The sequence below is a fragment of the Danio rerio genome, chromosome 19 (assembly GCF_049306965.1).
Source record: "Danio rerio strain Tuebingen ecotype United States chromosome 19, GRCz12tu, whole genome shotgun sequence".
NCBI classification, from domain to species: Eukaryota; Metazoa; Chordata; class Actinopteri; order Cypriniformes; family Danionidae; genus Danio; species Danio rerio.
The window spans coordinates 6,086,814-6,230,992 of NC_133194.1; the positions used below are offsets into that span (position 1 = coordinate 6,086,814).

General features: G+C 35.7%; 3 protein-coding genes across 10 annotated transcripts in view; 1 reads left to right on the plus strand and 2 right to left on the minus strand.

The window, feature by feature from the left end:
• Positions 1–10,749: 10,749 nt before the first annotated feature.
• stx1b (syntaxin 1B) lies at positions 10,750–101,956 on the minus strand. Its single transcript, NM_131523.1, is given in 10 exon segments — positions 10,750–10,830; positions 14,135–14,245; positions 18,124–18,261; positions 18,618–18,691; positions 21,458–21,566; positions 25,705–25,778; positions 30,037–30,111; positions 51,415–51,514; positions 54,858–54,932; positions 101,927–101,956. Coding segments are annotated over 10 exon segments (867 nt in total).
• Positions 101,957–105,895: 3,939 nt separating this feature from the next.
• On the minus strand, positions 105,896–117,222 carry prf1.3 (perforin 1.3). Of its 5 annotated transcripts, none has more exons than XM_068215150.2 (5): positions 114,261–114,326; positions 112,623–112,731; positions 111,591–112,094; positions 110,077–110,946; positions 105,896–107,415 (listed from the first exon to the last, which is right to left on the minus strand). In XM_068215150.2, exons 3-5 carry the CDS (start codon positions 112,091–112,093, stop codon positions 107,121–107,123), a joined length of 1,668 nt encoding a protein of 555 aa, XP_068071251.1. In that variant the 5' UTR covers position 112,094; positions 112,623–112,731; positions 114,261–114,326; the 3' UTR covers positions 105,896–107,120. The 5 variants fall into 5 exon arrangements, with proteins under 5 accessions (XP_068071251.1, XP_068071252.2, XP_073787025.1 ...); XM_068215151.2 differs by lacking the exon at positions 114,261–114,326 and adding an exon at positions 117,012–117,222 and having other exon boundaries at positions 105,900–107,415; XM_073930924.1 differs by lacking the exon at positions 114,261–114,326 and adding an exon at positions 117,012–117,186 and having other exon boundaries at positions 105,900–107,415; positions 112,589–112,731.
• Positions 117,223–139,537: 22,315 nt separating this feature from the next.
• si:dkeyp-113d7.10 overlaps positions 139,538–144,179 on the plus strand; it is a 28,385-nt gene continuing 23,743 nt past the window's right edge. For all 4 annotated transcript variants that reach the window (XM_073931437.1, XM_073931438.1, XM_009293997.5 and 1 more), the window contains exon 1: positions 139,538–139,997. In XM_073931437.1, coding sequence (XP_073787538.1) covers positions 139,664–139,997 — 334 coding nt within the window. In that variant the 5' untranslated portion in view covers positions 139,538–139,663. The remainder of the gene's footprint in view (positions 139,998–144,179) is intronic.

Sequence of the window (144,179 nt, forward strand, 5' to 3'; positions counted from 1 at the left end):
AGGCAGTTTGATTTAAATCACTCTTTGTTGCCATGTATTATGGAGCAGCTGAGCTACCTTCATGGTACCTAAAACCAATTATCAGTGCAGATTAAACCGAAACTCAACTAGCTAGCCAGCTAATCTGGCTTCACTGTACAGGCCCTAGCTCTTATGTCCTTGTGGATAGCAGATGTTTTATATAAACGTGCAAAAACGAAAGCAAAATGAATTATTTTATTATCTGAGAACATCAAAATCAGCAATGTTCTTTTCCCTTTAAAAAACTAAATATAGCAGATGTATGTAGCAGATAATTGAGTATAATTAAATGCAGAAATAAACTGATATGACTATGTATGGGAATCCGTGACGAATCGTGCAGCGACCACTACAGGCTGACCAAGGAATTGCTGCTTGTTTCCGTGACGTCAGCTTGAACAAAGCGCGCCATTCTGTACCTCAGCACAGCAGACGCATAGGCCTACCTGCCTCTACCTGGTAACGTTTATGTTTATACAAAAGTCATGTGTTAGTTTGCTATTTTAAATGTGAAAATGCAAGTATAACATTAACCTACATCGAAAATTTCATTGTTAAATGATAAGTGAAACTTGTTATACTCACCTTCATGTCCTTTCAAACGAACAATTTTTGAGGCATCAATATTCAGCATCATTTGGAGATAACGTCTTTCAAACTTATCAAATGACACAAAACATCATAGTTATATATTTGACAATACAATTTGAGCATTGTATTCAAGATATAGTCTTAAGTTTAGTGACTAAAATAATGTCGTTATTCACTTTCAAGAGTTGTTTGTCCGGAAATGACGCGTTAACGTCACTGACGCCAGATAGTAAAAATGCAAATGCCTTATTGCAGGGTTGTTAAAACTCAATTCCTGGAGGGCCGAAGCCCTGCACAGTTTAGTTCCAACCCTGCTCCAACACACTTACCTGTAGGTTTCAAACAAGCCTGAAGCACTCAATTAGTTTGATCAGGTGTGTTTAATTAGGGTTGGAACTAAACTGTGCAGAGCTGCGGCCCTTTTGGAACTAAGTTTGACACTTGTGCCTTATTGTGAACAAAATCAGAGAAGTTTCCTTTAAATTAATCCGCAGATTCTACCCAGTAAGTTGCTATTTAAAAAGATTTAAACCGGATATTGACATAATGTGCGCTTTCTGTAATTTACAAACTGAAACAACTACATTTATTTTGGTACTGAACCTACACAAAAATATTTTGGGGTTTTGCATATTTGTGATTGAGTTTATATAATCCAATTTTTCTTTGTTTTGGTAAAATTAGTTATTTGGTTTTATTGATACAGACAATAATACCAAGAAAGCATTCTACTTCATATATCTTTTACCTGCTAAATATCACATCCATAAAGGCAAATTCTCCAATAATAACCCGCTTTTTTAGGTATTCGTAAAAAATTGAAATAATACTTTGAAAGACTTTCCTGTTCGGGCAACACTAAGGCTAGGAAAACATTATCTTGTCATTCCCTATTTAAAATTCCCCTGTATCATCAGTACTTCATTTTGAATTACTTACACTCTTAACATTTTATTTTTATTTTAAGCTTTACTTTATATGTATTTCTTATTTAACTTATTGAATTATTTTTCTTTACCGTTTTATCCCCCTGGCATCCTCTATGTTCCCTCTCTAGTTCACAATTTTTCATTATACTGTAATAATTGCTGACCATTTACTGTAAAAAAAAAAAAAAACAACTTGAGGTAAAAATGATTGTTTATTAATAGTATAAAATATTTTTTTCTATTTATATAGACGACATTTGAAATACACAGTCAGGGTGTTTATTTGTGGATCTTTTGAAGCACCTTCATAGTAAGGCCTAAAAGGTAGTAAGCTAGGCACTTTTAATAACAAATATTCATATTTTTCTTCAGCATTTTCTTTTCCAGTACAAATATCTGAACATTATTATATCATTATATGTTTAGTGAGGTATAAAAACTCGTTTAAACTAAGATGAAGATCTATTGAAAGATTTGAGCTTGTTTTAATCATAACCTTGCTATATTGAATAGATTCAAGGAAAACAAGAATTATTGTCTGTTGCATCTTGATTGAAGAATATTAAGATATTTACAAACAAAATCACTGAGAAAGAATGTAACATTTATTTTGCTTGGTTATCTTAACGCGGTGGCGCAGTAGGTAGTGCTGTCTTCTCACAGCAAGAAGGTCGCTGGTTCAAGCCTCGGCTCAGTTGGCGTTTCTGAGTGGCGTTTGCATGTTCTCCCTGCGTTCGCGTGGGTTTCCTCCGGGTGCTCCAGTCTCCTCCACAGTCTAAAGACATGCGGTGCTTGGGTAGGCTAAATTGTCCATAGTGTATGTGTGAGTGAATGAGTGTGTATGGATGTTTCCCAGAGATGGGTTGCAGCTGGAAGGGCATCCGCTGTTTAAAACGTGTTGGATAAGTTGGCGGATCATTCCGCTGTGGCGACCCCGGATTAATAAAGGGACTAAGCCGAAAAAAAAAAATGAATGAATGAATCTTAATAGGTTAAAAAACTGAACAGTCGTCAGTAGTTTGGGATTCAAGTTTGCATTTACTTAAAAATGGATCTCAAGCCTCTTAAATTTACTTACATAAAATCTGCAGAAATTCCTGGTTTAAACGTGTCTGATTCTTAGGTGCTGGGTGCAGAACTGTCTGAATGGATGAAAGATTGACTGGAGGTCTTGAAGCGTCCACTAGATGGTGAAAGATCCTTTAGGTAAGACTGAATTTTGCAGTCTACACATATTTTATTCCTTTAGTTTAAAAGCCGTATTGGTCCCACTTTATATTAAGTGTCCTTAACTACTATGTACTTACATCAAAAAAATAAATACAATGTATTTACTGTGTTTATAATGTATTTGAGAACACTTGTGGTACTTTTAAGTTGGGATAGAGGTTGGGTTGTGGACAGGTTTGGTGGCGTGGGTAGGTTTAAGGGTGGGTTAAGGTGTAAGGGATGGTCAACAGTGTATTTACAAATGTAATTACAAAAGTTAATTACAGATGTAATTACATACATGTATTTAATCAAGCATAAGTACACAGTAAATACATGTATTTACACAATAAGTACATTGTAGCAAACTATTAGTTTCTGTGTAAGTACATATTAGTTAAGGCCACTTAATATAAAGTGGGACCGCAGTATTTACTGTGAGAGACTAGTTTCAGTGCATACAGTTTTGTGGTTTGGTGCCGTAGAACTAAATGTACACTAGTATGCACTAGTGTATGAATTTCATAAGCTTATTATGTCATTCGTAATCATGCCTGAAAACCTTGCTCCCATCCACTACACATGGATGCTGCAACAGTTGAGTGCACCAACATTCAATTTCCAGTTAAATACGTGCATCATCTGGGCATTTAAAGTGTACCCTTTCATTCTGGAATGGCGTCTCTATTGAAAGCATTTCAAAGAGTGTGAAGATGAAATTGCATGCATCACTCACGGTGTTTCTACACCTATGGAAGCTATGCATAATTCATGTTTGGACCGAATTGAGAGCGATACCTCCAAACCCCAGCATAAAAGATTAACATACAAAGCATGTAGCTCAAACAGCGCACAGTGGCTGAATTATTTTTAAATGAAACTTTACAGCCTGTTGCTTAGCAACTGGAAAACCAGCCCTTCATACCTGCCAAGTTTGGCAAGTTTTCACTGAAAGGACTAAATTAATTAATTTAGAGTAATGTTAAGCACTTGTTGGTCTTGCACAACTCCCAGGGCATCTTCTGGCGCAATCAATAACAGCGTAATTGAGCAAAACCCCATTATCTTTCTAAATAACTTTATCTACTTTGCACACAGGGGTCTGGGGTGAACGTGGCTGACTTAATAGTTAATTGAAAGCGTGTCCAATGCTTTACAGTGGATGAAACATCTTTAGCACTGTTCGGATGGATTTAGTTTACTAAATGACAGCTGATTATTTAGCATTTTCACTAAACCAATGGATCTTGTTGTTCTAAATGTGCACAATTCACAATTTAGTTTGTGTAAAATGTAGAAAAGAGGATTAAACATGATGCTGCTAGCACGACTGACCAATTTTCAGGATCAAAATCTATTGATTTAATTGAGGGTTTATGTTGGATGCCAACAGGCAGTACACTACCTGTCAAAAGTCTTGTCGCCTATCCAAGTTTTAGGAACAACAAATAATAACTTGACTTCTAGTTGATCATTTGGAATCAGAAGGGGTTTAAAAGAAAGGCAAAGGCCTCTAGATTACGCTTATTTTACCAAAATAAAAAAAATGATCATGCCTTGATTTTTTGTTATTTCATTAGGACAGTAAGGTCTGACTTTGCTGAGACAAAAGTCTTGTCACCTAACAGAAATAATGTCCAGTATAGAGTATAAAGTCATGCCACAGTGGAAACAGAGTTAATATTGTGTCTGACTCCCATGAGCTTGGAGGACAGCATCCATACATCTCTGCAATGACTCAAATCACTTATTAATAAAGTCATCTGGAATGGCAAAGAAAGCGTTCCTGCAGGACTCCCAGAGTTCATCAAGATTCTTTGGATTTATTTTCAATGCCTCCACCTTCATCTTACCCCAGACATGCTCAATAATGTTCATGTCTGGTGACTGGGCTGGCCAATCCTGGAGCACCTTGACCTTCTTTGATTGACATACTTTGATGTGGAGGCCTAAGTATGAGAAGGAGCGCTATCCTGCTAAAGAATTCGCCCTCTCCTGTGGTTTGTAATGTAATGGGTAGCACAAATGTCTTGATACCTCAGCCTGTTGATGTTGCCATCCACTCTGCAGATCCCTTGCACTCCCCCATTCTGAATGTAACCCCAAACCATGATATTTCCTTCACTAAACTTGACTGATTTCTGTGAGAATCTTGGGTCTTTGCAGGTTCCAGTAGGTCTTTTGCAGTATTTGTGATGATTGGGATGCACTTCAACAGATGATTCATCAGAAAAATCTACTTTCTGACACTTTCCCAAATGATCAACTAGAAGTCAAGCTATTATTTGTTGCTCTTAAAACTTGGATCAACAAGATTTTGTCATATACTTGAAACACCAGCTGCTTTTATTTCTCCCAAAAAGTTGGCAGTAACATCTAAATCCATGATGACGCTGCACCGGGCAATGCGGTGTGAAAACTAGCTCAGTGCATTTGCTTGGTGAAAGGAGTAAAAGTAGGGAAGACAACTACAGCCGTTGTACACTGGACAATCGTTTTTCTTTATTTTTTGTTTCAGTTCATAATATCTGTTTGTTGGGGTTTTTCTTTTTTCATTTTTCATTTCAACTTAAAATTTTGACACACTTATAAAAGACAGCATCTGCATAGAGTTCTCATCTTAAAGATCCATGGAGAAAAGAGGGAGAGAGAAAGAGAGAGAGAGAGAGAGAGAGAGAGAGATTGTGAGAGAAGGGAGGAAGATAGCAAAGGGTTTAGGGGAGGAGAGGGATACTGGTACGCCACACTAACCAAACAGAACAGCAAACAGTATTACAAGAGAGAAAGTGGGGGGAGAGAGGGACAGTTAGGTTGTTTGTTTGTATCTTTTTCCTTTTTTTACAATACAGTACACACATACACACACAGAAAATAAAAGACAGAAGTTGCAATTCCAGTCAAAGTTGCAGAAATCGATTTGATTTCTTCCTTCGCATCCTCGGTGCCCTTCTCATTGCGGTTTCTGCCCTGAATGCACTTTATATAGCGGGCGAGAAGACGTGTGGCGACACATAAAGCGGCGGCTGTTCTCGAGTCCCACAATAACATTGAAGTCGGCGTTCTTCAGTGCTTTCAAATGCATGTGTGAGAAAGCCCTTTTCTTTGTATTGCACAGATGAGTGTTTGCGTTGAGCGTTATTATTTATTTTTTTACTGTACTTTGAAAGAAACTTCCACTCTTCAAATAGAGCTCATCCTTAGAGCTTTCTGTTTCAGCCCTGCTACAGTCTAGGATTTCCGATTGTGAATATAACACGAAATGCACAAAAAATGCTGCTAATTGTACTAAATTTGGCATTGCCAATGAGGTGGAGCTTTGCAGGAGAAGCGGTGCCTGGAAGCTACAGATAGTGTGCATTTGACCTGTAGACCTATTGATGGTGTACATGGAGGGAAGCACTTTTTTTTTCCCCCAGAGTTAACCCGCTGATGGCTCTCTGAGGTAACACGACGTATTATATTGAATCTGATGGAAAAGCATTGTTCCACTTTTCTTGGTTCTAGAGCACCCTTGACATCACTGAAAGCGTAAGATGCTGCTTTTAGGACAAGCGGGCAAAGAACGAGAAAATCAATCAACCTCCCAACTTTGACCGGAACTATTTTAGTAGTTTTATACATGGACATGCAAGTCATTTTTTTTCCTCTCTTTGAAATATTTACAATAATTACAAGACAAAGATTCAGTTCAGATTGACAAAATCGCGAGCATTCATAAGTACTACTAATATAACACAACTTCTCGGGATTCTTTAAAATCATCGTAGTTATATAATTCATCACATTTGATAATGGTATAATTCAATTATGTCATCCTCATCCAGTCGTCTTCCCGTTCTAATTAGAGTAGTGTTTTCATCACATCATTACTCGGCGAATGATGGTCATTTTGCTGAAATCACAGTTTGAGCACCATCTCCGCAAACCGTTTTCCTCGTTCTAAATCTAACACTGAAACAAGAATACTGGTATAAATTTTAATGGGAATATACATCAAAGGAATGACACAAAAGGGGATGAAATTAAGGAGGATCATGGCTGGGGCTGTTGAGAAACATCACCATCGCAGGTCTTGGGTGCCCATTAGTCGAGAAGTCGTATCCGTTAACCTAAAAGTCTTTGAGAGCTGTTCGTCAGACAGCTAAAGCGTAGCGAGCTTTGCGATCTACCAACATAATCTCATGGCAATTTGTACGTTTTTGATTTAGTGGGTAATTCGGATAATCTCATTATCTGCCAATGAAAGTTGGGTTTAGGGGCGGAGTCAGGTACCACGCCTCCTTTTTAAAATTGTACGTTTTCGTACAACTGAACTCGAATTTGTACGAATTAGCCACTAAACTGACAAAACGTAAAATACGCATGTTTCCTCGTGAGATTAGGTTGGATCTACAAAGCAGGCTACGCAGTTGCAGACGGCTTCGAAGAACGTGTTGCGTGTCCAAACGGATTGGGTCTTTTTCTTCACCTGCAGTGACGGGGCACTCAACAACCCCAACCAAAAAGACTATTATGCAGTTAAGCTCTAAAAGGTACATAGTTTTTTTTTCTTCATATATAAGTAGTTTGTAATTTTCACTCATTTACAAAATGCCTTCTCAATGTGCTGTGTTATGCCAGTGCTGTCTGGTCATATCAGTGTCTGTGTGACGAACATCCAAAAACAGTGTTGACAAAATAAAATAAGACAACTGAGAAAACTTTCATCCAGATCTGTGCCCGTGTTAGTATACAGGTTTTTTTTTTCTTCTTTTTATTATTATTGTTTCATTTTCTTTTAACCAGAGCTGATCTAATGTCTACGTCTAATGTATTGCCAGCACAGAGGAAGCAATGCAAGTGAGTTGAACAAGGGCCATAAACATAAACAGCATCATCGAGGGTACAAAGATCGAAAGAAAACCAACATACAGTACACACAACATTTGTTGGGGATATTTTGTACGTAGCTGTTTTTGGAGAAAGTGCTTTAAAACGAACAAGCTCGTGTAGTACACATTATACATATTGTTCAGAAGGAATATAAATAAATAAATAAATAAACCTTTATATCAAGAACCTTGTCGCTGAAAGCAGTGGAAATGAAAACATAGTAAATGCATACACAAGATAGTTCACGAGATTTACGGCCGGGGAGGACTACACAATACAGTCGACTGTAACATTGTGCTCTGTACTCGCATAATGCTTTGGCTTTTTAGTCTTATTACTTTTCTTAACATTTGAATGAAGTCGGCACAAAACTGGAGCGCATATCATAGACCTGCAGACCAGAGAAGCCCCGGTTGGCGTTGCGGATGCGACCGAGGGCTCCGACAGCAGACGAGCACACACACACTCACAACCACACACACACACACACACGCGCACACACAAATGCTCATGCTCACATATACAGCAACGTGTACGTAAAAAAGGAAAAAATGCAGAAGGGACAGGGCACGCATACATGGCCTTTTGAGTTGCACAATTCGACACAATTCGCAGCACACGACTCACAATAAAGAATAGTCTTACGAAAGAATTCACGTATCATCACCAGTTAAGCACAACAATCAAGTTCGGGAAACATCGGGGGGAAGGGCGAAATGAACAAGATGCGCAAAAATGATTCCGGAGGGTGAGGAGGGCAGGGGGGAAGGGGGATATACATCGTTTTACACTATGACCGTGTTTTGGGAACAAAATACCCGACAACAAACTGTGCACATCCACAGGGAACACACTCATGGGGACCACGGTAAAACTCCAGCATCGTCAGGGTCATGATGAACTATTAAATGAAGTCATTCCCCCCCCATCCAACCCTTAAAGAGTCACCATAAATGAACCAACAAACGAGTCAACGTAGTAACAAAACGGAAAACGGTACAACTCAAAAAGATGCGGTGGCATAAGACGTCGTTTTCTTTGATTGTAAAGTGCACACATGATCGAGAGCCATGCAAACTAACAAAGCGAAAGTTGCATGCGTTAACAAATAAGGGCCTTCCAGCTATATCGTCTACTAAAAACAACACCGACATACATATTTACCTCATTTTTACCATACATGTAAGTGATTCGACACTAAATACACAGAAGTTTCAAAGAAAACATGCTGGACGTTACTGGAATGATTAAAGCAAAATAGTCCCGGCCCTCTGCCTCAGGCTTTGTAAAAAGTGTACAGTATTTATCCCCAAAATCATTCCTGTTCCCTACTGCTTCGCTTTGGGTAGGTATAGGGGTATAGCGGGACGGAGTCGAGGGGGGGCTCCTGTTATCTATTCCGTGGAAAAATGAAGTCCTTATTGAGAAAAGGAGTGCACTTATGGAGTTGGTACATGTTCTGTAACGTCATGAACATGAGGGTAAGGTCTTTCTAAGAGTGTGACGAATCGGAATCAAGCCAAGAGGGATTCTGTATCAACAAAAGCCAAAATAATAAAATAAACAGAGCTAAAGTTTGGTTTTAATTTTAGCCCTTGAATTTAAAACAAGCTGACCAAGCTGGCACTTTCTATCCGCGAAAGAAAATGAACTATTTAATTTGCTTTTCCAAAAATAAACTAAAAAGTAAATCAATCTTTGGACGAAATCGAAGCGTTTTACTTTAAGCTAGCATCAACTTGACAAAATGCCGTCACTCAGGGTGTTTAGAGAAGTACGTCTAATCTTCACTGCATATTAAGTGTCCTGACCAACCGTACGAGGTGCATCTACAAGTAAATGTTTAGTCAACATCTGCGTTGACCACTACCGTTTCAGATATGTATAATCTAACAATAAGGGTCTTAGTGTTTCTCACGTTCCAGTATTTCCTTTTATTGGTCTCTCTACGTTAACTAGCACCAAGGTGAAAAACGTCACGCAAACTCGCAGATCAATCCTTCGAAACCAAAACGGCCCTGTTCAAGCTGTTCATGTTTAATAGTTAAAATATAAAACAAGGCAAATAAACAAAAAGCGCAAAACTAAATGAAAAAAAACAGAACAAGGAAACTCCTTTCAGCAGACCTAACCACCTTCCAATAAAAATAATATTTAGGCTAGGCGTTGCTTCAAGTATTGATCAAAATGTTCCCGTGAAATCTTCGCCATAGACAAATACAATTTGTCTCTTGATCAATCCCTAGATTTCCGTAAATAAATTCAAAAAGCAGGGGCGAATCACTATCAAAACTGCATAGTTCAACAGTTTGCGCAATGCCACTCTATCGATCCCAGCGTAGCTTTCTAAACGTGTTGAAATGAAATGTTCGTTCCTTTCTACAGTACATCAAAAGAAAATCACTGTCAAGTACAAACTTGCCGAAACATGTCCTCTCAGAATTCGCAATGATGTGTGCTTCTTTTTTTCTTCTTCGTCGTTTACGTTTGCCCACAGTAAAACTACTACGACAGAAATTCGGCTATGAGGTTGACGGTGCTTTTAAACTACAGCACTCCATCGGCAATGAGCTAATAATGCAATAATGAGAGGTTTTCGTCTGAATGCAAGCAACCACTCGGAACTTTAGGCCATTGAAATCGGACTAGCACTAGTATCTAAAACATCTATGCAGTCAGTTGGTTAGTATTCATAATGCTAGTATGGTTTGCCAAACACCATGTTCTGCCGAAACGTAAAAACAATTTAGCAGTTGCTGGCACTGTCCTGGAGGCCCCCCCAAAAACGAAAGCAACGCTAAAAGAAAAAGAAAATAAATAAAAACAAAATTGATTTTTATTCCTTTACAGGTAGTAGTAACCCATGTGCCGCTTGTATGTTCAATACATTTACATGTACAGTTTGTAAATATTATGTTTATTTGAACCCACTTTTTGTATATATATATATATTTAAATCATCTAGTACGTAACATCTCCTTTATTTATTGATTTATTTATTTTCTCGATTGGTTGATTTTTGAATTTTTAACCCTACCCAACCCCCGTTTTTATGACAGTTTCCTTATCTCGTGTTTAAGTGGATAAAACACTCAGCTTTCCAAGTGTTTGACTCTCTTCATGTCGTTTAGAAGCCCAGGGTTCCTCCGATACTGGACGCCAAAACCACTCCCAAAATTACACAGCAGATGATGATCATGATCTTCTTCTGCAGAGGGCGAAAAGAGAAAAGGGAGATGTGTAAATAAACAGATCAACAATCATTTGTTTAGTTCATTCAGCTTCTCTATTACTTGAACGACACAGTCGGCTAATTTAAGTAGCATCACCTCATCTTAACCACATTTTGAATCATTAAATGAAACCATTAACAATTAAACCTTTACCAAAGTAAATCATTAAATTAATTAAAAGTTAATTAAATTATTGATGAAAGGAGCCACTCTGGGACGCTGGCCCTTTGAATGCTGAATATGTTAAAGCACCGACTGCATTTGAGAAGAAGGTGATTAGGTATTGCATAACTGTAAAGGCTAAATACAGTACTAACATCTTAGTAAACTGGAATATGTGAAAGAAATGATGTGTGTATATGGGTCATAAATTAACAATATTAAATGGAAATATTTGCCAGCTATCTTAATTCTTTTTAATTTTTTACCTACTTTTTTATCAACAAACAAAATATAAATTATACAATTAGAAAACAGGTTTTTATTACATGATAGTGCTTCGATATTATAGATTATTGCTTCTGATACTGTAGTAACGATTATTATTAATGTTGATCAGCATAATGCATATAAAAATGTTTCTGTTTGGGGAAACAGAAAGCCATTTGGTACATATTGACTTTATTCTGCAATGCAGAAGTATGTTCGTTTTCGCGATTGTTTTAGAACTTCCGATTCAGTCGCCTTTGGGAGAAATGACCAGGAATAATAAATGGCAGAAAACAGTCAAATTACTTGCTCTACAAACAAATGTGTTCATGACTACACATACAAAGGAGTATAATAAAATAAAAAAAAAGATCAGTTTGCTACATCAAGCAGCAAAACAAGCTGTTTTTAAAGTCTAAAAATGGAGGTCAATGTAACTCATGTTCATTCATATAGTGCTTTTACAATGTAGATTGTGTCAAAGTAGCTTAACATAGAAGTTCCTATAATATAGAAGTTAAGTAACATAGAAGTTCTAGTAATGATTAAAGTCAGACGTCTCGAGCCAAAATAGCTGCGTCATTTCGTACATCAAGAATAAGGTACAGAGTGAGAAAATGCAAGTGTAATTTTCACCACTAGAGGGCGCATATTCACAACAAACAAAGTCATAGTTTGAGGACTCAATGACTGAGGGTCGAGTCATGGGAGTTGTGGTCTTTATACATCCTGTAAGACTCATGTTCAAATCATGTTCGTTGATGAATTAATCATTTTTAAAATGGTAGAATAAAGCAGAGTAAGACTGAAAGCCATCAAAGTGTAACTAGGGTTGCCACAGTACTGGAATTCGGTACCAATCAATATTGAAATTTTAAATACGTCCATTTCCTGTGAACATTTGAGTGCTGTTGAGCATTTGCAAGGTCACGTCGATCAGCTGGTTTGTCTATAAGCTGACATTCGAGCGATCCACTGATGAATCGTGACTTTGAAACACCCAAGTTTCCCTGTCTCTGTGGTTACCCTCAGTAAACAGAGGTGAGTCTGGCGAACTGATGACCTTCACGGCCAATCACAGTAATTTCTGTTGAGCATGTGAACAGTGGCAAATCAGTGATGTTTAAAAATGCACTCACCAGCACTTAAATGTTAGCAGGAAATGGATGTTTTTAAAATTACAGTATCGATTCGTACCGATATTTTTTTTTTAATTTGCTGCAAATAACTGCAGATCTATCAATCGTTCCAAAGTCTAATCCTGATTTTCTAATTTTAATGAAAAGATCTTACATATTTTGTCTTTAATTTCGACAACTAAAGCTAGTGCTTGAGCTTGGGACATTAGAATTTGAGCTTGCGAAATTCTGTTGTACATCAGTGCGAAAAAGGGGTGGGATAAAACAAGATGAATATACTTTTATAAAGCGTGTGATTGGTCCATACTTTAATTTTCTGAACAGAAAGGCCACATTTTGATCTTCTATTGGTCTCACGCAATCACATGATGACATTTCGCAGGACAGAGTTCACCAAGCTTGAAACATGCAAAACCTTTTGTTTGAACTTGGTTTTTATGGTCTGCTGTATTCCCACGTTCACGAATGGGAATCAATAGGGTAGAAAGTGTTGCGTGACATAATTTTGCTGATGATTTGCAACCCATTGGCTGCGTCCGAAACCGCCTACTACTCAGTAGGTACTGCATTTGAATTTAAACGTACTACTCGGCCGCTAGAAAAGTACATTCTATACAGTATGAACGTGAAAAGTATGAATGGAATTCGGGCGTACTACATCTGCCATTTTGACAGTCACGTCACGTACTTGCGTCATTTCCGTCGCTTTACTTCCATTCATGAATTCGCTCGCGGGGCATCATGGGATAGCGCAGCATGCATGGGATGCGCACTTCAGAATCTCGCCGGAAGTAGTAAATCATCCGGGTGCTTCTCGCATGCTGTTTTTCGAATTCTATGAATTCGGACATGCTACTCGGCTCGCATACTGATTTAAACATACAGTATAGTATGGAAGTATGTGGTTTCGGACGCAGCCATTGTGTTCTTATTTGTACTTAAATCATCACCAAATCCTGTCATAAATTATTTTATCTTCTTAAATTACTATCCCTAATTGATTTTTATTATTTACTGCAAATTACTGCAGATCTATCAATCATTCCCAGGTCAAATCCTGATTTTTTGAAACTCGTGTAAATCTGTGAATGCAAAGATTTACCAAGCATTTCGCTAGTAGAGAACTATTGCAGACATCAACTATGCAGACATCAGCTTCATTTTTGCAGATGATTTGCAACCCCTTGTGTTTAAAGTTGCACTTACATGATCACTGAAGGCTGCCATAAATGATTTAATCTTCGTAAACTACTATTATCATTTGATTCGATTATTAGTCACAAAAAAATGCAGAACTATCAATCATTTCCAAGTCTAATCCTAGTTTTCGGAAGCTCTTGTGTATCTGTAAATGTAAAGGTTTCACCCAGCAATTTCGCTATTCGAAAACGATTATGCGGTTCGTATAGGGCGACTGCTTCAGATCTGCAGTTTGACTCATCAGAAAGCAATGGAGTAGGTGGAGTCTGCGGTCTTTCGACCACCACTGCAATGGCCGACAGCCAGCTAAACTGCAGCACTAACGTCTGGGAGTGAACAGCATCTGCTTGAATGTAGTTTTTCACTCAATGGTTTAAGAGTAATTTCTGAATGCATTGTGCGTGACAGCCGAGCCTGTGTTCTCCAGCAAGGTGCAGAGAGCATGAATCATTGTGCATAAAGGGCAAGATGTTGAAAGACTTCAGGTGGAACAGCTGATGATGTTTTTTACCTTGCGTGCCTGACTCTGGTATTTGACAGCCTTCTTGGTGTCAGAAACCGCTCTCTCTACATAGTCCACAGAGTGTTCCACGTTATACTCAATTCTGTCAATCATCTCTCCCTGTGAATGACAAAAAAAGGCACATCAAACAATCGTCGTGTTTGCAAACACTTGCATTTGCAATCACTGTATATGCAACGCGTGAAATACAGGATTCTGTTAGTTTGATAGTGCTTAAATGTTTGTTTTTTTGTGTTGCCTGAAGTCAAACCCCACAAACAATGATGCTCAAGTGCAGTGTTTTCCCAGCACTGTTCCTGAAGGCACACCAACAGTACACATTTTCAACCTCTTTCTAATCAAACACACCAGACTCAGCAGAACATTAGAAAAGACTCCCAAAGCTGGCTCATTATAGTTGTTAAACGTTATCCTTAGACCTCCCAAGTCTCCCGGAAGTTCCTGGAGTCTCCCACAAATGCATAGAGACTCCCGGATGCCCGCAAACAAGTGATAGTCTTCGGGAAATCTTGCGACTCCCTCCCGGTACTCAAATAAGTTGCGCACCCTTCTCACCCCTCACCACCGGAACCCCTCCTTGCTCTTCAGACATGTTGCACACACACCCCCACCCCCCCGCGCACTTTTCACATACATTTTTTTCCCCCGATGATGCAATCGTCCATCGCGATGTTTCACATTAGACATCGTATGATGTCAAATTGGTCGACAAACGACAATCGACAGACCGGAAGTCATTCATTTCCTATGGAGAGTAGTCCGGGAGCTGCTTGGAGTTCTGATTATCTCCGTATGTGGAAAATTCGAATCTGAATTGAGCTGCGGATCCGTTTAAATATTTGAACTCCTGCGACTAGACTGTATGCGACCGGCCGACCGGATGTGATGTATTCCAGTGTTGTCCAAGCAGGTCCGTGTGCGCGAGATGAGAAATAGTAGTTTATTTGGTTATCTTTTGAATCAGAAAATGTCTATATTAAAAAAAAAAACATTTCTGTTCATAAATGTAAGTAATAAAGTAATAAAAATATTATGTTATGTTGTCTCCACATTCCCTCCAATATTTTTAGTGGTCTACGAGTTTCTAGCATTCATTTATTCATTCAACCATGGTGAACGTACTGAGAATAAATTCTCTTGCCTTTGCACTTCTTTATTTCGGACACTGCGACAACAGCTTCTCTCCCATGGTGCACGTCAGAACTGAAAATTCTGTGCGACTGCCCCAAGGGGGCGTAATCCGACAGTCGTGTCCAAATGTCGTGTGCAGTGGAAAGGCGGCTTCATAAGGGAGACATTCAAAATATGTACAGTCGGTGTGCCTCCAGGAACAGGTTGGGAAACACTGCTTTAGTGCATCTCCTTTTACCCTTGAGCAAAGGCTCTTAACCCCAGGTTGATCCGTGGGGCCTGTCCTTGTATTTTAACACGATGGCATTCTATAGCAATGTCATGTAAACCATTTCCGCTGTCCTTGGCTGTGTGGCAATAAATAAATGGCTCTCCTTGAGTTACATTTTAGAGTGTGCATCATGTTTGGGCACAAAGAATTTGACACGCTGTTAAATGTTTAAATGTTCTCAATTTCTGTTTAACGAAGAGAAGATTTTCTTTAACACATTTCTAATCATAATAGTTTTAATAACTCATCTCCAATAACTGATTTCTTTTATCTTTGCTATGATGACAGTAAATAATATTTGACTAGATATTTTTCAAGATACTTGTATTCAGCTTAAAATGACATTTAAAAGTTTAACTAGGTTAATAAGGCAGGTTAGGGTATTTAGGCAAGTAATTGAATAACAATGTTTGTTCTTTAGGCAATCAAAAAAAAACAAAAAAACATTGCTTAAGGGGGCTAATAATATTGACCTTAAAATGTTTAAAAAAATAATTAAATCTGCTTTTATTCTAGCCGAAATAAAACAAATTAGACTTTCTCCAGAAGAAAAAATATTATAGGAAATACTTTTAAAATTTTCTTGATCTATTAAACATAATTTGGTAAATATTTGAAAAAGAAAAAACAATTCACAGTAGGGCGAATAATTCTGACATCAGCTGTGTAAAGTTTATTTGGCCTTTTTGCTGGAATGGAATTGAAATGTTGCATTTGAAATGAATCAGAAATAATAATTAACTACTAATTATTGTAGTTTTAAAATCCTTTACTATGTTAATATCTTTCAAACTACTGGGTTTTGCCCATTTTTCAGCCAGACGCCTTTAAAATATTACAAAATTTTGTATTTTCATTCATTCATTCATTCATGCTTTCGGCTTTGTCTCTTTATTCATCAGGGGTCGCCACAGTGGAATGACCCATCATCTTATCCAGCATATGTTTTACACCTGCCCTTCCAGCTGCAACCCAGTACTGGGAAACATCACACTCATTCACACACATACGCTACAGCCAATTTAGTTTATTCAATTCACCTATAGCGCATGTCTTTGGACTAACCACTGAGCCACTTTGTCACCCTAAATGTTGTATGTTCATTTATTATTTGATATATAATTAATGCATTAAGGATCAGAATTAGAATTGTGTTTTATTTTTATGTAAATATGTTTTGCTGAATGATAATAAAATATAATCATACCAATATTTTCACATTTAATTTTCACCACAGTTACAAACCAGTTTGTATATAAAATCTATACAATTTTTTTATGTGAACAACAACATAGATAAAAAAATATATATGTTTGACCTATAATAAAACTATAATAACATAACAAAAAAATCGGAATGTTTAATCAAACTTAAAATGAAATCATCACTAATTCATACTATTTAAATACTGTAATAGTATACATTCATTCATTCATTCCTTTTCCTTAGGCGTAGTCTCTAATTAATCAGGGATCATCAAAATGGAATCAACCGCCAACTTATCCAGCATATGTTTTACACAGCGGATGCTCTTCCAGCTGCAACCCAGCACTGGGAAACACACTCATTCACACACATACACTATGGCCAATTTAGTCATTCAATTCACCTCTAGCGCATGTGTTTGGACTATGGGGGAAACCGGAGCACCGGAAGGAAACCCACGCCAACACGGGGAGAACATCCAAACTCCATACAGAAATGTCAACTGACCCAGTTGGGACTAGAACCAGTGACCTTGTTACTGTGAGGTGATAGTGTACTACCCACTGAGCCACCCCTAAATTTTGTACGTTTGTTTATTATTTTATATATTTTAATACATTAAGGGTCAGGGTGTTATATTTACATAGATATGTTGCAGAGTGACAATAAAATGTAATCGCACCAATATTTTCACATTTAATTTTCACCACAGTTACAAACCAGTTTGTATATAAAATCACTTTGTAATATAATGTGATATTACCAACAATTACCTTCCGAATATATATATATATATATATATATATATATATATATATATATATATATATATATATATATATATATATATATATATATATATATATATATATAAATTGACCTATAAAATTTAATTATCATCACATAACAAAAAAAATAATCGTAAATTTTAATAAAAACTATTCTTATTTATTCATTCATTTTTACTTTGGCTAGTCTCTATATCAGAGGTTGCCACAGTGAAATGAACCACCAACTATTCCAGCATATGTTTTACGCAGCAGATGCCCTTCCAGCTACAACCCAGTATTGGAAAACACCCATAAACACTCATTTACACTCATATCCTACAAACATTTTAGTTTATTCTATTCACTTTATTCTTATTTAAAATTAAATAATTCCTAATTCCAAACTATTTCAATACTGAAGTAATATAAAAAATAAAATAACATAGTTTACTACTAGTAGTACACATCTGTCTTTTTACCCCTACGCAAAAAACCCAATTAGTGCCTTAGCACACATTAAAGTAGTATTTTCTTCCTGGGTGTCTGCCAGACTTGATCAAATGAACATGTAATTTTCTGTGTCGTATTTTCAGATGTACCTGACTCTCCACCAGCATGGCCATGTCCACAAACATATCGTGCAGCTCACGGATGCTGTTCTCCAACTTAATGATCTCAGTGTGTCGGGTCTCAATCTCATTTAGTGCCTGCTTGGTCATCTGGGAGTCCATTTTGATCTGTCGCACAGAGAAAATGTTTTAGTATTTTGAAAACAGTGAAATAAAATGACTAAACTTTTATGAAAGCAAACAGTTTTCAAGTGTATTATGAGCTCAGTCTATATTCATGCACAAGTAATTGACAAAAACATCAACAAAACGGCATATGTGTTCACAGTGTGTCTTTACAAAGTGACATCGCCAACTACTGGCCTGGCACGCAAAATACAGCATTTTTAGTTGATTTCACAGACCGAGGTTGTTTTCACAGTGTTCTTGTCTGTATGTGTGACTTTTCGAAAATTATTTATTAGCACGATCATTGTGGTTAAAGTACCCTTAGTTTGGACAAGTTTGGCATTGGTCAAACTTACATCATCAGTGAAGATTGCAAGCTTCCCACTCTCCAACATGTCTTCCAGCTCCTCATTGGTAGTTGTTCTGCCAGCTAATTAAAGATATTAGGAGAACAGGGTGTCAACATCAGGCATACACTGGGTTACTTTGAATAGCTTTGTGTTTCTGTAGTAGATCAACGGGTTTAATATGGTGCACTGGTATTTTTTAAAGTCCTTACCAGTAAAATGTGCACTGTTTTCTCAGTTTAGTCACCCTCAAGTTTCTCCAATCTCATTCATTCATTCATTCATTTTCCCTAAGCCTAGTCCCTTTGTTATTAGGGGTCACCACAGCGGAATGAACCGCCAACTTTTCCAATTTAGGTGAATATCCAATTCACCTATGCGCATGTCTGTGGACTTTGGGGGAAACCGGAGCACCCGGAGAAATCCCACACCAACACGGGGAGAAAATGCAAACTCCACACAGAAATGTCAACTGGCCCAGCCAGGACTCGAACCAGCAACCTTTTTGCTGTGGGGCGACAGTGCTAACCACCGAGCCACCATGCCACCCAACACAACAGAATGCTGTTAAACCAAACAGTTGATGCTAGCCATTGACTTCCATAGTATTTTTTTCATCCCCAACAAAACCTTTATAATCGTGACATTAGACATGAATGCGAAGGAGATTTTATGCATGCTTATAGCAACTGTCATAACAACTTAGCTATGTGGTTATAAATGTAAAGATGACATTGTTTCTTATGACAACTTGACATAAATACATCACAACCTGTTATTTTTGTCGTGACAACTTCTGCTCAGTGAGAGGCTAATGGCCGATCTGAATCTCCAAACTTATAAATATTTAAAATAGGCAATATCAAACAAACAAACTGCATTGATGCAATCTAAATAACTACATTTTTTCCTAAAAAAAGCCTTAAAAGCACCTTATGTTGCCAAACTGTTGAAATATATTTGTCAAACTGTAGTGAGTTTATTGATCTGCTGTCACTCTATGTGGGCGGAGTAACACACAAGGGTGAAGAGGCTGCATGACTGCTGTTATTGCAGAATATCATACGGCTCTCAGCCAATCAGACTCGAGAACCAGACAGAACTGTTGTATAAAAACAAATACATCACAAGCAGACCTTACAATTGTCATGACAACTTGACAATTATACCAAGACTAGAAAACTTGTCATAAATCTGTCATAAACATGACCGTCATGAAGCATTATAAATATGCAATGAATTTTATAACAGCGTTATTAATATTTTTCGACGTCAACTACAGTGATACAAGCTGAATTTGTCATTAAATTGTCACTAAATATTAATGACGCTCTTAAAAATTATTTGACAGCATAATTTGCACTTTTAATGACTGAAAAAGTGATCGGAAAAATACTCATGACCCTCATGTTTATAACAAATTGATGACGAGTTATGTTGACTTGGTATAATTGTCAAGTTGTCATGACAATTGTAAGGACTGCTTGAGATGTATTTGTTTTTATACAACAGTTCTGTCTGGTTCTCGAGTCTGATTGGCTGATAGCCGTGTGATGTTCTGCAATAACAGCAGTCCTGCAGCCTCTTCACCCTTGTTTGTTACTCCGCTCACATAGAGTGACAGCAGATCAATAAACTCACTACAGTTTGACAAATATATTGCAGCTGTTGGGCTACATAATGTACTTTTGAGGCTTTTTTTAGGTGAAAATGTAGTTATTTAGATTGCATCTATGCAGTTTGTTTATAAGGATAGTGCCTATTTTAAATATTTATAACTTTGGAGATTCAGATCGTCGGCGGTTGACGTTTCACTACAAGATGGCGACAGAGACCTCATAATAAGTTTTTAGGGAAGAAAAACTCAGCGTACATTTCAAATTACAGCTTATCAAATCATTATAGGGCAGGTAAGGGACTTTCTAAGTCGATCTCTCTCTTTTGCATGTTGCAGTGCTGTATCTATACCATAGTAATCTGCTAGTTTTTGCTTTGCTTTGGATTTTTTGGTATTAATTATTGTGATATCTCGATTACAACAGAGAAATACTGGAAAATCTCTGTAGACTGATGGCATTTCATGCTGTTCAGCCTTTTAATCTTAAAATGTGAGCAAAATCACCTGTTTTTGTAATCATACTCGATATTACGCTAGAGAATCATTCAAATACTAGCTCTAAAGTGATGTTAGTAAAGTAGCTACGGTTTTTGCTGTTCTGACATCAGATGCAGATGTGAAAGAACGCCGGAAGACAGTAGTTCCTCGTACAAAAGGATCTCGGATCTGTTTGATTTTCTTTTGTATATACACGATTATGTTGTCGAACTGTTGTATAAACGCAATATTTCGCGAGTACTCAAGGCACTCAAGCCAACGCAAGCCAACGCACACCTCCCACAAATGCTGATATACAGCCATTTCGCAATGCTACTCATGTGATATTGCTCATATATCATAACAAACAATGACATATTTGCATTTAAAATGTCATAACTGAGCCAATGTCACTTAATAAGTTGTCACATGCATGCATAAAATCTCACTCACATTCATGTCATGGTTATAAAGGTTTAATGACAGTCACTCCTTCAAGTTAAGTGTTATGGTCAATGGCTACCATCAACTTATTAACATTCTTCAAAATATCTTTTGTGTTCAACAACAAAAAAGAAAGATAAAATTCAGTTGGATCTCCTTGAGGAGAGTAAATAGTGAGTAAATGTTTATTTCTATTTTCGGACATTTGTAATTGGCATGTAAAATGCACGTTCCAGAAATGTGGAGGAAGATTTTCTCTCTTCTTTTCTTTTTTTTTGCGTGTGGGTGTGTATGTGCAAGCAGAACTCACTAATTTCCAGTTGTCTCTGAATACGGTCCTTGCAGCGGTCCCTGTATTTGGACTGCGTGGTGTTGTACTCTGTCATCACCTCCACAAACTTGCGTGACAGCGTGGAATGCTGTGGGATAAAAGGTGGAGTTGTGGAGGCATCAGAGACGTGAAAATGTAGGATGTGAATAGACATGCTGAAAGTAGGCTGTTATAGAGTCGAAGTCAGAATTATTATCCCTCATGAATAGTCAGCCCCCTGTATATATATTCCCGAAAAACTGAAAGATTTTTTCAACACATTTTCAAACATAATAGTTTTAATAACTCATTTCTAATAACTGATTTATTTTATCTTTGCCATGATGACAGTACATAATATTTGACTAGATATTCTTCAAGATACTAGTATTCAGCTTAAAGTGACATTTAAAGGCATAACTCCTTCAGTCATTATGTTCTAAGTTTTTGAAAAATGTAATGTTTTCACAGCTCTTGATAAATGAGACCAAATTATAATAATACATATTCATCACCCTTGAAGTAGATATTTTGAAGTAGATAGCCTTCAATCTTAATCTTTAGCTATTATAAAAAGGGGAGTTGTCGAGATCTACCTGAGCTCGAGGCTCCCCTCTCTACCTCCAAACGGGAGGGAGCCCAGGGCTCAAAAACCTTCGAGCTCAGGGCTCTATCCCGGGACAGCATGCCAAACTTGCTTATAATCAATCATCAGCTAAGTGTGAACTCTTGAAATGGACATGAGGTCAGAACAGTTGTATTATACCAACATAAAATACAAAATAAGCATAGATGATTGCTGGTTTAATCTTCAAAATTATTTATTTTTAATTCCAAACATTAACATTGTAACATTTTTACTTTAATTTTGAGGTTTTTGTTGTATATACTGCATAACAAACTTTATCTTCATCTTCCTCGTCATGCCACATAAGGACATATTTTCATCTGCTATACATACTTCAAGATCTGTATATTCTGCATATGAAATGGTTTCAGCAGTGAATTAGGTCATCGATACAGTTTTTTTAAATTTAAAAAAGTTCAGTCAGCATTACTGGAGATTTCAGTTTAGTAACAGATTTCTGAAAAAATCCTGATCTAAAGCTTGCAATCATACAAAAGATTTTAAACTTTAATTAGAAAGTGCAATCTGTATTTTTTTTAACATACGATCTATGAAATATTGTCAAACGTATCAATAAATCTGAGTAAAAACTTTGTAAATGTGGCCTGGAGTGAAGTGATGCCATGCTACTTTTCAGTGTAGTGGATTTTTTTTTCAAATTGCAATATGCAGAGCCTCACTGCCATTTGATTAAATGACAATCGTCCACTTTCATGGACTGCAGGCTTGATGAAATGCTCAGGAACCACAAAAAATATGGGGTGACATCATGTGATGTCCATTGTAATGGACACAGGGTCTGAAGGGATTAAGGGGGCTAATAATATTGACCTTAAAATGCTTTTAAAAATATTAAGAACTGTTTTTATTCTAGCCGAAATAAAACAAAAAAGACTTTCTCCAGAAAAAAAAAAATATTATTGGAAATACTGTGAAAATTTCCTTGATCTCTTTAACATCATTTGGAAAACTTTTGAAAAGGAAAACAAAAATCACAGAAGGATGAATAATTTTGACTTTAACTCTATATAATATATATGTTATGGTCCATGACTGATCTTTGTGAAATCGGGCTCTGCTTTTGCTGCAATTATGTGAGAGATAATGACACTTATTCTGTTTCTGGACAGCAGATGGCACTAAGGAGGGTGTTTGACCGAGATGCTCAGTGGGAGGGCAGAGGTCACAGGAAGTGTGTCTGTCTCTGAACACACTGGACAGCCTGAAGGTCAGATTTGTCACTGTTTTGCTGAATATCGCTTCCATTTTAGAGAAGCTAAACATGAAAACATAAGAGCTTGAACATCCCACTGAACACTTCTCAAGTAAAAGATTCATAGCCCTCTTATTATTATTATGTTCTTATTATCTTGTATTATTTTGTACGTGCTAGTTATCTAGTAGTTTTTTTTGTATGTTAGAGTCAGTTTGAGTAGGTTTTATTTTTAGACTGTTTAGTTTTAGTGTTTTGTGATTTTTAATTGGTTTTTAATGTCTGAATAGATTTATTAAATGTACATTTGAGTTTCAAGTTGAACTAAATACAAGTATTTGTCTATTGTTTTATGTTTTTACTTTCATGTTTTATACACGTGATCTAATGAATTATTTTTCATTAAATGTTTAGGTAATATGATTATTATACAGAAATTATTACAAATTATATATATATATATATATATATATATATATATATATATTTATATATATATTTATATATATATATATATATATATATATATATATATATATATATATATATATATATATATATATATAATTGCTTTACTAATGCCCAGGGATGCAACGATTAACCAAATTCGTCAAGATTAATTAATTGTAAAGGCTTCTCAACACCGCGTTTCTGCATGAAACAAAACTGCTGCAATTAAACAAAGTTATGCCAACTGTGCGCTGATTAAAAGTTCTCACCTTGTACACTGAGGCTTATATGCACGCATGCTGGATTAACTATAGCTGAGGCTATTAACTAAGGGGCTGTTTACGTATCATGTCTTTTGGGCGCTCAAGTATGTTATTTTCAATAACATAGAGGCACGTGGCTTGCACGTGTATATTAGGAGTGGTGCACGTGCTTTCCAGGCACACCTAGTTGAAAACATCTCAACTTTAGTTTGTTTAATCCAACGCACATTGGATTCACTATAGCAGCGGGCCATACACACATCGCATCATTTACGCCCGCGAGTTGATTATTTCCAATGTAATAAATGCCAATATGCGTTGCGCTTTTGCCTTAAAGACGCACCGAGTAGAAAACATCTCACGCTGTAGCGGTAAGAGTTGTCCGTGACTTTCAGTGCAAGGTATGTTAGACAAATTTTTACAAATGATTAAAATGATTATGTATTTATGAACGCAGATGATAACAACAGTTCATTTAAATGCTAAGCTAATATAAAGCTTAAATTAACATTAGATGAGATAACCGTGAAACCGTTATTATTCTTCAGACTATATAATCGTACAACCAAAATCTATAATAGTTGCATCTATAATTGTTACGCAGTTCAAAACTCAACATGTGAATGGGTTTAAATGTAGAAGAAGTCTACTTAAGCAATGCACTGCTTTTGTTGTGCTTTGAAATACAACATTTGAATGTTTGTAAAAAAAAAAAAAAAAAGCCACATTGTACAATGCACTGATGTTATGTAGTTTCAAAATACAACATATTAACATTTTAATGCAGAAAAATACTACATGGGTCTCTTAAGGAGCAAAAATACAACATATGGGCTCTTATATGCTGTTGTGTCATCAGTGACATTGCAAGTCAAATCTCTCCGGCCCCTCATTTAGAATGCTTTTCATGAACTGCCCCCCATGACAAACTAATTGAATAGCCCTGCATTAGACCAATACTATTTTTTAATTTATTCTTATTTTGATGTATTTATTCATTCATTCATTGTTTTGTCATTTATTTTTAATGAAAATTTTATTATTTTTATAAGTTTATTTATTTATAAGTTTAATTATCAAAAGTTGGACTATTGGACTATTGTTTGTTTCTTTTATTATTATTATTTTGTGCAGTATAATTTGGTTACTGCACAGCAATAAACAACACTTTAAAATATAAGGTGTTTTCATGTGGTTTTCTAAACTAGTAGTGTTTTGAAATGAATGAATAGGTAATAATCAAGATAACCAAGAAACCGTGATTATTCCTCATACTATAATCGTACAACCAAATTCTGTAATCATTGCATCCCTACAAATGCCAAATAAAATATGCTATAATTTGATTATTTTGACTGTTCGTAAGTTGTTGGAATAAATTTAATTATTTAACTATTTATAACAAATTAATATGTTTGACATTAAAATAAAAACAGCTTATAACCCACATACACAATGTGAAATTGATTTAAAAAGTGATTATTATTGGGATGTAGAATAAACTAATGTGGAAAAAAGATTAAGTAATGAAAGCAAAACTAAGCTGATGATACTAAATTGTTGAATTTTCGACTATTTATTAAGTTCATTATTCACATTACTATTTGACTGAACCGACTTAGTAGCAATCTTTATCACTAGGAGAATAGAGATCATCAAATTTAGCTTAATTTCTCGTGGTTTCTTTTCATACCTGTGTCTTGCGGATCCGCAAATCTGCAGATGATCTGTTCAACCCTTCCTCTTGCTCGATACTTTGTTCGATAGCTGCGCAACACAGAAACAAATTGCATTTCATTCATTGTTCTAGTAAAAAAGGTCTGTGGTAAGTCTATACACTGTCTTCCTTTAACACACACAAAGATTGACATTTCACAGCTGTCCAAACCTGGTTACCAGGTTACAACAGTTACTGAGGTGCCACAGCATCTACAACACCATCAAATGCGTCGATGACACTGACGTAATTGGCAGACTGAGCTGTTACAATGAAAGTGCATGCACTAGGTGTCAGACAAAAGTGCTCCCAGAGTAATAACAAGTCCCTTAATCTCTGAAGGACAATAGATCTCACTGTCCACTTCAGCAGACAATGGGATTCAGTTCTGATGGAGCCGAGCGCACCATGTGTTGCTGATGAAGTTGCCATCAGAAGGACCATCACTGTGGCTTATTTTAATGGAGTTTTAAAGAACAACGCAATAAATGGGTAGTACTTTTAGAATAATTGTCCATGTTGTAAAGCAAAATGTTGTAAAGCATTTATTAATCATAGTTCAACATTTACTAATGCATTATTAACATCCTATGTTGTGCTTGTTAACATTAGCTAATGCACCGTGGGTTAACATGAACTAACATAACTTAAATAAGGTTAAAGGCGCAGTAGGTGATCTTCCACAATGCTAAAAGCTTAGCATAAACCTCTGAATCACAGTCCCTCCCCTGCCGTCGAGAGCCACGCCTCCTGAAACACGAGCACAGCCAAAGAACCCTCTCTCATGTGTTAAAAGCGACTATCCGCTTGTTAAGTGTGACGTCACGCGAAGCGGCTTCCGGGTCCAAACGCTCTATTCAACTGAATGGGGAGACTCATGAAATGGTAATAATAACGTTTACAAAGCGATTTAATGCTTTCAAAAATCACGATCGCAATATATATGTCCATGCCTAATATCCGATGGCCAGAAAGTGATAAATTTTTTTAGAAATTGTTAAATTTTTGGTATTTGTTATGCAGCAAGCCCAGAGATTGTTGTGTACACTATGATTTTATATAAAATTAACTTTAATGTGTGGTAGGAATAAAACGTGATCATAAACGAACGATTTCTCCACTCAAATGAATGCCGGCTTGGACCCGGAAACAGTATTACATACGTCACAAACACATCACCACTTAACAAGCGGATAGTGCTTGTCTGAGGGCGTGTAAGCCAAACTGACATCATATTTCAGATCGAATATTTAGAGCTGCATGGTAAACTATAAAGGGAGAGACAAGGCGAAATAGCTGTGTTTTGTTGTGCAACTAATAAAAAAAACTACATTATTGATGCTGTAAAAGGTCCCTTATAAAACTGAAAATAGTCTTATCAATCTTTCATCTGAAGATTTTAGTGGCTGAACAACACTTCTGTGAAGATATAACCCATTTGTAACAACAACATCTAACGTTACATCAGCTTTGCGTGAAGCTAGACAGTGTTAAAACAGAACATTACCTGTCTAAGAGAAACCCTTCAGACATTGTGTCATCCTTTCCTCCAGCGTGCAAAGGTAACTCCAATATCGATTCAGGTTTTTAAAAAGTTTTGAATTAGCAGGTTTTTATCGATTGCACGTGTGCTCTCTCTCCCTCTCTCGTGAACGCGTGGCGGTCGTTGGAGCTGCGTACAAACGTCTGCGCAGTTGTTCAAATCTGCATTTGCTGACAAACAGTTTGGCCTGCTTATCGGAATTATGAGAGATGTGGGCCCGACTATTTTATTGGATGAACATTTTTTAGTTTTATGCCTTACTCAAAATATAAAAATACATATGAATACATTTCGATCGTTTAATTTAATCATTACTATTGGAATGTGAAGAGACTCAACCAGCACAACACAAAATGCTTCTGAAGACAATCACCTGCTGCACATTTAACTATCAATAACAAAGATGAATAAATACCATAGTAAATGTATTACTAATTGTTTGTACATTACCTAACATTAAGTAATGGACGATTATTTTAAACTGTTGCCAAAAATGTTTTAAGGTTTCGATATTTTATTTTGATTCAATCAATTTTATCTGATTAAGTGCATTTTAAAAACATAAAGAAATTGCTCAAAAAAGGAAACTCTTGGTCGCTGTTTAATTAAACAATTTAAGGCATTAATATTTTTTTACAGCATATGTTCAATCATACAATGATTGATAATCTCAGTATATTATGATAAAATAATTTCTTTGGTATGTTTCGTGTAACCCAACCCAGTCTGAGCTGGGATCAAACTGGCAATTCTTTGCATGGGAGTAGTTGCTCTATCAAGGAGGCTAAAGACCATGGCCTCTAGCATCTATCACTAGAGCACCTTTAGAGGTCAGAGAAGTGACGTTTGCCAGCATAGCACTTCGCTTGCTGGGCTTCATTACGCTCACCACCCAAACTTTACTTCCATCCCACACGAGCCCCCACATGTAACCCACTGCTCCTATTGCACCCAGCCCGGTCTGAGCTGGGATCGAACCGACAATTCTTTGCATGGGAGTTGGTTGCTCTATCAAGGAGGCTAAACACCATGGCCTCTAGGGTCTGTTGGTAGAGCTTTTGTAGAAGTCAGAGGAGGGAGGTTTACCTGCGATTGTATCCAATTTAAATAATATGTATTTCCAATCAATTGTGTAGTGATTGTAAGAGATTATTCACATAACATTTATGGTTCAGGTGGTAAAATCATTTAAAGTAAATTATGATTATTTGAGTCATATTATACGAGTTGTCATGTGGATCAAAATCATTTTACGTTAAGATGTTGTAAATTTGCTGCCATAAATATACCAAAACTTAATTTCTGAATAGTAATGTGCATCGCACTTCATTTAGGCAGATTTAAAGGTCCCGTGAGGGCTCTTTATTCGATGTTTGACCTAATTTCAACTGAAACAAGAGGGCAGGACATTAAGTAGCCCCTCCCCTTATTCAAAAACAGCCAATAGCATTTTGTTTTTATCACATCTCTGCCAGTGAGAGTGGTTGAGCTCAAGCACGTCAAATGAAATGCAAATTAGAAGTTTCTTGAGAAGGGGGCAGGGCATGTCAGACACTAGAGAGCAGGTGATTGGACAGAAGATTTGATGAGAAACTGAATTACGAGGTGACGTATGAGGTGAAAAAAATTATTGATCCATTTGGAAGTGACAAACTACCAGACATTTATATCAGCTCATGTCTTCTAAATGCAAATGTTGTCACGGTTCTGGAGCAAACTAATTTCACAGGACCCTGAAAGGTGATTTAATGTGCTCATTGTTTTAGTTACTGAAAAATATTTATCTCGTTTTTCCAGCTTTGTCTTTCTCTGAGTGAGTTGATATGGTGAACACTTCATACGAGATTAGTCAAACCCCCGACTTGTTCATAATTTTCTATTGCTCAACTCCCTTCACCTCGGGTGGCTGCCATTTGAATCAAAGATTGCATCTAAATGAGCTGTGCCTACGTGATGATGAGGGTTTCGGGAGCTTTTATAGATCTCGACTTCATGTGTACTTGCAAATAGACCTCAACTTTTCTCATTTTCCCCACACTAAACATAGAATCAAAGAAATATAAGAAAATATTCTAAGAATTCTAATATATAATGCTTAATGCCAGTGGATGCCATCAAAGCAAGATGAATGGGGGTCATACCTTAAATAACGAGAAATAGTTTTCTCTGATCTGTATCTTAAATAATAATATTAATAATTAAAATAATAGATGGTATAAATATACATTTGACCACCTGCATATCTGTTCAAACCATTATCGGGGTTCATGCATAATCAAGACAATCAGTCAGGGCAAGAATTATTCAACAGTCTGACACTGGCAGATCTAGAGCACTCATTGTAAGTGTTCGCAAGACATTTTTCTTGTAAAACAGCTGTTTGTATTTACATATAGCCTTAAAGTACAGTCAAATTTGATGCAACTTGTAGAATTTGACCAAGAGTAAGCTCTAAAATAGCTAATCAGAGGTTACTGTATTTCAGAATACACTAAATATCCCTCAAAACATTCAACTTAAATACATTTTATTAGTAAACTAGGCATAATTTAAATAAATACATATATTTGATTCACTGAAGCATGTATTATACAAACTAACATTACCAAAATTACCAATTTACCAATGAATAAATCTCACCCTGTTCTTAATGCTTTACATAAATTTGTGTAAGTCAAAATGAACATAAAGATCCACTAGTGGTTTTTCAAAACAATTATAAAGAATTTGAAAAGTGCTGGTAAAATAAGGATTTCCTTGTATACCTTTTAATTTAGAGCGCACTTTATTGGCTGTCTTCTTAATGTCAGCTGTGAGGTCCTCCAACTCCTGCTTAGTCTCTGCAGAACAAAACACAAGCAAATACAAATGAGAAAAAGCTTAAATGCATAACATTTTCAGTGTTATTGAATGGTTGTGAATTATATAGGGTAAAAAGTAGAGATGCTCCAATCAGATTTTTATCAGTACAGAGTACTGATACCTTGTCATGGTGATAGGTCGATACCGAGTACTGATTCTGATGCTTCAAGCTTTATATACTGTAAGTGTACTATTGCATAAAGCACCTTTTGCACCTAAGTTTAAAACTGAGGTGGAGCTTCTCCTAACCAATGAGAACATAAATTAAGGATGTTGCATATAGTCCCTTAAACATGTCTCTTATAGCCATTTAGTGTGGACACGTCATCATGATCAGAAGCATCATTACAAAAAATAATACACAAAACAGATCAAATCATTTTGTTAGATGAAAAATGCACACCTATAAATCCATTACTTCCTTACTAAAACGTAATAGGTCTATTCTGTTTATTGCAATAAGTGTATTACAAGAAGTGTTTCAAGAAATTTTTAACTTGCAACAGGGTGAAAAACATAAAAAATGTCCTCTTAAGCAATCGGTTCATGAGATCGGCCAGATCAGCGAGTACCGATTGAGTCATGAAGTGTGATTATCGGCAGATACCGATCTTCAGCTGATTGATTGGAGCATCACTAGTAAAAATTCATAGATTGATAGATAAATATATAGATAGATGGATGTATAAATAATAGTTATAATGATAGATAGATAGATAGATAGATAGATAGATAGATAGATAGATAGATAGATAGATAGATAGATAGATAGATAGATAGATAGATAGATAGATAGATAGATAGATAGATAGATAGATAGATAGATAGATAGATGGACGGACGGACGGACGGACGGACGGACGGACGGACGGACGGACAGACAGATAGATAGATAGATAATTGGATGGATGGATGGATGGATGGATTGATAAATGGATGGTTGCATGGATGGATGGATGGATTGATTGATTGATAAATGGATGGTTGGATGAATGGATGGATGGATGGTTGGGTGGGTCAATGGATGGATGGATGGGTGAATGGATAGATAGATAGATAGATAGATAGATAGATAGATAGATAGATAGATAGATAGATAGATAGATAGATAGATAGATAGATAGATAGATAGATAGATAGATAGATAGATAGATAGATAGATAGATAGATAGATAGATAGATAATTGGATGGATGGATGGATGGATGGATGGATGGATGGATGGATGGATGGATAGATAGATGGATGGATGGATGGATGGATGGATGGATAAATGGATGGTTGCATGGATGCTTGGATGGATGGGTGGATGGATGGTTGGGTGGGTCAATGGATGGATGGATTGATAAATGGATGGTTGATGGATGGATGGATGGATGGATGGATGGATGGATTGATGGTTGGGTGGGTCAATGGATGGTTGGATGGATGGATGGATGGATGGATGGTTGGGTGGGTTAATGGATGGATGAATGGATGGATAGATAGATAGATAGATAGATAGATAGATAGATAGATAGATAGATAGATAGATAGATAGATAGATAGATAGATAGATAGATAGATAGATAGATGGATGGATGGATGGATGGATGGATGGATGGATGGATGGTTGGGTTGGTCAATGGATGGATGAATGGATGGATTGATTGATAAATGGGTGGTTGGATGGATGGTTGGGTGGGTTAATGGATGGATGGATGGATGGATGGATGGATGGATGGATAGATAGATAGATAGATAGATAGATAGATAGATAGATAGATAGATAGATAGATAGATAGATAGATAGATAGATGGATGGATGGATGGATGGATGGATGGATGGATTTATGGATGGATGGATGGATGGATGGATGGATGGATGGATGGATGGATGGATAAATGGATGGTTGCATGGATGCTTGGATGGATGGGTGGATGGATGGTTGGGTGGGTCAATGGATGGATGGATTGATAAATGGATGGTTGATGGATGGATGGATGGATTGATGGTTGGGTGGGTCAATGGATGGTTGGATGGATGGATGGATGGATGGATGGTTGGGTGGGTCAATGGATGGATGGGTAAATAGATAGATAGATAGATAGATAGATAGATATATAGATAGATAGATAGATAGATAGATAGATAGATAGATAGATAGATAGATGGATGGATGGATGGATGGATGGATGGATGGATGGATGGATGGATGGATGGATGGTTGGGTTGGTCAATGGATAGATGAATGGATGGATTGATTGATAAATGGGTGGTTGGATGGATGGATGGTTGGGTGGGTTAATGGATGGATGGATGGATGGATGGATGGATGGATGGATGGATGGATAGATAGATAGATAGATAGATAGATAGATAGATAGATAGATAGATAGATAGATAGATAGATGGATGGATGGATGGATGGATGGATGGATGGATGGATGGATGGATGGATGGATGGATGGATGGATAGAGATAAATTATAGATGGATAGATAGATAAATGATAGCTAGATGAACAGATAAATAATAGATGGCTGGATGTATAAATGATGGATGGGTGGATTTTAAATTAGTATTATTAACAAAAACAAAACCTCTCCATCTCCAAAGTTAAAAAATGCAGCTTATTTCTTATAAAGAGTTTTATATGATATATTCATGCATTTCACTTGATGTAAAATGTCATAAAATGTGTTATTTTAAAAACTGCAGCTAGTCTATATTACAGACACCATGAATAGATGCAGAAATAAATGTGCTTCAAGTCTTCTTTTGCCACAAGATCTTCTCAACTAAACTTTTTCACATGAAAGTTCACAAAAATATAGATCCAGATCCAGATTTTTTTGCAGTGCACTGTAATTGAGTTTTCAAGACTTTATCCTTTAGAAATATCGCAGGCCACATAACGTTCTGCTTCTTTAAAAGAGAAAGACGAGCCTGTGTCTGGGTAAACGCTGGATGTGTATAGAGACTGCAGGCTGCAGTCATATGTTGATTGATAGTTACTGCAGTGCCATTCACTCCCTGGACACCACCTCAGCCTTTTCAACTCCCACCTACACACTCTCTCCTCTCCTCTGACTAATCCAATCCCTCGCTGCTCTCTCTTCTCTCCAGCCACTGAGTTTGATGACCATGACATTTCTTCCTCTGCCACTATTAATGCCAATATCACTTCATCACCAGGGACTATTTGTGCTTTTCATAAAGGGAGTAATGCATTTACAAATGTATGCAGATATTCCTTATAATATGCTTATATAAAATGAGATTTATATGACTTACATACAATTAAGCCTGAAATTATTCACACCCCTGGCAAATTTTACTTCTTCAATATTACTTCTATTCAACTAGAATATTTTTTGTTTTGTTTTTTTTGACCGAAAATGACACATCACTTTAAAATATTTAGTTTCTCTGGATTTACAGGTATGTGTTACATTTTTTTTTTACTTTTTATTCTATAAATATCTGAGGAAGTTTTTTCCAAATTTGTTATTAAAATTGTTGATAAAAAGTTGTTATTCTATTGTAAACTAAACTAAATTATTCAAAACTATTTTGTTACATAGATATTTCAATGTTTTTATGTAACATTTATCACATACACACACTCACCGGCCACTTTATTAGGTACAGCTGTCCAATTGCTCGTTAACGCAAATTTCTAATCAGCCAATCACATGGCAGCAACTCAATGCATTTAGGCATGTAGACATGGTCAAGACGATCTGCTGCAGTTCAAACTGAGCATCAGATAGGGTAAAAAAGGAATTTAAGTGACTTTAAACAGGGCATGGTTCTTGGTGCTAGAAGGGCTGGTCTGAGTATTTCAGAAACTGCTGACCTACTGGGATTTTCATGCACAACCATCTCTAGGGTTTACAGAGAATGGGCCAAAAAAGAAAAAAATATCCAGGGAGCGGCAGTTCTGTGGGCGCAAATGCTTTGTTGTTGCCAGAGGTCAGAGGAGAATGGCCAGACTGGTTCCAGCTGATAGAAAGGCAACAGTAGATATGCAGAAGGGCATCTCTGAACGCACAACATGTCCAACCTTGAGGCGGATAGGCTACAACAGCAGAAGACCACACCGGGTGCCACTCCTGTCAGCTAAGAACAGGAAACTGACAATTGAGGCTCACCAAAATTAGACTATAGAAGATTGGAAAAACCTGCTGGTCTTGCCTGGTCTGATGAGTCTTGATTTCTGCTGCGACAATCGGATGGTCGGGTCAGAATTTGGCATCAACAACATGTAAGCATGGATCCATCCTACCTTGTATCAACAGTTCAGGTTGGAGGTGTTGGTGTAATGGTATGGGGGATATTTTTTGGGACACTTTGGGACCATTAGTACCAATTGAGCATCGTGTCAACAACACAGCCTACCTGAGTATTGTTGCTGACCATGTCCATCCCTTTATAACCACAGTGTACCCATCTTCTGATGGCTACTTCTAGCAAGATAACGCACCATGTCATAAGGTGCAAATCATCTCAGACTGGTTTCTTGAACATAACAATGAGTTCACTGTACTCAAAAGGCCTCCACAGTCACCAGATCTCAATCCAATAGCGCACCTTTATGATGTGGTGGATCGGGAGACTCGCATCATGGATGTGCAGCTGACAAATCTGCAGCAACTGCATGGACCAAAATCATTTCCACTACCTTGTTGAATCTATGCCATGAAGGATTCAGGCAGTTCTGAAGGCAGAAGGGGGTGTAACCTGGTACTACTAGTACCTAATAAAGTGGCCAGCAAATGCAAAAATTATAGGGATATTGATTGGAGTTGACTTAAACTTTAATTGGCTAAATCTTTGAAACCTAATTCAGTTAATAAATTAAATTAACATAAAACATTTGTTGTCATGACTTTTTGTCACACATTTTTTTTACAGTGTAGTTTTTGTTTTTACTTCTATGGAAGTCAATTGTTATAGATTTTCAGCTTTCTTCAAAATATTTTCTAACAGAAGAAAGAAACTCATCAAGGTTTGGAACCACTTGAGCGACAGTAAACTGTTTAATGTGAACTATCCCTTTAAAAAGCAGCGCTGTCCTGTGAAATAAAATGCTGTGTTTAGCCGCTTGTGTCTGTTAAAGTGCTGTCGTCAGGGTGTGGCCAGTTCTCCTGTCCATCGATTGAACAAAAGTGTAATGTATCTCCTGTCACTGACTTTGCATCATAATATTTGCACACCGCTACACCATTGTTGTCCTTACAGACGGCTAAATGCTCTTTCCTGCTCTATGAAAACAAGCCATCATCTCATGTCAGCCTTTTTTTTTTCCTTTTGTGCTAATGTGGTCAAGAGATCGATTTGACCGAGGGGGGATGTTTCTTGTCACACCCACTGTTTAACATGACAACCAACACTTTAATAGCTCTTGAACGTGATTTTATTTGCATTGGTTAGCGGTCGCCGCATATTTGCTAGCAGCAGATTGTTGCAAAAACACGAGGTTTAGGATTTCTGCAAAATTGCATTGGACTGTCATTTACACAAGCCTAGTAAATCTAATAATCTAGCATGATAGCCCATTATAGATTTCGTGTTAATAATTTACTTACGTTTTTTTTGCTTCAGAAATTATGCAAAAGCTGACCTTTTTTATCAGCTAATGTATCATTTAAATCCAATATGAATCAATTGAAGATTGATGATGGATAAACGAACTGCATGAACCTGAAATTCCTGTAGCATATGGTGTTTGTTGATGTCTTCTTTAAGATTATGTAATTTCTGCATGGCTTGTTTGTTATTTTTGGTAACATATCACCGCCTACTGAAAAATGCAGTTAGCTAAGCATTCAGACTAATACATTTCACACTTACAGCAATGCTTTCATGTTGGTTTCAGAAAACTTAACATGCAAAACAAACCATCCAGACAGCAAAAAACACTTGATGGCCACAGAAATTAAGACAATAATCCCAAAATCGTCTTCAGTTCACATCCAGGAGCATTTGTAACTCATATAAGGGCACATATACTTCATCTCTAACTATCAAATGTAAACATATTTCTTGTAAATTATTGTATTTATTCAGTTAGAGTAGTAAGACTCTAAGGTTAAAACCAATCAAATTAAATCAATTAACAAAATCTTTTTTAATGCCTAATTTAATTATTATTTTACTAGAGTCATGCAAAATCACTGAATCATTCAGAAACTAAAAGTTAAGTGAGTTTAAACTGCATTTTAATATGAAACTAAAATCCCTAGGTGTTTTATATTGCTAGATTTAGTCTAAAACTACCCTTACAATAATATTCAGTAATAGAAATTCAATTGTAGTACATCCGCCATGTTGTTGCTTTTATACCATGTCCTACCTATTTGGCCTATATGACCTAAAGTTATTGTTATCATGTTAAAACGAGTTTGTGTCCTAACCATCTGCGACAACGAGGCACAAAATTTCGATTTTAGAAACTGCTTGTAATTCCGAGACATCGCTACACAAAACAACATCATAACCTACTATGACAATTATCTCCTCAGGTATTGATTATGTGCTTTATTCGGTGTTAAATGCTACCAATGTTAGTTTGACCACCATTTTTAATACGAAACTGAAATCCCCAGTAGGTGTTTTATATTGCTAGTACTAGATTTGGTCTGAAACTTACCTTTACAGTAATTTTTAAAAAGTGTTTTTCTATTATGAGAAATATAAATACGATTAAAATATAGTATATCTGCCGTGTTGTCACTGTTATAACATGTCTTAACTACATGCGATGTGGCGCTGTGACGTGATAAAAGGTAATGTTTCCATGTTAAACAAGTTTTAACGTGCAAAATTTCTATTTTAGAAACTGCTTCTATTTCCGAGACATCACAACAAAACAACACTATAAACTACTATGACACTTATACCTCAGGTACTGATTATGGGCTTTATTCAGTCTTAAATGCTGAGTTTGAACACCATTTTACATATTAGAAGGAGATTTGGTAATAAAGCTAAATAACTAGCTAACAGTTTGAAAAGTCAGCGACTACGTGCAAACCAACAACATCAGCCACTGAGCTCATGCACTTTTAATAATGTTAAATAAGTTAAATCTGTATTAATTAGGTTATAACCCTTACTATTTTCAAATCCAAGGGTTTTGTTTGATATTAAAGTATCTGTCAAATCGTCACCTTAGAATTGTAAGATTCTATCTGACATTTTTGACAAAATTGAGTTATTGACATATTCATATTAAATGACAACTTATTTACATTATGGGATGTTTTTATATGAGTTGTTTACATTTTAAGATTTGTTAATAAAAAAAACAAATGTTACACACATACTGTTTGCTGTCGAATGCAAAAACTTTGAAGCTCAATATCTCAACATCATTCAGAACGCAGATAAAACCTTATGAATCCAAGGTGACCAAATGGTAGCAGATCATGCAGGTGCTCATTTTATGAAAGATTCAGATATACTCTGCTCATGTTTGGGTATTTTTTTATTTAGATTTTTTTATTTATTTTTTGGCTAACAATGTAGGCGTACTAAGATAAAAGGATGGTCTTAATGAGCGAGTCATTGATTCACTCATTCAACCAATTAAACTGAAACAGCTGATTCATTCAGGAGCCTATTTGGCTGACTGGAATCACTGACTCACCCAGTTCGTTCATTATTGCTGAATCATTTAGGGTTAAAATGCTGCTGTTATTCAGATACACAGTAGTTAATGAAAAGGAGACAAATAGTCCACATTTTTACAATATAGTGTCACTTCATATGACCATGAAGTCTATAATTCCAATCAAACAAAAACAATAAACAAGGAGTCAAACAAAAACTATCTCTTTGCGAATGCCTAATTTAATTATGGTTTTATTAGATTCATTCAAAACCGCTGAATCATTCAGAAACTAAAAAATGAAATTGAACTTTTATAATGAAACTGAAATCTCTGGTATGTTGTAAACTCACTTTGCTGCATCTGAAATTGTATAATGCTTAGTAAGAACTAGATTTGGTCTAAAACCACCATTTGGAACCATCATTTAATATGATTAATATTAAAATATTGTCATATTTTAACAAACCACACATCAATGTAAAACTTATTTATTCAGCTTTCAGATGCTGTATACAGTAAATCTCTTTTTGTTCCTAAATTGCCACATATGACGTTAATATTAGGTTAGATTTAGGTCATGACATCAGGTGAACAAAATTCAATGGCTAGCCAGCATCTAAAGATGTTATTTTGATGTCTAATAACAACGTCAAATGACGTTGATATTTGGTTAATTTTAGTTGTTGTAAAGTGACCAAAATCCAACGTCGATCCAGCATCTTAAACCAACGTCATATTGACATCAAATACTGGCATTTATTCATCAGGTATGGCAACTAAAATTCAACGTCATAATGTCCACAAAATGTCAAGCTGTAACATCATTATATTTTATTTGATTTTAGGTTGTGTTAGAAAGTGACCAAAATCCAACGTCATGCCAACGTCTTAAACCAACATAATATTGACGTCAAATACTGACATTTATTCGTTGGGTACGGCAACCACAATCTGACGTCTGATAGACATCATAGTTGTAACGTCCATACAACTTTTAAAGCTATAACATCATTAGATGTTGATATTTGGTTAGACGTTGGACATTTACGTCAATCTAATAATGAGTTCTGGCTTCAACCCAATTTTCATTTCCAAACAAAATGGAACGTCTCCACGACATTGAGGTGCAACGTCAATATGACGTCATGTTGATGTCCTGTGCATGCTTGGGACATTGTTGAACATAAGATTTGTCGGTGTATAAATATAATAGCCATTCAACAAAGTATAAAATAGAGATTAAAAGTAAGTTTGGTTTAAGTAGATGGACTTTTTAACTTAAAACTAGAACAAATGGTCACCCTTTCTTAAACTCTGAGGATTGGTTGGATAGAAATACTTTCTGTCAAATTCATCACCTCTCAGCTAAAGTGAACTACACACAGCTCATTTTTACTTTCTAACGTCACTCACCTGCAGGGCAACATAAAGAACTTATAAGGCCAGGAGTTCAGTCGGCGCTGTATTTCTGATGGCTAATTTAGTCATTTAATTTGATTGGGTGAAATGCATTAATGAACCAGGGCAGAGCGGTAACAATTAGTCACCCGTAGAGCTGTAGAGAGGTTACAATTTCTGCTCAAGGTCACATCTGACTGCAAAAGAAAGAGATTTGCTCGTCTTTGGATTTTTTTTCCACAAATGTAACACCAGAAAGCAGCCCAGGAACTAGAATATACAGTGCTCAGCATAGTGCTGTCAAGTCTGTCATTCAAATGAATGTTTTCTACTCTATTAAAATAGTTGGGTTAAAAATAATCCAACATATAACCCAACTATAGGTTATTATAGCATCTTTCCAACTATGGGTTATTTTATCCCAATGCATTGGGTTGTAGAATTTAACCCAATGCTTTGAATTATTTTGATTAAATGTTATTTTGTCCATTCTGGTATTACTATTGCTACTATTACTTGCTTTTTTCCATTACATTTTAGTTCCAGACACTTTTGTTAAGATAAATCAAGAATCACAAACAATAAAGAAACAAAGAACAAAGTGCAGACAGTTATAAACTGTGCAAGCAGAAAATCCTGTGTCGATTGCGCTCAATATGAAGCTCTGTGTGCTGTAGAGACTGTCCAGCAGCTGCCGCAGTGTCCACAATGTACAATACATTTTAACCACATTCAAACGCTTTTAAAAAGTGGTCTTGGATGGTAAATTGTATATAAAACATAACACAGAGAGGTAATTTGATAAAAAATAACAACAATATTATTGCGTTATAGCTTAAATAAAATTTATAACGCAAAAACAACATTAAGCAAAAATAATAATACAGCTGTTTTGTGTCAGTTAAATCAGTTGACTGTTGAAATTAATTTTTTTAACCCAACTGGTTGAGTTATTAAATAAATAACCAAATAAAGGTTAAAAATAACCCAACAAAACACCAAATATTTACCTCAACTAGTTGAGTTATTATAAATAATCTAATAAAGGTTAAAAATAACCCAACAAAACACCAAATATTTACCTCAACTAGTTGAGTTATTATAAATAATCTAATAAAGGTTTAAAATAACCCAACAAAGCATCAAATATTTACCTTAACTAGTCGAGTTATTATAAATAATCTAATAAATGTTAAAAATAACCCAACAAAGCATCAAATATTTACCTTAACTAGTCGAGTTATTATAAATAACCTAATAAATGTTAAAAATAACCCAACAAAACACCAAATATTTACCTCAACTAGTTAAGTTATTATAAATAATCTAATAAAGGTTTAAAATAACCCAACAAAGCACTAAATATTTACCTCAACTAGTTAAGTTATTAATAAATAATCTAATAAATGTTAAAAATAACCCAACGAAGCACTAAATATTTACCTCAACTAGTTAAGTTATTAATAAATAATCTAATAAATGTTAAAAATAACCCAACAAAACACCAAATATTTACCTCAACTAGTTGAGTTATTATAAATAATCTAATAAAGGTTAAAAATAACCCAACAAAACACCAAATATTTACCTCAACTAGTCGAGTTATTATAAATAATCTAATAAAGGTTAAAAATAACCCACAAAGCACCAAATTTGTTTAACTCAACCACTGGGTTAAATAAATAACTCAACGTTTTTTAGAGTGTATAGGAAGCTTTACAATATTATATTCATGCATATACATTAGATTAGTCAGTACTGAAGCCAAATCTTAATCTAACAAAATAACTTATGATAACAGTCCAAAATGAGTACACCCAAGCTTATATGTTAAGGGAAAATATTAAATACAACATTTTTAAAAAGCAAAACTAAAAATTTTTTTTAACAATTTTGTTGTTTGTAATTTTTGCCCAATATTTTGCATGAATTTAAATGTCAAATATTTCTATTTCTAAAGATGTTCGGTGACTAAAATGTTATTTTTTATAACTATATCCATTTAATTAATCTCTTTTGTTCAAATGCACCAACATATACGACCTATATTCACTGAGAAATGGATACAAATATTAATTTTCAAAATGGGGCGTACTCAATTCTGCTGAGCACTAGTCAAAATGACAGTATAAAATTGATGAAATGCTTTGGTTTTAGGGTGGAAGTCTTCAAATGGGGGACTAGCATAGAAGTTGCGCATTAGCATCTAGATGCGCTGACCCAGAAATGTTAGCGAGATCACAATAACGCTGTATCACTTGAGGGCGAGGGGGATGGTAACACGGTTCTGGTGAAGGATCTAAGCAGCGAACACCATAGTTAGCTTGATCCCGAGTTGACGTGACCCATGAACTTGACAGTGACTGAGATCATATTCCCGTCAGTGTGTTCTGAGTAATATATTTCAGATAAAAGCCATTTGCTAAACAGAAAATGACAGCGCTGTGCCTGTGTTTTTCTTTTGGTACATGTGCTCCTGTATTCAAGGTCTGTCTTCAGAAAGAAAAACGAGCTCAGTGTAAACCTTACATTCTTCAATCCATTATATACAGTAGAAATGTGCAAGCTCAATAAATAACAAACACACACACACACACACACACACACACACACACACACACACGACACACTCCTACTGATGTAGAATGATACAAGGAGAACAACTGAGGTTAGACATTTAAAGATGTAAATGAAAATGATATCAGTTCTTATACTCGCTCTCATGTCATTCAGTCCTGTATGATTCTACTATTATAGTTAGCAATAAGGTGAGTAAAATATTAGGACAAAAACTATAGTCTTTACTTGAAACAAAATGTTCACTAAGAAGTCATATTTTAGTCTTTTTATCTTGAGAGTCATCTATTTTTCTATCCATCCATCCAGATATATAGATGGATATGCAGATACTGTATGTAGATATAGATGGATATCCAGATATATAGATATACAGAGATATAGATATCCAGGTATATAAATATACATACTGTAGATACCCAGATATATAGATATAGATAGATACCCAGATATATAAATATACATAGATACCCAGATATATAGATATCCAGATATAGATATAGATAGATTTCCAGATGTATAGATATTGATATCCTGATATACAGATATAGATATCCAGAGATATAGATAGATATCCAGATATATAAATATATAGATACCTAGATATATAGATTTAGTTATATATATATATAGTTATAATTATAGTTATATAAATAAATGGATTTAGATTTTCAAAAATATAGATATAGATAGATTTCCAAATAGATATCAAGAGAATCATCATAGATAAAGATACTGTAGATATCCAGATTTATAAATATACATAGATACCAGATTTATAGATATAGATAGATATCCAGAGATATACATAATTAGAATCCAGATATACTGCAAAAATATACATAGTTAACCAGATATATATATATATATATATAGATGGCTATCCAGATATATACAGTATATATAGATAGATATCCAGCTATATAGCTATAGCTAGTGATCCAAATATATCAAAATATCCAGATTCATTAATATAGATAGATATTCAAATTTATAGATACAGTAGATATCCAGATATATAGATAGATATGCAGATATAGATATATATTGAGATATATAGTTATAGATAGATATTAAGATATATAAATATTGATAGATATTGAGATATATATCCAGTTCTATCTATATAGATATCCAGATATATAATTATGAATAGATATTCAGATATGTAAATAAAGATGTATGTATATATATATATATATATATATATATATATATATATATATATATATATATATATATATATATATATATATATACATACATACATACATACATACATATATATATAGATATATAGATATATATACATATATATATATATATATATATATATATATATATATATATATATAGATAGATAGATAGATAGATAGATAGATAGATAGATAGATAGATAGATAGATAGATAGATAGATAGATAGAAATAGATATAGATATCCAGATATATAGAAATAGATATTCAGATATGTAGAATATAGATAGATATCCAGATATAGACCGATATCTAGATGTGTAGATATATAATGTAAATGTAAAATAAAAGTACAAACTTACTCAAATTATAAAAACTTCCCATTTGACAAGAAATAACACTGAAGCTGAATGTCTACATCACTTTGCAAAAAATAAATAGATGGTGATTTATACAACCAAAAAGGACAGCGACTATCATAAAGTATAACAACAGTAGTGCATATATGACCACTGAAATTATTCTTTATGGTCAATTTTGGAATATAAGAGCATAAATCACTTCCTGTTGTTTGAAATAGTCTTGCTAACATGACATGAGAGTTGAGTAAATAATGACAATATTTTCATTTCGGGTGTACTATTTCCGTAAGAGATACTTTATTAAATCTGTTCTCCAGCCTTCTCGGGTTTCTGCTTCACACTGACACAGACATCGAGACAGACACTCAACTTCCACAGGTTCCCTTCATCCTTCATGCAGCGTGGTGAAAAACAAAGACAGAGGGGGGAAAGCAAAAGAAAAGAGAACAGAAAAAAAAGCAGAAAATAATGTTCATGCATGCAACAACAGAAACAGAAACCATGCATTGAAACCAAAGTGAATCACATGCAGCCTAAGAGCAGAAGAAGCTAAACCAAAGCTGTCAGACACAATGAGACGTCATCTATTATTAAAGATTCGTCTATGGCTGCTGAGTCATTCGTAGGCTGTGGATTTCTTGAACTGAGCTGGCCAGAATTCGGCATGTATACAGTTTGATGGAGATGGAGTTCGGGGTAAAAATGATTCGTATTCAGAATGAGAATGAATGAATAGCCACTATAACAATAACTATGCTTAAGCTACAATTTAACACTAGAATTAATGTTAAATTTTTTACAATATTAAAGCACAGTTATTGTCATCAAATTGTATTCTAGCTATCACAATTTAAAATCTAGGGCTAGTTGTGGTAAAATTTGACATATTTAGTGAAAAATGGGATATTTAAGTTGACTGAACCGAAATTTTAAGGCAGCATAAACACTTAAAATCCAGTATAGTGGTTCAGTGGTGCTTTTCTGGTGTTTCTGCAGGTAAAATGCCGCATTTTGCTACCAATTTTTTTTTGTTAGTACATATTTTGGACCAAAATTCCTGAGGAATATTTCCAGTACCTTGTTGAATCTATGCTAAGAATGATTGAGGCGGTTCTGTATGGGGTCCAACCCGGTACTAGTAAGGTGTACCTAATAAAGTGGCCAGTAATTGTAAATAGATGTTCAGATATAGATATCAAGATGTAGGTACATATCCAGATATATAGATATAGACAGATATCCAGATATATAGATATAGATAGATATGCAGATACATAGATATAGATAGATATCGAGATATATAGATTAATAGATATCCACATATATAGATATAGATGGATATATCCAGATATATAAATATAGATAGATATATAGATATAGATATCCACATATATAGATGCATATATCCAGATATATAAATATAGATAGATATCCACATATATAGATATAGACGGATATATAGATAGATGTCCAGATAATGCGATAAAGATGGATATCCATATATATAGATACAGACTAATATTCAGATATATAGATATAGATAGATATCTACATATATAGATATAGACGGATGTATAGATAGACGTCCAGATATATAGATATAGACGGATGTATAGATAGACGTCCAGATATATAAATATAGACGGATGTATAGATAGACGTCCAGATATATAGATATAGCTGGATATCCACATATATAGATATAGACGGATATCCAGATATATAGAAATAGATAGATGCCCACATATATAGATATAGACGGATATATACAGTAGATAGATGTCCAGATATATAGACATAGCTAGATATCCACATATATAGATATAGACGGACATATCCAGTAGATAAATGTCCAGATATATAGACATAGCTAGATATCCACATATATAGATCTAGACGGATATATCCAGTAGATAAATGTCCAGATATATAGACATAGCTAGATATCCACATATATAGATCTAGACGGATATATCCAGTAGATAAATGTCCAGATATATAGACATAGCTAGATATCCACATATATAGATATAGACGGATATATCCAGATGTATAAATATAGATAGATATATAGATACAGATAGATATCCACATATATAGACGCATACATCCAGATATATAGATATAGACTGATATATAGATAGATATCCACATTTATAGATACAGACGGATGTATAGATAGATGTCCAGATATATAGATATAGCTAGAGATCCACGTATATAGATATAGACGGATATATGCAGATACATAAATATAGATAGATATCCAGATAGATGTCCAGATATATAGATATAGCTAGAGATCCACATATGTCCAGATATGTCCAAATATCCAGATATATATAGACATATGTAGATATAGACGAATATCTAGATATATAGACATAAATAGATATCCAGATGTGTAGATGTAGATAGATGTCCATACATATAGACGACTATTCAGATATGTAGATATGAACAGATATATAGATAGATATTCATATATATAGATGGATATCCAGATATATAGCTATAGATAGATGCCTATATATATATATATATATATATATATATATATATATATATATATATATATATATATATATATATATATATATATATAGATATGGACAAATATACACACATATATATATCAATATATAGCTACATATCTAGAAACAGATAAAAGTCCATATATATATATATATATATATATATATATATATATATATATATATATATATATATATATATATATATATATATATATAGTATCTATAGTATCTAGTATCATATATATATAGTATCTAGTGCAGCTAAATTTGATGAAACTCAAATCCACTGTGGAATGTGCATTTCTAAGAGACAGAACTTGTAATATTATTAATAGTACATGTTCAGCACTTCTAAAAGAAAACTGAAACGTTAGTCTGAAGCTCTTTGATTATATTAGACTAGTAGGTGGTGACATATGAGTCACACTGTAGCCATGTTTACACCGTCAGGCCAACAGTGAGCGTGCCAGGGTCCAGGACTTCATCAGACCTCGTCTGGGCTTCCTTGAGGCCAGTAGACAGGGTTATTCGTCCTGCTAGCTTGTTACATAGTGAACCAGCTGGGGCTTGAGGAGTGGTCACGAACAAGGGTGTCATTTGCCTCGGTCATAAAAGGGCTTTCATGTTTTTATTATAGGATATCAGCTAACATTAGCATTTAAAAAAATGTTAAAGGCGCAGCATGTATGATTTTCCTTTATAAAATATCCTAAAATCACTAGAACAGTGTTATATATTTGGCTGACTTGGCATTATCTCAAATTATTTAAAAAGTAGTCAGAGATATAAGCAGTCTTAACTTGTGAGATGTGTTCATGATGTTACACTCTCTGTGGGCAAATCTGCGGAATTCTGCGGAAAATCTGCGGAATTCTGCGTGCGCAGATTCCGTGTGGGCCTACTGATAAGGGAAGTTTATTCATAAACTAATTTCAAGAGGATCATGTGACTATGATTGAACACGGCTGGTTCTGGATTAGCATGCATGATCCACCAATCAGGCCATTCCTAACCAACTATAAAGAGCCAGGGTTTTTCACTACAGTCATCTTCAATTTTGAAGAATCCCCCTTACACCCCTACCTCTTCACCTTTCCCTCCATAGGGCGGCACGTTGGCCCAGTGGTTAGCACTGTTGCCAGGTTTTACAGGCTGGTGGTCGTTTCTGAGCGTAGTTTGCATGTTCTACCCATGCTCGCGTGGGTTATCGGGTCCTCCGGTTTCCTCCCACATTCCAAAAACATGCATGAAAAGTGAATTGATTAATCTAAATTTTGCACTACAGTCAATCTCTCACCCTGCAGCATATCTTTTCATAGCATTCAATTTTTAGTCACCAGTTTATATCAAGGGGGAGTTGTCGAGATCTACCTGAGCTCAAGGGTCCCCTCTCGCCCTGCAAACGGGAGGGAACCCAGGGCTCAAGGACCTTTTGGGCTCAGGGCTCTTTCCCGGGACAGCATGCCAAACTTGCTTATAATCAATCATCAGCTAAGTGTGAACTCTTGAAAACAGTGTTGCTTCTTCTCCAATTGATCCTGAGTGGAGGAACCAGAAGCGGTGGACTGTGTCATAATAAAAGCTCTGCTGCTTTTGTTTTGCTTTGTGTTTTTGTTGTTTGCCGGGTTTCATCATTATGGGATGTTTACACCGACATGCTTTGTGTGAGTAAATCACATATACTCACACTTGAACCTTTTAAGCTCACTTGCTTCATTCAAATTACTCAAGTTTCCTTGCAAAATGGCTGACATGGATTTTGTTGAAAGGGTAGCTTTGCTTTATGTAATATGGACGGCGGAAACTGTCATATGGACTTGTTTGGCGCTGTGTTGAGGTCCATCAGATCCTTCAGAGGCGCACAGTAGCTTGGTAAGTTTCAAAACTCCTCCAGGAGTTGAGCCTGGATGACGGCCGCTACTAGAGCAAACTCCTGATTGGATCACGTGGCAGGAATTTTCGCAAGAGTTCAGATTTTAAAAACTCCAGTGCACAGAACAGCATTATAAAAAAACCTGCAAATATATTTATACTGATAAAACAGTGTTGCTCAGGAGTGGAAGAACCAGAAGCGGTGGACTGTATCATAGTAAAAGCTCTGCTGCTTTCGTTTTGCTTGCCGGCTTTCATCCTTATGGGGCATTTACACCGGATGCACCTTTTGCGAGTAAATCACGATATTCCTGAATATTTTAAGTTTACCAGCTTCATTTGCGCAAGAAGTTCGCTTCATATATCAAGTACATCAAGTTTTGTTGCAGAAAAATTGCCATAAGATCTTTCAGAGGCGCACCTAGCTTGATGAGTTTCACCAACTCCTCCAGGAGCTGCGCCTGGATGACGGGCGCTAATAGAGCAAGCTCCTGATTGGATCACGAGGCAGGAATTTTCGCAAAAGTTCAGATTTTTAAACTCAAAAGCACAGAGCAGCATTATAAAAAAAACTTGTAAAAAAATGTATTTAGTCAGATAAAACGGTGTTGCTTCTTCTCCACTTGATCGAAAGCTGTGTTTTTCTCTGAATTTGCTGGGAGTCATTTTTGAACAGGAGTAACAGGGAAAGTAACCGGCGATATTGAGTTTGAAATTCAAGTAACGTAAATTAACCTCTTGAACTGTTACAAAACCAAATACGTCGATTTGAAGTGCTAACAAATAAAATTGGTAGTATTGTGGCACTTTTGGTCACTTTATTATTATAAGGTACAATTCTCGCTATTAATAAATCAATTACATTTGACATTTGCTTTAATAAACTCCTAATAAGCTGCTTATAATTAGTCATTATGTTAGTAGTTAGGTTTAGTTGTGATTTACTCAAGTAAATAAACTGAATTAATGAATAAAAATCTTCGATATTCCTTGTGGGCCTACTAATAACTTGAACTAAACTCTGTTTGCTGCACATGTACGTTTACTAAAGAGCTGACAGACGATACTGGACCGGCTCATAGACATTTGTTGAAGATTGTTGCTGGGGAAAGATGAGGTGAGCAGGATTTTTAGCAACATTTGTGAAGAAACGGCCTCTGCGATGTGGGCCGGTTGCTCTATGAGGTGTGTGGGTTTGGTCTAACTAACTCTTGGAGCGCGGTGCTGGTGGCAGTGCCTGTTTTGTGGAGTGGGTGGCGCAAGTGCAGGGTATTGGAGAAAGGCTTGAATAGGCTCACCAATGAGCTCATATATCTTACCACACAGCTGCAGCCGAGTCATGGGGCTGGTTCGATAAATCCCTGATTGAACTGGCACCTCTCACTATACCCTTTCCGCATTGTGCCTGAATATGTACGCATAACAGCCTTGGTTTGTAGGGATTTGTGCATGTGCTAAAGGGGCAGTTCACGCAAACATTCACACTATTTTTACACGGATGCTATGTTGATTAGGGCTGAACAATATATGGTTTGAGCATCTAGATTGCAATGTGTGTATCAGCAATAGTCCCATCCACAACCAGAGACCTTCTTGCTGTTAGGCGACAATGCTAAGCACTGAGCCACCATGCTGCCATGTGCAAAATAATAAAATATACAATGATCAATTATAATTTGCAAAAGGGAATTGTGGGTGAACTGTTCCTTTAAGGCCGAACAGTACAGCAGACAATGCAAATATATCCAGTGCATTGCTTTTAATGTGGAAACCGTGGGTGGAGGTGAGTGCTAATGCAAAAATTTGTCATCTTGCCCTGATATAGATATGCATTTCACAAGCGTGTGTCTGCATGGTGTTTATTTATGTGCGTGAATGGATGAATCCTAGAGGAAGACATGGGGGAGGTAAAACATGTCAAATTCGCACTTCTTTTTTTATTATTACATGCCTGAACGTCTCACTGATGAGGTCTCACATACAGTACATTACCGCTCTGCAAAAGGCATCATATACAGTTGATGTTAAAATAATTAGCCCTCCTTTTTTCCAATTATTTCACAAATGACATTTAACAAAGCAGGGAATTTTTTGCAGAAATTACCTATAATATATTTTAACCTAGTTAATTTTGACCTAGTTAAGCCTTTAAATGTCACTTTAAAGTGAAAGTGAAGCACTTAGTCAAGTTTACATTATTTTGTACATTGATTTCCACTTTAATAAATTTATATAACAAACGAAAGGTATTTAAAAAAAATAGAAAAGTATAAATATTTTATATTGGACACAATTTTGATGCTTGTATTTGCACCAGTTCCAAATAACTATAACAAACTCGATTTATGTAACCATGTGGAAGAAACCGGCATGTTTTACTATAGCTTTTAGCGCAAGGGCAAACTATTAAAAAAAAATCTTTATTTTATGTATTTTTTTCAACTGATGGGGTGGTGGAAAAAAAGATAAAATAACAGCCGTAAATTATAGACATTTACTGTAAAATAACGGATGGTGAATTACAGAATAATTTTACCAGAAATTTTTATTTAAGGAAATGTATGTATCTTAACCTCTGTTATTTTACAGTAAATTTCTATAATTTTTAACGTCCATTATTTTACGATAAATTTCTATAACTTATCGTCCTTTATTTTACGGTACATTTCTGTAATTTAACGTTGGTTATTTTACAGTAAATTTCTGTAATTTAATGTCCATTATTTTACCGTAATTTTTTGTAATTTAGCGTCTGATATTTTCCAAATGTTTCTGTAATTTAGCATCTGTTATTTTATAGTAAATTTCTGTAATTTAACGTCCGTTATTTTACCATAAATTTCTGTAATTTAACATATGTTATTTTACTGTAAAGTTCTGTAATTTAACGTCCGTTATTTTACGGTAAATTTCTATAACTTACCGACCATTATTTTACGATAAATTTCTATAACTTAACGTCCATTATTTTACGTTAAATTTCTATAACTTACCATCCATTATTTTACGATAAATTTCTATAACTTAACGTACATTATTTTAAGATAAATTTCTATAACTTAATGTCCATTATTTTCTGATAAATTTCTATAACTTATTTTCCATTATTTTACGGTAAATTTCTGTCATTTAATGTCTGGTATTTTACAGTAAATATCTATAGTTTAATGGCCGTTATATAATAACATTTTTTTTTTCGGTGCTTTGCCATCCTGGAATGATGCTGTGTCTGATGTCACGGGGTTGGTTCCATTCCCTCAGCTGAACAGATACAATGGATGTAAAGGAATGAACACGGAGACTGAAAAGCATAATTTAACCCAATGTTGTGAGCGTGGAACTGGTGCAAATACAAGCATCAAAGTTGTGTCTAATATAAAATATTTATACTTTTCTATTTTTTTTTTTAAATGCCTTTCGTTTGTTATAGAAATTTATTTAAGTGGAAACCAATTTACAAAATAATGTAACTTGACTGAGTGCTTCACTTCCGCTTTAAGCTGAATACTAGTATTTTGATATATCTAGTAAAATATCTATTAAAATATTGTTTTGTCATCATGGCAAATCTAAAAAAACAGTTATTAGAAATGAGTTACTATGTTTAAAATTCTTCTCTCCGTTAAACAGAAATTGGGGGCAAAAATTTAGAGGGGGGCTAATAATTCTGACTTAGCTGTATATTAAGCAGAATTGTTGTTATGAAGCAGACTGATATGAATGTGAATAAGTGTAACTCACTTTCATCAGGGTTTGGTGCTGCTAGGATGGCACTGTGCTGCTTCTTCACCTGTTCCACATCCTCTGACAGCTTTTCAATACAGCCGCGGATCTCCTCCACCTGTCAGCAAAACAACACGTGTTAATAATGGCCAGCATCAATACTGTGACATTTGCAGATCAGATCTAAGAGGGGACTATAATATGGAGCATTTGTGTTTTTAATATTGTAATGCATTATTATGATGAAAGTGTATAATAATCTTTTTTTAATGACAATAAAATGTTTGAAATGTTTATTATAAAACACATTATGGTGCTCTGTGTAATTAAAACAATTTATTAAATGACTACAATAACTATTTAATTATAGTAATGGATCTTTATGGAAATGTCTTTTTTTAATTAATGAAATGTATTTTTATTTTATAAAACACATTAATGTGCTTGACAATAACAACTATTTTATTATAATTATAAATAATAAAGACACGTTATTGTGTTCTGTGTAGGAATGGCATGATAACCAGTTTTGGAAAAGTCAAGGTATTAAAACCGCCAAAGTGTTTTGTTATACCATTGTATAAGTATATGTCCTATAACAATATATATATATATATATATATATATATATATATATATATATATATATATATATATATATATATATATATATATATATATATATATATATATAAATATAATATATAGCACTAAAAATTTACAACATCAACAAAAAACATAATCCATATTTCCTTTGGCAAATTGACTGAACTTTTGAAAACCTCAGCTGCACTGACCTAAAATTCTATTTCAGTGATACAAAACACATTTAAGTCACAGTTGAGTTAACATAACATTACTTATCAGTTTTCTGGAGAACTACTCTGTAACAAAACCCTGTAAGTTGTGTCAACTGAAAAACTTTGTCTGCAGAACCGAACTGCTTGAAGTTGAGTGAACAAAAAAACAACCCTTATTTTCTTTTTTTTTATGTACTTATCATTTTTTTCACCTTTAATTGATATTACAGTAGCGAGTATAGATAGGAAAGTGGCAAGAGGAGAGAGAGGAATGATTGTTATAGAACCTTGAGGCGGGAAACAAACTCAGGTCACTAAGAGATCACGTGGAAAAGCTATTTTCATTTGAGTTTTTGGATTTATTATTAATTTATGTGAGTAAAATCTTATTATTAATTGTAAACTTATATTTACATTATGGAAAAATTAGAACATCACTCAGAAATGCTATTTTTCAATTGATTTACTGTATTTATTATGGATTTATATTACTAAAACCTCAGTATTAATTGTTAACTATATTTACAGCAATGGAAAACATAAAGAGATTACTTAAAAATTATATTTTTAAACTGATTTACAGGATTTATTGTGGATTTATGTGATTCAAATATTTATTAATTGTAAATTTCTATTTAAAGCTATGAAAAAAATTAAGAGATCACTTGGAAATGCTATTTTTCAATTGATTTACTGGATTTATTATGGATTTATATTGCTGAAATCAGGGCGACGCAGTGGCGCAGTAGGTAGTGCTGTCACTTCACAGCAAGAAGGTCGCTGGTTCAAGCCCTGGACGGGTCAGTTGGCATTTCGGTGTGGAGTTTGCATGTTCTCCTCGTGTTGGTGTGGGTTTCCTCCGAGTGCTCCGGTTTCCCCCACAGTCCAAAGACATGCGCTATTGGTAAATTGGGTAAGCTAAATTGCCTATAGTGTATGTGTGTGAAAAAGTGTGTATGGTGGTTTCCCAGTGTGGGGTTGCGACTGGAAGGGCATCTGCTGCGTAAAACCTATGCTGGATAAGTTGGCAGTTCATTCCGCTGTGGCGACCACTGATAAATAAAAGGACTAAGGCGAAGGAAAATGAATGAATTAATAAAAACACATGTAAATATTTCATAACAATAGTTTTTTTGTTCATTATTATTATTTTTAATGGAATGCACTGCTCACTTTGTTCAGTTTTTGGCCTGATATTCAGATGAGTCAGTTATTTCACAGACAATCATTTGGTATTTTAGACCAAATAGCGTCTATTTTAGTTTCAATGTCTGATTCCATCCTGTTGAAGAATATCAAGCATTTGATATTTTGTTGTTTATCATGTTTGGAATGACTTGACTGTCCAGTATTTTAATGCTTAGTCATTTACGATTTGATGCCCAGTTTTTTTCTATAACCGTTTGCTAAGTTAGAAAGACTTTGATAGCTCTAGGCTTTTAAAACCTGTGTATATAATGAAATAAACTGAAAAATAGACTTGATTTTTAATGACCACGTTTAGATGGACATCAGTAATTAAATTATTTGCCTTAATCTTAATAGGTGTTTACATGAGTTGCTTTTTAAATGTTCCTTTATAAGCCTGTTATCGCACATAATTCGATTAACGCCATTGTGTCACCACGCTATCGGCATATCCTTCGGAGTTTCATGTCATTTCAGGTGTTTCATTTTTAATTTGTCGACTTTAACTGCAGTTTGGCACTTTCACTTTCATTCAGGAACATTTCACGCATGCCCCTATCAAAAACTAATTTGATACCGCACGCCGTATGGGAAAAAAAAAAACTGGTTTGTTGTCCTTTACTGACTCTGTGGGTGCAGATAATAGTGTCAAACAGTTGTGTGTGTGTGGACTATCCTGTTACAAAACATGTGTTTCCATCACGCGTCTAAAATTGCCGTACTCCACATGTCCTGATTCCATTTCTGTTTATTTCAATTATTTCGGCCACGATTTTATCATCTGAGACAAATTTGGGAAATCCTAAAAGATTCCTGAAATCCTAGGCTAAAATCTTTGGGATCAAGTTTTCCTTCCAATAAAGTTCTGGCAGAGTCAGAAGATTTCACACACTTTCCTGCAGTGCGACAACAGCTGGGATGAGCATCAATCCAAGAACCAATAGGAGCGCCGAATTTAATGACGCAATCCATGCGACAATTCAAATGACCACGGGGAAATGTCAAAACACGTGACATGCCGTGTGCAAAATCACCGCTACAGATTGTTTAGGTTTCCTGTGAGGAATCATTTCAGAACGCTGGATAGTGAAAATGTCACGGGTGGCTGACATCAAACTCCAAGGGAGTTTTCTTCCATGTTTGGTGCATCTTTATTTTCATTCAGTCTGACATTAGACGGCAGAGATCTTACAGGGATCCAAGTTCGTGCAGTCTGACATGCTACAATCGTTCAGGATTATAAAAAAAATCGCACAGTGTGAGCTGGCCTTTAGTCGGACAAAATAAATCAAATATTGCTGTTTACATGGTAGACTCTGAATTAGAGTACTGTCTTAATCGCATTAAAATTGGATTATTGGTGTCCATGTAAACATACTCAAAGTTTCAGTAATTTTCTCTTGCTTTAAAGACGACAGGACACAAGATCACAGCATAACCTGATGACCAAAAATAAATTAAATAAAAAATTACCTGTTCGAAAAATTCATCCATAAAGTGGTCTCGGTCGACATGAACGACTTCCTCGTCATCGTCACTGTCCTTAGCCTGTGACAAACACACAAAAAATACAACTTGTTAATTTTAATGCAAGCAACAAAAATAAAGAAGTTTTTTCCAATGTTCAATAACCAATAATAATACTGATAATGTTGTCCAAGCAAACTTCTTGAAAGTGAACAGCAGTAAGTTTTCCGAGATAATACAGTCTTTAAACTTTGAAAATTCCAAGTGTTTGTGTGTGTGTGAATGTGTTTTTGTGACATATCAGGACACAAATTTGTATAATGATATGGATATGACACAGTTATTACAAGACAGTGTTGGATTATTAGGACATTGCTGATGTACTATAAAAAAAGAGTCATAACAACAAACATTTTTGAACTTATTTTAATATGTGAATCAGGTTTTAAGGAGTTGCACAAAGTTTGACTTCATAAGTTTGATTCAACTTAAAAAATGGCAGGATTTGTTGTTTCTGAAAAAGCTTATAAATCACACTGGATGAGTTTTATTTACAATTGAAGTCAGAATTATAAGTCCCCCTGCTTATTTTTCCCCCAATTTTTGTTTAACGGAGAGTTTTTTCAGCACATTTCTAAACATGATAGTTTTAATAACTCATCTCTAATAACTTTTTTATTTTTTCTTTGCCATTATAACATTTAAAGGCTTAAGGTTAATAAGCTTAACTAGGCAGGTTAGGGTAATTAGGAAAGTTATTGTATAATGATGGTTTGTCCTTTAGACTATCGGAAAAAAAATTTGCCTAAAGGGGCTAATAATTATGTCCTTAAAATGGTGTTTAAATAATTAAAAACTGCTTTTATTCTAGCCGAAATAAAACAAATAAGACTTTCTCCAGAAGAAAAAATATTTTCAGACATACTGTGAAAATTTCCTGAATCTGTTAAACATCATTTGGGAAATATTTTAAAAAGAAAAATCAAAGGGAGGCTAATAATTCTGACTTCAACTGTAGATCGAAAATACATTTTGTACAGTCAAAAAAACAATCGAAACCTATGTAAAGTGCCCACAATTCACAAAACAAACCTTTGTGTGTTTGTAAAATAAATACAAATGTTAGGCAACATAACTGTACAGTAAATGTGGGAAAAGATTGTGTATGAATATATTATCATAAAATAATTGACCCTTAGACTCATATTACTCATTTACTCATAATACTTTTACTCATATTACCAATAGGGAATGAAACAACATCAGCGAAGATAACAATGTGAGAAATGCAAATTTGCTGAATGTGACCATGAGCCCTAGTGAACATTTTTTATTTTTTTAATTAAGAATCTGAATGCAAAGTAAATAAGATTTCACTGCATTTCAGAAAAAAAATGAACAATTTACTAGCGAGAAAACAGTTAAGCAGCATCTGCAGCAAGGGGATAAAGAATGAGCCTCTTCCAATCGTCCTTAACTTTCAGTTTCTCTTTCTCTCTTTCGTGGATAAGGAAATGGTGACATCCATTAGCCTACATATTTAATTTGGTTTATTAAGTGCATTTGTCTCAAAACAATTTTTTAAATTCAGTTCTAATTTTCAGCAAAAGAATAAATGAACAATAATAACGAAGTGTGCTCAAAAAAGAGTTATATCCAAATACACATGCAATGCCCCATACAATCCAAAACCTGACAAGTGGACAAATCTAAACTTGTTTTAATAAAACAAATATACATATAATAAATAATATGGCTAATAATAATAATATTATACAAAAGCATATTGGCATGAATAAACAAACAAAAAGCCCCCCGAGGTGAAGACATGAAGGAAGTGTTTTTTGTATATTTATGTAAAAAATAATACGTTTTGTAATATTTATTACTTTAATTCTTTTTCATATGTAAAGATATTTGTGTATTGCTGTACATCCTGTGTGTTTTAAGCAATGTGTAAGCAAGGCGCACAACTAACGCGCTCTGCGCTGGACTTTAGAATTGGACTTAGACCTTTGGACTTTTTTTGGTCTATTGCGCAGTCTAATTTAGTTCCTCAAAATAGCAACACGCCAACAATGCGCCTCAACATGCCTCTTTTCTAGACCGAAACACACATGAGTCTACAAAGTGGCACACATTTATTTGCTATTTAAACAACGTGGTGGAAAACAGGAAAATGAAGGTTGCGTTGGTCTGAAAATAGCAACACGTTGGGGCAAACATGTATTGCGCCTTATTGCGCCGGGTGTATGATAGGGCCCTTAAGAATTGTGCTGTTTCAGCTCATTTGTAAAAAGTAGTTTGAACAAGCAGCAAACTATATTTTTGGAGTGTAGGATAATAACCCCAAAACACTAGATATCGATTATAAATATTGATATTCCTCAGCAGTTAATCTCCAAAAGAACAACCGTATTGAACACATCCAGGCAGCGTCTCCATTTTCTCATATAGGATAAAGTAGGGCAGCCTAATAAACTAATGCAAATCACATGTTTTGAGATGAGCACACGGTGCCACATTTAAATGATACTTTGATTGTGTTCACATATTGGTATGAGAATTGGGGATAGCTGGAGGGCGATCTCAGATTAGCTTGTACGGTCAATCCACACTGAGCGGAATAGGACGTTCTCCTGTGAGTCTCGCCATAAACACCACCACCCCCACCCTTTTTCCAACCTCAGTGCCCGGACTGGGAACTAATAGCTCTTCATTTCAAGCAAACGGCTTCCCGACCAATGAAACGGCCATTTCTAAAAAGAAAATAGCGATTTATTGCGACAGTCAGGGGGCTGAGCTGGAATCCGGTTTACTGGAACACATGATTTAGGATTCCATAGACACTCATTAATATTCAGCAGCTAAAGTCGTGACTATTTTGATTAATATCCTTGAAACCGCTTCTCAAATAAACTAATAAAATAAGTAGGATGAGATTTGACTTTGTTCATTGGGAATTGATTGGACGGTTGTTGGTTGCTATTGGTGGATCTCATGTGATTGACAGGTCGGGCCCGCCTTTAAGTCACTAGATGCCATCAGAGAATAAATCACTAAAGAGAAACGATTTAAAAAAATAAAATGAAAAGATACTTAATTGAAAATAAGAATCATAAGATTATTGACATTCATTCATTCATTTTCTTTTTGGCTTAGTCCCTTAATTAATCGCCACGGCGGAATGAACCGCCAACTTATCCAACATATGTTTTACGCAGCCGATTTCCAAGACTGGGAAACATCTATACACACTCATTCACACACATACACCATGGACAATTTAGCTTACCCAATTCATACCACATGTTTTTGGACTTGTGGGAGAAACCGGAGCACCCGGAGGAAACCCACGCAAACACAGGGAAAACATGCAAACTCCACACAGAAATGCCAACTGACCCAGAAGGGGCTTGAACCAGCGACCTTCTTGCAGTGAGGTGATTGTGCTACCCACTGGGCCACCGTGCTGCCATTTACTACTATATAATTTTTATTATGCCATGAAAGTACAATAGTCTTGTAATAAGCCCCAGTAATAGCCCTATAATGTGTTAGTGTTAATCAGGATTTTCCCCAATATTTATTTATAATAATTTTATATTTATATTGAACTATATAGGGCAACATGGTGGCTTACTGGTTAGCACTGTTGACAGCAAGAAGGTTGCTGGTTCGAGTCCCGGCTTGGCCTGTTGGCATTTCTTTGTGGAGTTTGCATGTTCTCCCCGTATTGGTGTGGGTATTCTCCGATTGCTTTAGTTTCTGCCACAAACACATGTGCTATAGGTGAATTGAATAAGCTAAATTAATCGTAGTGTATGAGTGTGAATGCGAGAGTGTATGGGTGTTTCCCAGTAATCGGTTGCAGCTGGAAAGGCATCCGCTGCGTAAAACATATGCTGAATAAGTTGGCGGTTCATTCTGCTGTGACGACTCTAGAATAATAAAGGGACTAAGCGAAAAGAAAATGAATGAAATTTGTGGAGATTAATTGAATAAAAAGATTCTAAATAATGGCAGCACGGTGGTGCAATGGGTTAGCACAATCACCTCACAGCAAGAAGGTCACTGGTTTGAGTCCCGGCTGGGTCAGTTGGCATTTTTGTTTGGAGTTTGCATGTTCTCCCTGTGTTTGCATGGGTTTCTTCCGGCTGCTCGGGTTTCCCCCACAGTGCAAAGACATGGGCTATACGTGAATTGAATAAGCTAAATTCGCCATAGTGTATGTGAGTGTGTGCAAGAGTGTGTTGGTGTTTCCCAGTGTTGGGTTGTGGCTGGAAGGGCATCCGCTGCGTAAAACATCTGATGGATAAGTTGGCGGTTCATTCCGCTGTGGCGACCACAGATTAAAAAAGGGACTAAGCCAAAAAAAAAATGAATGAATGATTCTAAATAATTACATCTTTCTGGATTACTGAAATACTTCAGAAATTACGGTTTACAAACAGGTTTCCCACAATACTTACATTTACATAAAACAATGTGGGCGCAAATGCCTTGTTAATGCCAGAAGTCAGTGGAGAATGGCCAGACTGGTTCCAGCTGATAGAAAGCCAACAGTTACTTAAATAACCACTGTAACTTAAATTACAACTGAGGTATGCAGAAGAGCGTCTCTAAACTCACAACACACCAAGCATGAATCATCTCAGACTGCTTTCTTGAGCATGAAAATGAGTTCACTGTACTCAAATGGCCTCCACAGTCACCAGATCTCAATCCAATAGCGCACCTTTGGGATGTGGTGGAACGGGGGATTCGCATCATGGATGTGCAGCCGACAAATCTGCAGCAACTGCATGATGCTATCATGCCAACATGTACCTTGTTGAATCTATGTCATGAAGGATTAAGGGAGTTCTAAAGGCAAAAGGGGGTCCAACCCGGTACTAGTAAGGTGTACCTAATAAAGTGGCCGGTGAGTGTACATTTAATAACCAAATATAAATATTTGTTTTCTCAAATACATGAATGCATCTGTGAGTTTATATATACATAATCAATATTCACAGTACACACTCCTCTATTTTCATTTAGGTCAAAACAAACTTTTATTTTGGATGATACATTTTTGGCCAGCACTAATAATATATATAATTCATTCATATTTTAAAATGGCACCTGGTAAGTATATTTCTATATAAAATGTTTAATAAAATAGCATACACTATTGCTGATTTGCTTGCATTTATTTCCAAGACTACACACAGGTGATTGACTGCTTATTTCCTGAGCTGAACGTTTTTAATCGTACACATTTCCACAGCAGTGCTACGCTACACATAACTGTCTGCCAGTCGAGTGATAGATGCGTTCGCCTGCCTATCTGTAACTAACGTCATTTAATTCATGCACAGGCTATTTTCACTCTCCTGTCATCAGATAATGTCAATAAAGTCCCCCCCCCCCTGCACGAGTATCTGATATATGCTTTTAGCTTACTGACAATTGCTTATTGATTCGGTATTTTAGAAACCGGTTTCTGTTGAAGCCAGCCGATTCAGTGCGCTTTTCGGATTGCATGTGGAAGAGTAGCAGAAAAGCGGCCTGTGTGTTGTGTGTCATCAGCCGTGCTAATGTTTACTCGTCTGCTTCTCTTCTTATCAGGCCGCTCCCTGCCCTCCCTGCCCCCCTCAGCATCTGCTTTCATGGGGAGTGGCTTTTACCGCTGGTCCCCTGCACGCTTCCTCTACACTACTGCAGTATCTGCCGCTAATGACCTTCACCAAAAAAAAAAAAAAAATGAATATAGCAACAGATATTAGGAGTAGACATACAGTTGAAGTCGGAATTATTAGCTCCCCTGTATATATCTAACTTTAATTTCTGTTTAACAGAATGATTTTTTGACACATTTCTAAACATAGTAGTTTTAATACCTCATTTCTAATAGCCGATTTATTTTATCTTTGCCATGATGACAGTAGATATGTAATGTTTTTCAAGAGACTAGTACTCAGCTTAAAGTGCAGTTTAAAGGCTTAACAATTTAAAGGAAATACTGGGATAAAATCCTTGCTCTGTTAGACATAATTTGGGAGATATTTGAAAAAGAAATAAAATACAGGAGGGCAAACAATTTTGACTCTAACCCCTTCACCCGATCACACCAGTGTGATAAGCTTTGGCTTGTCCCTGAAGCGTACTATCACACCGGTGTGATTAGAAGGTTTAGAGTGCACGCCATAAACTGCTAAAATTCCAATTTTACTGTGCGCATTGAGGCATCTGATTGTGCGCCTTTCAAACAAATAACATTTATTTTCAGTTTCAGACATTCAAATACACATAATTACAAGCAAAATATGACATTTATGGTTTGTAAAATACAAAATAAATCAAATAAACATCATTTGGGAACTATTTGAAAGTGAAAAAAATTACAGGAGGGCTAATTCTTTTGTCTTTAACTCTTTCACCCATTCACACTAGTATGACCTGCCTTGGCTAGTCCCTGAAGCGTATGATCACACCAGTGTGATTAGAATTCAATTCTGACTGCACATGCTGAGGCACAGAGAGAGGTGCGCAGTTCTTGTTTTAAATCACAATTTATCTGTGTTTTCAAACAAATAACATTCAGTTTAGGTTTTAGACATTCAAATAAACAAATACAAGCAAAATATACCATTTGAGGTTTGTAAAATACAAAATAAATCAAATAAAACTGTGGAAATACTGGGATAGGAAATACTGTGAAGAAAAATCCTTGCTCTTTTAAGCATAATTTGGGAAATATTTTAAAAAGAAAAAAGTTAAAGGCTAATAATTTGGTCTTTAACTTTTACCCATTTACACCAGTGTGATCAGCATTAGCTAGTCCCTGAAGCGTACAATCACACCGGTGTGATTAGAATTCAAACTGACTGCATGCACTGAGGCACAGAGAGAGGTGCGCAGCGCTTGCTATAAATCACAATTTATCCATGTTTTTAGACAAATAACATTTATTTTAGGTTACAGACATTCAAATACACATAATTACAAGCAAATTATATCATTTAAGGTTTGTAAAATACATGCAGATGTCTATGGAGACGGCAATTTATTTTTCAATATAACTGGACAATTTGCTTTGTTCACATTAGATACACACAGTTTGTACTAGACTTTTTTTCTCAGATAAACAGTTACTTACCTTCATGTATATCGTAAGAAAATTATGAATACCCATGACAAATCAAGCAGCTAAGATCTCTTTTGCGATTGTAGATAGAAGAGCATCCTTAACGAAACGTGATACACAACGAAAAGTATCCTCAGCTGTATCCCATTTAGACTTCACCGCACTGCAGGAGAGGGTGAAGTCTAGATGGCATACAGCTGAGGATACTTACGTTAGTATTGCAGAATTTTTGTGACACTGTACAACAAATAATTTTTTTTTATATTAACATGAAGGTTTAGGGTTGATGTAGGGGTAGACGCTAATAATATACAATTATTGCGTAATTTAAATACTAATAAAAGTATTATTAATAGGGATGTAACGGTATTGTAAATACCGTCATACCGCAATATTAATTTTTTTCGATATTACCGAAGTCGCATGACTCGGTAAAACTATAGGTCTTCTGAGAAAATTTGCTTAGGCGAATGAAGCGAACGGGAGGTAGCGAAAACTACAATACCCATCAGCCCATGCTTGACCATCATCCCTTGCGGTCTGTTGTCGCTACAGATCCAGTAATGCGGAAATGGAGTGTGCTGCTAGAAGCGGGGATGAAAAGAGCTGGAAAACTCTAAGGCCCCGTTTACACTAATGCGTTTTAGTTTGAAAACGCATAAGTTTTGCTACGGTTACGCCAACCGTCCACACTACGCCGGAGTTCTCGAGCGCCGAAAACGGAGCGTTTCGAAATGTGTGGATAATGTCTCAGTGTGGATAATGGAAAACGGAGACATCTGAAAACGGAGGCGGGGCTGCAGACGTTCGCCTCTCTGATTGGGGCTTTTCCTGAATATTAAGTAGCCTAACACGCACAGTTCAGTCCTCTCCTTGTAAGTTCAGACTTCGCAAGTTTGATAAAGGCTGCAGTCTCTTCTTCTCAGTTTGATATGGAAAAGCAGACTATACCGAGGACACGGGTAAATCTTCAAAGGGAACAGTGTACTTTATAACTTCATTCACATCACCCTGGCTTCGTTGTTTCACTTTATCAACAATAAAATGTAAACATGATTTAAGGAACTGCCTATTTTCATTTTAATATTAGCAACTTAGACAGCAGACATGTTGAGGCGTCGTGCTGCATAAGATGAGCGTCATCTTCACTGTGTGGATATTTATAACAAAACGGAGCCGATAACAACTGCCTCCTTTCAATTTCAGTGAAAATACGAAACACAGCCTCTCTTTTGCTGAGTATCAGTTTTAATAATCGATAATGGCCATTTTAAAAGTATAACATACAATAAGTTTATACATTATAGGAAATAAAGGCAAGCGATCAGTCAATATACAGAATGTACGTGGTTACATTAATCATTAACTTATCTTTGCGCTCATCTTTGCGCTCAGCCAAAACACGTTACCTGAGAACAAGTAATAGATTCCAATGACCAAAGTCAGGGAATATGTCGTCAGATAAAGACAACAAGATAAATGAAATATCCCGTTTAATAAATATAGTGAGATTAGATCCAGCGGGAGATGCTTGATGAGAAGTCCGACTAGCAGAGCTCTCATCTGGGTAGATAGGCTGAGTGTGATTAAATGTTGAATGTGGTGAGTTTTCAACAATACTAAATTGAAACTTTATTGTTTTTACATGGTTTAATAATTTTTTGTTATTAAAATTGAAGTTCCTGTTTCAAAGCTTACAGATAGATGGCTTACAGATTTGTATGTCATTGACACTTTTGGCACTTTTTTGGAGTATTTTCATAAGTTTTGTTTTTTCCTGTAAATGATTCAATAAATACCGTACCGTGACATTCATACCGAGGTATTACCGTACCGTGAAATTCTGATACCGTTACATCCCTAATTATTAATATAAATAGTATAAATACTTCTTGTTTATTTCCAATCGCAGCTCTATCCCTTCTAGCAACGACGGGTGCACCCATTACTCATCATCTAACGAATATGATCATTATTAAGCGGTTTAAAAGACAAAATATATGTACAATCACATAATTGGGAATCAGAGTATCAGAAATGTCACAATATAACTTAATAATATAGTGATTAGTAATTCGTAATTGATCAGAACAAGAGAAGTTGACAGAAGCCTAATCAGGAGAGGATTTCTGAATATAAGAGCTGAATTGTGCCACTGAAGCCTCCTACTAGTGTGGTTGGCGTGTGGGGGATGATGGAAAGACACATTCGCTGTCTACAAAGCTGGAGAGTGCAGATAAGGTTTGGGGGAAGAGTTTGGAGACGATAAATCTCCTACAATGTTAGACAAGGTTCACAGCGGGACAGCAATAAACAATTCATATCTCCTTTCATCTCTTTTGTCGTTGACTGACATGAAGGGATTCACTGCGAAATCGAGGGGAGACACTTTATGGGATTGTTTCCGGGATGTATGTGGTGGTGGTTGTACCTGATTTTAATATGTTAGCCTGGAAATGTGTAGAGCGAATTGAAGTTTTTGCTTGTAATTAGGTAGCAAAGGATTCATTTGCTGTAAGGATTAGAGATGCCATTAATAGTTACTGCACTACCACCTACTTCATTTCGATGTCTTTTTAATATCTTCTAATTTATTACACTTTTTAAGTCTTTAATTCTCACCGAGATTACATTTATTTCATAAAAATGTGGTAAAAGCTGTAATTCTGTGAAATATTATTTTGCTGAATTTCAGCCTTCATTTAGATAAGATGATTTGCTTTTCGGATTTCTTCTTTATAAATTTTGAAAACATTGCCGATTAATACTTTTTTTTTATTGTTTATTTAAGTATACTGTAAAAACTATAAAAAAGCCTATATGTTCAATAAAAATTCATTCATCAATGCATAGTGATTCCTTACCTATTCTTTAGCGATTATTCTTCATTTTTCGATTATTATTTAGCAATTCTGAATTGATTTTTAAAAGGCCAGAATCGATTCTTTATTCAAATTAAATTTTGACAGTGCGAATCTGTGTGGACACAAGTTAGAAACAGAATTCTAAATTGAATCAATTCTGATTCTAAATTGATTCTGAAATGATTCTGACTGAGCGAGCTAGAAACCGGAAAAAAAAGTATCAAATTCACTTAATTTGGGCAAGCTTACAACTTTTAAAGCTGTGGCACAAAAATATAAGTTCATAATATCTAAACTTCAAATATAGATTATAAATTACTAACAAAGATTTTTCTTTGTTAAAAGGCTTTATAATGCTCTTTTTGGAATAAAAAAAAACAAAAACATTTTTTTCTGGCCTTTCAAAGTTACCCTCAGAGCTTGAAAATTCATGCTGAATTTAACTTTACAAACAAAATAAATAGTACTGTACTGTAATAGTGCTGTCATAAAATTTACCAATCATAAACAAAACCATAGGAACTCAATTTCTGGTTAAAATGTAGAGTTGGAAAGATGTATTGGCACAGCCGAAAAAATTATTAAATGATCATAAAGTATCGAAAAGTATACATTTACATTATTGAATCCTGGCTCCCAGAATTGGAATCGGATTAAACTGTGAAATCCCTAAAGATTTCCACCCCTAATATATATATATATACAGTTGAAGTCTTGAAAGGTCTTGAAGAATTATTCGCCCCCTTTGATTTTTTTTTCTTTTTTAAAATATTTCTCAAATGATGTTTAACAGAGCAATGAAATTTTCACAGTATGTCTGATAATTTTTTTTCTTCTGGAGAAAGTATTTATTTATTTAACTTATTTGTTTTATTTTGGCTAGAATAAAAGCTGTTTTTTTTTAAACACCATTTTAAGGTCAAAATTATTAGCCCATTTAAGCTGTATTTTGTTTCGATTGCCTACAGAACAAACCATCTTTATACAATAACTTGCCTAACTACCCTAACCTGCCCAGCTAACCTAGTTAACCTAGTTAAGCCTCTAAAGGTCACTTTAAGCAGTATAGGAAGATTATAAATATTTCATTAGAAATGAGTTAATAAAACTATTATGTTTAGAAATGTGTTGAAGAAATCTGCTCTCCATTAAACAGAAATTTGAAAAAAAATAAACAGGGGAGCTTATAATTCAGGGTGGCTAATAATTAATTGTTATACCAATTCCTTGTTGTGGTGATCGGTCGATACAGAGTACTTATTATGATGCTTTAAGCTTTATAATGCATTAAGCACATGTTCCCCTTTAAGTATGATCTCCTTAAGAAAAGTATGATCCCCTTAAGAAAAGATCTCGCTTTACCGAAGAGAATAAATTCAGGCTACTGCATATAATACCTTAATCAAGTCTCTTACAACCATTTAGGTGTGAACATGTCATGGCCAGAAGCAGCTTTATAGAAAATAATTCATCCATTCATTTTACTTTGACTTATTCCCTTATTTAGCAGGGGTCGCCACAGCAGAATGAATCGCCAAAAAAAATAATAAACACAGATATAAAAGTTGCCAAGAAAAATTACAAACAATGCAATTTGGAAACATTGCAAATAAATATGTGGGAGATTTGCGAAGCTACAGGGAGACGTCATAGTGTTGGATTATACATAGGGGTGATCGCTCCGCTTGCATTACAGAAGCTCAAAACACTAGAAATACAATGGCTGCACTTGCACTTGTGTCTTCATCTGCATCTGCGATCGGTTCATGAGATCTGCCAGATTGGTGAGTACCATTGTGATTATCGGCCAATACTGATCTTCGGCCAACCGATCAGAGCATCCATCTATACAGTTGAAGTCAGAATTAGTAGCCCTCTTTTTATTTTTTATTTATTTATTTTTTTTTATATTTCATAAATGATGTTTAACAGAGCAAGGAAATTTTCACAGTATGTCTGATAATATTTTTTCTTCTGGAGATAGTCTTATTTGTTTTATTTCGGCTAGAATAAAAGCAGTTGTTAATTTTTAAACACCATTTTAAGGACAAAATTATTAGCCCCTTTAAGCTATTTGTTTTTCTTAATAGTCTACAGAACAAAAGATGGTTATAGAATAACTTGCCTAGTAATCCTTTTCTGCCTATAGCCGAATTAACCTAGTTAAGCCTTTAAATGTCACTTTAAGCTGTATAGAAGTGTCTTGAAAAATATCTAGTCAAATATTATTTACTGTCATCATGGTGAAGATAAAATAAATCAGATATTAGAGATGAGTTATTAAAATTATTATGATTAGAAATGTGCTGAAAAAATCTTCTTTCCGTTAAACTGAAATTGGGGAAAAAATAAAGAGGGGAGCTATTAATTCTGACATCAACTGTATATTATTATTACTATTATTATTATTATTATTATTATTATTATTATTATTATCATTATTATAATATTATGATGTAAATGTATATTTTTGTACATTTCATTATTTTTAGCTGTACTATGGATAGCCCGCTGACAGCTGTTGCGTTTTGGCCATTCTTTTGCATCTCATGCTGCTTTTGGGACAGTACACAAGCTGCTGTGTCAACTTAAAATAGTTCAGCTTTCAAAAAAATGCATCTTTAGATAAAACGTGTTTCACTGTCTAGCCAAGCAGGACGAAAGCCGTATCAGAGTCATTCTTCATCCTAAATGTCATAGTCATCTTATGTTCTTGCATTCTAGATTTACAGCCATTTTAAGAGTTCACACTTAGCTGATGATTGATTATAAAGCTTGTTTGGCATGCTGTCCCAGTGGAGAGGGGAGTTTGAGCTCAGGTAGATCTCGAGAACTCCCCTGCTGTATTAGCTAATGAACAGATAGAGATTACTTACTAGGAGCATGCCTATGGTGCCGATTTGGATTAGTCAATTAAGTTAAGTTGCGTGTTTTTTGATGGTGGGAGGAAACCGGGGAACCCGGGGGTAACTTACGTGAGCACAGGGAGAACGTGTAAACTCCGCACAGAAACATCAGCTGGCTTGATAAGGACTAGAACTAGTGACGTTCTTGCTGTGAGGCAACAGTGTTAACCACTGGGCCAACGTGCCACCCATCTAGGAAAGGAGGAGGAGTAGGGGTGGAAGGCGAGATTCTTCAAAATGAAGATTGCTGTCATATGGGTATTTATAGTGGCTTAGGAATCGTCCGATTGGTGAATCATAAATTGAATAATGCGGGACTAGCTGTGATCAATCATAAGCATGTGATCTATAAATTAGCAGTTTTCTGTATTTTGTGATTGATGTTTTGTTATTTAAAATCTTTTCCCTGTTTATTTATGCTTTTGAATTGCATTATGGGAGCTTAATATTTCTTATAATCAACTTTTAACCTTAAAAAGTTCGAAATCATTACCATTTTTAATACTTTAAAGTGATGTATTGTCTGGGTTGGTGTTGTAAATTACGTTGCAAAAACCTGGTAATAAACTGCCAGCAGATTTTCTGTTCATTTCCAGAATTATTTCTCTCTATATTATTTCCTGTACATTAAATTATTTAAAACTATGTCAATGTCAATAAAAGTCACTTTGTTAAACTGTAAAATAACTTGTCATCTGTTAAATTTCCAACCTCAAAAGTTGACAGAGCAGAGATCAACATCCCATAATACAATTCACAACCGTAAATAAACGGAAAAATCATAAAATATGGAAACCATTAAGTAACAGATTTTTTTTTTAACAGTGCATAGAAGTCAATCCATGGACGAGCACACACAGACACAAAAAATCCCAATTGTCCTTTGTGGTTCATTGTAGGTTGTAGGACACATATACATCCTTCATGTGCAATCCAAATATAGAAATGCAGTATTATATATAGATGCACAGAGAACCTTGATAGTGTTCTGTCTGATATTGTACATCGGCTTCTTTTCATTTTTAAAAAAGAGCACCGCTGTATGCTTGGGGATATGTCACATCTACTCACTGCCAGCCGTGTGACAGATTCCCTGCAAAAACTACGGCATAAGCAACCCAAGGTCATTACAGTCTATTTGGGTACACAGCAAATGACTGAGACTGGCTTTAAGTAAGTTATATGATACAGCACGGGTCGCTGTTATAAAATAAACCCGACAGGGTGATCAGCGTCTGGACTTGCGCCACCCAAAGAGAGATTGTTTCGCGATAACGACCGTCCGATTGCACATTAGCTGCTTGTTATATGGCAACTTAACAAAGAAATAAATACAAGGACATGAAATGTTTATTTGAGGTATAATTGTTTTAGTTAATCTTGTACGTGTACAAGCTAAGGCCTTGGCAGACTGTATAACAGCAATGCAACGCTGAAATTACATTTTCTTTTGCTGTGTTTTTTTTTTAAATATAGTATATATTATAACTAATAAACCTTAATGTAAAGTGGTACCAGAAACTGTATGTGATTATGCATCATGTATACTATGCATAGTATGCAAAATTGCATGCTTAATTAAATGGGTTACTTGCTTTTTTTGTCATTTCTGTGTATTCTTTTTAAATTATTTTCAATTAATGCATATTTGGCGGAGCAGTGGCGCAGTAGGTAGTGCTGTTGCCTCACAGCAAGAAGGTCGCTGGTTCGAGCCTCGGCTCAGTTGGCGTTTCTGTGTGGAGTTTGCATGTTCTCCCTGCCTTCGCGTGGGTTTCCTCCGGGTGCTCCGGTTTCCCCCACAGCACAGTCCGGTACAGGTGAATTGGGTAAGCTAAATTGCCCGTAGTGTATGAGTGTGTGTGAATGTGTGTGTGGATGTTTCCCAGAGATGGGTTGCTGCTGGAAGGGCATCCGCTGCGTAAAAACTTGCCTGATGAGTTGGCGGTTCATTCCGCTGTGGCGACCCCGGATTAATAAAGGGACTAAGCCGACAAGAGAATGAATAATGCATGCTTACTAGTTTTTTTATATAAAATGTCATACCACGAAATCTATGTTGGCGTCAGTGTAACCTGACTAGCTTCTATCAATTAAAGAGGATTATTTCTGCACTAAACTCCATAGTTTTTGCATCTCCGTCAACAAAAGAAGATTCTGGAAGCACATTCTCCTCTTAAAAGTGTCTATTTTAACCCTAATTATGTGTAATTACACAGTTTAGCATGTTTTATCCCTGCTGTCCCCAACAGATCTGCAGATCTCCCAGTTAAATGAGCAAAAGAAAAGAACAAAGGACATAAGAAACAGTCGAAACCCTCAATCATTAGCATTAAGGGTAATATTCATAAGTCAAACAGAGAAAACACGCTGGGCTTTCATTCGAGGGAATGAATGAAAGCTATAAGAATGAACACATTGTATGACGATCAGCATGTGCACCATACAAAAACATGCTCCGGCATCATCTGTCTCTCGCTGGAGAGAAGTGGCTAATTACATGCTGACGTTTCAGCACATGGAGACAAACTGCTGTACATGAGTCATTCGGAGTAATATAGCCCTGTCTAAAGACGTTTGTCGAGTCAAAGATAAGCTAACCAGTTTTCCTTTTGATGGGAACCCATAGTGATAATATTCAGATCGCTTTCTTAGACTGGGCGTTAGCATTTACATTCATGCTTCTAGCAGATATTTGTATCTGAGCCAAGTCTTAGTACAGCTGAAGACAAAATATTAGGCCTCATGTGAATTTGTACTTCTTTTTCAAATATTTTCCAAGTTCTCTTTAATTGCACATCGAAAGCGGCAACACGTTACTTTTAAAAATAAAAGTTTTATTCGTTAGTTAATTTTTTCTGCCTTTGCCATGATGACAGATAATATTTTACAAGATATAGTATTCCATTTAAAGTGTTATTTAAAGGTTAATTAATTAGCTTATTAACATTAACAAGGTTAATTAGGCAAGTTAGGTATATTAGGAAAGTTATTGGACAACTGTGTTTAGTTCTGTAGCCATTCAGTCATTCATTTATTCTTTTTCCTTCGGCTTAGTTCCTTTATTCCTCAGGAATCGCCACAGAGGAATTAACCACCAACTATTCTTCCATATTTTTTAAGAAGCAAATGCCCTTCCAGCCCCAACTCAGTACTGGGAAACACCCATACACTCGCATTCACACACCACGGCCAATTTAGTTTATTTAAGGGTGCTTTCACATTTGTAGTTCGCTTCATTTGGTCCGGACCAAGGGTAATAAATGATACATTGTTGCATCTTCTGCCGTCTTTGGGTCGTTTTCACACCACACTGCTGGCTTTGGTCCGAACCAGTTGAAACGAACCAAAATGCAGTCATCTGACAAAATCCACATCTCTCACTGGCCAGATGTTGTTGAACATAGTTCCTAAACTGCTCACTGATTGGTCAGAATTCACGTGCGGGAAAATGCCAGTGAACTCCCGCAGGTAAACAAAACCTTTTACTCTGGAGGGACGACTGCGCTGGCTGATTGTATCCCTGCTTTAGACAAACTATAAATTATGAAAATGAAGTGCGGCTGCGGCTGGAAAACAATGTTTTAATGCATCGCTCGTCACTTCAGGAGGAGGCGTGAATTAATTAAGCTAAACTGCGACATGGTCATCTTGCGGAAATATTACCAACGATCCATCAGGTAATGTTTTCCCCTCTCTCCCTCTCTGTTGGTAAAGCGCTGTCAACAAATATTTTTCCTCCATATCCCATAATGCACAGCGCATCGGCCTACGGTAGTTGAATTAGTCCAAAACGCGCAGTACTTTTTGCGGTTGGGTCTGTTTTAGTTCGTATCATATTCTCACCACAAACGAACCACTCCAGGGTTCGTTTTGAAAGCGTACCGAGACCACCTCTTCAAGCAGGTCTCGGTAGGCTTATTTGGTCCGCTTTTGGTGCGCACTCGAGTACGATTGCTGCATTCTCACCTGCCCAAACGAACCGCACCAAAAGGGGAAACAAACTCTAATGCGATTCAATCAAACTAAATAAGGCAGGTGTGAAAGCACCCTAATTTACCAATAGTGCATGAAATAATTACCACACAGAAATGCCAACTGGCCAAGCTGGGACTCGAACCAGCGACCTTCTTGCTGTGAACCACTGTGCCTCTGTTCTGTAGCCAATCAAAAAAAAAGGTATTTGTTAACAATATTGACCTTAGCAGTCCATGACATCTGTTTTGTCGCTACCAATTGAGCTACAAGAGCATTTGCTTCTTTTTAAACAAACAATTATCCTCTAAAGGTGAATTTTGAACTATACCAGGACGTTGGACATCGGCTGAAGATCTAATGCTTAAGGCACACAAAATCGGAAAATCGGTTTCGAGGTCATCATCTGACTGGTTGAACTTGATGATTTACATGCCATTCTGTTAGCATGATGCAAGCCATTGAAATGAATGGGTTTCATGGCTCATATTTTCAGCCATTTTTCTCTTTCGGTTGCTATTTTTGGCTGAAAATTTTCAGCAGCTGAAAATTTGAAGCATCAACAAACTGGTAACACTGGAAAAGCCGTCCATACAGAGGTAAGCGGTCAGCTGGTAGTGCGAAAAGGAACAGAAGCTGACGGCGGCATCATACCTCCCCTTAGCGTTCATTTTAAAGATAATTTACACTACATAATTCGCACTCTCTTGAAATGTAGACAGGGGCACGTATCCACAATGGGCCTGTGTTGCAACCATAATATTTACTTAAACTTCACTGTAAAATTAAGTTAAGTTTAAATAGAATTATTAGAGTATTTATTACAAAAATGCAACTTCAAAATCGCATGTTTAATTAAAAGTCACTTGCTGTTTTTTGTCATTTCTGTGTATTTTCAAAAATTATTTTCTATTAATGGTGTTTTTTTGTTTTGTTTTTGGCTTACTGTTTATAATATTACCTGTTTCATCAGCTGGAAATTTGCAGCATTCATAACTTTAATATCTTAAAAATCAATCATAATCTTAAGGGACCCATATAATCAAAGTAAAGCATGTCTATTAGCTCACGGCAAGACTCACCGTTGCAGCTTTTAAGGGTAAAGAACTGACGGACACACATCACTGACTGACATTTCGAGCAACCAATCATAGTTTGTTTTGTTCAGTGTGAGATGAGTCAGATTAGACACATCTACCAATCATTAAATGCAACACTGTTTAACCATCATCCAAAACAAGAACAGATATGCAGTGGGAAAACGACAAACATCCCAAACACAACATATGCAGTCAACTAGCAATGCTGCTTACATCTTAGATTACAAATGCATTTTAACATTTGTAAAAAAGGGAAACAAGATAGCATTTAGGCTTTCTGTGTATTTTCTAGGGCTTATACCACAATGATTTCTGAATCAGATTGTGAGAAATCCCAGCGGCACACGGTTGCCCTATTTCACCAGGAACCTCAGGAGGTTGTTAGCTCAGGTAATTGACTCACCTACATAGGGATCTGAGATGAACAGCTTACATTTATGCATTTGGCAGATGCTTTTATTCAAAGCCAGTTATATTACTTTCACGGGTTTATGCCTTTCTTAGGAATCAGACCCATGAGCTTGACTTTTTGAGCCACTCAAAGTATGAACACAGATCCTGCTCTGATATTTACTTTTAAATTATGCAAGAGTTCGCCTTTCAGGCTGTCAACATAAAGTGAAATTTGCTGACTTTGTCACAGTTAGTTATCATCTTTCTCGCCAAACTGAGTCTAAAGCATGCTACAAAAATATACAGTTGAAATCAGAATTATTAGCCCTCCTGTATATACACTCACTGGCCACTTTATTGGGTACACCTTACTAGTACCAGGTTGGATGCCCTTTTGCCTTCCTAACTGCCTGAATCCTTTGTGGCATAGATTCAACAAGGTACTGCAAATATTCCTCAGAGATTTTGGTCCATACTGACATGATAGCGTCATGCAGTTGTTGCTGATTTGTCGGCTGCACATCCATGCTGCCAATCTCCCACTCCACCACATCCCAAACGTGCTCTAATGGATTGAGATCTGGTGACTGTGGAGGCCATTTGAGTACAGTGAACTCATTGTCATGTTCAAGAAACCAGTCTGAGATTATTTGCGCTTTATGACATGGTACGATATCCTACTGGAAGTAGCCATTAGAAGATGGGTACACTGTGGTCATAAAGGGATGGACATGGTCAGCAACAATACTTAGGTCGGCTGTGGTGTTGACATCATGCTCAATTGGTAGTAATGGGCCCAAAGTGTGCCAAGAAAATATCCCCCACACCATTATACCATCAGCCTGAAGTGTTGATACAAGGCAGTATGGGTCCCTGCTTTCATGTTGACGCCGAATACTGACCCGACCATCCGAATGTCGCATCACAAATCGAGACTCATCAGACCAGGCAACGTTTTTCCAATCTTCTATTGTACAGTTTTGGTGAGCCTGTGTGAATTGTAGCCTCAGTTTCCTGTTTTTAGCTGACAGGAGTGGCATCCAGTGTGGTCTTCTGCTGCTATAGCCCATCTGTGTCAAGGTTATTTGAGTTACTGTTGCTTTTCTATCAGCTGGAACCAGTCTGGCCATTCTCCTCTGACCTCTGGCATCAACAAGGCATTTGCACCCACAGAACTGCCGCTCACTGCATATTTTTTTCTTTTTCAGATAATTCTCTGTAAACCCTAGCGATGGTTGTACGTGAAAATCCCAGTAGATCAGCAGTTTCTGAAATACTCAGACCAACCCGTCTGGCGCCAACAACCATGACACGATCAAAGTCACTTAAATCACCTTTCTTTCCCATTCTGATGCTCAGTTCGAACTGCAGCAGATCGTCTTGTTTATGTCTACATGTCTGCATTGAGTTGCTGCCATGTGATTGGCTGATTAGAAATATGCATTAACGAGCAGTTGGACAGGTGTACCTAATAAAGCGGCTGGTGGGTGCATTTATTCCTCAATTTCTGTTTTTTTTTCAATACGTTTCCTAACAATAACTTTTTAAGAACTTATTTCTAATAACTCTACTATTAATCTTTACTAAAAATACAATTTTTCAGCTTAAAGTGACATTTAAAGACTTACCTAGGTTAAGTAGGTAATTAGTTAAATCATTGTGTAATGATGGTTTGTTCTGTACACAATCAGGGAAAAAATATTGCTTAAGGGGGCTAATAATTTTGACCTTAAATATATATTTTTTTAATTAAAAACTGCTTTTATTCTAGCCAAAATAAATGAAATAAGACTTTCTCCAGAAGAAAAAATATTATAGGAATTACTGTGAAAATTTCCATGCTCTGTTAAACATAATTTGGAAAATATTTGAAAAGATAAATTAATTTTCACCTCAACTGTATATCATTCTACACAAAACATGATGTTATTTACACATTTGCTTATTTGCTGTTTTTTTTGTAGTATTTATTTTGCAAACCAGCTGTACCTTAACTAGACAGGAGGCCATTTTGTTTTAGTGGTTTTATTGGCGGTGTTAAAGACTGGTGGGTGGTGTGCAGCAGAGAGGACGTGACATTGTCCCTGCAATAAAACTGTCCTCGCAGTATACTGCAGGCGTAGTCGGACCCACGCAGTGATTGGAATACAAACACACATGCAAACACCATTTGGCCATTTATTCGTCTTGCTGTACTTTTGTGCATTGTTTTAATGTGTCACCAAATATAACATTTCAACCTTAATGGTCGATTTAATCATTAGGCACACAGTAGTGCTGCATGCAGATAATATAAAAGCTTCAGCAATGATATTGAAATTTCACATTCCAAAAAAGCTTCAATGGCAGGCTTTTAATGTTTTTAAAATATTTAATTTATTGTTTAATTTATTGTTATTATTATTATTATTGTATTTATGTCTTAATAAACATAAATAATAATAATAAAAATAATATATAATAATCAATAATATTGATAATTATAATAATAATAACTATTATTATTCATATTTAATATTAGTAAAATTCTTAAATATATAAAATATTAATAATAATGATTATTATTATTGCTATTATTATTATTATTATTATTATTATTATTGGTATTTGTGTATTTAGGCATTTTAATAATTATAATAATATTAAGACCTAAGTACAAAAATACCAATAATAAATAATGTAAATGCATTTAAATTTGAGATAATTTTTTTACATTCATGGTTTTACTTATAAAAACCATGTATAAAAAAAACTAAAATAATTTACTTTTCTAAAATATATATGCTTAATAGATAAGTATCTATTAAGTAATATTATTTAATATTATAAAAATACCTAAATACATAATACCAATAATAATAATAAAAATAATAATAATATTAATTAAATATAAAAATACTTGTTATTTAATTTTCATGTAGTATTGTTATTATAATTTTTTTATTTGCATGATTATTAATATTGTTGTTGTTATTGTTATTATTATCAATGTTTTTGTATTTAGGTATTTTAATAATAATAATATTAATAATAATAATGCATAATAATACATAATAATAATTGTACCTAAAATGAATGAACCACCAACTATTTCAGCATATGCTTTATGCAGCGGATGCCCTTCCAGCCGCAACTCAGTACTGGAAAACACCCATACACACTCATTCACACACACACACACACACACACATACACACACACACACACACACACACACTCATACGACCAATTTAGTTTATTCAATTCACCTATAGAGCATGTGTTTGGAATGTCAAGGAAAATGGAGTACCAGGAGGAAACCCACGCAAATGCAAGGAGAACATGCAAACTCCATACAGAAATGTCAACTGACCCAGCTGGGACTTGAACCAGCGTCCTTCTTGCTGTGAGGTGACAGTGCTAACTATAACATTATAAATAATATTACTTTTTTTAAACACATACTTATTTTTAACATTGACTTAATTCAAAACGACATGAAACTGAAAGTAACACACACACATGTTGATGTACGTACGTTTGCAGGTATATAAATATGAAAGAGAAGAACAATTTACTAAATGTCAGGGAAGTATATGAATAAAGTGCCTAAAAAATGAAGGTATCACTAATTTTAATTAGATTATTCTTAAATAAATAGTCGTGCCTCAATCGCTTGTGTTCGTAAGTATATAAGCTCTCACAGAGTTGCTGAAGTGGTGCTTTCCACAGAATGAACGTGTGTCAGTTTCAGTTTCCGTTTTTCATACTTTGATTTATTTACCCACACTGAGATTGGAAAAAAGCCCTTGGCAGGGTTGGAGCAATCGTGAGTGTGCTTAGGATGCGAAAGCATGAGTGTAGGAGTGTGTGTGTGTGTGTGAGGAGTAAGTGTGCAGCTGTAGGGGGAGGGTCAGAAGGGGGATGGGGAGAGAAGAGACACAGACCTCCACCGGGAGAGCAGGGGGGAGGGGACGCCACATTCAGGCCCAATAAGTTATCACCGGAAAAGGACGTTTAAATAAAAAGCGTCCCGTTCCAAGCAGGTGATGAGGACTCCATTTTTTAGGGTAAGTGGTTGCAAATAATTTAATTGGGCTGAATTTAACTTGTTGGTTTAAATTCAGCCAATATAATTTTTTTTGCAATCATTTAACTTTAAATTAATTTAGTAAATCCAATGAATCGTTTTTTTTTTTTTTTCAGTGAAGGGCTCTCGGAAACGTTTGACTGAATCTGTGCCGGTTATAATGCGGTAAAAGAAATCAGGTGCAGAACACAGAGATGTCATAATCCTGCATCCCTGCCGTTGGCCCATCTGCGCGGAGCATGGCCACTGGCCCACAGGCATCACAAGTCCTTATACAGCGTTACACTGTAACCTCCTTTAGCCTCATAATACTGCATTTCTTTCTGTTGACAAACACGAGGAACGCTGAGAAGTGCTGGAAAATGCAATTATGTTTCCAAAGTGGAAGTAAATCGCATTCCCGCTCTAACCCTCAGATTCTTTTGACGTAATGGTGCATTCTGGGATGGGAAACATTTAAGGGACTACATTACATTTTAGATCATGTCTGACAACACTGAATGATGTGGGTTTTGTCATGAGAATGAGAGCGAAGCATGAAAATACAACAACAAAAAAATCTTTGCACATGATTGATGCTGCTCAATCACATTGCATGCACTGTGCTACAAATATATATATATATATATATATATATATGGGTCATTTGGCATTTCTGTGTGGAGTTAGCATGTTCTCCCCGTTTTGATGTCAGTTTCCTCTAGGTGCTCCAGTTTTCCCCATAGTCCAAAGACATGCGCTATAGGTGAATAGAATAAACTTAATTGGATGGAGTGTGTGTGTGTGTGTGTTCGTGTGTGAGAGAGAGTGTATGGGTGTTTCCCAGTACTGGGATGCAGCTGGAACGGCATCCAGTGTGTAAAACATATGCTGGAATAGTTGGTGGTTCATTCCGCTGTGGCCACCCCTGATAAATAAAGGGATTAAGCCGAAGGAAAATGAATGAATGAATAACTCAACAAATGACTTCTGCTGCCTGTTCAATCTATTTAATTAAAATGAGCCAAAACAACACATTTCTTTTGTTTTTTAACTTAAGTTGATTAAACATAAAACGATTAGGTTGTTAACTTAATCAATTTGTGCTGGGACAATATGAAGGAATTGTGTGGAACCCAGCATTTTTTACAGTGAACATGTACACTTCCAAAATTATAGACTGTAAAAAATTCTTTCATATTGTCCCAACACAAATTGATTAAGTTCACTTAATAGTTTTTGCAAACTTAAGTGGATTGAACAAAACAATTAAGTTGTCCCAAAAGCCCTCAAAATTCTGTTGATTTAGCTCATATTAAATAAGTAATTTAAACCAACCTAGGCTCATTCCGATTATGTATCTCTGTATATATTTCTGGAGAGCACCAAATATGTTCCAGGACCTATGTTTTTAGCGGTTTTTGTTTTCGCAAATCCTCCAGAGGCCGTTGTGTACGCTTTTTCAGATCTCAAATTTCTCTTGAGAGTGCCATTTGCGCCTGCTCTTCTCGCATAAATCCATCAGAGGCTGCTGTCGACTGATTGACTGACTGTTTAACTGACCCACCCTTATCCTTCCCAAAACCCAACCGATAGTGTTTTCAAAAGCACCGATTGATTCGCTCACCGCTCACTGCCTTCCCTAAACCCAAACCATAGTGTTTTCAAAAGCAATCCAGAAAAATAAAAGCCCCCCTGATTTTTTACCACATTCTCATCCTGTTATTTACTTGTTTATTTTGTTTTTTGGATTCTGTTTTTGTCTAACGCTCTTTCTGCAACCATTTTTCACTGGACTCAAACCCTGTTATCATGATCAACTACTCTCTGTGAATCAAGTCTGCCGACACATGCAGCAAGCTACTGGTCAAAATGGTAACAGCAGGAAAGCAGTCCATACCGAGTTAACTGGTCAGCTGGTAAATGCGAACAGAAACGGCGTCATACCGCCCAATAGCGTTTGTTTTAAAGACGAAATGCAGCCATACGGTCCTCTGGCTACATAATTCACGATTTGCAGAAACGTATATTGGGCTATGTTTTCAGAATGAGCCCATGTTGATTTTAAACAAGCAGCAAAAATCATTTTTGAGTGTAAAAGCTATGAGATTTTGTGATGATTATAGGCATGATTGTTGCTATTGAATCACATTGCAAGTGCCATGTGATTTTGCCTCCAAATTCCATTTATCCACATTTCATTAAATAATCTACTTAATTAAGCCAATGTCTAGCAACACCAAGTGATTCCAATTTCAAAGGCCATTTGAGGGAAAGGTTATGGCTGCAAAAGTACACACACACACACACACACACACACACACACACACACACACACACACACACACACACACACAAAACCAGTCAATACCCTTGTGGATAAAAGATGGAAGATGCATTATAGTGTGCTTTTTGTGTTGTCTTTAGTGGTGCATGACATCCTCTCCTTTCCACCCAAGGGACAGGGTTATCCCCAGTTCAATTGTGCCATAAACTGAGGCTAATAACAAGAAACGTAATAGACAGATGATGAGCCCTTTGTCAGAGAGCTGAAAGCATAGACATGTTGATTTGAGGAACATATATATGCTCTTACAAATCAATCGAAGCAGATGTGAACGAGCTTAAATCAAAGGTCACGATGCAAAAATGCATCAAGAATTCAAAAGCAAGAGACTATAAAAGACTTTTCTGAGATTATTTAACTATATATACAGTTAAAGTATGTTTGTATATTAAGTATATTTGAGAGTATGAGAGATAACTTGTGAATGCATTATAAAGAAATGAAAAGATTATTATTATTAAATCACATTATGTGATGTATATTACAACATATTGTCTTGTAATATTGTAATATTATTCTTAGCATAGTAATATAAGTATATTTCTTGCAAAATTCTGCTGAGTTTATGTAAATATATCAAAGCAATACATATCATTCATTAAATTATGTCAATGCAATTTATAATTACATTTTATATTTCAAATGTGTGACAAATTTGATGATTAATAAGAGCTTGCATGGCAAAAACTATACTAGCAATAATCATAAAAACACTATAAAAGCAAAAATACTTATAATAGCAAAAATAGCACAACTGATGGCTGTAATAGCAAAAGTAGCAAATATAATGGCTATAACAGCAACAATAGCAGCTACAATAGCAAAAATAGCAGCTATGATAGCAAACATAGCAAATATAATGGCTATAGCAGCAATAATAGAACCTATAATAGCAAAATTAGCAAATATAATAGCTACAATAGCAGAAAGAGCAGCTATATTAGCAAAATTAGCAAATATAATAGCTACAATAGCAGAAATAGCAGCTATAATAGCAAAATTGGCAAATATAATAGCTATGATAGCAAAAATAGCAGCTATGATAGCACAAATAGCAAATAGAATAGATACAATAGCAAAAATAGCAGCTATAATAGCAAATATAATAGCTACAATAGCAAAACAGCAACTATAATAACACAAATAGCAAATATAACAGCGAAAAATAGCAGCTATAATAGCACAAACAGCAAATATAATAGCTATAACAGCAAAAATAGCACCTATAATAGCAAAAATGGAAAATATAATAGCTATAATAGCAAAATAACAGCTATAATAACACAAATAGCAAATTAAATAGCTATAACAGCAAAAATAGCAGCTATAATAGCAAAATAGCAATTATAATAGCTATGATGGCAAAAATAGCAGTTATAATAGCAAATATAATAGTTATAATAGCAAAATAGCAGCTTTATTAGAAAAAAGGGAGAATAAAATAGCTATAATAGCAAATATACTAGCTACGATATCAGAAATAGCAGCTATAATAGCAAAAAAAGCTAATATAATAGTTATAATAGCCACAATAGCAGCTATAATAGCACAGAAAGCAAATATAATAGCTTTAATAGCATAAATAGCTGTTATAATAGCAAATATTATGGCAAAATAGGCAAATGTAATAGCAAAAGTAGCACATATAATAGCTACAATAGCAAAAAAGCAGCTAAAAAAGCACAATATGCAAATATAATAGCTACAATAGCAAAAATAGCAGCTATAATAGCAAATATAATTGCAAAAATGGCAAATATAATAGCAAAATAGCAACTATAATAGTTATGAGAGCAAAAATAGCAGCTATATTAGCAAAATAGCAAATATAATAGCTACAACAGCAAACAAAATCATTAACAGAACATGGATTTTCTAATGTTTTAATAATGAAACAAATCATGAAGATATTTTGTAACTGGAATTCATGGCAATCAAATCCAAAAATAAGATTGATGAATGTGCTGACAGCTCCAAAGAAATGCAGACGCTTCTTAAAAACGTCACATCACATCTGAAACGCCTTTGACCCCTTACCAGTTTCTGATAAAAACCACTTCCAGTATCCCACTGGAATCTCCACTTGTCTTTTCGCATTAGTCTGTAATGACTCAGGTATGAACAAGTATCTGCTATAAATGACAGCAAGCCACTGGAGAATGGACAACAAACTTGCTTACTCATTCACAGCCCGCAGTCAATTTAAAAGCTTAAATCCTTCCAGCAACTTTGAAAATCAAGGCAGATCTTGCCAATCTATTGAAATATGCCAAGGCAGTGTTTTGTCCGCATGACTATTGAAGGTATTGAAATCAGCGCTGGTCAAAAAAAGAGTAAGTGTGACTCAGTCTTAATGAAATCTAAAGAGCAGGGTTGATGTTGATGCTTGATGCTGCATAAATTATTATCCTGTAATATTATTTCATTAATAATGTATGTGTATGTATGATGATCTAAAGATGTAAAATGAGAGAATCAGTGCTTAAATAATGAACTAAAAATGACTAAGCAAAATATGAGTCAAAAGGTCATAAGTTCACTAGTTCATCAACAATTAATACTGAAATCCTATGCTTTCTTTTTTGTTGAGACCTTACCTTTTTTGTAGATTTAACCCCCTCCCCTTTATTTTTTATTTCTTTATTTATCTATTTCTTTATTTATGTCTATTTATTTATTTTATTTGTTCTTATTTTATTTCTGTTTTATTCTTATTTTGTTTCTTTTTAATTTAATTTAATTTCTTATTTTATTAATGAATCTTTTATTAATACATAATTTTTTATCTATTTATTTATTCTTAATTTTTTATTTATTTATTTTATTGTTTTTATTTATTCTTATTTCATTTAATTATTTTTATTTATTCCTATTTTATTTATTTATATATTTCTATTTTATTAATATATTTTTATTCTTATTTTTATTATTCTTATTTTATTAATAAATACATTTTTATCTATCTATTAATTAATTTATTTATGCTTATGTATTTATTTTTTATTTATTCTTATTTAATTCTTATTTATTTATTTATTCTTAATTAATTTATTGATTTATTCCTATTTTATTAATTAGTTTATTTATTTTTTATTATTCTTATTTTATTCATATTTTTATAATTAATTAATTAATTAATTAATTTTTATATATTTATTCTTATTTGTTTTATTTATATATTTATTCTTATTTTATTTATTCTTTTATTTATTTAATTATTTATTTTTTTATTTATTCTTAATTTTTTCTTTATTTAATTTTCTTTAAATATTCCCTATTTTATTTATTTATTTATTCTTATTTCACTCATTTATTCTTTTTAATTTATTTTTAAGCCTTATTTTTAATTATTTTTTATTTATTCTTATTTTAATAATAATTGTCATTTATTTATTTATTTGTTTATTCTTATTTTATTTATTTATTCTTTTGTTTATTTGTTTTTTATTTATTTTTATTTATTTATTTTATTTATTCTTAATTAATTAATTTATTCTTATTTCATTTGTTTTATTTTGTTTTTTATTCTTATTTTAAGTATTTATTCTTATTTCATGTATTTATTCAAACATTATTTATTTATTTATGTATTTATTTTTTATATGTGGGGTAAATTGTGTAGGGCAATGATAAGTGTGATGTCTTGATATAATTAATAGTGATGATAGTGATGTTTTGCACAATTATATTCAATTATTACTATGGATGTTTCAAGACAGCAGATTGTACTATTTTTCCACATGTGTCATGTAATAAAAAAAGAATAACACTTTTTTATTTTTCTTAATGCTAGTCATGTCAGTATTTTAAAAAGCCTTCTACAGCTCCTTTTAAGCCAAATAGAAAAAAAAAATTAAGGAAACGGATCAATGAGAGAATGGATCAATACTAATGACGTTATTGACGGGACCTCCCTCTTTAAATTCTTCAGTAATTACTAAGACTGTTAATAATGGAGCAACCATACGCAACACTACAAACAACAGCAGCAAATGCAATTACTCCAGTGGGCGCCCACCCATATGTTAAAACAGATTAAAGCAACAGAACATCCGGAAAATAGCATTCAAAATCAGTCACTCAATTTTTGCTTCAAACCCATATGACTGACTTTCTTCCGGCGAACACAAAGGGAATTTTATAGATTGTGCTGATGTGGATCCATATGGTAGCCTTGTGTGAGGAACAGACTGAAACTGAATGAAATATTTATGCTTTCGGTTTGAAAGCAAGTCAACAAATGAATTATAACAGCATGGAAATGTGCAACCAGCACAACAGTACACACAAAAAGAGCAAGTGATCAGAACAAGAAATACTGTAAAAATTTACTTTGCTTTAAAAAAGTGAGTAAAACCATTGCACCAAAATCCAATAATTAAAATATTATTCAGTCCGTTAGTTTTAAGAATATCTATAAGCTACTGTGCTTGTGAAGCCAAACCTTGTAAAGTTTGTCACTTCCTCCTAAATGGATCAACAATTTTTTTCACATCGCCTCTTACTTCAGGTTCTCATCAAATCTTCTGCCCAATCAAATGCTCTCTAGTATCTGACATGCCCCGCCCCCTTCAAGACACTTCTCATTTGCTTTTCATTTAATGTGCTTGAGCTCGACCACTCTCATTGGCAGAGCTATAATAAATCGAAAAGCTATTGGCTGTTTTTTAAAAGAGGAGGAGCTATTCTAGGTTTCATTTTTCAGTTGAGATTGTGTCAAACATCAAGTAAAAATTGCACATTTCAAAGCACTTCACGGGACCTTAAAAACCGCACCGTATTACTTTTTTGGTACTCTGCAAAAACCTAGCACAGCAAAAGTGTACCAAACGGCAGAGCTAGATGCGCAACTGAACACTATTGGTTTGCAGAGATACGTCACTCGCTCGTAGACAAGCCAGAATGACAGTAAAAGAACCAACATGTTTTAAATACACAGCCGAGAAATTAAACCGTAATAATATATACATGTAATAACGAGCCATGGTGGACCTGAGCTCAAACAAATCTTGTTGTCGTCTTGATGAACAGCAAAGAAGCCAAGAATAAGAGCGGAATCTGTCCTGTGCCCCGCAGTTTTTCACAAGCCATCTAAAGCGTGATCGGTTTAGCTTTCTCGTTTGTTCTCACCGCACGTCTATATTTGAAATAACAAACTTCTTGAGCTGATGATAACAGTGAGATTGTCATTATTGAAGTGCTTCTTAAATCCGATCCTTTTGGAAACGAACAAACGCCAGAGTGACGCGCGAACAATCAAAAGAGAAGCTGGAAAAAACAAAGGAGCAAATGATTCTTTCAGCAACCTAAAACATGAACTAACTGCCATGTTTAACTATTATCATCACCTTTTGGACTATTATGAACTGGGAATGATGGAATTAACCAGAGGTTACATTTGCTGCTGAAGATAAAGATACAGATGAGAGGTTTGCACTGACTCTGGGCTATATGTTGCATGTTGTTTTGAAGCCAATTAAGGACTAAATGTCTGCTGTGTGTAGTTTTTCTGTAATTGGTATGATATCAGAGACTGTAAGGATCTGTTTGTGTTCATATATGTTGCATTTATTTATTTATTTTATGTAATCGCAGATGTTACAGTAGACTATTTCTACTGTAGAAATACAGTAGAAATACGTGGTGAATTTACATGGGTAAATACATACTGTATTTATAAGGTATAATTCACTCAAAAATATAATTTTTGTCTTCATATAATTCTGTATTCGTGGCCGGGAAATCACATGTAACGTGTGCTGCTGACCGTGAGCTGTTACCACAGAGAGGGTGGGCGCGTGCCCTACTTTATGATAGACGTGCGCGAAGTATGAACAGAAAATTAAACCGCAAGCATGCACATCATTTAAAAAATCACATCGCATTTTAGAGTTATGATTGCGACAAGCATTTGATATGTTTTTTTCTTTCATAGCGAACACACAGCGGTGCATGAAAATAAATGTTTACAGTGTCAGTATAACTACTTTAGCCTATATAATGTTGATTTTACCTGTGAATAAAATGGTCTAATAATGTTGTCAATGACAGATCGCAAGCATAAGCCTATATCTCAAACATAAATCAACATCAGAATTATTATAAGCAGATTAAAATTGTTTATAGAAACCAGTAGACCTGCATATTATATTATTATTGTTCTTTTACCATATGTTTGAGAAAAAAACAATAATAATTGGCAACTCATATTAACCTTTATTATACATCTACAGTATCATGGGAAAATCGTTATCTTTAAGCAAATAAATCGCGATTCTCATTTTAGCCAGAATTGTCCAGCTCTACTTAATTGGTTTGTTGCAATCGGTTTCCTCAAACGTTTTGAGTTGCATTACCTTTTTTTTTTTTTTTTTTTACAGTGTACTAATTTAATTTATATAAAAACGTGTGGTTTTTAAGGAAAACGAGCCCCTAAACCCCTCCTTCAAACATACCTCCAATTGGAGGATGAGTAAATCGTACTAAATGAGACCGTTCAAATTAATATTAATCATCTATTACATTAAAAAGTTACAAACTGGCATGGTTTCACATAGGCTACACTCTCAGGATTTAGTATGGTAATGTATATGGCAATGTTGATGTATTTGGTCTTGGTGGTATAGATCTGCTACGCTGCTGCTGCTGCTGCTTTGATCATTATGGCAGAGCAAGTACCGAGACTTGCTACTGCCAGTATATGCACAGACACGCTGCTGCTGCAAACATAATCCATATGTAACCCCCCGTAGCAGATCTAAACACAGGTGGAGCTGGGGTGGAGGAGGGTCTCCGAAAGCTTTAAATGACGTGGAGCCTTTAAACTGACGAGGAGCAAGCTCATTGGCAGGAGCAATCTCCTGCACCATGTGGGTAATGATGCAGTAGCAGATTAGGTCAACCTATCAGCCTGCGCACGCAGAAATAGCAGAATTTCACGTGTATTTCACTCAGTTTAGTATAATATGATGCAAATCGTAAGAGACTGATCTAACAAATGCATCAAATTTTGCCATTGACCTAACAAATACACTGTAAAAAATGCAGTGTTCCACACAACTTGTCCATGCAATCCCAACACAAATCAATTAAGTTGACTTAACAAATTGCAAGCTTTGAACGTAAAACAATTAAGATTTTCAGCTTATTTTAAATAAGTAGTTTGAACAAGCAGCAAAAATCTATTTAATTTGAGTGTATTTGGCATGAAATTATATTGCTTTGACTTAACAAATTGTCAGTGGATTGAACGCAAAACAATTGAGTTGCGCCAAAAGATGAAAATAATTTGTTTTTTCAGCTTATTTTAAATAAGTAGTTTAAACAAGCAGCAAAAGTCTATGTAATTTGAGTGTATATGGCATGAAATTGTGTTGCCTTGATGCCATAAATGATAATAAATGATGCCAGATTATTATTTTTTTGGACCATTTGTGTCAGAGAAACTATAAAAGAACATGTCAAACTACAAAAAGTAATTTCTTTTGTTAATAAAGTACCCTGATGGTGTGTCCTGTACTGCTTTTCTCAATCTACAGCAGGTTTTATTTGAATCGTACACTCTCAGTCTGAGAAGATGCATACATAAATCATCTTTCTATCGCATTGTTCTTCTCACAAACATAGTGTGACCAATGTGGCCCCATTTGCAAACAAATGACCCAAAAGAGTCATCGGCCTGACTCTGAATTGGTCAACAATGAGTTTGAATCAGCTTAAGGACTCAGTGAATAAATCAGCAACAATTTGAATGCACATTCATATGTTATCGCTTCTGATTAAATTATTATTCATTACTAGCTGATCTCTTAATGGAATCATTAAGGAATATGTACGGAAATTGTGAACTGTTCTTATTACTAATCAAATAAAACCAGCAGAAACTAGTCTAAAGTAGCTATTTCCAGTGGTCAGTGAATATGATGGCCTGCAGGGGTCGCTGTGCAACTCTGATATCCTCAGCATGCTTCATATTTGTGTTGGAAATGATTAAACATAAACATGTAAAAAGGAAACGCATTATTCTGACCTCTTTGTATTAAAATATGAATGTTAACATAATATCATATAATAAACGACTAAAAATGGGTAAAACAGTGGCATATTGGTCAGTTATAACTGTATTATGGAGCTATGCTGTTTTTTTTAATATAATATTTGTTTTTCTAAATATGCCTGACAGGATGTTTTGGCATATACAGTTGAAGCCAGAATTATTAGCTCCCCTTTTAATTTTTTTCTTTTTTAAATATTTTCCAAATGATGTTTAACAGAGCAAGGAAATTTTCACAGTATGTATGATAATATTTTTTCTTCTGGAGAAAGTCTTATTTGTTTTATTTTGGCTTGAATAAAAGCAGTTTTTAATTTTTTAAACACCATTTTAAGGTCAATATTATTAGCTTTTTTAAGCTATATTTTGTTTCGATAGTCTACAGAACAAATATCGGTATACAATACGAACATCTGGAAATATACAATATACACAGCGGAATGAACCGCCAACTTATCCAGCATATGTTTTATGCAGCCTTTGCAGCTGCAACCCATCACTGGGAAACACCCACACATACTCATTCACACACATACACTATAGACAGTTTAGCTTGCCCAATTCACCTTTAGACTGTGGAGAAAACCGGAGCACCCGGAGGAAACCCACATGAATACGGGGAGAACATGCAGTCGAGGCTCGAACCAGCGACCTTCTTGCTGTGATGCGACAGCACTATCCACTGCGCCGCCCAAATCATGTTATAGTTATTATTATTTTTGCTCATTCTGCCTATGGATTGCTTGGCCCCGTTATTGCTGCTTGCAGCTATATTTATTGCTATTGTCATTATTAATTATATATTTAATTATTTAAACACTAATCTATTGAAAAAATTTAAAATAACAATAATGTTCGAAAATATAATTAAATTTGGATCTTTCTAATGCTTTAAACACCCTTTTTGATGTATGACACACTAATGCTAGCAGATAGACATCAGATCATTCAAGCTGTGGATGGATGGTGGATAAAAACTAAGGATAATTACACCGCCATATAAATACATGCTAGTTATGCAAAGAAGGATTAACATCATATCAGAAACCTTGCTTTACTTTAATATGAGAAGCTTAATCTGAAGTTTAAGTAAAAAAAAAAAACAGATGACATGCTCATTTGCATATAGCTATAGGCCGCGAGCAGACACACGTCTGCTAAATCTGATTTACAAAGAATCCATAAGCCCCTCAACTAGACCAGGACACTAAACTGGTCTAACTTTCACACACACTGCTCGTCTATATCAGTTACCACAGTTTAAAAAATCAAAAATATGCTCCGGTTTTCCCCACGGGCCAAAAACATGTGCTATAGGTGAACTGAATGGACTAAAAGGGCCGTATGTACAGTTAAAGTGAATTATTAGCCCCCCTTTAACTTTTTTTTTTCTTTTTTAAATATTTCCCAAATGATGTTTAACCAGGGGCGGACTGTAGCCACATCAGCCCACATTATCACACCCACACAGCCCCACCCTCGGACACGCATATTCACTACTTTTATTGGTGTATATGGTAAAATAATATAAGCAGTACCATATGTAATAGATGTTTAATAGATATTTATTTTGTGTTTGGACTTGTGTCTGAAACCGGGACGAAACCCACACGAACATGCAAACTCTACACAGAAACACCAATGACCCAGCCGAGGCTCGAACCATTGACCTTTTTGCTGTGAGCGCTACCCATTGTGCTGTCCCCTTTTGAAACTATTTCAGTTCATTTTATGCATTTGGCAGCATCTGATTTTAGAGCAATTTTTAAGTTTCTCTGAGCTTTTTGGCACCGCCTTTCCTTTTTTTACGGTCCATCTCTGACAATTAGCTTGTGTTGCACCTAATGTTTGTTTGACATTCTTGCCAGATTTTGATTATGTCCGCGTAATCTCTGATTGGGTCGGCCCATCTCGAAACCAGCTGGCCATTGCCGATTGGGCCAATGCTTCACATTTATTATCATCATTATTATCATCATCATAATATTCACATCTTGCAAGAAACAAAAACTGCCTGTATGTAAAAGCAATACTTATAAAAATATTTAATAAAAAATAGCATACCGGCCCACATTTAAAAAATGGTCCAGCCCTTCTGGCATTTGCCAGATGGCCAGTCCGCCCTTGTGTATAACAGAGCAAGGAAATTTTCACAGTATGTCTGATAATATTTTTTCTTCTGGAGAAAGTCTAATTGGTTTTATTTCGGCTAGAATAAAATCAGTTATTAATTTTTAAACACTATTTTAAGGTCAATATTATTAGCCCCTTTAAGCTATATTTTTCGGTAGTCTACAGAACAAACCATCGTTATACAATAACTAGCCTAATTACCCTCACCTGCCTAGTTCACCTAATTAACCTAGTTAATCCTTTAAATGTCACTTTAAGGTGTATAGAAGTGTCTTGAAAAATATCTAGTCAAGTATTATTTACTGTCATCATGGCAAAGATAAAATAAATCAGCTATTAGAGATTAGTTATTAAATCTATTATGTTTAGAAATGTGCTGAATGTGTGTGAATGTGAGAGTGTATAGTGGTTTCCTAGTACTAGGTTGTAGCTGGAAAGCCATCGGCTTTGTAAAACATATGCTAGAATAATTGGCGGTTCATTCCGCTGTGGCGACCCCTGATAAACTGAATGAAACTGCCCCTTTTAGACTTTGGTGATCAGCTACCACAGTTAAAGGTCACAAACGAATCCACACACACACAAACACTGTAGTTTTATAAGTGGAAGCATGTCTTCAGTAATCTCTGAACATCCTCTCTCTTGCACGATCTACCTGCTGAGCCTTTTATATGCAAAACCAAATCAGTTTTAGCTCCAGTCCAAGTGTCAGTGCTCAAAATTCATTTTAGGATATTAGCAAGCAGTTTTACCAAATTCCAGCGCATCAGCAAATCTACCCCGGCGCTCAATTAGTGCAATAACCTCACAACCGATTTGATTACACCTTCATTTATCTTCTAACAAAACGTCTTTATGATGCGTCTCATTTATCCTCCATCTGCTGATATGGTACCTGTGGCTGCTGATCCCCCCACTACCTCCTCTTCCAATTCCACCTAATCTGAGATTTTGGGAAAATTCCACCTCGGTCTCTATCCCTGCTGCAGTTTCATTCCCGCAGCGCTTCATTCTTCCCTCGTCCCCACTGACACAGCCACATCCGTGACCTATCCTGACCCGACTGTTGCATCTGTTGTTGGGCTGCGGCCAGCTTCACATATGTGCTCGTATTTTCCACTCTCTCTCTCTCCGCCACTTATTATCTACCTGTTCCGGCCCCGTCGGCTGACAAGACACCTACTGAGTTCACTTTCCCCATGAGCTCAGCTCTTGCTGCAGTCAGCTGTAGCATTGCTCGCTGCTTATCATTCTGATACTTTCTCTGTGTGTGTCGCGTCGGCTACCGGGGTTCCCTGCCTCTATTCCATCTGTCCAGAGAATTAATCCCCCACACGCTCAAAATTTCCAGCATCTAACAGGTTTTCAGCTTTGAAGGAAATCACTAATCAATCTGTTTTAATGAGGATCTATTATGCCTGTTATTTTACAAGATGTAAAATAAGTCTCTGATAGTGTCCACAGAATGTCTGTGGTAATTCTCAGCTCGAAATACCACACAAATAATAATGTTTTCATCTACCCTTTTAGGCTTTGATCCTAATTGTGACATTTTGGTGACTGTCGCTTTAAATTCAAATGAGATTGTGCTCTTTTTGAAAGAGGGCGGAGCTACAAATATGTTGCATATGTGTCAGCATAGGGGCAGATTCAAAAACCAGAGTAACCTTTTATGCTAATGAGGGAGAGATCATCACTAATGGGCGGGGCTTTCCCCCTCTGATGACACGTACAAAAGAAGTAAGTCAACCGAAGTGTTTCTTCAGATAGTTTTTATAAAAGTGTGATTACAAGAAATAAAATGAATGCATATTTACCATTAGAAGCTGGCTATATTCACACACTTTTTCCACACAGCTATTTAAACCTCTTATGAAAGTGACTTTTGCGTAATAGGTCCCCTTTAAAACATTATATTTAGGGGTAAATAAGGCCAAAGTGATTTAGGCAATACTTCTGTAGACAAAAAAAAAACATATATATTGACAATCTGTCTTATACAGCACTCACTTTCTGTCTCCATTTAGCAAGTGTGCTCACTCAAGAAACCTTTTAAGTTCATTAGATTAAGTACTATGCTTCCTCTGGTCCGTTGAGGACCTGATTGAGGTGCGTCTGTGCTAGTCAAATCTCTAAATAAACTGCAGCATAACATGACTCGTTTTGGTCACACTTTATTTTAATGTACAATTCACGCTACTAACAAACCATTTTCTAATTAAACTACTAATTAGCTGCTTAATAATTGTTAGTAGGTAATAGCTGGGTTTAGGGATGTCAAATAAGAGCATACTTGATGAATGGTAATTAAAAGGTAATATCTTAATAGGCAGGTATAAATGCAGTAGTAAATGGTATGAATTGTTGCTTAAACTACCGTGTTACATTGAAATTTACATAAATCTACTGATAATGTGCAATTTACGCTATTAACAGACCAATAACCAACACTTTTTGCTTAATAAACTTCTAATTAGTAGTGATGTGACGTTGTGCGCCGAGGCTTCGAACCATGTATCAAAAAAACGATACATCTCGCAGTGAAGCAGTGTACTGGAGCTTGATTCGTTTTGCCATCATCACGTGATCAGTGATGTCCGAAGCTTCATTTTCGCTTATACCCACTTGACTGCTTCGAATTTTGATTCAAAGGTTTAAACACCCTCATAGTAAAGTGTATAGCAAAAGATTAGGCGTCGATTACATACATTTGTACTGTTTCAAAGCACTGCACCTGTCTCACACCAGTAATTAAACTAAAATACAATAGTAATTTTTAATAAAAAGGTTTTGAACCATACTAAAGTGTATTAGCGTATTTTTTTTACAACTATCTTTAAAGGAAACCAGTATTGTGTTTAACAGAGACTATCTGGCGAGTGCGCCTCTGAAGCATCATTTACATAGCCTCCTCCTAGAGCACTTGCCTCCCATACAGGAATCGCTGGTTCGATCCCCGCATGGAGCAGGACTTATTGTATTATGATAAACTTTTGAATACCTTGGATTTTACTACAGTCATCAGTTGTGTAATGTAATATATCTTGTGTAAAAACTACAGTAATTGAGTAGTTTGTGTATATTGCTGTTGTTGTATTACTACATGAATGAGTTGGTCAGTTGTGAACATTTGACATTATGGCAACACAGTGCTTTCCCACACTTTAACCAGAAGAGGTCCTCACCGAGCTCTGATTTAGAAAGCTTCGAGTAACGAACCTTTTTCCGATACAATTGAGTCGAGCGCTTCACTGGTTCAGAAAGCTTCATTTCACCATCACTACTAATTAGCAGGTGATAGTTGGGCTTAGGGATTGGATTAGGGATGTCAAATAAGATCATACTATATAAGTGCTAATAAGCAGGTAATAGTTTAGTAATAAGCAGGTAATAATCCAGAACTAATTATGCAAATTGTTACTTAAACTAAAGTGTTACATTGTTATTTATATAAATCTACTGATAATGTAAAATTTACGCTATTAACAGACCATTAAGTAAGACTTTTAGCTCAATAAACTACTAATTAGCAGGTAGACGTTGGGTTTAGGTATTGGATTAGCGATGCAAAATAAGATCATACTATATAAGTGCTGGGCGACACGGTGGCACAGTAGGTAGTGATGTCACCTCACAGCAAGAAGGTCGCTGGTTCGAGCCTCGGCTGGGTCAGTTGGTGTTTCTGTGTGGAGTTTGCATGTTCTCCCCCGGTTTGCGTGGGTTTCCTCCGGGTGCTCCGGTTTCCCCCACAAGTCCAAAGACATGCACTATAGGTGAATTCGGTAAGCAGAAATACAGACATACAAGTCTGTAGTGTATGTGTGTGAATAAAAGTGTATGGTTGTTTCCCAAGAATGGGTTGCAGCTGGAAGAGCATCCTCTGCGTAAAACATGTGCTGGATAAGTTGGCGGTTCATTCCACTGTGTCGACCCCAGATTAACAAAGGGACTAAGCCGAAAAGAAAATGAATGAATCAATATATAAGTGCTATTAAACTATTACTATTTCAATAATCGGCAGATAATAAGCCAGTGGTAAATAGTGTGAATTGTTACTTAAAAGTTACTTAAAAATTGTTACTTAATTGTTACTTTAAAGTGTCACATTGTTTTTATGTAAATCTACTGATATGCTGTAGCAAAGATGGCTTGGACATAAACACAGGTGCAAACATCAAAAAGAGGTCATATCTGCATTGTTTTTCTTTATTTTATATTCAAATAATTTCTTAATTTTTTTTCAAAATGTATCATATATGTCTAATACAAAATGGCTTTTATTTAATTTTTTAAATGCTTTTATTTATTTATTTATATTATTATTTTTTTATTTATTTGCAGCACAATAACTGGAAGAAATGCAGTTTCTGAAATTGATTTTACTTTAATGGACATTCAGTCTATAGTCAGATTAGTGCGGCTGATTATATTGTCTTCTATTAGCACTTGTTTAGTATCACTTAACACAATGTGTCTGACCTCTCCTTTTCTGGACAAATCTGGGCAAGATACAGTGTGTGATGTCACATAATCTTTGCCTTCCTGGCGCTTCTGAGTAAATTAAATATTAGGTTGCCAGTTTCAGGTCAGATCACACCTGCGTTTCTATCAGGATATCCAGTGCGATCTGACGAGGAAACGTAACGTGTTTTGTGTATTGTCAGAAAATGTATACAATTTCATCCGATTTAATTAATATGGAAACACCTCCAAACACATAAGCCTTCCTTTTATTTGAGGATTAGCTAATCATACTAGAATGCACCAATGAGAATGCTAAACTGAATACGAATTAGCCACTAAATCGCATGATATCGCTTCATTTTAATTGTAAAACATAGTCAGAAAAAAACGTATCACTCAACAACAGCCAATGTCTGCAAGCCAGGCTCATTGCGGAAACGTACCCATGTCTACATTCCCGGGGACAGTGAAATACATGACCAGAGGTACTTCTGCTCGAAGTTTTTGTTTTTGCAAATCCACCAGAGGTCGCTGTGTACACTTTTTGATAATTTCAAATTTGTCTTGCGCGTCCTCTTCTCGTATAAGCTAAGGTTTTCTCTCATCAAAACACACGTGCGGCTGATGATGTGTGAATAAAAGTGACTTGATTTGATTTGATTTGATTTATAAATCCAGCAGAGGGTGCAATATACAATTCAGCTGACCAGGCCAGCTTGCTGTCAACAAATTGACCCACCCACCCACGTCCATAAACCCAACCGATAGTGTTTGCAGCAGCAATCCAGAATAAGAAAAGCCGTCGAGGCCGCGTGATTTCACCACGTTTTCAGCCTGTTGTTTATTTATTTGATTTGATTTATTTTGCTTTTGGTTTGTCATATGCAACGGGCTACTGGGTAAACTAGTAACACCAGAAAGTCTATCCACATGGAGGTAATGGGTCAGCTGGTAGCACAAAAAGAAACAGAAGCCGTGGGCGGGCACCAGGGGTAATTTTAGGATTTTGATTTTAGGGGGGCTCAGCTCCTTATGAGGCTTTTATATATATATATATATATATATATATATATATATATATATATATATATATATATATATATATATATATATATATATATATATATATATATATATATATATATTATTATTAAGTCTAATATTACATTTATTAATACATTTATTAGTAATACACTTAAAATGTTTGTCTAATATAGAAGGGTTTTACGCTAAACTAGCAGTATTCCACTGTATTCTGTAGATAGGCAAAGCCATTTGAGTTCTGAATGAGCCAAATAGGCTCAAAAAAAGGAAAAACCACTTTCTATATTCAAGTATATTTTTGTTTCCATGTATTAAATAAATAAACTGCTGCTTTTCTAATTAAATGGCATAAATATAAATATATATTTTTCAACGTACAGGCTAACACACGTCATGATCAGGATTATATGGTCGCTCCTTTTGAAATACAAATAAACAAATGTTAAAAAAACATTTTTTCGCAAGACGAAACAGTCGTGGGGATGAGCTGAACACCAAGGAAGCCCGATTGCTCCTCCATGACTTTGGGGTACAAATGAAACAAGTGTATCTGTAGCAAAAAATAAGCAAATATTATATAAAAATATCGATTAAGACACACTTGTTCTCTTGCTCTGCACAGCTGAGGTTTGATCAAATGAAAAACAAAAGCTGGGGAGGAGCCGAATTCTGCCGCCGTTTTCATATCAAATTTAAAGGAGACCGACAGGATCATTTAGTTACTTATCGCAAAAGTTTTAGGAGGCTGAGTAGAAAAATAGGGAGGCTACAGCCTCCCTAAAATAGACCTAGCAACGCCTATGATTTGTGCTCTCCAAAAATGTAGACAGGGGTACATATCCACAATGAGCCTGTGTTGCATGTCTTCCAACACCAATATTAATTGGGGTCTTAATTAGTTAGTTCTTATTTATGTGCATACAATTTTCAAGCTGTTCTGCTTTCTTGTTTGATGCGCTCAACATCAAATAAATATATGCTAGCAACATTCTTGCTCATTCATTAGGCAACTATAACTGAAATTTACAAAACATTCCTGCAAGCCATGTCCTAAATTCAACTGATTGAGAAAAGTTCAACAGTGCGGTCATATGATTAAACATGAGGTTTTGATATTCAGCTTAGCATTTAATATTCTCTATGCATTAATATTTCAAACATGGAGCCCAAACTAACAAGCTTCGACATCCAGGAATATCTTGTTACCAATTCTGACTTATTCCGGCTTTTAGCAGGAGTCTGGCGAAAAGTGTCTACACGACAGGCTGACATGTTCCTCATCTGACTTCTTTCTGAAGTTATCATTCGCTCAGAAATGCTGTCTTCATTTATTTGAGCCTCGCTTTTTTTGGCTTTGGAACATAAAACCAGCACTGACAAATGCCTCATTATGTTTTGCCAATTTATTTTAGAAGTCTTAAACATGAGTTCACCCCTGAAGCCTGTTAGCTGAGAGGCAGGAAAAGACAGAGAGAAAGGCTGAGAGACACAGACGTTCAACCTTGCCCCTCTCAAGGACATTACAGGGCACAGTGAAGCACAGTAATGTGTTGTGCATCTTCAGAATCAGCTTTTTGATCCAAATAAAACACTTTTTAATTACATTTATTGCCTGCTTGCTCTGTACCGCTTCCAAATGCTGACATAAAATGTGTCTGCTTTTCAAAAGACGCAGTCATCATGTGAAAATACTTCCTTGCTGTAAATTTTTCGGATATAGAACTATCAGTTTAGTGTTACGCATAATATTGGATCGCAGATCTCAAAATATTATGCATCTCGTACAGGGGTGCATTTACGAAAACCATCGTTAGCCAACTAAGGTCGCAAGTTCGGTTGTTACAAAACGTAGTTTGTTGATTTGCCGTTTCCCAAATCCGTCTTTCCAATGAACTTGTATGTTTGCAACTACACCTCTGGAGCTGTAGTTAGAAACATAGTTCCTGGTTGTGTTCTATTCAGTGATTCCCCCTATGCCCTATTCATTTAGAACATTCTAACATTAAAAAAAAGCGTTAAGGTCATCTCTCTTAGATGTAATTTGCTTTCAAAGTATTTTTACAGTTCAGTTTTAGCGATCTTCATCTTTACAATTGCGGTGCCTTCACAGTGCACTTTGAAAACATTGATGTCATTTTGAACACAGCCGTGGCTGATGATGAAAGCTTTAGGTGACCTATTATTTAAAAGCGGAATTTACATTACATCTCCAAAGCTTGTGAAAACAAAAAACATAGCATACGCTAATGCTTTTAATTTATAGTAGGTTATTTATTAAGTATCTGTACTGTATATGACACAAGCCTGTTGGTTAGAACAGTGGTTCTCAAACTGTGGTACGTGTACCACTAGTGCTACGCAGGCTTCCTTCTAGTGGTATGTGGAGGAATTAAATGTCAAATGTAAATGCTACATATATTTAAAAATCTTTCAAAAATTATTTTATATATGAATATGAGGACATATAGCCTATTTTTATGAGGTCCAGGCAACATTTGTAGGTGTTGATAAATAGGCTACTACATGTTAATACTTTACATTTAAGTACAGATTTTTGTTCCTAGCTTTTAAAAACAGTAACCTGTCATTTTTAACGTTTAAAAGCAAATTTTAATATAAATGTTTGGTGTGTTATAAACGTGTTTGGTTTGTTTTTGTTATTTTTATTTATTTATTTTTTAAATATAGTGTTAATATTCAACTATTTATAATGTTTAAAGTGGCTGACAAAAATAAATAGGAATTTAAACAATAAAACAGTAGGAATTAATCTGCCTATTTTTGGAAATGTACAGAGTTGTAGCTGCTTTCCTGGGCCTACTAGGCTACTCTATTTCAATGCTGCTCATTATGGTGGTACTTGAAGAGACAATTTTTTTTCCGAGGTGGTAATTGATGAAAAGAGTTTGATAACTACTGGGTTACAACATTTCTGCAGTGGTTTACATGTGTCAAATTAAGTAAGTAGACTTTTCAAAAAATAAAAACTAAATAAACAATATCCTACTTAATAATAATAATAATAATAATAATCATCATCATCATCATTATTATTAATGTTACTGTTATTAAAGTATTAATTGATTTTTTTTTCATTTCCTAATAAATATAAAGTTTAATTTCTTAATTAATAGCCTCATTGTTTATTTCTTTATATGATTTATATATGAGACCAGCATGCGTGTTAGCTTTTTGTAAGTGATTTTATGTTTTGGAATAGAATATTAAATATGTGACATATACATATATTTCAATTAATATGGAAAATGAGTGCATGTCTTTATCAAAACTGATAATGGATTTTATTTTAAATGCGCGTGCGTGTAAAACAATATAGTTTGCACAAAGAAATTATGGGGTTCTTCTCTAAAGAAGTTGTTGCTCCGCCCCAGTTAGAGCTTTATTATAGGCGTTTTACGATATAACTAACGTGATTTAAACGGATCTGCGATAAAGAAACTTTTGTTTTTGAACTTTTGGTTTTGGGAAACATCCATAACTACGTCGTTCTTTCCCCAAACGATGCATCGTACTATGATAGTTCAGTCACGAGGTGCATCGTTGTTTAGGAAACTCACCACAGATCCATATTAGATGTTTGCATCAGAAACATATATTAGTGGAGATGCCGTCATAAAAATCCCTTTTAATGCTTTTTACTTAAAATTAGTTGAAACAGCACAATTATTAGGTTTTTTTGGCAACAACTTAATTGTTTTATGTCCAATCCACTTGAACTTGTAAAAATGAACTTAATAGATTTGTGTTGAGCCAACATGAAGGATTTGTGTAGAACCCAGCATTTTTGTAGGGTAGTTTTATAGTGTAATATAGTTATAAGGTTATAATTAATATATGTTGATACCTGACAAACCCAATAAACATGGCAACAAAAATGATCAAAGAAGGCATGACTTTTTGCGACAGAGCAGGCTGGATGGGGAACGTTTGCCTCTTATATATTTTTGGCTATATTTCAGCTATAACATTTATTGAAACATCAAAACGCTCATAAAAACATCTATATTTATGCTAATATCTGTTTTAATTGTTATATATATATATATATATATATATATATATATATATATATATATATATATATATATATATATATATATAGTTGAAGTCAGAATTATTAGCCACCCTGAATTAATTGCCACCCTGTTTAGTTTTTTCCCCAATTTCTGTTTAATTGAGAGAAGATTTTTTTTCAACACATTCTAAACATAATAGTTATAACAACTCATCTCTAATAACTGTTTTATTTTATCTTTACCATAAGGACAGTAAATAATATTTTACTAGATCTTTTTCAAGACACTTCTATATATCTTGAAGTGACATTTAAAGGCTTAATAATAAGGTTAACTAGGCAGGTTAGGGTAATTAGGCAAGTTATTGTATAACGATGGTTTGTTCTTGAGACCATCGAAAAAAAAAATTAGCTTAAAGGGGCTATTAATTTAGTCCCTAAAATGTTTTTAAAAATAAAAATAAAAACTGCTTTTATTCTAGCCAAAAGAAAACAAATAAAGCTTTCTCCAGAAGAACAAATATTATCAGACAAATTGTGAAAATTTCCTTGCTCTATTTAACATCGTTTAGAAAATATTCAAAAAAGATATATATATATATATATATATATATATATATATATATATATATATATATATATATATATATATATATATATACATATAATTAAATATATACTTAATGCAATAGTGCCATTTTCTCCTGCATGACTCCATAGCTTTATTATGTACACCTAATGATTTGCCATTGATATTCCGTTCAATCCTCTGTGGGTCTCTTTTTGGCCGCTATCACTGCAATCGTAAGAAATTAAGTATACTAATTATGTGAACGGCGCAGTTGAGGTGACATCTTCGTTGGAGTAGCCGATTAAAGTCATAAATCTTCAGTGTTTGATGTGAAATTTTTATCCCAGGTTTGCTTTGGCCACTGTGGAACAATGCTGCATCTCCACCTCGCTTCCACGACAAGCCTGCAATTACGCCATTCAATCTCACTCATTCATTTAATGTCAGATCCCTTCCCCTACACACAAACGAAACCCAATCCAGAAAGGGGGGCAAGGTCAATGAATTCTGTCTGATTTATCCTTGCTCGTCTCCGCTATGCACAGACACGCTCGCCCTGCGCACGCCCACAGTCCAAGCAACCCGTACGCTTCCCTCACCGCGCGACCAATACGTCACAGTGATGTTGACGATTACATAAAATGTGATTATTGCCCAATCATGTCGCATCAGATTCGCGTTGAGCTATTAACACCTTTAGAAGCAAGACTAATGATGGATGTGTGTTTTAAAGCGCAGGCGGCGGAGGATACAGCGAGCGTGCTCGGCTTTGGGGAGGATATGGTGCACGCGCATCACGTATAATTGCGAATTCTGTAAATCCAATTATCTGTAGATTACATTTCTACATTGCGTCTGATAAGCCACGGCTGATATCAGATGCTCCGCTTCTCCGAGGGGAATAAGGGAAGTCTTGGACGGATTCCGGTCCGAGTTTTGCACTAATGACTTTGAGTTGATGAAGATGGCTTGAGTTGTGAAGTTATCTATTTATTTATACAAACATGTTAATGCACTACTTATCTGTCTTATAACCCCCCAAGCGCACCACGCGCGCGCGCGCACACTGATGAGTGCAGTGCACTGGGTTCAGGCGTTTCCTTTACGATATTTCATTGATCTCTGGCGACGGAAAATTCGTGGAGGTTGGGCGACGCATTAAAGCCTCAAGGCCCACCTTCGATATTATGGAAAAATAAATAAATAAATAAATGATTAAGCCGCTATACCGTCGCGACTACAAATAGAAATAATTTGGCGGCCATGTTGCATTGCTTTAGCTCAATTGAGCGATACAAGCAACAATATTACATCCTTTCATGCCTAATATAGGGGCTAAGAACGGAACAATGCGTGCTGCAATAATCGCACATCACACCCAGCGATTAAAATGCGTCCGATGAAGATGTACATGCATCGGGGATGCAGCTTTAGCTGGAGATACTCAAAATTCCCTGGTGCAGAAGGCAAATTTAAGGTGTACCAAAGGAGAACCAGTGTTATATCCGTTTTAAAATAAAATAAAATAAAACATAAAGATCTGTATTAATTATTGATCATGCGGTGATCATAGAATTAGATATTGGGATGGTGCGTGTCAGTGTATGGATACTGGCTAACTATCCGCAGCAGCAGTAGATAGATCACACTCCTGGGCGACATGTATCAAAGGTGGTCTGTTTGTATGCATGTTAATGTAGGGGGGCTCATTTCGCAAATTACGCCATATAACCAGATTTGATCGATAAATCGATCCATCGCACATGGAAGGGTGCGGGAGTGAGAGCGGCTATTAAACACGTAGTATATCCGCGATTTGATTGAGTAACTGCATCAAGAAGAAAGGAGAAATAAGGAGTATGAGGATGTGAGATCGCGGGAAAATTCCGTGCACATCCCCGTAAATGCTGAACCGTGAGCGAGCAGCAGTGAGATGTCAGCTGCTGACGCCCGGTTGCGGTGAGGAGACGGAGAATATGGGAGGAGATGAGCGATAAAAGCAGCAGACTTACACTTCGTAGTTCCTGCGTGCGATCCTTCATTTTTCCCCGCCGTGCTGGCCAAAAATATCTCTTGAGATGTCCGCTGCGTTCGTGTTTTTATGCTTGGCAAATGTCTGGCTCCTGTTTTAATTTCCCACAGATGTAGCAGGTGATTTGGGGGGAAAAAAAAGGCCGCCCTGTTTCTTCTGTCTCCTCTCTGCGCTATTTCACGCCTTTTCCCCCTTTTCCCTGTTCCTGGTTGTGTGATGGTGGTGGTGTGTCCTCCGTGGCGGTGCAGTGATGCCCCGCAGCGCGCTCTGACTCCAGCACACGAATGCGATTCCGAACGCGGTACTGATGCTGCAAAAAAAAAAGAGAGGTGGGGGGAGGGGAGCGATGCAGAGGGCTGGGGATCTTCTGCGCACGCGCATCCGTCTCACTTTACCTGCTGCCCCTCCCCCATCCCGCTCGCTTGCTGTACTGTGCGTCTCCGCAGCGCGTAACTGGCCCACGTTCCCCATCATAACTAGGGAACTGTAGTTTGTTTTAGGCGGAATCAAAGAGCAGGAGACTCCTTTAGGCCTGATGAAATAATCGATGCGGGATTATTTCAGGCTAATGCGGGGGAATAAAACAGATGGGGCAAACTGAAATACACATACTCTTGTAGTAATTATTATATTATATTATGCTATGATATGTTATGTTATGTTATGTTATATTATTTTATTTTATATTATTTTAAATTATATAATATTACATTATATTATAATAGTTTATGTTATATTAACATTATATTTTATTATGATAAATAATATTATATAATGTTATATTATGTTATATTATATTAAGTTATATTATATTATATTATATTATTTTACGTTATATTATGTTATATTATATTATATTAAGTTATATTATATTATATTAAGTTATATTATATTATGTTATATTATATTATATTAAGTTATATTATATTATATTATATTATATTATATTATATTATATTATATTATTTTATGTTATATTATATTACATTATATTATATTAAGTTATATTATATTATATTACATTATATTATATTAAGTTATATTATATTATATTATATTATATTGTATTATGTTATATTATATTATATTATATTATGTTATATTATATTATATTATATTATATTATATTATATTATATTAAGTTATATTATATTATTTTATGTTATATTATGTTATATTATATTATATTATGTTATATTATATTATATTAAGTTATATTATATTATATTATATTATATTATATTATATTATATTATATTAAGTTATATTATATTATTTTATGTTATATTATATTACATTATATTATATTAAGTTATATTATATTATATTTTTATATTATATTATATTACATTATATTATATTAAGTTATATTATATTATATTATATTGTATTATGTTATATTATATTATATTATGTTATATTATATTATATTATATTAAGTTATATTATATTATATTATATTATTTTATGTTATATTATATTATATTATATTATATTATATTATATTATATTATATTATATTATATTATATTATATTAAGTTATATTATATTATGTTATATTATATTAAGTTATATTATATTATGTTATGTTATATTATATTACATTATATTATATTAAGTTATATTATATTATATTTTTTATGTTATATTATATTATATTACATTATATTATATTAAGTTATATTATATTATATTATGTTATATTATATTATATTATATTATATTATATTAAGTTATATTATATTATATTATATTAAGTTATATTATATTATGTTATATTATATTAAGTTATATTATATTATTTTATGTTATATTATATTACATTATATTATATTAAGTTATATTATATTATATTTTTTATGTTATATTATATTATATTACATTATATTATATTAAGTTATATTATATTATATTATATTATATTATATTGTATTATGTTATATTATATTATATTATGTTATATTATATTATATTATATTAAGTTATATTATATTATATTATATTATATTATACTATATTATATTATTTTATGTTATATTATATTATATTATATTATATTAAGTTATATTATATTATGTTATATTATATTAAGTTATATTATATTGTATTATGTTATGTTATATTATATTATATTAAAGTGTCATTATATTGTGTTATATTATATTTTATCTTATTATTTTATATTATATTAAATTATATTATACTAAATTATGTTATATTGTATTATATTATATTATTAGACTTATAAATTATAAATTTATAAAATAAAAATATTGACCTGACCATCTCCTTGCCTAAACCCAACCGACAGTGTTTTCAAAAGCACTGATTCCCAACTTGATTTTAAGTTGACCAAAGTAATTCAATAAATTCAAAACAATATTTCACATTTAAGTCCATGTATATTTTTTTTCTTGGGCAGGATAAATGTTTTTGATTAATATTAAAATAAGTTTTTCATTCGCAACCACGTCAATATGACGGTAATTGATAAATTTAGCTTTAATAAATTACACATAAAAATGCTGTGTTTTACACAATCGATTTGTGTTGCAACATGAAGGAATTTAGTTAATTTAGTAGTTTTTACTAATTTAATTGAATTAAACATAAAACAATTAAGTTGTCCCCAAAAAACTGAGGAATTGGATTGTTTTAGCTCAATTTAAATAAGGAGCAAACATAATTTATTTTAATCATACAGTAATTCATTAGGTTACTAAAAGAAAATTATATGTAAGATTACAAAAAGAGACTAAAGTACGAAAGTAAAATATATTTATTGTCTTTTTATTAACCAATATTTTTACTTTGTGCAAATGTTTTTTTTTCATGACCACAATAAATATTTGTGATTTGGATTAAATTACATTTTAGTTAGAATCCAATCCAATTGAATTATACTTTGAGAAAAACTTTGAAAGTTGATTCAGAGTGTATTGTTTTCAATGTACAATTAAATTAACTTTAACATGTTGTTTGTGTTCAAATGTTTCTGCAAAAAGAGCTTTATGCAGAATACATACACACAATTTTATTTTACTGCAGATTTAATGGCCCTGAAGATGTTTTATTTATAAAGGCTTTTCATTAATAAACCTCCCTCAACATCAGTGTACATGACTTTTAAAATCATATCTGCTTTTTTAAGTTATAGGGATGTTTTGGCCTAAAACTATTAACCTGAACACAGTTGAAGGAGACTTTCTGTGCGAAGTTTGTGCTTTTCGAGAGGGGGCGCTGTTTGGCTCAGAAAAGGAAAAACGTATTTTGTTTTTTAGCCTGCTTTAAAAGCTGTATCATTGTATGTATAATGTCAATTCATATAAAGTCTATTAAATTTGGTCATATCAATAATAGTTAGATTTTACATATTATTATTATTGTTATTATTATTATTATTGTTGTTATTATTAATAATATTATTTTATATTATTATTATTAATATTATTATTATTTATTGGTCATCTTCATTTTTAATTCAAAAAGTGTCTGGGAGCACTTTCTTCATGATGTTGGAGTCTTTTGGCATGAATTTAATATTTTTATGATGAAAATAATTTTTCCAATAAAAAAAATAGGGTATGATTTTTTGAAAACAATTTTTACAAAGAAATTGGTTGTAAATTTCACAAACATTTACAAAAAAAATGTCAAGTAATACACTGGGTTAAATTTGGAGCTTTGAAGTGGAAAGTAGTGCGCCATCCAATAATCGTCATTTTACAATTAAGTTAGAAAAAATTATTTATGCACAGTAATCAGTGTTTTTTTCTCAACTTATATCTTTTTCTAGAGTCATTTTTACCTAATTTGCTGCCCTTTTTGTGACATTAATTGTCATAATATTTATTAAAAGTTTCATTATTATTACATTTTGCCAAAGACTTCATAGCGCCCATAATAAGTTAAAGAAAACGACTAAAATATGAACACCAAAGAGACAGAAAAAGTCAAGAAAGTTTTTTTTTATTCTATGAGTTTTGAAAGCATTATTATACAGTTTTAAAACAAATTACCAAAGGAAAATCAAGATGAAAGTTCTTAATTTGTCTACTGAAATATGTGTTGTGCAGTTTGAGGAAAATGGGGAAATATATGTGGTTTAAAATAACTAACTGCAATGTAAACATTGCAAATATCTTTAATTGTATATTCATTAATAAAAAGCCTGTTATCAGTTTGTTTTATTTCATTTGTTTAAATATATGTAAATATATTTGGGGTTAATAATTGTCATTGTCACAATCATTTTTGGATCCTTGTTTACTTTCCTTCTCTTTATAAAAATGTATAATATTATACTAAAATGTGTGATATTTCTACATTTTTGTAAAATTCTATAAAGCTGAGGAAGAAAAAAAGGCTGATATCAGTATTTTACATTGGCTTTATATTCTACACTACCTGACAAAAGTTTTGTTGTCGATCCCAGTTGCAAGAGCAACAAATAATAACTTGACTTCTAGTTGATCATTTGGAAAAGTGGCAGAAGGTCGATTTTTCTGATGAATCATCTGTTGAACTGCATCCCAATCATCACCTATTGCAAACCGCATAGACCCAAGATTCTCACAAAAAACAGTCAAGTTTGGTTAAAAGAAAAGTCATGGTTTGGGTTTAAATTCAGTATGAGGGTGTGCGAGAGATCTGCAGAGTGGATGGCAACATCAACAGCCTGAGGTATCAAGACATTTGTGCTGCCCATTACATTACAAACCACAGGCGAGGGCAAGTTCTTCAGCAGGATAGCGCTCCTTCTCATACTTCAGCCTCCACATCAAAGTCCCTGAAAGCAAATAAGGTCAAGGGGCTCCAGGATTGGCCAGCCCAGTCACCAGACATAAACATTATTGAGCATGTTTGGGGTAAGATTGAGGAAGCATTGAAGATAAATCAAAAGTCCCTGCAAGAACTCTTTCTTTGGCATTCCAGATGACTTTATTAATATGCGATTTGAGTCATTGCCGAGATAGAATTAATTAAATTATTTTAAAAAAAGTCACGATCATATTTTATTTCGGTAAAATAGGCGTAATCTAGAGGCCTTTGCATTTCATGTAAGACACTTCTGATTCCAACTGATCAACTAGAAGTGAAGTTATTATTAGTTGTTCCTAAAACTTGGATAGGCGACAAGACTTTTGTCAGGAAGTGTAATGACATTTAATTATTAAAGGAAGGACATATCTCTTTTTGAATCGGTTTTAAAGAAAACAGGCCTCTCCGTGCCAAAGGGATTGTAATAGTTAAGAACACCATCACCACCTGGGGTAGGAGCGTATATTTCACAGAAAGACCCTTGAAGGCTTGGGCCGCACGTTGCACTGTAGGAGATCATGAGTGAGCCATGCTTGAACCCAAACCGCTTCGGCACATTGACGCCTTTTTCTGGGACAACAGCACCTTTTCCCAGTAGGTCATCATCAAACCCGTTGTCACGATCCCACACCTGAAATTGCAAGCTCCTGTAGGAAGAACATAGATATGATATGAAGTGCAACAGATATTATTCGGATTCAAAGTTTACCTGCATTTTCAGGGGTGCACATAACATCTTATTTGTTACTCAGTTTTTGTTTTTCGCGAATTCTCCAGAGGCCGCTGTGTACGCTTTTTCAGATCTCAAATTTCTCTCACGAGTGCCATTCACACCTGCACTTCTTGCTTAAATCCACCAGAGGCCGCTGTCGACTGACTGACTAACTGACTGACTCAACCACCTTCTTCCCTAAACCCAACCAATAGTGTTTTAAAAGACATCGATTGACCAGCACCCACCCACTTTCCTAAACCAATGCAGTAAAAGAAAAGCCTTCACCTGATTTTTAGATTTCTATGTTTAAAAATCTACGTTTTTAGATATTACTACATTCTCACCCTATTATTTACTTATTTATTTCATTTTTTGGCTTTTATTTTTGCCTTACCCACTTTCTGGAACTGTTCTTCGCCGGACTTGAACCCCGTCATCGTAATCAACAGCCAATGTATGCTGCGTGCCACTGGACAATCTGATAACAGTGGGAAAGGCGTCCATACTGAGGTAAGCGGTTTTGTTAGCACAAAAAAGGAACGGGGTTATACCAAACCGTATCGTTCGTTTTAAAGACAAAATTCAGCCATATGTACTTCTGGCTACATAATTTGCGCTCTCCAGAAATGTATATAGGGCTACATTTTCAAAATGAGCCTATGTTGGTTGTTTGTACCTCAAGTATACTTGGCTTGATTGTCTGTCTCACACCCGAGTTCAATTGACCATCTCAAGTTTGAGCTTTGGTCTTTAAAAATGTTTTGTTTTTAAAATGCTGACACTTACCGGCACATATAGTATATGAGTGTATTTATTATGAATGTTTCCATTATTTTACATGAAAACTAACAACGTTTTACACATTTGTAAGAGTTATCGTACCAAAGATGCATGTGGAAATTAGTGCTGTGCCGATAAACGATATTATATCGAATCACAATAAAATTTACGTAAATAATGATTAGCCTTGTTTTTTTTTTTACTCTATATTGATTTAAGAGCCAATCACACAGCAGAAATGTGCAACAATGGGAATCTAAAAAAATATTGATATTAGAGATGCACCGAACTTTTGGCCATCAAAAATGTATCAGCCGAAAATATGTTATGCAGTTTAATGGACCCTCTAATTTTTGTGGCTTCAGTCACTGTTGGGATACTCTTTTGAATCTGGAAGCATTAACAGCTTATATCGGAATATATATTGTTATCGTTCAATATGGAAAACCATTATCGAGATGGCATTTTTGCCCTAGGGGAAATGACTGATTTTGCAGTACCTTGGGTAGCAAGGTTTCCAAATGCCAACAGTGCTGGTACGCAAAATCGATTCTCTAGTGCCGTAGCTGGGGTCTTATTTATAAATGTGGTGTATGCACAAAACCAGTAAAAACTTAACTATTTTATATTTTGTCCTTTTAGTGGCTAATACATACGAATTTGAGGACATTAGATTTTTAAAAGGAGGCGAGGCACCAAACCCCGCCCCTAAACCCAACCGTCATTGGTGGATGAGTAAATCGGACTAAATTGTACGAATGAGACTGTATGAATTGCCGTGAGGTAGTGTTGCACAAAACAGGCGTGGAAACATGCGTACGCCACTTCCCATGCAAAAGTTTTGATCCATAAAAACCAAACATGACGGGTGAATGTGAGCAGCTGTAAGTAAACCCTAAGTATACATATTTGACTTAAATAGTAAATTAATCGAACCACTTTAAAGCATTACATGAGCTATATACATTAGTACAATAATTGAATTTTATCCTGGCGTATGTTTCCTTTTACACTGTAAAAAGTGATTTGTTAAGTTTACTTAATTGAATTAAGGCAATGAATTTGCACACTTCAGTTAAGTAATTTTAACTTAATAAGATCAAGTCTTGTTTACTAATGAAGTAGAAGTAATTATTACTTAGGTTAAGTCACATTAACTTAGGTCATTTAAACTTCATTAATTAAGTTACTTCGGCTTAGTTTCTTATTTATTAGAGGTTGCCACAGCGGAATGAACTGCCAACTTAGGTATATGCTTTACAATGCAGATGCCCTTCCAGCTGCAACCCATTACTGGAAAACACCTATACACTCTTGCATTCACACACACTCAAAGACTACAGCCAATTTACTTATACATAACGCACACGTCTTTGGACTATGGGGAAACTGTAGCACCCAAAACATGGGGAGAAAATGCAAACTCCACACAGAAATGTCAACTGGTCCAGCCGGGACTCAAACCGCCAACCTTCTTGCTGTGAGGCGACAGTGCTAATCACTAAACCACCATGTCGCCCATCATTTATGTTTAATTAACTTAATTGAAACTGTGATCTGAGGAAATGGTGCTAGTAAAGTTGTCGTGGAAGGTGTCTCATTTTTTGGTTTAGTGCCTGATTTATCAGGGGTTACCACAGATGAAGGAGCCACCAATTACTCTGGCACTTTCATTTATGTGGTAGATGGGTTTTTTTTTAGGACGGTTTCAATGCAAAGTTTTATAAATGAGATCATTATAATATTGTGCATCAGTTATGTCCACCCCTGAAGGCTAAAATCTGAAGGCTACAATTAATTAACAACAACTCACGCTTTTTTAGTCAGATCCACAGTCCCGAACTCTGCGCGAAAGTTCCACTGAGGAAAGTTGTTGTTCCAGATCACAGGGGTCTGCGCCGTGTGGCTGCCGTAGAAGACTTTAACATAACCGTCTGTTTTAGAGAAGACGTCTCCCCATAATCCTGCAGCACTCACCACGGTGACGGTCAATGTGGCGACTCCTGGTTTGTTCGGACAGCAGTTGCTATTAACATTTACATGCCCGTTGCATTTGCATGCGCAATTGCGCTCACGCTTTCCCACTTTGCAGTTGCGAGGACATGCAGTTGATATGGCGTATTTGGTGATGTATTTGCTGATAGCTTGTTGTAGACTGCTTCTTCTAGCGGAGTCGTTTCTCACGAGCATATGCAACGAGCTTAAAGTGTAGGACACCACTCCTGGGATTTTCTTAAGTGAGCCCAGCCATTTGCCGTAACCACTGACGTTGCTCGGAGTGAATAGGATGTCCTGCTGCTCACCGTTGCCCCCGAGTATATCAGTGACCCGGTCAGAAAAGGTGGCGCTGAAGCTGTTGGCTCTTTCCAGTTGCTTTTGTTTGGATTTGCAGTAGGCTGTTTGCCCACTAACCTTCACGCCCTTAATTATGGCGGATGCCTCCGCCGATAAGCAGTTGCTCACGTCGTTGGCCGATAGACCTTTCATGGAAACCTGGCAGGTCCTTACAGCAGTGGTGGACTTCACACGGCCACCCAGATCGACTCTCCGCAAGAAGTGGGTCCCGTAGATTGAGATGAAGTGGTTGTACGCACTTTCTGATGTACTGTCGAACTTTGCAGGAAGTGAACTTATGGAGCCGGCGAATTCTTTGGTTAGAGGAGGACGAGCATGAAGACGAAATCTGATGAATTAAGAGAAAAAAAAAAATGTTATTTGGAAAACATTGCATGGAATATGGAAGACGCTTGTATCTTTAAACGGTCACAAACACCAAAAAAAAATAAACTGTTGACAGTCATATATGTGTCCCTCGCTGCTATAAAAACTATTAAGACACATATATTTCAACACTCGTGTTTTTTTTTTATTCATTTTTATCATTTGTTTTTATTTTACTTGTTTCTTTTATTCTTGTTTATGTAAAGCACTTTGAATTGCCACTGTGTATGAAATGTGCTATATAAATAAACTTGCCTTGCCTTGCCTTGTTGTTTAAAGGTACAGTTTATATGTCTGACTGTTTGTATTAAATGACAAAATTGCATGACAAATAGTAAATAAATAAACTGTGTATGGAAAGCACCGTCAATGCACTGTGGTATCGAATTGAACCGAATCGATGGCATGATAGTCGTAACCGAACCGAACCGTGAGACCAGTGTAGCTTCACAGCTCTACCCAACATATGTGGTTATTTTCTATGTATATCACTTTTGAAACATGGTGTAAATCCCAAAAATACAGACTTTACTCTATGTCAACCAACCTTACAATCTTAATACAAGTAATACAACCTTATTGTAAAGTCAAAACACCAGGACTTACGAATAATAACGGCAGGAAAAGGTGTGACTTGTGTAGGAGAACTTGTCTTTAGACGCGTGGCTCCTGGCGAAGCGAGCTGATTTAGAATGAGTGCCACCCACAGCGACACCAGCCACCATCGGGACACTCAAACCAACCTTCCAGCTCAGACTGGCAGCACTGGTGGTGTCCTCCATAACGGAGCTGGCCGATTCGTACACTTTGGCGGAGAGACTTCGGCGGCACTGCACCTTGATCCGCCAGTCGATCACAGAAACGGGCAACTTCTGCTTCTGGTTGAGCAGCTTGTTGTCACAGGCAGTGCAGTTGCCGTGATCTCCGCCGCTCATGTAGTTGCGCACATCCACCACAAACGCTCCGGTGGTCTTCATCTGCACGATGTTGAAGCCTTCGCCTACTAGATTGTGCCCTGGGACGAAGGGAAGCTTCTCGCACTCGGTGCTGGCGACCGATTCACAACCGAAGGCAAAGGGAAGGGAGAAGAGCAACAGAAGGAGAGCCATTCTGAAAGAGTTGAACAAGATTAATTACCACCAATCTGTGATTCTGACATTTATAGAACTACAGCGGTTATCAATGCACCATTTTAAGACTCTTATATTAGTTTATACGGCTCTACATAACCTCACAACATCTTACATTGCTGGCTGTTTGTCAAGACCAGGGGAGTCCAAACTTCATCCTGGAGGGCTGGTGTCTGGCAGCTTTTAGCTCCAACTTGCCTCAACACACCTGCATGGATGTTTCTAGAAAGCCTGGTAAAAGCTTAATTAGCTAGCCCAGGTGTTTATGATTGGGGTTGGAACTAAATTTTGTAGGACACCGGCCCTCCAGGACCGAGTTTGGACACTTCTGGTCAAGACATACACCAAGCCGATTTTAAATATAATGCAACACAGGCTCATTCTGAAAATGTACCCCGTATACGTTTCTGGAGATCACAAATTATGTAGACAGAAGTACGTATGGCTGCATTTTGTCTTTAAAACGAACATTACCGTTCCTTTTCGTGAATAGCAGCTGACCGCTTACTTCGGTGTGGACGGCTTTCCAGCTGTTACCAGTTTGCTCAGTAGCTCACCACGTACGTAGGTGAATTTCAGACACAGAGAGGAGTTGACCACGATGACAGGGTTCGAGTCTGGTGAAGAATGGTTTCAGAAAACAAAAGTCATAATATAAATTAAACAAGTAAATAATAATTGTTTTTTACAGTGAAAATGTCCTCACGCTACTCTGTAAAAAATGCTGGGCTCTACACAATTTCTTCATGTTGTCCCAACTCAAATCTATTAAGCTAACTATAAATTTAGTGGATTAAACATAAAACAACCAAGTTGTCCCTCAAAACACTTAAGAATTGTGTTGTTTCTACTCATTTTTAATAGTTTGAACAAGCAGCAAAATATATATTTTGGAATGTATTTGGATAAAAAGAGAAGTAATTGCCCACTTAAAATACACTGTAAAAAAAGTAATATGACAAAAAGTCATGACAACAAAGGTTTTTATGCTACTTGAGCTAATTTTAACCAAATTTAACTGAAATATTTTATTTAAAGTTTAACTTAATACACTGTAAAAATGCAGGGTTCCACAGAATTAATTCACAATGTCCCAACACAAATCGCTTAAGTTAAATTAACATTTATAACAAATTTATTTGAATTGAACTTAAAACAATGAAGTTGTCCCAATGAAATCTCAAGAATTGTGTTGTTTCAGCTCATTTTAAATGAGTAGTTCAAACAAGTTAAAAAATTTATATATTTTAGTGTAATTTTTGTCAGTTTGACTGATGACTTTTATGCAGCAAGAATAGTTTATTTTTAAATGAAAAATGTCTGTAAAATGTCTGTAAAAACATGCTCTGTTCCACACAATTCCTTTACGTCATCCCATCACAAATCTATTATTGTACAGTATCTTTACAAATTTAAGTGCATTAACAATAATAATAATAATTATTATTATAATAATATAATATAATAATACTGCAGTAATACATTAACACGGGAATACAGACTATTTTCCATAGGTTTCAAATATAAAAATAGTATAAATTTGTCAAATACTATCTCATAAATGATTGCATACATACACTGTTATTGATAATTGTAAATTGCACAGTATTTAACTGTATTATGAACTGTGTTTTACTGTAGGGCAGTTATGTGGTGTGTTGCTGTATTTTAAAGTTGCATTATGAAAATCACTGTATATTTTACAGTAATGATTTACATACAATTTTTCACAAATACATTTACAGCAAGATAAATGGTGCTGTTAATGTAAATGCAGTATTTTGCTGTAATTAATTTACAGTCAGTTACTGTAGATTTTACAGGAAATTGCTAACAGTGTAAACTGTTAATTGTTTTGTTTTGATATGCAGATTTATATTATTAATTAATCTTAAGCATGTGCGGGGTTGAAAGGTTGTGCCCGTAGTCAAATTAAAACAAGTAAAAGTTCATTAAAAACTCCTACTAATTATATACACACAATTCCTACAGAAATTCAACTCAGTTAAACAATCATTTTAAGTACATTTCTGATTTTCTAATTCCTGACATGTTAAGAAATCAACACATATTAGCTCATAGATTGTAAAATTCCTCTAATACAAAATATAAAAACCAACAAATGAAGAATGCAATTAATATTTACCTAGTTGAGACGTTTCTCAGAACCGCTTGGTAGAAGAAGTGAGACGATTCAGTTAAATAACCACATAAAAAGAGCAAACTCAGAAACACCAGTTTTGTTGCGTTCACACTCTCCTCCCACCACGCTAACACAAACACACTTCACTTTTTTAATGAAATAGTTTGTAACATCTAAATAATTCTTTAATGTCTCATTTTTTATGCAGCCAACATTTCTAGTCAAGAACAGAGACATTCACACTCTTTCATCTTGTTTTCCATTATAAATATCTAAGGATTCATAAATCATACATTTAATTAGGAAGCAAATAGGCCATGAAAAACGTTATGTTGTCTACCAAGAAACCCCCCACAGATATATAGAAACACACTTATGGTTTAAGAGGACTCTCAATAGGTTTAATGTATTTTATACAGTAAAAACACAGTTATTATATGGCCTTACCACACTCCTACCCCTAAACTTAAGCTTCACAGGAAACCTGCAGCAAATTTTGAATGTCAAAAAACCCTGTTTAGTATTATTTTTAAGCGTTTTGAATTACGAGGACACAATGCATGTCCTCATAAACCACCTTAAAGGGATAGTTCACCCTAAAATGAAAACTCTGTCAGCATTTACTCTCCCTTTACTTGTTTCAAACCTGTTTGAGTTTCTTTTTTCTTTTAAACACAGGCGAGGGTGTTTTAAAGAAAGCAGGAAACCTGTAACCATTTATTCAATTCAATTAATCTTTGTTTATATAGCGCTATTACAATGTAGATTGTGTCAAAGCAGCTTAACATAGAAGTCCTAGTTAATTGAGGTTCTAGTAAATTAAAACTGTGTCAGTCCAGTTTTCAAAGTTGAAGTTCAGTTTAGTTTAGTTCAGTGTGGTTTAATGTTCACTGCTGAAAGTCCAAACATGGCTGGGATAAGAATCAGGACCTCCAAGTCCGAGAGCATGGTTCTCCATCGGAAAAAGGTGGTTTGCCATCTCCATGTTGAAGGAAAGTCTTTACCCCAGGTGGAGGAGTTTAAGTATCTCAGGGTTTTGCTGACGAGTGAGGGAAGGATGGACCATGAGATTGACAGGCGGATTGGTGCAGCAGCAACGGTAATGTAGTCAATGTTCTGGTCCGTTGTGGTAAAAAAGGAGCTAAGCCGAAAGGCAAAGCTCTCGATTTCCTGGTCAATCTACATTCCTACTCTCACCTATGGTCATGAGTTTTGGGTCATGACCGAAAGAATAAGATCTCACATACAAGCAGCCGAAATGAGTTTCCTTCCAAGAGTGGCAGGGCGCACTCTTATAGATAGGGTGAGGAGCTCTGACACCCGTGAGGAGCTCGGAGTAGAGCTGCTGCTCCTCCACATCGAGAGAAGTCAGCTGAGGTGGCTCTGGCATCTGTTTCAGATGCCTCCTTGACGCCTACCTAGGCAGGTGTTCCAGGCATGTCCCACCGGGAGGAGGCCTCAGGGAAGACCTAGGACATGCTGGAGGGACTATGTCTCTCGGTTGGCCTGGGAATGCCTCGGGTTTCCCACCGGAGGAGCTGGAGGAAGTGTCTGGGGAGAGGGAAGTCTGGGGTTATCTCCTAAGACTGCTGCCCCCGCGACCCGGCCCCGGAAAAGCGGCAGAAAATGAGTGAATGAAAGTCCAAACACTGAACAGCAAATCCATCGATGCACAGCTAGACAAGTCCCAAACCAAGAAACCAATTGACGAAAGTGAAGGACAAAAACAGAAACAAAAAAAAAACAAGGCTCAGTTGGGCACAACCATTTTTTCACTGGCCAAACTTGTGCAGAGCTGCAGTCTAGGCGCTGGAGGCTGGAGAACGCTGGACATCCACCGTGGAGAAGCTGTAGGTGCGAGAAGGTCATTTGTCGGGTTAAGGCTGACACACAGGATCAATGCGGAGTCTTACTGTCACTAGGGTCTTTTAGGAATCAATCTCATGCTCTCCACACCTCCATGACAGCCACAGCATCTGCTCAGGATACGGCCTGATCCAGGATTATGGAGCCCTTTAGAAGTCCTCTATGGTTGGCATCATCTCTTCGGATGTATTAACCATGAGGTCCTGGATGATTAGCATCATCTTTTCACATTGACTTCCACAGTGTTTCTCAATGGTTACAGGTCTTCAGCTTTCTTCAAAATATCTTCTTTTGTGTTCAACAAAACACTGTTACTCTTTAATCACCTGTTCCTGTTTGCATTGCACATTGAGTGATGGAAACACAGCTATTGCTACCTACCAAAGCTAACTATCCAACACTATCTCATACCACCAAACCTGTTATATTTAAATAGTCAGCAATGACGTGTTGTACTCAATGTGAGTCACTGGCAAAATAGAGTCAACCTAAACTAAAGAACATCATTTTACAGTATATGAGATGAAATAGGGATGCCAATTTTGACAGCTAAAAACAACATCTTTAAAAAAAAAAAAAAAGACTGGCAGCTCTTACATTTTCCATTGAACACAAACATTGAACATTTGTCATCGAAATAGGCAACTGCAAAACCAATTGCATGATTTCCCAGAAAGTTTTCTGTGCAGGATTTTTTCTTCATTCCTGCAAAAAGCTATTTCGTGTCTCATTTGATTGGGTGGACTAGCTGTCAATCCCTTATGTAGACTCGTTGCCGCTGATAGAAACGGTTTAGAAATGCACTAAAAAAATGGCATCCTAGCTGTACGGTAGCACTGTTTTAAAATGAGGTAGGCTGTGTTTCTCATGGCAATGATGTGCACTTACTGCAAATGAATGGTGACATCTAGTCTTCTCCTGGAGGAGCTCACACCGCAGGGTCATACCAATCAAGATTTGATATCAGCCTTGATTCAGTCTTCTCTCCGTCTGCTGTATTTAAAGCATTAAATTGCAGACTGTTGACCTTCGCACCGGCTGCGATTGGCATCTCTGCGTCAGTGCCCGATTGGCTCTTATCTTCCTTGGATGAAAATTCCTATCAAGCCAATTGGAAAGGGTCAGTCTCGGTGATCTGTGCTCTTAAGAGGAATGACCCAAACACTTATATGACTTCATTCATACATGGAGCACCCAGTAAATGCTTAAGTTTACTAGTAAATCGTGATTTTTTGTGTGTGGATAGAGTCATTCTTTTAAATAATTGGGCTTTGCATTTATTTCACGTCTCACAAAGTCTTTTATTATACAGTGTTTTTTGGGTTTTTAACCTCTTAACATTATTTGAAGCAAGTATTCAACATATCAGCATTAAAAAAAGGGGTGAATAAGTGACTAAACACTTTTAGAGGGAAAGAGAAGTTCTTCACACTCTCATCTGCAGTGTCTGCAGAAAAAGTGTGTAAACCGCTGTGCTTCTTCAAAGATAACATCAAGGCATTCGAGAACCATTTGTTCAGTTCCTATTTTGACATTTATATAATCCTTCATTCATTTTCTTTTCGGCTTAATTTCTTTATTAATCTGGGGTCGCCACAGCCGATTGAACTGCCAACTTATCCAGCTCATGTTTTACGCAGCGGATGCCCTTCCAGGTGCAACCTATCTCTGGGAAAATATATATATAATCTTATTTATCTAACTACAATGTTCATATGGCCTATCATAATAGTACTATCTACAAGTTTATCTGAAAATCTCAGTTAATGCACTTTTGTTTTACTAATACATTATTTCAAAGCAGCAGATTATTAAACATAAAAATAGCTATCAGTTATGCAGACTACATTGTTGCATTTGCGTTTTAATGCTCCTCTTATAATACTTTTCTTTTTCATTATGTTTCTTGCTATTTAAAATAATTTCAAGAGTTCGCCCTCAGCTGATGATTGATAATGAAGCGTGTTCTGCATGCTGTCCCGGGAGAGAGCCCTGAGCTCAGGAGAGCCTCAAGCCCGAGTTCAGGTAGGTCTCTAGAACTCCCCCTTTTTGATAATGTTGGAAGTAGATTATGAATGCTATGGAGTGTCTATGCTGTCAATTTAGATTTGTCAATTTACTTATGTTACATGTTTTTGGCCTGTTGTAGGAAACCGGAGAGCCCGGCGAAAACCCATGCAAACACGGGGAGAACATGCAAACACCGCACAGAAATGCTGACTTGGCCAGGTGGTGTCTGAGCCAGTTGCAAAATGTTGTTAACAATTAGGCCTCCGTGCTGCCCTGACAAGGAAATGGGAGGAGTAGGGGTGGAAGGGGGAATTCTTCAAGACGAATATGGCTGAGGTAAGATACTCTGGTTATTTATAGTGGTTAAGGAGTTGTCTGATTGGTGAATCAGTGTTAGCTAATGTGGACCAGCTGCTATCAATCATAAGCACGTGCTCCTCTCGAAATTAGTTTATAAATAAACTTGACAATATTTTTTATACTTATTTAAGGAGTTAAATTGTTATTGCAATCTTGGGACATTTCATTATATACAGTTAGGCCTGAAAAATGCATCATTTTAGCATCAATATCGCAATGTTCGTATTCACAATACACATCACAGGATTGGATTGTCTATTAAAGATTAAAAGATAAAGATATACACTAGCTGACGAAACTCTTGTTGCCTATCCAAGTTTTAGTGACAACAAATAATAAATTGACATCTAGTTGATCATTTGGTATCAGAAGTGGTTTATATGAAAGGCAAAGCTCTCTAGATTACGCTTATTTAACCAAATTAAAACATGATCATGCCTTGATTTTTAATTATTTCATTAGGACAATAAGGTCTGACTTTGCTAAGACATAAGTCTTGTCACTTAACAGAAATAATGTCCAGTATAGAATATAAAGGCATGGTGCAGCTGAAAAAGAATGAATATTGTGTACGACTCCATGAGCTTGGAGGACTGCATCCATACATCTCTGCAATGACTCAAATCACTTATTAGTAAAGTCATCTGGAATGGCAAAGCAAGCGTTCCTGTAGGACTGCCAGAGTTCATCAGGATTTTTTTGATTAATGTTCAATCACTCCTCCTTCATCTTACCCCAGACATGCTCAATAATGTTTATGTCAGGTGACTGGGCTGGCCAATCCAGGAGCACCTTGACCTTTTTTGCTTTCAGAAACTTTGATATAAAGGCTGAAGCATGAGAAGGAGCGCTATCCTGCTGAAGAATTCACCCTCTCCTGTGACTTGTAATGTAACAGGCAGCACAAATGTCTTGATATCTCAGGCTGTTGATGTTGCCATCCACTCTGCAGATCTCTCAAACACTCCCATACTGAATAAAACTCCAAACCATGATTTTTCCTTCACCAAACTTGACTGATTTCTGTGAGAATCTTGGGTCCATGCTAGTTCTAGTAGTTCTTCTGCAGTATTAGTGATGATTGAGATGCAGTTTAACAGATGATTCATCAGAAACATTGACCTTCTGCCACTTTTCCAAATGATCAACTTGAAGTCAAGCTATTATTTTTTGCTCTTACAACTGGGATTGACTATTGTCAAGTAGTGTATATATTTTCAAGATTTACACAATAATGACCAGGCTATTTTGTGTTTGATTTATTCAATTTCTGTACCTGAATGCTAGAAAACCATAAAGCACTGTTTCTTTCATTTTTATTTTTGTACTATCATTTATTGTAATTTAAACTTACTATACAGAATTAATGAAGGCTTTCCAAAATCAATCAAATCAAATCATCTGGTGAAATGATATCATATCTCAATACATATTGCAGCAGATCAGAATATTGCAGATTATCGCAGCCCTATATACAGTATGCATATAGTAAACATGAATGGATGTATAACCCAATTATCAGTTAATAAAAGCAATAATTAGCACTACTCAACCTTGGCCAACATTCAAGGTCTGTTAAAAACTCTATATCAAAAAGGGCCAACAAAATCTAATTGTGTAAATCCACAACATATTTCTGTAGTCTTTATAATAAACCACATAGCATTGCTTTGGTTCTGTGAATGCTCTTCATTGACATGGTGCTGTTTTACATTTGATGCCTTCAGGAACTTTCAAAGATGAGCAAAATCGATGTGCATTGGATTTGCTTATTGACATCTTAAACTCTGGCTAAAATGAATACAGACTTTAGGCAGTGTCCTTATACATGGACGTCAAGGGTATATAGGCAAGTAGGATGTAATATGACACAGCAGTTTTAATTTTTTATTGTTTGAATGAAAAATATGTCATTATTTACTCATCGTCCACTTGTTCAATAGTTTTTTTTTGGGGGGGGGGGGGGGTGTTGGCACACAAAAGTGTTCTTAGAGCTTCATATGATTACAGTCAAAGGGCCCTATCATACACCCGGCGCAATGTGGCGCAAGGCGCAGCGCAATAGTCTTTTACTACTTTAAGCTTGGCGCAAGGGTCATTTTGAGGCATTGCGCCAAGCTGTTTAAATACCAAATGCATTTGCGCTCAAATGTGCGCCCAAAGGCGTTCTGGTCTAAAAAAGCAGGCGTGTTTTGGCGCGTTGCTATTTTGAGAAACTGTAAATAGTCTGATCTTTAGACCAGAACAAAGTCGGTCTATTGTCCTATAATAAGGATATATATAGGATATAAATATAAATGATTAAAATATTAAAAAACATATTAATTTATAGCCTACATGAATTTAAAAACCACTGCCTTCATACTTTCTTCATCTCGGGAGGCTTTTTCAGTTCATTCAATTTGCTTTCGTATAATGTTATTATTATTAGCAGTATTATTTATTATATCCATATTTATATTTGTTTTATTAAAAACAAGCTTAGATTTGTCCACCTGTCAGGTTTAAGACCATATGGGGCATAGCAGGTGTATTTGGAAATAACTCAGTATTTTGACCAAACTTTGTTATTATTAATCATTTATTCGTTTGCTGGAAATTAGAACTGAATTTAGAAACAGTTTTGAAACAAATCTTTGTGCTCAACAAACGAAATTAATTATTTATTGGCTAATTGATGTCTGTGCGGTAAGGTTTGAACCGCATGAACCGTCAAAATAGAGCCCAAAGTCTCTTTAAGGCAAGTCAATTTCCTTTGAAACACCTCTCGGCCAGTATGCCAGCTGACGTTCTGTTTAAATGGGGAAATACCAAATTCTTTAAGATTGCCAAGATGTGCCAAGCTTATGATTGAACAAATGGTATGTTACCATATTTTAAAGTTGCATTGTGAAAATTGCTGTATATTTTATGGTAAAAGTATAAATTTCTGTAAATAGAGCGTGATAAATGGCACTGTAAATGTAAATACAGTATTACTGCTGTAATTGATTTGCAGCAAGTTACTGGCAAACGGCTGTCAGTAAGTTACCATACATTCTACAGGACATTGTTACCAGTGTACTCTAGAATGCATAAGAGCATTGTGAGTTATATAAGTTGGCTTTTATGTCACAAGAATAATTTAATAGACTCTTGTAATTTGCCTAAACCTTTCCTAACTTTATTAATTATTATTTTGGGATCAAGCGGTATTTATAAAGGCAGAAATTGGCTGTTTATTAAGAATACAGAGACATTTATTGGTAAAAACTGAGCTCCAAATGGATTCGAGAGAGAACAGAGATCCATTTTGAAAATTTGAATAGTTTTTCTGTGGTGGATGAAACGGTCAGAAATAAAGTTATGATTTAAGTCCTTTTAAGGCAAGTCATTTCACTTGGTGGACTCACTTTCTTTGAAACACCTCTCGGGCAGAATGATCAGGCATTCTGTTTGAATGGGCAAACATCAAATTCTCCAAAATTGTTTGCCAAGCTTAACATTAAACTTTAGGAACCACCAACACAATTAAACAACAACTGTCTCTTTAGTTTCATTTCTAAACGTTCAAATCACACAAAATCTGAAGAAACTCCGAGCCCCTCCCCCAGAGAATCCTCAGTCTATAGCGATCGATGATTGGCTCTTGTACTAGAAGGTGGGGCTTCATTCAACATATTGATCGTTACACAAAACTATACAAGTGACGTATTTTCTAGTCTTTGTTACAGTGAAGTCGCATACACTGATTTGACAATGATTTGGTTCCTTTTCTGGACTAGAAACCATGTGGAGGATGAGGAAGCTCTCCAATTTCATCTACATGAACATGAAAGAAGGTCTCTGACTGGAACGACATAATGCTTAATGATTAATAACAGAGTTTTTAGATGAACTAATCCTTTAATGTTGGACAGGGGTCATCATAGGCACTCTAAGCGGTCTTTAACTGCACAGCCCCATATACAGTAGAGTGTGATGAAGTGTGTGTTGTGACACATTCCTCCCACAACTGTCACTGAAGTTTTGTGTGACTTGTGCCACAGTAGGGAAAGCCTTCATTAGTCTCATGCTTCGCTGAGGCTCTTGACACTTTGAGTTTTTTCTGTCTTAATATCTCCTTTTGGCAAATTCTCCATTGACCAGAAGCAACACCCAATCCTTGACATGTTAGAGTTACTCTAACCTAATCATCTTACCATAACAATTTCAGCCCTACATCTAAAAAAACGATTTATTGGATTTCTTTAAATTTTATTTAAGGTAACTGATTGCAAATTATTTCTATGGGCTGAATTAAAAAAATAATAATAAAAAATCCAATGAAGCACTTTTAAAGAAAAGACTATAGAACACACAAGGCGTGTCACTCGTATAATTTCGAATGAGGAAAAGTGCAACAGTCAATATTGGAGCAATCATCGATCGCTATAGGGGTATTACCAACCTACGTTACACGGGATCAAACGCGCACAGTGGTTTCAAAAAAAGACAGTTTCAATAGCAAACATGTCATGTTGTGTGGTAGGATGCAAAATTCGAAAAATACAATTACCGTACACCACACTGCTTTTAATGCCAACCGCAGACTGGCTAACAGCCATCATAAGAGCTGAATGGAGTGAAGACCTAATTAAAAATGTTGGACTCTGCAGTTTTCATGTTATACCAGGTGAGTTCACGCTATGCTGAATCATACACATTACACGTTTTTCATTGCAGCAATGATTTCAGCAAAAACAGTTAAATATGGTGAATTAAACTGCGAACACTGAATGCTTACAATGAAATGTAAAAATGTAAGTTCACATACCCTGCCGTACAGGTGCAGTCCGCTGTCAGAATGCAGCTGCTTTGCTTGTTGATGATTACCCAGGCCTTGTACAGCTCCATCTTCTTTCCTTGTCTTTGTTTAGGCAGAACCTCGGTTTTTAGCACTACATAGTGTTGAATGTGGTCATCATTGAACATTATTTCTTGCACATGACCACAGAACAAAACTGTAGGCATCCAAAGACTTGTAGGCCTTTAACTTCTCTCTTGTAAAAACACTTGGGCCCCGTTTACACTGCCAGTTAAATGTCACCCAATTCCGAATTTTTGCTCATATGTGACACAGATGGGATCTGTTCAATGACCATGTAAACACGAAAAAAACGCATGCATCCGGATATTCAGAGATCGGCTTCAGGCCTCCTTCATATGTAGAAATAAATCAGATATAGATCGGATATGTGACAATGCGACTGTCCTGTAAACAGGCAGATCAGATTTATTGAGGCATTTCGTTCTGTATATCTTTAAACTTGCGACAATGTGGTGCTTCTCCGTGGTTTAATGACGTAGAAGGAAGAGCATGTGTGGAAATGCCGACGCGGTAAACAACCTCAGAGGAAACACAGAGGAAGAAAGACCTGAGATCTCTCTCGTACCCACAAATTCCTCTGAATGGTGGAGGACATCATTAAAGCATATAAACCATAAGCGCAAGCTGTGATGACGGCCCTTTCCCATCTCCGCCTCAAAATCATTTTCAAGTTGGGCGGACTTTGGTGTGTAACTTTTGCTTTTTGTCGCTGTTAATACACGCACTGCAGGCTACACTTAGAATAATTTTACTCTCTCCAACACCAGTGCGCACAAAGGCTACATCTTTAACTACACACACACACATTAGGGCCATACCATTACAAAAACTGCGTGGGGGTAAATCTGGACTGAACCATTCACTGCTAATACTATACTTTGCATATTTCGCAGAGCTAAAAACAAGCCAATTTCTTCCATCGTGGCTAGTTACAGATACCAGGTAGTAATCGGCCCGAGCTCGGCTGCCCTTCGGCACCTCTGGCTCCGACTCGGCATCGGCGAGTGTTTTCCTTCGGCTTAGTCCCTTATTGATCAGAATGCTCAGTGTACTCTAGAATGCTCATTCCACAGTGGAATGAACCGCCAACTCATCCAGCATAGGTTTTACGCAGCAGATGGTCTTCTATTCGCAACACAGTACTGGGAAACACCCATACACTCTCACATTCACTCACACACACATATACACATATACACTATGGCCAATTTTGTTAAGGCCAATTCACCTACCCTGCATGTCTTTGGACTGTAAAGGAAACTGGAGAACATGCAAACTCCAAACAGAAATGTCCACTGGCCCAGACGGGACTCGAACCAGCGACCTTCTTGCTGTGAGGCCACAGTGCTAACCACTGAGCCACCGTGCCACCCATAATTCAGTTCATATTACAGTTAAATACTGTGTAATTTACAAGTCTAGATTTTTAAAGGATTTTTTAATCACAACTATACAAAATACTAAATTACCAAATTATTAGTGCCGGATATGAGAAGTCAGAAGTGATTTCCGCTTAGAGAACATTGCAGATTGATTATGTACCTGATGTTTACATGTTTTTTGTAGGACAAGGAACACCGAGTGCACATCTTTAGCTTGCTGACTCCCCCAGAGAGACTGAAACTCACTGCTCTGGTGGCTTATTATTTTTATTTTCATCCTCAGGTAGATGTTCTGAAGGGATAATGTAGGTCAGCAGAGACCAAACGCTTCAAGGAATATTTCATTTATTTATTTATTTGCGTTTTATTCTAGATATCATGATATATTTTTTATAAATTCAACCCTTTTCTTTTTTTCACAACAGTAATTTGCAGAAGCTACAAACATGAGCCAGCAGCAACTAGGTCTGATAATAAAACTGATTTGAGAAGCCAATCAATAGCTTGTGTAGGCTTAAATCAGATTAGGGTATTAAATAATTAAAGATAAAACAATGGATTAAGTTAAACGGAAATTAATTAAGTTAGAAATTAAGTCTTAAATCTTTTAGCCAAATTGTTTTTCAGACATTTGTTATTGTATCTTCAAGAGCGCTGGTTATACTGCCATTTATAATAGCACTGAAACTAAACTCACTGTCCACTTTATTAGGTACACCCGTCCATCTGCTTGTTAACGCAATTTTCTAATCACCCAATCACACGGCAGCAATTCAATGCATTTAGTCAGGTGGACATGGTCAAGACGATCTGCTGCAGTTCAAACCGAGCAACAAATGCCTTGTTGATACCCAGGTCAGAGGAGAATGGCCAGATTGGTTCGAGCTGATAGAAAGGCAACAGTAACTCAAATAACCACACGTTATAACTGAGGTCTGCAGAAGAGCATCTTTGAATGCGCAACACGTCCAACCTTGAGGCAGATGGGCTACAGCAGCAGAAGACCACACCGGGTACCACACCTGTCAGCTAAGATCAGGAAACTGAGGCTACAATTCACACAGGTGCACCGAAACTAGACAATAGAAGATTAAAGAAACGTTGCCTGCTCTGATGAGTCTCCATTTCTGCTGATATATTCCAATGATCAGGTCAGAATTCGGCGTCAACAACATGAAAGCATGGATCCATCTTGCCTTGTATCAACAGTTGAGGCTGGTGGTAGTGGTGGTGTATTGGTATGGGGGATATTTTCTTGACACACTTTGGGCCCATAAGTACCAATTGAGCATCGTGTCAACGCCACAGCCGACCTGAGTATTTTTGCTGACCATGTCCATCTTTTTATGACCACAGTGTACCCATCTCCTAATGGCTACTTCCAGCAAGATCACGCGCCATGTCATAAAGCGTGAATCATCTAAACTGATCTCTTGAACATGGCAATGAGTTCACTGTACTCAAATGGCCTCCACAGTCACCAGATCTCAATCCATTAGAGCACCTTTGGGATGTGGTGGATCGGGAGATTCCCATCATGGATGTGAATCCGACAAATCTGCTGCAACTGCATGATGCAATCATGTCAATATGAAGCAAAATCTCTAAGGAATATTTCCAGTACCTTGTTGAATCTATGCCATGAAGGATTAAGGCAGCTCTGATTACCCACGGTACTAGTGGCCGCTGAGTGTATATTGCAATAATTTATTCTGAAGCTCATTTTCCCAAGAACCACTTTCTATTCAGTGGCTGATTGTTTTTTGTTACTTTTAATTTTGTTCCTCCAAGCAGCTATCAAAACAACCCTGATACCCCTGACACCCACTTTAAATTAGTTACACTCAGGCTTCTTTGTAAACTTTGTTAATGGCATGAATAGCAGTTTGCATTACTGGACCAATGCACATTCGAAATATATGACTTATACCTTGGGTTACCAGTGGCACGAAGCATGGGATCTTGGTTTAGTCCCGATTGTGATCTAGGCCAGGAACACTTGCTGTGGAATGTGGGTTAACCCATTTACACCAACAGCGTAGCCGAGAACGACCCAGATGTTACATCAGTTGTGAAGTCCTTCAGTTTGACAGGCCTGGAAACAAACTTTACTATGAGCAATGAACAAATGTGGTAACACACACACACACACATGTTTGTTTTGTGAATTGTGGGGACATTACATGGGTTTCCATTGTTTTTATACTGTACAAATTGTATTTTGTACTGCCCTAAGCCCACCCTACCCCTAAATCCACCTCACAGGAAGTACCAAAAATAGAAATGAAGACATCAACATGTGTATAAAATGAAATAAACTTGCCTTGCAGTATCATGCATTGGAGAAAACATACGATCATTTTTCAGTGCAGCTAAACGGCAAGTACAAAAAGTTCACATATTAAGGCAATTTGGCTTTTAGGCTGTACTCACACTATTTACAGTTGCTTCGAACCGGGCCAAAGCACGCTTGTGCCCCCTCCCGTCTCCCCCGACAGCCCGCACTCACATTACAATCGGGCCTAGGCACACTTACGTCATCGATGATGCACTGGTCAGAAGCCCTCTCGCTGAGCACAGTGGAGATTTCTTCAGTTAATAATATTGCTTTAGTCGTTTGCGATGCGGGGACACGCAGTCAGATATTTCGCCAAACAGATCAGCCACTTTTGACGCTCATAAGCAATCATGAAGCCCTCGTACTGCAGGAATTAGGAGGTTTGCTGAAGGTGCAGCTGTCGTGCAGTGAGGGGTTTAAACTACGGCAGTTTGCGTTCACTGAACACAAGCCGGAGCAAGCTGAACTGCTGCTCTAGGCAGAAGACGATCACGCCGCCCTCAACCCCAATGTGAAAACGAAAGTGAGGTGTCACGGACCTCTTATCTGCCGCCCTATGCGCGGATATAACTAAGGACGCGCGGGTGCTGAGGGAGGTGTCGCGGACATAACTGAGGACGCGGGTGGTAGGGGAGGTGTCACGGATGCTGCCCTCTCTATACTGCCGCCCTAGGCAGCCGCCTAGATCGCCTCTATGGATGCGCCGGCCCTGACTGAACAGTAAGAATGATTAATAAACACATATGAAACAGTCCCTTAAAAGTCACGTCTCGCTTTCAGTTTTGGGCTTTGGTGCGTTTTGCACTCACACACAAGCGTACCCCGCCAAAGCCCAAGTGAACCGCGCTCAGGCACACCTCTTTCAGCCGGGTCAGGGCCGGCCAAGTGAACCGTGCCGGAGCCCGATTCAGCGCACTCACACTTCTCAAATGATCCAGGAAACGGGCCTGGCACGGTTCGGATAGCATAGTGTGATCAAGCCCTTAGAATGAGTGCTTATGAAAATACTAATGTCACAATATGAAAATACTAATGTCACAATACCCAATCAGATTAATCCTAACTGACTATAAGTAGCCTAGCTAGATCTACTCCCTTATCTTCGTTTTCCGAAGAAACCCCCCATCCACCCCTTCTCCTTTCTTCCTTTACCACAGGAGAGCTCTCGAGAACCACCTGATCTCGTACTCCCGTCACATGTTCTATGAACCTGGCGGGAGCCCTGGGTTCAACTATCTCCGAGCTCAGGGTCCTCTCCCGGGACAGCATGCCAAACCTGCTAACAGTTGTCAAACAATATCTAAGTGTGAACTCTTGAAATAGTTGTGAAGAAAGATTTGCTTTGTCATTGAACCTGAGAAAAACGTCGAAAACCACCATAATGACGTAGTCTCCATGCTATAATAATAATAATAATGATAGAACTATTTTTAACTGTGGGGACATATCTTTACAAGTACGATTTGACTGTATTATTTGTGTCCCCTTTAAAAAATTGCTTATAGAAAATTTTATTTTTATTGCCCCCCTACTGTTAAATCAGATTTGCGGCCATGCAGATGTAGTCATTTAAAAAATAATATACAAAAACTATTTTACTGATGTAATTAGTAATGAATTGGCCATGCAGTTGGTAGCGCTGTCGCCTCACAACAAGGAGGTCGCTGGTTCGAGCCCCGGCTGGGTCAGTAAGCATTTCTAGGTGGAGTTTGCGTCAGGCCCGGATTGGCTAATCGGGAGGACCGGGAGAATTCCCGGTGGGCCGGTCCGTTTTTTGGCCGCGAGGGCCGGTGTCCTTAGCTCCAGAATCTGTTGCTCTCAGCAGTCACACTTTTTTAATTTATTTACTTACTTGACCACAGCCTTTTTATTCATTATTTTATTGCAACTCTTCTCTTTTTATCTATTTTAATGATGATAAAACTTAGTTGTGTCTCCTCACTGTACACAGCTGTTGTGGTCCAGCGGTTAGCATGTTAGGATAAGACTCCGCAGATCCGGGTTCGATCCTCGTTAGGGTAATTTATTGTTTTCATTTTTATTGTTAAGACATATAATACTGTTAGGGTTGTTGAACATTTGAAGTTCTAAAGCAGTTGTTTTCTCAAAAAAAGACGTGATAGTGTAATTAGCAACTGAATTGGAAATGACCTTATTTTAATGTAGTCAGTCGTGAACTGAGGTGGGCCGGTCTGAGGCTTGAAACTCCAGGGCTGAAAAGGAGTCCCACTCCGGCCCTGGTTTGCGTGTTGGCGTGGGTTTTCTCCAGGTGCTCCGGTTTCCCCCACAGTCTAAAGACATGTGCTGTAGGTGAATTGGGTAAGCTATATTGTCCATAGTGTATGTATGTTTCCTGGTTCTGCAGGTTGGGGGTTGAGCTAACAACCCACCTCATAAAAAACTAGATGTTACAAAACACCAAAATGTTGCAGCTGAATATCAACTTTGATATAAATGGCCCTGGGAATAACAACGTATGTAAGTGATTAGTAATAAATTACTTTTTGGTCGTAAGTTACCCAACTCTGCTCATCACACAAACCCACCACAGAAATGGACTACTTTTTGATGACTCTGTATTGTTTTCCACAGAACAAATGATAACATGACGTGCCGCGGTTGAGCAAATGATGACAGATGTTTCATTTTTGGCTGAACTATTTCTTTTTGCACACTGCTGAATTGATTGCAGGGCTGTGTTGAGCGCACTGCTGCAGGAGGGCTTGTTGTTTTGCATTCTGTGCTGCAATTTATGACCCGCGTACAGGTCACCGAGTGCAGCGGCAGTGATGGGAGAAACTTGCAGTCTATCTTAAATGCCTGCCAAGCTGCATCTCAGTGCTATACGGCAGTGCCCTAACCGGCAAGAGGCGACACATAAGACCCCAGGGGTGAAACAAATGAGATTGTGTTTCTTTTTCCATTAATAAAAGGTGATATAAATGTATTTGATTCTATATTATTTGATCCCGGTGTTGTTTGTGTTTCATTCATTTCAAATGAATGAATGAGTCATCATTTACTCTTGCTGTACCAAACCCTCAACATACTTTCTTTCTTTTGAACAATAGGATTTATAACTGATTAGTAAATGCAGTGAAATTAGTTGTATTTTGTCTTCTCTCAGTAGTACAGCAGTGCTCAAACAGCCATAAAAGCCACTTTCAGACCAATCGGCTTTTATTTGAATTCTCCTGACCAACATAAACACCCCCTGATACAAAATTAGAGACTTTTCTGTTTAAATGACTGGATCTCACCTGCAAAACTCCAAAAAAAAAAAACTGTTATTTTTTTTGACTAAACAAATTTTAATAGTTGAATAAACTTTAATGGGATTGTTGACTCAAAAATGAAAAGTTGTGTGTGTGTGTGTGCGTGCGTGCGTGCGTGCGTGTGTGTGTGTGTGTGTATATATATAGTGTGGAAAAAGTTAAGCGCTATGAATACTTACCGGATGCACTGTGTGTGTGTGTGTGTAGATATATAGATATATATTTACACACACACACACACACACACACACACACACACACACACACACACACACAGTGCATCCGGTAAGTATTCATAGCGCTTAACTTTTTCCACACTTTTTTTTTACAGCCTTATTCCAAAATGGATTAAATTTGTTTATTTTCTATATTATATATAATATATTATATATAATATATATTATATATATATATATATATATATATATATATATATATATATATATATATATATATATATATATATATATTATATGCTATTATATATTATATATTATATTATATTAAGATACACATTAGCAAAAAAAACAAAAAAACTAATCCAAGTATCGATTAAAAAACAGGAGTTCTTAATTATACTACAACATCATTGTTGTTTTTGTTGTAAATCTCATAAATGTATTTACATATGGTAAAAAAAAAAACATGTGACTCTTTGACATTTGACAGAAATTGTACCTTAATTGTTTTATGGGAGCAGCGTTATGATTTGCAAAGCACGATGTTACGGTAAAAATCTATTCTACAGTTGTTTACATGGCGTGTATTGCAGTATATGAGTCATTTCTGTCATGATATCACAATAATGCGATGTGACATCATGATTTTCCAGCCTCACCATAGTAGCTCAGCCTCTCACAGTGGAGCACCGCTTGCTTATGAATATTAATAAACGAGTCGTTCGACGCTGAATGATTGGCTGCGGAGGTGTTATGCTGCTGGCGAATTTGTGAATTCTACTACGGGGAGGGCTTTGGCTTATGCGTATTAATTAGGTGGCGTAAATACCTGCGTAATGTTACGAAGCGGTATTAATATTAATGGCATACGCTTTCCTTATAAACGATTGTTTATTTTGCGCATGTATGAAGGGCAGGTCCCGTCACTGGTCATTAATTCACCGCTGCAGTCTGATCCCTAAGTGGATGAATGTGTTTTTGTCTCCTAGAAAACAAGTACATTAAACATAAGCTATAATGTGACAAATAAACAACAAATAGCCTATCTTTTTTTTCCCTCAAATCCGGTACAGCGCACCACACCACTTTTGTTTACATGTCATCGATTTTTAATGTCACCCTCCAGAACTGAAATAGGCAGAATTAGCTAAATATTTCTGATATTATACTAAATAAGGCTGCTATTATTATTTTTTATTTTATTTTATGCAAAGTAGATTAAAATTTAATTTAATTTATTATTATTTATTTATTATTTTATTTAATTTATTAATTTGGGCTAATTAGCTGTACCTAAAATGCATGATTTTGAGAGACAGCAGTTAAAACGTTGTGTTATTTGTTACAGTTGTCATACTGCACCCCCTGGTGTTTGAAAACTGGATCTGTTTATTGATCTCCTTAAAATAATTGCAGAGGAGAGACAGTTACAACACTTTTTGCATTTCCTTCAGTTTCTCAGAGACAGTGTCTTGTGAAAATAAATAAAATGTATTATTATTCTTATTATTTTATTATTATTATTATTAATATTACTATTAATAAATCAAGCAACAACTAATTATCAGGATTAAAAAACTTAAGATTATTTTATTAAAAATTTTGACCGAACCTTTACTAAACTACTTCTTTGAACTTTGAAATGAATTAATCAAACAATTGTTTAATTTTTTTTTTTCAAATTAAATTACATTGAAACAGTAATAAAATTACAATTGTACATTGTTAATATGGCAAGCTTTTAAATAAATTTTGTAATTGGGGACCCAACCCTGATTAAACCCCATGTTGCAACCGTCACCACGCTCCCCTACACGAGACATTTGCAGGGCAGTGCTGGATGTGTCAAAGCTAAATAGGGTGAAGTAATCAATATTTATTTCTTTCTATAAATTTTCTGAATATTCGCACCGAAAACATTTTTAAATGACATTTTTAAAAATACGTAACCCACCGGTCCTACTGTACCCAACCCGGTCGGAGCTGGGATCGAACTGGCGATTGCATGGGAGTCAGTTGCTTTAACAAGGAGGCTAAAGACCATGACATTTTGCGTCTGTTGCTAGAGCACCTTTAGAGGTCAGAGGTGCACAGCACTTCGCTAGCTGGCCTCCGTTACACTCACCCACCTAAACCTCACTCCCATCCCGGACGAGCCCCCACAAGTGACTCACCGGTCCTACTGCACCCAACCTGACCTGAGCTGGGATCAAACCGGTGATTCTTTGTATGGGAGTCGGTTGCTCTAACAAGGAGGGTTAAAGACGGCCTCTAGCATCTGTGACAAGAGCTACTTTTAGAGGTCAGAGGACTGAGCTTTACCTGCACAGCACTTCGCTAGCTTTCCTCCATTACAAATATATCAATAAATCTCTGATACTGCAATTATTTGATGTTTATTAAAAATAAACAAACAATCCCAAAACCACACATATGAATATGTATCCTAAGAAATAACTGTACAGTTGTTTTGTGTTGTTAGTCACGCAATAATAGACACTTGTATAGTTATCAGGAAGAAAATTGTAATGTTGGTAGCACCCGACTCTCATGCGGAAGGTAACTGGTTCGATCCCAGCTCGGAGTGTGTTGGGTCGTGAAAGACCGGCGGGGGCTACACTCGGTTGACAGTACAAGAAAAATGAGTAAAGCAACAGAATAAATAAGAGCACTGAATTATAGAAAATTGTATCCTTGATGCAGGAACATTTATCCTTAAAAGCTCACTCGTATAAACATCTAAACCAAAATAGACAAGAATAAATGCACAAAGAAGATGAGTAATTGAACAATTACGTTCAGTAGATCGTTCATTCATTTTCCTTCGGCTTAGTTCCTTTATATATCAGGGGTCGCCACGGCGCAATGAACCGCCAACTTATCCAGCATATGTTTTACGCAGTATTGGGAAACATCCATACACACACATATGGACAATTTAGCTCATTCAATTCACCCATATCGCTTGTCTGGACTGTGGGTTAACCCGGAGAAAACCCACGCAAACATGCGGAGAACATGCAAACTCCACACAGAAATGCCAGCTGACCCAGCCGGGACTCGAATTAGTGACCTTCTTGCTGTGAGGCGACAGTGCTAACCACTAATCCACTGTGTCACAGACGTTCAGTAGTTATGATCTTCAAAGTTATTTCAAACAGTCAGGGTACAGAGGGTGCAATTTTGAACTGCTGAAAATAATGTCTGTTTGCCGTGATATACAAGTAAACATGAAGAGTTTAATAACACTGTGTTTCTGTGAGTCCCGCTGTCTTCTTCCTCTGTAGGAACAGGAACCGGGGCTGTGGTATATTTAACCACAGAGTTTTTTTCCTGCAGTTTTACAACCTTAGAAACTACATTTGATTTTTATCTTTGTTTGAAAAGAGTTGCACATATGAAGTCAGAATTATTAGCCCCCTTTTGATTTTTTTTCTTTATTAAATATTTCCCAAAATGATGTTTAATAGAGCAATAAAATTTTCACAGTATGTCTGATAATATTTCTTCTTCTGGAGAAAGGCTAATTTCTTTTATTTTGGCTAGAATAAAAGCAGTTTTTAATTTTTTAAACACCATTTTAAGGACAAAATTATTAGCCCCTTTACGCTATATATTTTTTCGATTATCTACAATATAGTAATTCGATAGTAATTACCCTTTACTGCCTAGTTAACCTAATCAACATAGTTAAGCTGTTGAAATTGGGAAAAAATAAACAGGGGGGCTAATAATTCAGACTTCAACTGTATATGAAAGGGCACTTTTATTTTGAATTACATGTAGAGCGCAGTCATATTTGTAGCCTTTAATTTTTCAGAATTTTTCAGTAATTCAATTTAATTAATCTTTAGTTCTATAGCGCTTTTACTATGTAGTTTGTGGTGAAGCAGCTTAACATAGAAGTTCTAAAGTGAAACTGAGTCAGTGCAGTTTTCAGAGTTGAAGTTCAGTTTAGTTCAGTTCATTGTGAGTTAATTTTCACTGCTGAAAGTGCAAACACTGAAAAGCAAATCCATCGATGTGCAGCTCAAATCCCAAGCAAGCCAGTGGCGACAGTGGCGAGCAACAAACTTCACCAATTGATGAAAGTGAAGAAAACAAAAAACTCGAGAGAAATCAGGCTCAGTTGGGCAGGACCATCTCTACTCTGGCCAAACTTGTTGTGTAGAGCCGCAGTCTAGGCGCCGGAGGCTGGAGAACGGCTGACGTCCAGAGGTTGAGTGGGTTACTGGCGGGTGGCCCAGGATCACAGGAAAGTTAATTTACTAATATACACAGGAATAGCAGGAAAGTTCGTGTTTTACATTAAAACAAGCAAACAATTATATAATGATTCACTTTTAAAGACTATATTTATGAATCAAAGAAATCGAATTAATATCTGGCCACTATGCATCAAACTGCTAGGTTTTAGAAAATTTTCAGGAAGAAGCTCGAGAAAAATCAAAAAGTGAATGATGATTCATGATGCTTGCAGATGATTTATATGTCCTTTTATTGATTTAAACGATAATAACTTTGCCAAAGAATTTGCACAATGGAACCAATGTTGATCCTACCAAATCCCAAAATCAATTTGTGTGTGTTCAAAATTTACATTCCACTAGAAAATGTCCCACCACAATGGAGTGTTAAATAAAGGCGGCAACACCAAGGCTCCAAAAATACAAATTAATTAAATTAAAAAGGCTGACACGGAGCATGTAACGATTCGAGCCACCCGGCTCTTCATCAGACATCAGACTTTTTGCGGTTTTGGCTAAGCACCCAGTTAAGAGGGATGTGCGTGCTTTTGTACAGTTTTTTCCACCATAATGGAGGAAAACCAAAAATTTTAGTCATAACAATTGGTCCAGTGGTCTGAAAATAGACTTGATGACTGGATCTGACTGAAAATATTTGGTAAATTTGGGTATTATGATTTAGGTGGTTTGTGCATTACAAGCATGCATATTATTTTACTTAATTGAATAAGTGTAGCTCAGATGATGGTTTGTTATTGTATATGAATTTTTGGTGTAAAGGGAGGATATTGATATTGCGGTGTTTATTGTATCATTAGGCTATAAATATATTCCTGTGTTCATGATGGCAGAGGCAGATCCTGGAAAATAATAAGCATGTCATTCGGCTCTTCTGATTATCCGTGCTTGTCATTTTGGTTCTGAAGTGCTTGGGCGCAAAATTGCTTGCGGATGTATTTACGTAGAGTTTCTGTTAGACATAAAATCCTTATGAGGGTGTTTTTAAGGGTGGAAAACTCCCTCAATAGCCTCTCAATTTTTTTGACAATCAGAAAGTAGGGACTGTCTGAAACATGTTAAGCTACAGTATATTATATGGACAATTGCAATCCTCAAAACCTTTCTACCCCTCAAACTGGGTGTGCATTTACTGTTTGTCATTGCCAAGTATCTGTTTTGGTCACTTTACATTTAAAAATAATAATAAAATTAATAGTTAGTAAATGTAATGCATATTTCTCTGTGCTAAGAAAATCTCAGTACTGTAGTTTAATCTCTTATAGTGTAGGTGTAGATACTGTTAATCACAATTATTCACAACTTTAAAAAGAAAATCTAACAATAAAAGTGTTTTTGGCTTTTGGTATTGTAACTTACCCACAATAAAAAGGTGAAATGATTATATGTTTAGGATTAGTAAACTTAATTTGCATCAACTCAATTTGTCAGATTTTGTATCAAACTGTCAAATTAGTCCCTTTATTATTCTGGGGTCACCACAGCGGAATGAAGCGCCAACTTATCCAGCATATGTTTTACGCAGCGGATGCCCTTCCAGGTGCAACTTATCATTGTGAAACATCCATACACACACATACACTACGGACAATTTAGCCTACCCAATTCACCTATGGCACATGTTTTTGGACTTGTTGGGGAAACCGGAGCACCCAGAGGAAACCCACGTGAACACGGTGAGAATATGCAAACTCCACACAGAAATGCCAACTAATCCAGCCAGGGCTCGAACCAGCAAACTTCTTGCTGTGAGGCTATTAATATTAATATTAATATTTTATCTTCCTAGATCTTTAAATATTTTGAATATTCGTTTTGAGTATTGTTGTGTATAAAAATAATATACAAGAGACATGAGTATTCTGGTCTGTTTTGGTCTCTTGATCGCCATCGTGTCCTGTTTTTGAATCGTTCAGACGTCTTTCTTGTTATGTTCATACTTTAACTGAAATGTATAGAGCTTGTTCGAGTGGACTGAGACTTATCTTTTTGGAAACGTTATTGTTTGGTGCACATTAACCTTCGGTTGCCAGTGTTTACACTTAAGGTGTTCACAATTATTCAATTGAGGCTCACTAAAAGGCTCTCGACAGAGTTCATTTGAATCGAACCAAACCTGCAAAGTGTGAACACACTTTTAATATAGCTCAGCCAACACCATATGCCAACCTGCCCAGAAACAAATATTTTTATAATTTGACATTTTATGTCTATTTAAAGGAATTTTTGGGAGTGAAGTCCCTTAGCTGTCCTAACCAAAAAAGTGACTATGACAAAAATCAGATGCTATATGATCAAAAACATGATGGTTTCATAAACGTATAAAGAATCATATTCATAGATCTTTAAATATACATAAAAAACAAGTTAGGAATGTATTGTTGTGTATAAATACAATAAACAAGAGTATTTTGTCCTGTTTATGGTCACATCTTTTGTGCGCCATTTTGAGCTCCTATTGGTTCGCTTAGACATCTTTCTTGTCACGTTCATGCCTAAACAGAGCTTGTTCAAGTGGACTCTTTTGGACTTTTTTTGGTGTGTGTTTTTTGTGTTTTGTGCACATTAAGCTTCGGTTGCCAGTGTTCACACTTTAGGTGTTCACAATTCTGCAAATGAGGCTCACTAAAAGTTCAGTCTTGACAGAGTTAATTTTAATCAAATCAAACCCGAGTGTGAACACACTTTTAATATAGCTTAGCTAACACCATATGCCAACTTGCCAAGAAACAAATATATTTATAACTTGAGATTTTATGTCTATTTAAATGATTTTTGGGGAGTAAAGTCTCTTATTTGTCAAAACCACAAAGCACCAATATTGTAACTATGAGGACAAAAATCAGATGCTATATGATCAAAAACATGATGGTTTTATAAACATATAAAGCATCATATTCACAGATCTTTAAATGAAGTTATGAATATATTTTCTTGAGTATTGTTGTGTATAAATATAATATACAGGAGTATTTTGTCCTGTTTATGGTCACATCTTTTGTGTGCCTTTTTGAGCTCCTATTGGTTCGCTTAGACATCTTTCTTGTCACGTTCATGCCAAAACAGAGCTTGTTCAAGTGGACTCAGACTTTGGTGTGTGTTTTGTGCACATTAAGCTTCAGTTGCCAGTGTTCACACTTTAGGTGTTCACAATTCTGCAAATGAAGCTCAGTAAAATATCAGTCTCAAGGTTAATTTAAATCAAACCAAACCTGCCAAGTGTGAACACACTTTTAATATAGCTCATCCAACACCATATACCAACTTGCCAAGAAACAAATATATTTATAACTTGACATTTTATGTCTATTTAAAGGAATTTTGGGGGGTAAAGTCCCTTATTTGTCCAAACCAAAAAAGACCAACATTGAGACTATGATGACAAAAATCAGATGGTATATGATCAAAAACATGATGGTTTCATAAACGTATAAAGCATCATATTCACAGATCTTTGAATGAACATAAAAATACCAAGTTATGAATATATTTGCTTGAGTATTGTTGTGTGTAAATATAATATACAGGAGTATTTTGTCCTGTTTATGGTCACATCTTTTGTGCGCCATTTTGAGCTCCTATTGGTTCGCTTAGACATCTTTCTTGTCACGTTCATGCCTAAACAGAGCTTGTTTAAGTGGACTCAGACTTTGGTGTGTGTTTTGTGTTTGGTGCACATTAAGCTTCAGTTGCCAGTGTTCACACTTTAGGTGTTCACAATTCTGCAAATGAAGCTCAGTAAAATATCAGTCTCAAGGTTAATTTAAATCAAACCAAACCTGCCAAGTGTGAACACACTTTTAATATAGCTCCTCCAACACCATATGCCAACTTGCCAGGAAACAAATATATTTATAACTTGACATTTTATGTCTATTTAAAGATCTGGGAAGATCTTGATTTTGAAGATTAAACCATTATTTCACTCATATTGGCATCTTATTTTCTCAAAAGTTGTTTGAAACATTAATGTTGACACTATTTGATGCTTTTTATGTTTATGAAATCATCTTGTCTTTGACCCATATACCATTGCATAATGTTGTTTGTTAAAAGTTCTACTGCAGTCAAACCCCTTTCTCTGATTTCTGGGTGTGGTCAGTTTGATAAATAAATACATAAATAATCTTAACTGCACGTATGGTCGTTTTAAACAATCCATTTAAATGTTTCAAATGCACCCAACGCTATATTTATCTTAACATATACACGCTGCAGCTCAATATCAACGCGCCACACGACACACCACACATTTGAATCTGTAATCTACCATGATACTCGCCCCGCCTTCCTCTTAGATCATGCAGCGGCCGTTTTACCACATTCAAAGTAGAAGAGCGCGCGAAAAACTGTTTGTTATCAGAGGCAGTCATTTGGAAGGGGTATTTTAAATAACACCCTTAACAAAAACAGGATATTATAAAATAGAAATAATAGCTACTATTACACAGTAAAACAAAAGTGTGTTGAACAAATGGGGTCAGTTACGCGCCATTAATTTGAAAGCTACAACATGTCAGTTACTCAAACATTCAAACAGCTGCGCTGAACGACGGTTATTGACCGTTAAGGAAAATATTCGCTTGTTGTTTGCTAATGTTTTACTATAGGTTAGGTCCGCAAGACGCTTTCATATTTAGGGCAAAATGGCGCGAGGGAAGATGTGCTTGCAGTCTATTCAGACTCCCAATGCGACTTTTTGAGGTGCACTACGGTACAGCAGACTGAGGGGTGTATACATCCACGACGTGTTTCAGGCGAGAAAGGGGTGACTGTTCGTTTCTAAGCAGTTGTTCTGGGGGGACTTCTGCATGTTTAACACTATTTTGGGAGGTGGGAAGAGGAAGAATGAAAGAGGTCTTCCAACGGAGCGGTCGTAAACATGAACGGTGCCCTGTACATTTCGTTTTTCCAAGGTCAGCTGGAGTCCGCACTGGAGCAGGTAGTGCAGCTCGCCGTTCAGGAAATCACCAAGACTGTTGGGGCCACTTTGAATTCAATGCTATTGGAAACGGCCACCAAAGAGCAGGAAAATCAGCGTTTGAGGGCGACCCTGCAGTCTCGGGAGCAAGCATACGGCGGTAACGGGAAAAGCAATGCGGCTAAAGGGAAAACAAACACGAATGATGGAACAAAGCAACACACCCCCAGTCGGAGCCCTGAATGTGGCGTTCAGTCTGAGACGCTCAGGCGTGAACAGAAAGAGCGAGCAGTTGGTAAGGTTATTTGAGTGTAAGGTGTGCTTAATATTGAATCCTGTAGGATGAATCTTTCATTGAAGCGCCCATCTTCGCGATACAGGTCTGCCTCGATGGCTTGCTGCGCAGTGACGAGGTTTCTAAAAACAAGGGTAAACACCATTTTGAACGGAAGGAGGAAGTCATAATAAACTTAGACCCATGCATTTCGGTTTCATGATTGGTGGTTCAACGCACATTTGTTTCAGAAGCATGGCACTAATGACCCTGCAGTAAACCCCGACTATGGGAAAATCCAGTTTTAGATAGTATTGGATGTTTTTTATGTGGTTGACCAGTCATCATGTTCTCAAAACCCAAATTAAGCTGTTTTTCTGATGGTCTTAGATGGTCCATCACCTTGCACCAAGTTATGACCTTAGACTTGTAAGAAAGGCATGCAGGGATTTCAGGCATTTCAGAGAAATTTAAGGCCCTTAAAAAGTCTTAAATGCTGTTTTACATTGTCTTACATTTTGTATAGTTTTGCATTATACAACTTCTAGATGTATGACAAAGTTTGCCTTAATTTAATCTGCCAATTATGTAGTGCTGTGTGTGGTTTTTAAATTATATATATTTAATTTATTTAAATTATTATATATATATATAATTAAATGCATCACTGCATTGAAGAGAAAAAAAAACTAACAAATGTTAGGAAAGAGAGAAAAATATATTTACAAAGCCTCAATCATTAAGAAAAAGATTATCATAAGCTTTAAGAAATGCATTATTCTTAATAAATTTAAGAGATTCAACGATTAATACATTTTAGCATGGAAAATATTAAGTCTAGGTATTGTCTTAGGAACTAATTTTTGTGTATAAAATGTACAATGTAACACAAAAACGTTAATAATAAGATCAAGAACATGATCAGTACCTGAAAAGTACAGAAATAAATCTTTTGTAGGCAAATTTAAGCTGTGCAGTTTATGAAATCCCTAAAATCCTGCTAGATTTGACATCACATTGCTTTGTGTACTGTTGTAACTAAGACAACACTGTTATTCCTGCTTTTCTTTAGGCACCACCTACTTTACTGTAAGTTGTCCCCAATTTTACTGGTTGAAACCTAAAGTGGCGATGAGGTCTTAAAATATATGAAAAGGGTCTTTTAAGGTATTGAATTTCACTCTCGAATTCCTGTATATACCCTGATTATACTAGTTAGTTACAATTATGAGCAGCTAATCACATTTCAGTGATTTTATTTGCAAGTATAACTAATTATTGTACTAAATTTGAGTTTGTAATTAAGCTTAATTCAATTCAGTTAATCTTTTGTATCTATAGTGCTTTTACAGTGTAGATTGTGTGAGAAATAGAGAACAATAGCCCAAAATATTTCCACTACACCAGAGGAAGTGTGCAATTTTGCATAATCGTGCTGCAGAAAAACAAGACATTGTCTCAGGCAGAATGTTATGTCTTTTGTTGAAGAGAATCATCTGATTGAAGGAAGTTTTTGATGTCTTGCCTGTGAAATGAATCTTAGTCAGCAGTATTCAGGCCTGTTGAGGCATGTATACAGAGACAGTTTGATGTTTGAGTATGGCTGACTTGTTATGACTGCAGCCAGTGGCTGGTTGGGGTGATGACGCTACTGTCGTTGAGCTGCTCCTTAGCGCTGCTTTTCATACTGCGGTGACGGTAGCCATGGGGAGGGTGCCTTTGCATTACATTTTAGCCAATGATGGTGGCTGGAGGAAGCCACACCTACCAAACCCTGCGGAGGGTATCTATGGTTGGGGTTTGAGGGGGGGGGGGAGTATCTTGGGAGCTTTCATCCTACATAAGCAGATACTGCAGCCAAATAACAAAGGAGACCAGTGATCCGCTTTACACGTCAACATGGCTTGGAAATGCATGCAAAGTCTTTCTTTTTCAGATATGAACTTCATGGTTTTGTTTAGATACACCAATAGAGTCTAAGGAATTGTATTTGCGCAGTGTTGAATGGGTTAATCTCTATTTAATCCTGCAGTGTTCTTGAAGGTAACATCTGGGCTGAAGAGTAAGGATGTCCTACTGACCTAGAGCCAGCGGGAGAGTTTCAGGTCATTTGAGACCACTGTTGCATTGCCACTGTTGATGGCTTGCAAACAAAAAAAACCTCCCCCTAATGTATCACATTCACTACAACACTAGATTTTGGGTTAACCAAATTTCCTTGAGCTCTGCTTGACCTAGTCCTTGTATGACGTGTATTCTGTGACGTCTTTCTTAAAAAACGCAAATCAGCACAACATTCAAAATTGCAACGCTGCAGTCCTGCAGATTTAACGTTTGTATTGTTTTTTATGCAGCTGAAGGGGTGGTCACACTACACCTTTTGTTCTGTTGACTTCCATTCATACACACGTGAATGCAGAAGAGTGCAATTGCAAGCTCATGTGAAAAAATTCCACATTTCGTTGCATTCCTGTGTGGTGAGCTGTGAATTGTTATCACGTGAAGCTGTGTGACCAATAGAGGATAGACACATCATTGCATGACCTTTAAGCTAGGTTAAACACATGCATTAAAAAGCATCATAGAAAAGTCAATTTTTTTATTTTTAGTTTTGCATTTAATATGAATAAAATTGAGTTATTATGTACAATTTATGTTTGTAAAAAGAACATGATGCCGTTGAACAAATTTTGCAGACTTAAAATTTGGATTACGTGCTGTCGTTTTCCCTTTAGTTTATTCATTTAATCACATTTACAGCTTCTTGCAAATTTTCTGTAGATGAACATATACTGTATATGTAAATTATATTAAATTTAACATAATTTCCTGTTAAATTTTAATTCCTTTAATTTTTCCCCCACAATTTAAGATTAGGAGAAATTATATTTTTATAATAACACATTTCTAAAAACAATAGTTTTAATAACTAATATGTAATAACTGATTTCTTTTATCTTTGCCATGATGTCAGTATATAATATTTGACTAGATATTTTTCAAGACACTTGTATTTAGCTTAAAGTGACATTTAAAGGCTTTACTATGTTAATTAGGCAAGTCATTGTATTATGATGGTTTGTTTTGTTGACAATTGAAAAATATATTACTTAAGGGGGCTAATAATATTGACCTTAAAACAGCTTTTATTCTAGCCAAAATAAAACAAATAATACTTTCTCCAGAAGAAAAAATATTATAAGAAATACTGTGAAAAAATTCCTTGGTCTGTTAAACATCATTTGGGAAATGACGAAAACTTCATAGTAGAGCAAATCATTTTGACTTCAATTATGTAGTCAATTGTAGATATTATGTAGCCATGTGCTGGTATAAGTTCTAACTTCTGACAGTTTGATAATCTTGGATAAAAATATCACAGTATTGTGATCAATGCTCTAAAATAAGTTATTTTTAAATGTCTGGGTAAAAAAAAAAGACTCATTTTTTTCTCATTTTTTCTCGTTTTATTTTAGGAAACATTTTTAATAGGGATGCTCCAAACTAGATTTTCGAAGCCGATACAGAGTACCAGTTCCTTGTCATGATGATCGGCCTAAAGTTCTTTGTCATGAAGATCGGCCTATATTGAGTACCAATTATGATGCTTTAAGCTGTATAATGCACAAAGCACGAATTCTACAGTTTTACAACCTTAAAGGGCTCCACAGACTATTAAAATAAAATGTCCTATTGTTGCACAAACGTGTGAGCATTTTAGTGACTTTTGCACATGCAACATCATATGTTGTAGATAAACCAGTAAAGATGACACTAGCATTTACAAACTAAAGAGGCATCGGCAGTCATTTGGAACTATAGTATCGCGATACTACAATAGTCCCGGTAAACCATGCAACCCTAGCTGATATCGATCTTCGGTCGATCGATTGGAGCATCCCTAATTTATAACATTTTGGCTAAATAATTCTGGTCTCTTCGTTGTTTTCACAAAATACAGATTTCTATACAACACTTTTAGAAAACACATTAAATACCCTTACTTATACCTTAGGAACGGTATTACAGAAAATGTTAGCCATTTTAAAACCTTGACTTTTCCAAACCGCGGTAAACCTTGAAACCGGTTATCGTCCCCAGTCTAATATTTCGTATAGATATTTTTGTGGTTGTACCGGTTAAAATGTTGGTCTGCCAGAAAGAAACCAATTTATTTTTTTTATTTTTTTGAGCATTGGAAAT

Excerpts from the sequence above, each read along its gene's own strand:
- prf1.3 (XM_068215151.2), bottom strand. Across the intron at positions 112,095-112,622 it reads GGAAAGCCGTCCACACCGAA|AATGGCTCTCCTTCTGTTGC; the intron begins GTAAGCGGTCAG and ends CAACTCTTTCAG. Across the intron at positions 110,947-111,590 it reads TTTTCCTGCCGTTATTATTC|ATTTCGTCTTCATGCTCGTC; the intron begins GTAAGTCCTGGT and ends TTAATTCATCAG.